A 138381-nucleotide genomic window follows, 5' to 3' on the forward strand; every position below is an offset into this window, starting at 1 on the left:
GCAACAGCTTTCCAGGCTAGCTCTTTCTGCCTGCGAGCTATCTGCAGACGTTCGCATTTTCGGAGCAGGGCTGCCGGAGGCACCCGGCACGGACCACCTAAGCTACGTTTGAAGTCTGAGGGGACAAGACAAGCAAGCAGCCCCAGTCTCTGTGCCTCTGTGCGAGCAGTGCCACGGGCAGATGAGGTTGAGCAACAGCTTTCCAGGCTAGCTCTTTCTGCCTGCGAGCTATCTGCAGACGTTCGCATTTTCGGAGCAGGGCTGCCAAAGGCGCCCGGCACAAACATCCAAAAGATACGTTTTCAGGCTGAGGGGGCAAGACAAGCAAGCAGCCCCAGTCTCTGTGCCTCTGTGCGAGCAGTGCCATGGGCAGATGAGGCTGAGCAACAGCTTTCCAGGCTAGCTCTTTCTGCCTGCGAGCTATCTGCAGACGTTCGCATTTTTGGAGCAAGGCTGCCGGAGGCGCCCGGCACAGACCACTTAAGATACTTCTGATGTTTGAGGGGACAAGACAAGCAAGCAGCCCCAGTCTCTGTGCCTCTGTGCGAGCAGTGCCATGGGCAGATGAGGCTGAGCAACAGCTTTCCAGGCTAGCTCTTTCTGCCTGCGAGCTATCTGCAGACGTTCGCATTTTCGGAGCAGGGCTGCTGTAGGCGGACGGCACGGAACACCTAAGATACGTTTGAAGTTTGAGGGGACAAGACAAGCAAGCAGCCCCAGTCTCTGTGCCTCTGTGCGAGCAGTGCCATGGGCAGATGAGGCTGAGCAACAGCTTTCCAGGCTAGCTCTTTCTGCCTGCGAGCTATCTGCAGACGTTCGCATTTTCGGAGCAGGGCTGCTGTAGGCGGAAGGCACGGAACACCTAAGATACGTTTGAAGTTTGAGGGGGCAAGACAAGCAAACAGCCCCAGTCTCTGTGCCTCTGTGCGAGCAGTGCCATGGGCAGATGAGGCTGAGCAACAGCTTTCCAGGCTAGCTCTTTCTGCCTGCGAGCTATCTGCAGACGTTCGCATTTTCGGAGCAGGGCTGCCGGAGGCGCCCGGCACGGACCACCTAAGATAAGTTTGAAGTTTGAGGGGACAAGACAAGCAAGCAGCCCCAGTCTCTGTGCCTCTGTGCGAGCAGTGCCATGGGCAGATGAGGCTGAGCAACAGCTTTCCAGGCTAGCTCTTTCTGCCTGCGAGCTATCTGCAGACGTTCGCATTTTCGGAGCAGGGTTGCAGGAGGCACCTGGCACGGACCACCTAAGCTACGTTTGAAGTGTGAGGGGGCAAGACAAGCAAACAGCCCCAGTCTCTGTGCCTCTGTGCGAACAGTGCCATGGGCAGATGAGGCTGAGAAACAGCTTTCCAGGCTAGCTCTTTCTGCCTGCGAGCTATCTGCAGACGTTTGCATTTTCGGAGCAGGGCTGCCGGAGGTGCCCGGCACGGACCACCTAAGATACGTTTGAAGTTTGAGGGGACAAGACAAGCAAGCAGCCCCAGTCTCTGTGCCTCTGTGCGAGCAGTGCCATGGGCAGATGAGGCTGAGCAACAGCTTTCCAGGCTAGCTCTTTCTGCCTGCGAGCTATCTGCAGACGTTCGCATTTTTGGAGCAGGGCTGCTGGAGGCGGACGGCACGGAACACCTAAGCTACGTTTGAAGTTTGAGGGGACAAGACAAGCAAGCAGCCCCAGTCTCTGTGCCTCTGTGCGAGCAGTGCCATGGGCAGATGAGGCTGAGCAACAGCTTTCCAGGCTAGCTCTTTCTGCCTGCGAGGTATCTGCAGACGTTCGCATTTTCGGAGCAGGGCTGCCGGAGGCGCCCGGCACAGACCACCTAAGATACTTCTGATGTTTGAGGGGACAAGACAAGCAAGCAGCCCCAGTCTCTGTGCCTCTGTGCGAGCAGTGCCATGGCCAGATGAGGCTGAGCAACAGCTTTCCAGGCTAGCTCTTTCTGCCTGCGAGCTATCTGCAGACGTTCGCAATTTCGGAGCAGGGCTGCCGGAGGTGCCCGGCACAAACAGCCAAAAGATACGTTTGAAGTTTGAGGGGGCAAGACAAGCAAGCAGCCCCAGTCTCTGTGCCTCTGTGCGAGCAGTGCCATGGGCAGATGAGGCTGAGCAACAGCTTTCCAGGCTAGCTCTTTCTGCCTGCGAGCTATCTGCAGACGTTCGCATTTTTGGAGCAAGGCTGCCGGAGGCGCCCGGCACAGACCACCTAAGATACTTCTGATGTTTGAGGGGACAAGACAGCAAGCAGCCCCAGTCTCTGTGCCTCTGTGCGAGCAGTGCCATGGGCAGATGAGGCTGAGCAACAGCTTTCCAGGCTAGCTCTTTCTGCCTGCCAGCTATCTGCAGACGTTCGCATTTTCGAAGCAGGGCTGCCGGAGGCACCCGGCACGGACCACCTAAGCTACGTTTGAAGTCTGAGGGGACAAGACAAGCAAGCAGCCCCAGTCTCTGTGCCTCTGTGCGAGCAGTGTCACGGGCAGATGAGGTTGAGCAACAGCTTTCCAGGCTAGCTCTTTCTGCCTGCCAGCTATCTGCAGACGTTCGCATTTTCGGAGCAGGGCTGCCAAAGGCGCCCGGCACAAACATCCAAAAGATACGTTTGAAGTTTGAGGGGGCAAGACAAGCAAGCAGCCCCAGTCTCTGTGCCTCTGTGCGAGCAGTGCCATGGGCAGATGAGGCTGAGCAACAGCTTTCCAGGCTAGCTCTTTCTGCCTCCGAGCTATCTGCAGACGTTCGCATTTTCGGAGCAATGCTGCCGGAGGCGCCCGGCACGGACCACCTAAGATAATTTTGAAGATTGAGGGGACAAGACAAGCAAGCAGCCCCAGTCTCTGTGCCTCTGTGCGAGCAGTGCCATGGGCAGATGAGGCTGAGCAACAGCTTTCCAGGCTAGCTGTTTCTGCCTGCGAGCTATCTGCAGACGTTCGCATTTTCGGAGCAGGGCTGCCGGACGCGTCCGGCACAGACCACCTAAGATACGTTTGAAGTTTGAGGGGGCAAGACAAGCAAGCAGCCCCAGTCTCTGTGCCTCTGTGCGAGCAGTGCCATGGCCAGATGAGGCTGAGCAACAGCTTTCCAGGCTAGCTCTTTCTGCCTGCGAGCTATCTGCAGACGTTCGCATTTTCGGAGCAGGGCTGCCAGAGGCGCCCGGCACAAACAGCCAAAAGATACGTTTGAAGTCTGAGAGGACAAGACAAGCAAGCAGCCCCAGTCTCTGTGCCTCTGTGCGAGCAGTGCCATGGGCAGATGAGGCTGAGCAACAGCTTTCCAGGCTAGCTCTTTCTGCCTGTGAGCTATCTGCAGACGTTCGCATTTTTGGAGCAAGGCTGCCGGAGGTGTCTCGGCACAGACCACCTAAGATACTTCTGATGTTTGAGGGGACAAGACAAGCAAGCAGCCCCAGTCTCTGTGCCTCTGTGCGAGCAGTGCCATGGGCAGATGAGGCTGAGCAACAGCTTTCCAGGCTAGCTCTTTCTGCCTGCCAGCTATCTGCAGACGTTCGCATTTTCGGAGCAGGGCTGCCAAAGGCGCCCGGCACAAACATCCAAAAGATACGTTTGAAGTTTGACGGGGCAAGACAAGCAAGCAGCCCCAGTCTCTGTGCCTCTGTGCGAGCAGTGCCATGGGCAGATGAGGCTGAGCAACAGCTTTCCAGGCTAGCTCTTTCTGCCTGCGAGCTATCTGCAGACGTTCACATTTTCGGAGCAGGGCTGCCGGAGGCGCCCGGCACTAACAGCCACAAGATACGTTTGCAGTCTGAGAGGACAAGACAAGCAAGCAGCCCCAGTCTCTGTGCCTCTGTGCGAGCAGTGCCATGGGCAGATGAGGCTGAGCAACAGCTTTCCAGGCTAGCTCTTTCTGCCTGTGAGCTATCTGCAGACGTTCGCATTTTTGGAGCAAGGCTGTCGGAGGTGTCTCGGCACAGACAACCTAAGATACTTCTGATGTTTGAGGGGACAAGACAAGCAAGCAGCCCCAGTCTCTGTGCCTCTGTGCGAGCAGTGCCATGGGCAGATGAGGCTGAGCAACAGCTTTCCAGGCTAGCTCTTTCTGCCTGCGAGCTATCTGCAGACGTTTGCATTTTCGGAGCAGGGCTGCCGGAGGCGCCCGGCACGGGCCACCTAAGCTACTTTTGAAGTTTGAGGGGACAAGACAAGCTAGCAGCCCCAGTCTCTGTGCCTCTGTGCGAGCAGTGCCATGGGCAGATGAGGCTGAGCAACAGCTTTCCAGGCTAGCTCTTTCTGCCTGCGAGCTATCTGCAGACGTTCGCATTTTTGGAGCAAGGCTGCCGGAGGCGCCCGGCACAGACCACTTAAGATACTTCTGATGTTTGAGGGGACAAGACAAGCAAGCAGCCCCAGTCTCTGTGCCTCTGTGCGAGCAGTGCCATGGGCAGATGAGGCTGAGCAACAGCTTTCCAGGCTAGCTCTTTCTGCCTGCGAGCTATCTGCAGACGTTCGCATTTTCGGAGCAGGGCTGCTGTAGGCGGACGGCACGGAACACCTAAGATACGTTTGAAGTTTGAGGGGACAAGACAAGCAAGCAGCCCCAGTCTCTGTGCCTCTGTGCGAGCAGTGCCATGGGCAGATGAGGCTGAGCAACAGCTTTCCAGGCTAGCTCTTTCTGCCTGCGAGCTATCTGCAGACGTTCGCATTTTCGGAGCAGGGCTGCTGTAGGCGGAAGGCACGGAACACCTAAGATACGTTTGAAGTTTGAGGGGGCAAGACAAGCAAACAGCCCCAGTCTCTGTGCCTCTGTGCGAGCAGTGCCATGGGCAGATGAGGCTGAGCAACAGCTTTCCAGGCTAGCTCTTTCTGCCTGCGAGCTATCTGCAGACGTTCGCATTTTCGGAGCAGGGCTGCCGGAGGCGCCCGGCACGGACCACCTAAGATAAGTTTGAAGTTTGAGGGGACAAGACAAGCAAGCAGCCCCAGTCTCTGTGCCTCTGTGCGAGCAGTGCCATGGGCAGATGAGGCTGAGCAACAGCTTTCCAGGCTAGCTCTTTCTGCCTGCGAGCTATCTGCAGACGTTCGCATTTTCGGAGCAGGGTTGCAGGAGGCACCTGGCACGGACCACCTAAGCTACGTTTGAAGTGTGAGGGGGCAAGACAAGCAAACAGCCCCAGTCTCTGTGCCTCTGTGCGAACAGTGCCATGGGCAGATGAGGCTGAGAAACAGCTTTCCAGGCTAGCTCTTTCTGCCTGCGAGCTATCTGCAGACGTTTGCATTTTCGGAGCAGGGCTGCCGGAGGTGCCCGGCACGGACCACCTAAGATACGTTTGAAGTTTGAGGGGACAAGACAAGCAAGCAGCCCCAGTCTCTGTGCCTCTGTGCGAGCAGTGCCATGGGCAGATGAGGCTGAGCAACAGCTTTCCAGGCTAGCTCTTTCTGCCTGCGAGCTATCTGCAGACGTTCGCATTTTTGGAGCAGGGCTGCTGGAGGCGGACGGCACGGAACACCTAAGCTACGTTTGAAGTTTGAGGGGACAAGACAAGCAAGCAGCCCCAGTCTCTGTGCCTCTGTGCGAGCAGTGCCATGGGCAGATGAGGCTGAGCAACAGCTTTCCAGGCTAGCTCTTTCTGCCTGCGAGGTATCTGCAGACGTTCGCATTTTCGGAGCAGGGCTGCCGGAGGCGCCCGGCACAGACCACCTAAGATACTTCTGATGTTTGAGGGGACAAGACAAGCAAGCAGCCCCAGTCTCTGTGCCTCTGTGCGAGCAGTGCCATGGCCAGATGAGGCTGAGCAACAGCTTTCCAGGCTAGCTCTTTCTGCCTGCGAGCTATCTGCAGACGTTCGCAATTTCGGAGCAGGGCTGCCGGAGGTGCCCGGCACAAACAGCCAAAAGATACGTTTGAAGTTTGAGGGGGCAAGACAAGCAAGCAGCCCCAGTCTCTGTGCCTCTGTGCGAGCAGTGCCATGGGCAGATGAGGCTGAGCAACAGCTTTCCAGGCTAGCTCTTTCTGCCTGCGAGCTATCTGCAGACGTTCGCATTTTTGGAGCAAGGCTGCCGGAGGCGCCCGGCACAGACCACCTAAGATACTTCTGATGTTTGAGGGGACAAGACAGCAAGCAGCCCCAGTCTCTGTGCCTCTGTGCGAGCAGTGCCATGGGCAGATGAGGCTGAGCAACAGCTTTCCAGGCTAGCTCTTTCTGCCTGCCAGCTATCTGCAGACGTTCGCATTTTCGAAGCAGGGCTGCCGGAGGCACCCGGCACGGACCACCTAAGCTACGTTTGAAGTCTGAGGGGACAAGACAAGCAAGCAGCCCCAGTCTCTGTGCCTCTGTGCGAGCAGTGTCACGGGCAGATGAGGTTGAGCAACAGCTTTCCAGGCTAGCTCTTTCTGCCTGCCAGCTATCTGCAGACGTTCGCATTTTCGGAGCAGGGCTGCCAAAGGCGCCCGGCACAAACATCCAAAAGATACGTTTGAAGTTTGAGGGGGCAAGACAAGCAAGCAGCCCCAGTCTCTGTGCCTCTGTGCGAGCAGTGCCATGGGCAGATGAGGCTGAGCAACAGCTTTCCAGGCTAGCTCTTTCTGCCTCCGAGCTATCTGCAGACGTTCGCATTTTCGGAGCAATGCTGCCGGAGGCGCCCGGCACGGACCACCTAAGATAATTTTGAAGTTTGAGGAGACAAGACAAGCAAGCAGCCCCAGTCTCTGTGCCTCTGTGCGAGCAGTGCCATGGGCAGATGAGGCTGAGCAACAGCTTTCCAGGCTAGCTGTTTCTGCCTGCGAGCTATCTGCAGACGTTCGCATTTTCGGAGCAGGGCTGCCGGACGCGTCCGGCACAGACCACCTAAGATACGTTTGAAGTTTGAGGGGGCAAGACAAGCAAGCAGCCCCAGTCTCTGTGCCTCTGTGCGAGCAGTGCCATGGCCAGATGAGGCTGAGCAACAGCTTTCCAGGCTAGCTCTTTCTGCCTGCGAGCTATCTGCAGACGTTCGCATTTTCGGAGCAGGGCTGCCAGAGGCGCCCGGCACAAACAGCCAAAAGATACGTTTGAAGTCTGAGAGGACAAGACAAGCAAGCAGCCCCAGTCTCTGTGCCTCTGTGCGAGCAGTGCCATGGGCAGATGAGGCTGAGCAACAGCTTTCCAGGCTAGCTCTTTCTGCCTGTGAGCTATCTGCAGACGTTCGCATTTTTGGAGCAAGGCTGCCGGAGGTGTCTCGGCACAGACCACCTAAGATACTTCTGATGTTTGAGGGGACAAGACAAGCAAGCAGCCCCAGTCTCTGTGCCTCTGTGCGAGCAGTGCCATGGGCAGATGAGGCTGAGCAACAGCTTTCCAGGCTAGCTCTTTCTGCCTGCCAGCTATCTGCAGACGTTCGCATTTTCGGAGCAGGGCTGCCAAAGGCGCCCGGCACAAACATCCAAAAGATACGTTTGAAGTTTGACGGGGCAAGACAAGCAAGCAGCCCCAGTCTCTGTGCCTCTGTGCGAGCAGTGCCATGGGCAGATGAGGCTGAGCAACAGCTTTCCAGGCTAGCTCTTTCTGCCTGCGAGCTATCTGCAGACGTTCACATTTTCGGAGCAGGGCTGCCGGAGGCGCCCGGCACTAACAGCCACAAGATACGTTTGCAGTCTGAGAGGACAAGACAAGCAAGCAGCCCCAGTCTCTGTGCCTCTGTGCGAGCAGTGCCATGGGCAGATGAGGCTGAGCAACAGCTTTCCAGGCTAGCTCTTTCTGCCTGTGAGCTATCTGCAGACGTTCGCATTTTTGGAGCAAGGCTGTCGGAGGTGTCTCGGCACAGACAACCTAAGATACTTCTGATGTTTGAGGGGACAAGACAAGCAAGCAGCCCCAGTCTCTGTGCCTCTGTGCGAGCAGTGCCATGGGCAGATGAGGCTGAGCAACAGCTTTCCAGGCTAGCTCTTTCTGCCTGCGAGCTATCTGCAGACGTTTGCATTTTCGGAGCAGGGCTGCCGGAGGCGCCCGGCACGGGCCACCTAAGCTACTTTTGAAGTTTGAGGGGACAAGACAAGCTAGCAGCCCCAGTCTCTGTGCCTCTGTGCGAGCAGTGCCATGGGCAGATGAGGCTGAGCAACAGCTTTCCAGGCTAGCTCTTTCTGCCTGCGAGCTATCTGCAGACGTTCGCATTTTCGGAGCAGGGTAGCAGGAGGCGCCTGGCACGGACCACCTAAGCTACGTTTGAAGTGTGAGGGGGCAAGACAAGCAAACAGCCCCAGTCTCTGTGCCTCTGTGCGAGCAGTGCCATGGGCAGATGAGGCTGAGCAACAGCTTTCCAGGCTAGCTCTTTCTGCCTGCGAGCTATCTGCAGACGTTCGCATTTTTGGAGCAGGGCTGCTGGAGGCGGACGGCACGGACCACCTAAGATACGTTTGAAGTTTGAGGGGACAAGACAAGCAAGCAGCCCCAGTCTCTGTGCCTCTGTGCGAGCAGTGCCATGGGCAGATGAGGCTGAGCAACAGCTTTCCAGGCTAGCTGTTTCTGCCTGCGAGCTATCTGCAGACGTTCGCATTTTCGGAGCAGGGCTGCCGGAGGCGTCCGGCACAGACCACCTAAGATACGTTTGAAGTTTGAGGGGGCAAGACAAGCAAGCAGCCCCAGTCTCTGTGCCTCTGTGCGAGCAGTGCCATGGCCAGATGAGGCTGAGCAACAGCTTTCCAGGCTAGCTCTTTCTGCCTGCGAGCTATCTGCAGACGTTCGCATTTTCGGAGCAGGGCTGCCAGAGGCGCCCGGCACAAACAGCCAAAAGATACGTTTGAAGTCTGAGAGGACAAGACAAGCAAGCAGCCCCAGTCTCTGTGCCTCTGTGCGAGCAGTGCCATGGGCAGATGAGGCTGAGCAACAGCTTTCCAGGCTAGCTCTTTCTGCCTGTGAGCTATCTGCAGACGTTCGCATTTTTGGAGCAAGGCTGCCGGAGGTGTCTCGGCACAGACCACCTAAGATACTTCTGATGTTTGAGGGGACAAGACAAGCAAGCAGCCCCAGTCTCTGTGCCTCTGTGCGAGCAGTGCCATGGGCAGATGAGGCTGAGCAACAGCTTTCCAGGCTAGCTCTTTCTGCCTGCCAGCTATCTGCAGACGTTCGCATTTTCGGAGCAGGGCTGCCAAAGGCGCCCGGCACAAACATCCAAAAGATACGTTTGAAGTTTGACGGGGCAAGACAAGCAAGCAGCCCCAGTCTCTGTGCCTCTGTGCGAGCAGTGCCATGGGCAGATGAGGCTGAGCAACAGCTTTCCAGGCTAGCTCTTTCTGCCTGCGAGCTATCTGCAGACGTTCGCATTTTCGGAGCAGGGCTGCCGGAGGCGCCCGGCACAAACAGCCAAAAGATACGTTTGAAGTCTGAGAGGACAAGACAAGCAAGCAGCCCCAGTCTCTGTGCCTCTGTGCGAGCAGTGCCATGGGCAGATGAGGCTGAGCAACAGCTTTCCAGGCTAGCTCTTTCTGCCTGTGAGCTATCTGCAGACGTTCGCATTTTTGGAGCAAGGCTGTCGGAGGTGTCTCGGCACAGACAACCTAAGATACTTCTGATGTTTGAGGGGACAAGACAAGCAAGCAGCCCCAGTCTCTGTGCCTCTGTGCGAGCAGTGCCATGGGCAGATGAGGCTGAGCAACAGCTTTCCAGGCTAGCTCTTTCTGCCTGCGAGCTATCTGCAGACGTTCGCATTTTCGGAGCAGGGCTGCCGGAGGCGCCCGGCACGGGCCACCTAAGCTACTTTTGAAGTTTGAGGGGACAAGACAAGCAAGCAGCCCCAGTCTCTGTGCCTCTGTGCGAGCAGTGCCATGGGCAGATGAGGCTGAGCAACAGCTTTCCAGGCTAGCTCTTTCTGCCTGCGAGCTATCTGCAGACGTTCGCATTTTCGGAGCAGGGTAGCAGGAGGCGCCTGACACGGACCACCTAAGCTACGTTTGAAGTGTGAGGGGGCAAGACAAGCAAACAGCCCCAGTCTCTGTGCCTCTGTGCGAGCAGTGCCATGGGCAGATGAGGCTGAGCAACAGCTTTCCAGGCTAGCTCTTTCTGCCTGCGAGCTATCTGCAGACGTTCGCATTTTTGGAGCAGGGCTGCTGGAGGCGGACGGCACGGACCACCTAAGATACGTTTGAAGTTTGAGGGGACAAGACAAGCAAGCAGCCCCAGTCTCTGTGCCTCTGTGCGAGCAGTGCCATGGCCAGATGAGGCTGAGCAACAGCTTTCCAGGCTAGCTCTTTCTGCCTGCGAGCTATCTGCAGACGTTCGCATTTTCGGAGCAGGGCTGCCGGAGGTGCCCGGCACAAACAGCCAAAAGATACGTTTGAAGTTTGAGGGGGCAAGACAAGCAAGCAGTCCCAGTCTCTGTGCCTCTGTGCGAGCAGTGCCATGGGCAGATGAGGCTGAGCAACAGCTTTCCAGGCTAGCTCTTTCTGCCTGCGAGCTATCTGCAGACGTTCGCATTTTCGGAGCAGGGCTGCCAAAGGCGCCAGACACAAAAATCCAAAACATACGTTTGAAGTTTGAGGGGGCAAGACAAGCAAGCAGCCCCAGTCTCTGTGCCTCTGTGCGAGCAGTGCCATGGGCAGATGAGGCTGAGCAACAGCTTTCCAGGCTAGCTCTTTCTGCCTGCGAGCTATCTGCAGACGTTCGCATTTTCGGAGCAGGGCTGCCGGAGGCGCCCGGCACAGACCACCTAAGATACTTCTGATGTTTGAGGGGACAAGACAAGCAAGCAGCCCCAGTCTCTGTGCCTCTGTGCGAGCAGTGCCATGGGCAGATGAGGCTGAGCAACAGCTTTGCAGGCTAGCACTTTCTGCCTGCGAGCTATCTGCAGACGTTCACATTTTTGGAGCAAGGCTGCCGGGGGCGCCCGGCACAGACCACGTAAGCTACGTTTGAAGTTTGAGGTGAGAAGACAAGCAAGCAGCCCCAGTCTCTGTGCCTCTGTGCGAGCAGTGCCATGGCCAGATGAGGCTGAGCAACAGCTTTCCAGGCTAGCTCTTTCTGGCTGCGAGCTATCTGCAGACGTTTGCATTTTCAGAGCAGGGCTGCCGGAGGCGCCCGGCAAGGACCACCTAAGATACGTTTGAAGTTTGAGGGGACAAGACAAGCAAGCAGCCCCAGTCTCTGTGCCTCTGTGCGAGCAGTGCCACGGGCAGATGAGGTTGAGCAACAGCTTTCCAGGCTAGCTCTTTCTGCCTGCGAGCTATCTGCAGACGTTCGCATTTTCGGAGCAGGGCTGCAGGAGGCGCCTGGTACGGACCACCTAAGCTACGTTTGAAGTTTGAGGGGGCAAGACAAGCAAACAGCCCCAGTCTCTGTGCCTCTGTGCGAGCAGTGCCATGGGCAGATGAGGCTGAGCAACAGCTTTCCAGGCTAGCTCTTTCTGCCTGCGAGCTATCTGCAGACGTTCGCATTTTCGGAGCAGGGCTGCCGGAGGCGCCCGGCACAGACCACCTAAGATACTTCTGATGTTTGAGGGGACAAGACAAGCAAGCAGCCCCAGTCTCTGTGCCTCTGTGCGAGCAGTGCCATGGGCAGATGAGGCTGAGCAACAGCTTTCCAGGCTAGCTCTTTCTGCCTGCGAGCTATCTGCAGACGTTCGCATTTTCGGAGCAGGGCTGCCGGAGGCACCCGGCACGGACCACCTAAGCTACGTTTGAAGTCTGAGGGGACAAGACAAGCAAGCAGCCCCAGTCTCTGTGCCTCTGTGCGAGCAGTGCCACGGGCAGATGAGGTTGAGCAACAGCTTTCCAGGCTAGCTCTTTCTGCCTGCGAGCTATCTGCAGACGTTCGCATTTTCGGAGCAGGGCTGCCAAAGGCGCCCGGCACAAACATCCAAAAGATACGTTTGCAGGTTGAGGGGGCAAGACAAGCAAGCAGCCCCAGTCTCTGTGCCTCTGTGCGAGCAGTGCCATGGGCAGATGAGGCTGAGCAACAGCTTTCCAGGCTAGCTCTTTCTGCCTGCGAGCTATCTGCAGACGTTCGCATTTTTGGAGCAGGGCTGCTGGAGGCGGACGGCACGGACCACCTAAGATACGTTTGAAGTTTGAGGGGACAAGACAAGCAAGCAGCCCCAGTCTCTGTGCCTCTGTGCGAGCAGTGCCATGGGCAGATGAGGCTGAGCAACAGCTTTCCAGGCTAGCTGTTTCTGCCTGCGAGCTATCTGCAGACGTTCGCATTTTCGGAGCAGGGCTGCCGGAGGCGTCCGGCACAGACCACCTAAGATACGTTTGAAGTTTGAGGGGGCAAGACAAGCAAGCAGCCCCAGTCTCTGTGCCTCTGTGCGAGCAGTGCCATGGCCAGATGAGGCTGAGCAACAGCTTTCCAGGCTAGCTCTTTCTGCCTGCGAGCTATCTGCAGACGTTCGCATTTTCGGAGCAGGGCTGCCAGAGGCGCCCGGCACAAACAGCCAAAAGATACGTTTGAAGTCTGAGAGGACAAGACAAGCAAGCAGCCCCAGTCTCTGTGCCTCTGTGCGAGCAGTGCCATGGGCAGATGAGGCTGAGCAACAGCTTTCCAGGCTAGCTCTTTCTGCCTGTGAGCTATCTGCAGACGTTCGCATTTTTGGAGCAAGGCTGCCGGAGGTGTCTCGGCACAGACCACCTAAGATACTTCTGATGTTTGAGGGGACAAGACAAGCAAGCAGCCCCAGTCTCTGTGCCTCTGTGCGAGCAGTGCCATGGGCAGATGAGGCTGAGCAACAGCTTTCCAGGCTAGCTCTTTCTGCCTGCCAGCTATCTGCAGACGTTCGCATTTTCGGAGCAGGGCTGCCAAAGGCGCCCGGCACAAACATCCAAAAGATACGTTTGAAGTTTGACGGGGCAAGACAAGCAAGCAGCCCCAGTCTCTGTGCCTCTGTGCGAGCAGTGCCATGGGCAGATGAGGCTGAGCAACAGCTTTCCAGGCTAGCTCTTTCTGCCTGCGAGCTATCTGCAGACGTTCGCATTTTCGGAGCAGGGCTGCCGGAGGCGCCCGGCACAAACAGCCAAAAGATACGTTTGAAGTCTGAGAGGACAAGACAAGCAAGCAGCCCCAGTCTCTGTGCCTCTGTGCGAGCAGTGCCATGGGCAGATGAGGCTGAGCAACAGCTTTCCAGGCTAGCTCTTTCTGCCTGTGAGCTATCTGCAGACGTTCGCATTTTTGGAGCAAGGCTGTCGGAGGTGTCTCGGCACAGACAACCTAAGATACTTCTGATGTTTGAGGGGACAAGACAAGCAAGCAGCCCCAGTCTCTGTGCCTCTGTGCGAGCAGTGCCATGGGCAGATGAGGCTGAGCAACAGCTTTCCAGGCTAGCTCTTTCTGCCTGCGAGCTATCTGCAGACGTTCGCATTTTCGGAGCAGGGCTGCCGGAGGCGCCCGGCACGGGCCACCTAAGCTACTTTTGAAGTTTGAGGGGACAAGACAAGCAAGCAGCCCCAGTCTCTGTGCCTCTGTGCGAGCAGTGCCATGGGCAGATGAGGCTGAGCAACAGCTTTCCAGGCTAGCTCTTTCTGCCTGCGAGCTATCTGCAGACGTTCGCATTTTCGGAGCAGGGTAGCAGGAGGCGCCTGACACGGACCACCTAAGCTACGTTTGAAGTGTGAGGGGGCAAGACAAGCAAACAGCCCCAGTCTCTGTGCCTCTGTGCGAGCAGTGCCATGGGCAGATGAGGCTGAGCAACAGCTTTCCAGGCTAGCTCTTTCTGCCTGCGAGCTATCTGCAGACGTTCGCATTTTTGGAGCAGGGCTGCTGGAGGCGGACGGCACGGACCACCTAAGATACGTTTGAAGTTTGAGGGGACAAGACAAGCAAGCAGCCCCAGTCTCTGTGCCTCTGTGCGAGCAGTGCCATGGCCAGATGAGGCTGAGCAACAGCTTTCCAGGCTAGCTCTTTCTGCCTGCGAGCTATCTGCAGACGTTCGCATTTTCGGAGCAGGGCTGCCGGAGGTGCCCGGCACAAACAGCCAAAAGATACGTTTGAAGTTTGAGGGGGCAAGACAAGCAAGCAGTCCCAGTCTCTGTGCCTCTGTGCGAGCAGTGCCATGGGCAGATGAGGCTGAGCAACAGCTTTCCAGGCTAGCTCTTTCTGCCTGCGAGCTATCTGCAGACGTTCGCATTTTCGGAGCAGGGCTGCCAAAGGCGCCAGACACAAAAATCCAAAACATACGTTTGAAGTTTGAGGGGGCAAGACAAGCAAGCAGCCCCAGTCTCTGTGCCTCTGTGCGAGCAGTGCCATGGGCAGATGAGGCTGAGCAACAGCTTTCCAGGCTAGCTCTTTCTGCCTGCGAGCTATCTGCAGACGTTCGCATTTTCGGAGCAGGGCTGCCGGAGGCGCCCGGCACAGACCACCTAAGATACTTCTGATGTTTGAGGGGACAAGACAAGCAAGCAGCCCCAGTCTCTGTGCCTCTGTGCGAGCAGTGCCATGGGCAGATGAGGCTGAGCAACAGCTTTGCAGGCTAGCACTTTCTGCCTGCGAGCTATCTGCAGACGTTCACATTTTTGGAGCAAGGCTGCCGGGGGCGCCCGGCACAGACCACGTAAGCTACGTTTGAAGTTTGAGGGGAGAAGACAAGCAAGCAGCCCCAGTCTCTGTGCCTCTGTGCGAGCAGTGCCATGGCCAGATGAGGCTGAGCAACAGCTTTCCAGGCTAGCTCTTTCTGGCTGCGAGCTATCTGCAGACGTTTGCATTTTCAGAGCAGGGCTGCCGGAGGCGCCCGGCAAGGACCACCTAAGATACGTTTGAAGTTTGAGGGGACAAGACAAGCAAGCAGCCCCAGTCTCTGTGCCTCTGTGCGAGCAGTGCCACGGGCAGATGAGGTTGAGCAACAGCTTTCCAGGCTAGCTCTTTCTGCCTGCGAGCTATCTGCAGACGTTCGCATTTTCGGAGCAGGGCTGCAGGAGGCGCCTGGTACGGACCACCTAAGCTACGTTTGAAGTTTGAGGGGGCAAGACAAGCAAACAGCCCCAGTCTCTGTGCCTCTGTGCGAGCAGTGCCATGGGCAGATGAGGCTGAGCAACAGCTTTCCAGGCTAGCTCTTTCTGCCTGCGAGCTATCTGCAGACGTTCGCATTTTCGGAGCAGGGCTGCCGGAGGCGCCCGGCACAGACCACCTAAGATACTTCTGATGTTTGAGGGGACAAGACAAGCAAGCAGCCCCAGTCTCTGTGCCTCTGTGCGAGCAGTGCCATGGGCAGATGAGGCTGAGCAACAGCTTTCCAGGCTAGCTCTTTCTGCCTGCGAGCTATCTGCAGACGTTCGCATTTTCGGAGCAGGGCTGCCGGAGGCACCCGGCACGGACCACCTAAGCTACGTTTGAAGTCTGAGGGGACAAGACAAGCAAGCAGCCCCAGTCTCTGTGCCTCTGTGCGAGCAGTGCCACGGGCAGATGAGGTTGAGCAACAGCTTTCCAGGCTAGCTCTTTCTGCCTGCGAGCTATCTGCAGACGTTCGCATTTTCGGAGCAGGGCTGCCAAAGGCGCCCGGCACAAACATCCAAAAGATACGTTTGCAGGTTGAGGGGGCAAGACAAGCAAGCAGCCCCAGTCTCTGTGCCTCTGTGCGAGCAGTGCCATGGGCAGATGAGGCTGAGCAACAGCTTTCCAGGCTAGCTCTTTCTGCCTGCGAGCTATCTGCAGACGTTCGCATTTTTGGAGCAAGGCTGCCGGAGGCGCCCGGCACAGACCACCTAAGATACTTCTGATGTTTGAGGGGACAAGACAAGCAAGCAGCCCCAGTCTCTGTGCCTCTGTGCGAGCAGTGCCATGGGCAGATGAGGCTGAGCAACAGCTTTCCAGGCTAGCTCTTTCTGCCTGCGAGCTATCTGCAGACGTTTGCATTTTCGGAGCAGGGCTGCTGTAGGCGGACGGCACGGAACACCTAAGATACGTTTGAAGTTTGAGGGGACAAGACAAGCAAGCAGCCCCAGTCTCTGTGCCACTGTGCGAGCAGTGCCATGGGCAGATGAGGCTGAGCAACAGCTTTCCAGGCTAGCTCTTTCTGCCTGCGAGCTATCTGCAGACGTTCGCATTTTCGGAGCAGGGCTGCCGGAGGCGCCCGGCACGGACCACCTAAGCTACGTTTGAAGTGTGAGGGGGCAAGACAAGCAAACAGCCCCAGTCTCTGTGCCTCTGTGCGAACAGTGCCATGGGCAGATGAGGCTGAGAAACAGCTTTCCAGGCTAGCTCTTTCTGCCTGCGAGATATCTGCAGACGTTTGCATTTTCGGAGCAGGGCTGCCGCAGGTGCCCGGCACGGAACCACCTAAGATACGTTTGAAGTTTGAGGGGGCAAGACAAGCAAGCAGCCCCAGTCTCTGTGCCTCTGTGCGAGCAGTGCCATGGGCAGATGAGGCTGAGCAACAGCTTTGCAGGCTAGCACTTTCTGCCTGCGAGCTATCTGCAGACGTTCACATTTTTTGAACAAGGCTTCCGGGGGCGCCCGGCACAGACCACATAAGCTACGTTTGAAGTTTGAGGGGACAAGACAAGCAAGCAGCCCCAGTCTCTGTGCCTCTGTGCGAGCAGTGCCATGGGCAGATGAGGCTGAGCAACAGCTTTCCAGGCTAGCTCTTTCTGGCTGCGAGCTATCTGCAGACGTTTGCATTTTCAGAGCAGGGCTGCCGGAGGCGCCCGGCAAGGACCACCTAAGCTACGTTTGAAGTTTGAGGGGACAAGACAAGCAAGCAGCCCCAGTCTCTGTGCCTCTGTGCGAGCAGTGCCACGGGCAGATGAGGTTGAGCAACAGCTTTCCAGGCTAGCTCTTTCTGCCTGCGAGCTATCTGCAGACGTTCGCATTTTCGGAGCAGGGCTGCAGGAGGCGCCTGGTACGGACCACCTAAGCTACGTTTGAAGTTTGAGGGGGCAAGACAAGCAAACAGCCCCAGTCTCTGTGCCTCTGTGCGAGCAGTGCCATGGGCAGATGAGGCTGAGCAACAGCTTTCCAGGCTAGCTCTTTCTGCCTGCGAGCTATCTGCAGACGTTCGCATTTTCGGAGCAGGGCTGCCGGAGGCGCCCGGCACAGACCACCTAAGATACTTCTGATGTTTGAGGGGACAAGACAAGCAAGCAGCCCCAGTCTCTGTGCCTCTGTGCGAGCAGTGCCATGGGCAGATGAGGCTGAGCAACAGCTTTCCAGGCTAGCTCTTTCTGCCTGCCAGCTATCTGCAGACGTTCGCATTTTCGGAGCAGGGCTGCCGGAGGCACCCGGCACGGACCACCTAAGCTACGTTTGAAGTCTGAGGGGACAAGACAAGCAAGCAGCCCCAGTCTCTGTGCCTCTGTGCGAGCAGTGCCACGGGCAGATGAGGTTGAGCAACAGCTTTCCAGGCTAGCTCTTTCTGCCTGCGAGCTATCTGCAGACGTTCGCATTTTCGGAGCAGGGCTGCCAAAGGCGCCCGGCACAAACATCCAAAAGATACGTTTGAAGTCTGAGGGGACAAGACAAGCAAGCAGCCCCAGTCTCTGTGCCTCTGTGCGAGCAGTGCCACGGGCAGATGAGGTTGAGCAACAGCTTTCCAGGCTAGCTCTTTCTGCCTGCGAGCTATCTGCAGACGTTCGCATTTTCGGAGCAGGGTTGCAGGAGGCGCCTGGCACGGACCACCTGAGCTACGTTTGAAGTTTGAGGGGGCAAGACAAGCAAGCAGCCCCAGTCTCTGTGCCTCTGTGCGAGCAGTGCCATGGGCAGATGAGGCTGAGCAACAGCTTTCCAGGCTAGCTCTTTCTGCCTGCGAGCTATCTGCAGACGTTCGCATTTTTGGAGCAGGGCTGCTGGAGGCGGACGTCACGGACCACCTAAGGTACGTTTGAAGTTTGAGGGGACAAGACAAGCAAGCAGCCCCAGTCTCTGTGCCTCTGTGCGAGCAGTGCCATGGCCAGATGAGGCTGAGCAACAGCTTTCCAGGCTAGCTCTTTCTGTCTGCGAGCTATCTGCAGACGTTCGCATTTTTGGAGCAGGGCTGCCGGAGGCGCCTGGCACAAACAGCCAAAAGATACGTTTGAAGTTTGAGGGGGAAAGACAAGCAAGCAGCCCCAGTCTCTGTGCCTCTGTGCGAGCAGTGCCATGGGCAGATGAGGCTGAGCAACAGCTTTCCAGGCTAGCTCTTTCTGCCTGCGAGCTATCTGCAGACGTTCGCATTTTCGGAGCAGGGCTGCCGGAGGCGCCCGACACAAAAATCCAAAAGATACGTTTGAAGTTTGAGGGGGCAAGACAAGCAAGCAGCCCCAGTCTCTGTGCCTCTGTGCGAGCAGTGCCATGGGCAGATGAGGCTGAGCAACAGCTTTCCAGGCTAGCTCTTTCCGGCTGCGAGCTATCTGCAGACGTTTGCATTTTCAGAGCAGGGCTGCCGGAGGCGCCCGGCAAGGACCACCTAAGCTACGTTTGAAGTTTGAGGGGACAAGACAAGCAAGCAGCCCCAGTCTCTGTGCCTCTGTGCGAGCAGTGCCATGGGCAGATGAGGCTGAGCAACAGCTTTCCAGGCTAGCTCTTTCTGCCTGCGAGCTATCTGCAGACGTTCGCATTTTCGGAGCAGGGCTGCAGGAGGCGCTTGGTACGGACCACCTAAGCTACGTTTGAATTTTGAGGGGGCAAGACAAGCAAACAGCCCCAGTCTCTGTGCCTCTGTGCGAGCAGTGCCATGGGCAGATGAGGCTGAGCAACAGCTTTCCAGGCTAGCTCTTTCTGCCTGCGAGCTATCTGCAGACGTTCGCATTTTCGGAGCAGGGCTGCCGGAGGCGCCCGGCACGGACCACCTAAGATACTTCTGATGTTTGAGGGGACAAGACAAGCAAGCAGCCCCAGTCTCTGTGCCTCTGTGCGAGCAGTGCCATGGGCAGATGAGGCTGAGCAACAGCTTTCCAGGCTAGCTCTTTCTGCCTGCGAGCTATCTGCAGACGTTCGCATTTTCGGAGCAGGGTTGCAGGAGGCGCCTGGCACGAACCACCTAAGCTACGTTTGAAGTGTGAGGGGGCAAGACAAGCAAACAGCCCCAGTCTCTGTGCCTCTGTGCGAGCAGTGCCATGGGCAGATGAGGCTGAGCAACAGCTTTCCAGGCTAGCTCTTTCTGCCTGCGAGCTATCTGCAGACGTTTGCATTTTCGGAGCAGGGCTGCCGGAGGTGCCCGGCACGGACCACCTAAGATACGTTTGAAGTTTGAGGGGACAAGACAAGCAAGCAGCCCCAGTCTCTGTGCCTCTGTGCGAGCAGTGCCATGGGCAGATGAGGCTGAGCAACAGCTTTCCAGGCTAGCTCTTTCTGCCTGCGAGCTATCTGCAGACGTTCGCATTTTTGGAGCAGGGCTGCTGGAGGCGGACGGCACGGAACACCTAAGCTACGTTTGAAGTTTGAGGGGACAAGACAAGCAAGCAGCCCCAGTCTCTGTGCCTCTGTGCGAGCAGTGCCATGGGCAGATGAGGCTGAGCAACAGCTTTCCAGGCTAGCTCTTTCTGCCTGCGAGCTATCTGCAGACGTTCGCATTTTCGGAGCAGGGCTGCCGGAGGCGCCCGGCAAAAAACATCCAAAAGATACGTTTGAAGTTTGAGGGGGCAAGACAAGCAAGCAGCCCCAGTCTCTGTGCCTCTGTGCGAGCAGTGCCATGGGCAGATGAGGCTGAGCAACAGCTTTCCAGGCTAGCTCTTTCTGCCTGCGAGCTATCTGCAGACGTTCGCATTTTCGGAGCAGGGCTGCCAAAGACGCCCGGCAAAAAACATCCAAAAGATACGTTTGAAGTTTGAGGGGGCAAGACAAGCAAGCAGCCCCAGTCTCTGTGCCTCTGTGCGAGCAGTGCCATGGGCAGATGAGGCTGAGCAAGAGCTTTCCAGGCTAGCTCTTTCTGCCTGCGAGCTATCTGCAGACGTTCGCATTCTTGGAGCAGGGCTGCCGGAGGCGCCCGGCACGAACCACCTAAGATAAGTTTGAAGTTTGAGGGGACAAGACAAGCAAGCAGCCCCAGTCTCTGTGCCTCTGTGCGAGCAGTGCCATGGGCAGATGAGGCTGAGCAACAGCTTTCCAGGCTAGCTCTTTCTGCCTGCGAGCTATCTGCAGACGTTCGCATTTTCGGAGCAGGGTTGCAGGAGGCGCCTGGCACGGACCACCTAAGCTACGTTTGAAGTTTGAGGGGGCAAGACAAGCAAGCAGCCCCAGTCTCTGTGCCTCTGTGCGAGCAGTGCCATGGGCAGATGAGGCTGAGCAACAGCTTTCCAGGCTAGCTCTTTCTGCCTGCGAGCTATCTGCAGACGTTCGCATTTTTGGAGCAGGGCTGCTGGAGGCGGACGGCACGGACCACCTAAGCTACGTTTGAAGTTTGAGGGGACAAGACAAGCAAGCAGCCCCAGTCTCTGTGCCTCTGTGCGAGCAGTGCCATGGGCAGATGAGGCTGAGCAACAGCTTTCCAGGCTAGCTCTTTCTGCCTGCGAGCTATCTGCAGACGTTCGCATTTTCGGAGCAGGGCTGACGGAGGCGCCCGGCACAAACAGCCAAAAGATACTTTTGAAGTTTGAGGGGGAAAGACAAGCAAGCAGCCCCAGTCTCTGTGCCTCTGTGCGAGCAGTGCCATGGGCAGATGAGGCTGACCAACAGCTTTCCAGGCTAGCTCTTTCTGCCTGCGAGCTATCTGCAGACGTTCGCATTTTCGGAGCAGGGCTGCCGGAGGCGCCCGGCACAGACCACCTAAGATACTTCTGATGTTTGAGGGGACAAGACAAGCAAGCAGCCCCAGTCTCTGTGCCTCTGTGCGAGCAGTGCCATGGGCAGATGAGGTTGAGCAACAGCTTTCCAGGCTAGCTCTTTCTGCCTGCGAGCTATCTGCAGACGTTCGCATTTTCGGAGCAGGGCTGCAGGAGGCGCTTGGTACGGACCACCTAAGCTACGTTTGAATTTTGAGGGGGCAAGACAAGCAAACAGCCCCAGTCTCTGTGCCTCTGTGCGAGCAGTGCCATGGGCAGATGAGGCTGAGCAACAGCTTTCCAGGCTAGCTCTTTCTGCCTGCGAGCTATCTGCAGACGTTCGCATTTTCGGAGCAGGGCTGCCGGAGGCGCCCGGCACGGACCACCTAAGATACTTCTGATGTTTGAGGGGACAAGACAAGCAAGCAGCCCCAGTCTCTGTGCCTCTGTGCGAGCAGTGCCATGGGCAGATGAGGCTGAGCAACAGCTTTCCAGGCTAGCTCTTTCTGCCTGCGAGCTATCTGCAGACGTTCGCATTTTCGGAGCAGGGTTGCAGGAGGCGGACGGCACGGAACACCTAAGCTACGTTTGAAGTTTGAGGGGACAAGACAAGCAAGCAGCCCCAGTCTCTGTGCCTCTGTGCGAGCAGTGCCATGGGCAGATGAGGCTGAGCAACAGCTTTCCAGGCTAGCTCTTTCTGCCTGCGAGCTATCTGCAGACGTTCGCATTTTCGGAGCAGGGCTGCCGGAGGCGCCCGGCAAAAAACATCCAAAAGATACGTTTGAAGTTTGAGGGGGCAAGACAAGCAAGCAGCCCCAGTCTCTGTGCCTCTGTGCGAGCAGTGCCATGGGCAGATGAGGCTGAGCAACAGCTTTCCAGGCTAGCTCTTTCTGCCTGCGAGCTATCTGCAGACGTTCGCATTTTCGGAGCAGGGCTGCAGGAGGCGCCCGGCAAAAAACATCCAAAAGATACGTTTGAAGTTTGAGGGGGCAAGACAAGCAAGCAGCCCCAGTCTCTGTGCCTCTGTGCGAGCAGTGCCATGGGCAGATGAGGCTGAGCAACAGCTTTCCAGGCTAGCTCTTTCTGCCTGCGAGCTATCTGCAGACGTTTGCATTTTCGGAGTAGGGCTGCCGGAGGCGCCCGGCACGAACCACCTAAGATAAGTTTGAAGTTTGAGGGGACAAGACAAGCAAGCAGCCCCAGTCTCTGTGCCTCTGTGCGAGCAGTGCCATGGTCAGATGAGGCTGAGCAACAGCTTTCCAGGCTAGCTCTTTCTGCCTGCGAGCTATCTGCAGACGTTCGCATTTTCGGAGCAGGGTTGCAGGAGGCGCCTGGCACGGACCACCTAAGCTACGTTTGAAGTTTGAGGGGGCAAGACAAGCAAGCAGCCCCAGTCTCTGTGCCTCTGTGCGAGCAGTGCCATGGGCAGATGAGGCTGAGCAACAGCTTTCCAGGCTAGCTCTTTCTGCCTGCGAGCTATCTGCAGACGTTCGCATTTTTGGAGCAAGGCTGCTGGAGGCGGACGGCACGGACCACCTAAGATACGTTTGAAGTTTGAGGGGACAAGACAAGCAAGCAGCCCCAGTCTCTGTGCCTCTGTGCGAGCAGTGCCATGGCCAGATGAGGCTGAGCAACAGCTTTCCAGGCTAGCTCTTTCTGCCTGCGAGCTATCTGCAGACGTTCGCATTTTCGGAGCAGGGCTGCCGGAGGCGCCCGGCACAAACAGCCAAAAGATACGTTTGAAGTTTGAGGGGGAAAGACAAGCAAGCAGCCCCAGTCTCTGTGCCTCTGTGCGAGCAGTGCCATGGGCAGATGAGGCTGACCAACAGCTTTCCAGGCTAGCTCTTTCTGCCTGCGAGCTATCTGCAGACGTTCGCATTTTCGGAGCAGGGCTGATAAAGGCGCCCGATACAAAAATCCAAAAGATACGTTTGAAGTTTGAGGGGGCAAGACAAGCAAGCAGCCCCAGTCTCTGTGCCTCTGTGCGAGCAGTGCCATGGGCAGATGAGGCTGAGCAACAGCTTTCCAGGCTAGCTCTTTCTGCCTGCGAGCTATCTGCAGACGTTCGCATTTTCGGAGCAGGGCTGCCGGAGGCGCCCGGCACGAACCACCTAAGATATGTTTGAAGTTTGAGGGGACAAGACAAGCAAGCAGCCCCAGTCTCTGTGCCTCTGTGCGAGCAGTGCCATGGGCAGATGAGGCTGAGCAACAGCTTTCCAGGCTAGCTCTTTCTGCCTGCGAGCTATCTGCAGACGTTCGCATTTTCGGAGCAGGGTTGCAGGAGGCGCCTGGCACGGACCACCTAAGCTACGTTTGAAGTTTGAGGGGGCAAGACAAGCAAGCAGCCCCAGTCTCTGTGCCTCTGTGCGAGCAGTGCCATGGGCAGATGAGGCTGAGCAACAGCTTTCCAGGCTAGCTCTTTCTGCCTGCGAGCTATCTGCAGACGTTCGCATTTTTGGAGCAGGGCTGCTGGAGGCGGACGGCACGGACCACCTAAGATACGTTTGAAGTTTGAGGGGACAAGACAAGCAAGCAGCCCCAGTCTCTGTGCCTCTGTGCGAGCAGTGCCACGGGCAGATGAGGCTGAGCAACAGCTTTCCAGGCTAGCTCTTTCTGCCTGCAAGCTATCTGCAGACGTTCGCATTTTCGGAGCAGGGCTGCCGGAGGCGCCCGTCACAAACAGCCAAAAGATACGTTTGAAGTTTGAGGGGGAAAGACAAGCAAGCAGCCCCAGTCTCTGTGCCTCTGTGCGAGCAGTGCCATGGGCAGATGAGGCTGACCAACAGCTTTCCAGGCTAGCTCTTTCTGCCTGCGAGCTATCTGCAGACGTTCGCATTTTCGGAGCAGGGCTGATAAAGGCGCCCGATACAAAAATCCAAAAGATACGTTTGAAGTTTGAGGGGGCAAGACAAGCAAGCAGCCCCAGTCTCTGTGCCTCTGTGCGAGCAGTGCCATGGGCAGATGAGGCTGAGCAACAGCTTTCCAGGCTAGCTCTTTCTGCCTGCGAGCTATCTGCAGACGTTCGCATTTTCGGAGCAGGGCTGCCGGAGGCGCCCGGCACAGACCACCTAAGATACTTCTGATGTTTGAGGGGACAAGACAAGCAAGCAGCCCCAGTCTCTGTGCCTCTGTGCGAGCAGTGCCATGGCCAGATGAGGCTGAGCAACAGCTTTGCAGGCTAGCACTTTCTGCCTGCGAGCTATCTGCAGACGTTCACATTTTTGGAGCAAGGCTGCCGGGGGCGCCCGGCACAGACCACGTAAGCTACGTTTGAAGTTTGAGGGGACAAGACAAGCAAGCAGTCCTAGTCTCTGTGCCTCTGTGCGAGCAGTGCCATGGGCAGATGAGGCTGAGCAACAGATTTCCAGGCTAGCTCTTTCCGGCTGCGAGCTATCTGCAGACGTTTGCATTTTCAGAGCAGGGCTGCCGGAGGCGCACGGCAAGGACCACCTAAGCTACGTTTGAAGTTTGAGGGGGCAAGACAAGCAAGCAGCCCCAGTCTCTGTGCCTCTGTGCGAGCAGTGCCATGGGCAGATGAGGCTGAGCAACAGCTTTCCAGGCTAGCTCTTTCTGCCTGCGAGCTATCTGCAGACGTTCGCATTTTCGGAGCAGGGCTGACGGATGCGCCCGGCACAAACCACCTAAGATACGTTTGAAGTTTGAGGGGACAAGACAAGCAAGCAGCCCCAGTCTCTGTGCCTCTGTGCGAGCAGTGCCATGGGCAGATGAGGCTGAGCAACAGCTTTCCAGGCTAGCTCTTTCTGCCTGCGAGCTATCTGCAGACGTTCGCATTTTTGGAGCAGGGCTGCTGGAGGCGGACGGCACGGACCACCTAAGCTACGTTTGAAGTTTCAGGGGACAAGACAAGCAAGCAGCCCCAGTCTCTGTGCCTCTGTGCGAGCAGTGCCATGGGCAGATGAGGCTGAGCAAGAGCTTTCCAGGCTAGCTCTTTCTGCCTGCGAGCTATCTGCAGACGTTTGCATTTTCAGAGCAGGGCTGCCGGAGGCGTCCGGCAAGGACCACCTAAGCTACGTTTGAAGTTTGAGGGGACAAGACAAGCAAGCAGCCCCAGTCTCTGTGCCTCTGTGCGAGCAGTGCCACGGGCAGATGAGGTTGAGCAACAGCTTTCCAGGCTAGCTCTTTCTGCCTGCGAGCTATCTGCAGACGTTCGCATTTTCGGAGCAGGGCTGCAGGAGGCGCCTGGTACGGACCACCTAAGCTACGTTTGAAGTTTGAGGGGGCAAGACAAGCAAACAGCCCCAGTCTCTGTGCCTCTGTGCGAGCAGTGCCATGGGCAGATGAGGCTGAGCAACAGCTTTCCAGGCTAGCTCTTTCTGCCTGCGAGCTATCTGCAGACGTTCGCATTTTCGGAGCAGGGCTGCCGGAGGCGCCCGGCACAGACCACCTAAGATACTTCTGATGTTTGAGGGGACAAGACAAGCAAGCAGCCCCAGTCTCTGTGCCTCTGTGCGAGCAGTGCCATGGGCAGATGAGGCTGAGCAACAGCTTTCCAGGCTAGCTCTTTCTGCCTGCGAGCTATCTGCAGACGTTCGCATTTTCGGAGCAGGGTTGCAGGAGGCGCCTGGCACGGACCACCTAAGCTACGTTTGAAGTGTGAGGGGGCAAGACAAGCAAACAGCCCCAGTCTCTGTGCCTCTGTGCGAGCAGTGCCATGGGCAGATGAGACTGAGAAACAGCTTTCCAGGCTAGCTCTTTCTGCCTGCGAGCTATCTGCAGACGTTTGCATTTTCGGAGCAGGGCTGCCGGAGGTGCCCGGCACGGACCACCTAAGATACGTTTGAAGTTTGAGGGGACAAGACAAGCAAGCAGCCCCAGTCTCTGTGCCTCTGTGCGAGCAGTGCCATGGGCAGATGAGGCTGAGCAACAGCTTTCCAGGCTAGCTCTTTCTGCCTGCGAGCTATCTGCAGACGTTCGCATTTTTGGAGCAGGGCTGCTGGAGGCGGACGGCACGGAACACCTAAGCTACGTTTGAAGTTTGAGGGGACAAGACAAGCAAGCAGCCCCAGTCTCTGTGCCTCTGTGCGAGCAGTGCCATGGGCAGATTAGGCTGAGCAACAGCTTTCCAGGCTAGCTCTTTCTGCCTGCGAGCTATCTGCAGACGTTCGCATTTTCGGAGCAGGGCTGCCGGAGGCGCCCGGCAAAAAACATCCAAAAGATACGTTTGAAGTTTGAGGGGGCAAGACAAGCAAGCAGCCCCAGTCTCTGTGCCTCTGTGCGAGCAGTGCCATGGGCAGATGAGGCTGAGCAACAGCTTTCCAGGCTAGCTCTTTCTGCCTGCGAGCTATCTGCAGACGTTCGCATTTTCGGAGCAGGGCTGCCGGAGGCGCCCGGCACGAACCACGTAAGCTACGTTTGAAGTTTGAGGGGACAAGACAAGCAAGCAGCCCCAGTCTCTGTGCCTCTGTGCGAGCAGTGCCATGGGCAGATGAGGCTGAGCAACAGCTTTCCAGGCTAGCTCTTTCTGCCTGCGAGCTATCTGCAGACGTTCGCATTTTCGGAGCAGGGTTGCAGGAGGCGCCTGGCACGGACCACCTAAGCTACGTTTGAAATTTGAGGGGGCAAGACAAGCAAGCAGCCCCAGTCTCTGTGCCTCTGTGCGAGCAGTGCCATGGGCAGATGAGGCTGAGCAACAGCTTTCCAGGCTAGCTCTTTCTGCCTGCGAGCTATCTGCAGACGTTCGCATTTTTGGAGCAGGGCTGCTGGAGGCGGACGGCACGGACCACCTAAGATACGTTTGAAGTTTGAGAGGACAAGACAAGCAAGCAGCCCCAGTCTCTGTGCCTCTGTGCGAGCAGTGCCACGGGCAGATGAGGCTGAGCAACAGCTTTCCAGGCTAGCTCTTTCTGCCTGCGAGCTATCTGCAGACGTTCGCATTTTCGGAGCAGGGCTGCCGGAGGCGCCCGGCACAAACAGCCAAAAGATACGTTTGAAGTTTGAGGGGGAAAGACAAGCAAGCAGCCCCAGTCTCTGTGCCTCTGTGCGAGCAGTGCCACGGGCAGATGAGGTTGAGCAACAGCTTTCCAGGCTAGCTCTTTCTGCCTGCGAGCTATCTGCAGACGTTCGCATTTTCGGAGCAGGGCTGCCAAAGGCGCCCGGCACAAACATCCAAAAGATACGTTTGCAGGTTGAGGGGGCAAGACAAGCAAGCAGCCCCAGTCTCTGTGCCTCTGTGCGAGCAGTGCCATGGGCAGATGAGGCTGAGCAACAGCTTTCCAGGCTAGCTCTTTCTGTCTGCGAGCTATCTGCAGACGTTCGCATTTTTGGAGCAGGGCTGCCGGAGGCGCCTGGCACAAACAGCCAAAAGATACGTTTGAAGTTTGAGGGGGAAAGACAAGCAAGCAGCCCCAGTCTCTGTGCCTCTGTGCGAGCAGTGCCATGGGCAGATGAGGCTGACCAACAGCTTTCCAGGCTAGCTCTTTCTGCCTGCGAGCTATCTGCAGACGTTCGCATTTTCGGAGCAGGGCTGCCCGAGGCGCCCGGCACATCAGCCAAAAGATACGTTTGAAGTTTGAGGGGGAAAGACAAGCAAGCAGCCCCAGTCTCTGTGCCTCTGTGCGAGCAGTGCCACGGGCAGATGAGGTTGAGCAACAGCTTTCCAGGCTAGCTCTTTCTGCCTGCGAGCTATCTGCAGACGTTCGCATTTTCGGAGCAGGGCTGCCAAAGGCGCCCGGCACAAACATCCAAAAGATACGTTTGCAGGTTGAGGGGGCAAGACAAGCAAGCAGCCCCAGTCTCTGTGCCTCTGTGCGAGCAGTGCCATGGGCAGATGAGGCTGAGCAACAGCTTTCCAGGCTAGCTCTTTCTGTCTGCGAGCTATCTGCAGACGTTCGCATTTTTGGAGCAGGGCTGCCGGAGGCGCCTGGCACAAACAGCCAAAAGATACGTTTGAAGTTTGAGGGGGAAAGACAAGCAAGCAGCCCCAGTCTCTGTGCCTCTGTGCGAGCAGTGCCATGGGCAGATGAGGCTGACCAACAGCTTTCCAGGCTAGCTCTTTCTGCCTGCGAGCTATCTGCAGACGTTCGCATTTTCGGAGCAGGGCTGATAAAGGCGCCCGACACAAAAATCCAAAAGATACGTTTGAAGTTTGAGGGGGCAAGACAAGCAAGCAGCCCCAGTCTCTGTGCCTCTGTGCGAGCAGTGCCATGGGCAGATGAGGCTGAGCAACAGCTTTCCAGGCTAGCTCTTTCCGGCTGCGAGCTATCTGCACACGTTTGCATTTTCAGAGCAGGGCTGCCGGAGGCGCCCGGCTAGGACCACCTAAGCTACGTTTGAAGTTTGAGGGGACAAGACAAGCAAGCAGCCCCAGTCTCTGTGCCTCTGTGCGAGCAGTGCCATGGCCAGATGAGGCTGAGCAACAGCTTTCCAGGCTAGCTCTTTCTGCCTGCGAGCTATCTGCAGACGTTCGCATTTTCGGAGCAGGGCTGCCGGAGGCGCCCGGCACAAACAGCCAAAAGATACGTTTGAAGTTTGAGGGGGAAAGACAAGCAAGCAGCCCCAGTCTCTGTGCCTCTGTGCGAGCAGTGCCACGGGCAGATGAGGTTGAGCAACAGCTTTCCAGGCTAGCTCTTTCTGCCTGCGAGCTATCTGCAGACGTTCGCATTTTCGGAGCAGGGCTGCCAAAGGCGCCCGGCACAAACATCCAAAAGATACGTTTGCAGGTTGAGGGGGCAAGACAAGCAAGCAGCCCCAGTCTCTGTGCCTCTGTGCGAGCAGTGGTATGGGCAGATGAGGCTGAGCAACAGCTTTCCAGGCTAGCTCTTTCTGTCTGCGAGCTATCTGCAGACGTTCGCATTTTCGGAGCAGGGCTGATAAAGGCGCCCGATACAAAAATCCAAAAGATACGTTTGAAGTTTGAGGGGGAAAGACAAGCAAGCAGCCCCAGTCTCTGTGCCTCTGTGCGAGCAGTGCCATGGGCAGATGAGGCTGAGCAACAGCTTTCCAGGCTAGCTCTTTCTGCCTGCGAGCTATCTGCAGACGTTCGCATTTTCGGAGCAGGGCTGCCGGAGGCGCCCGGCACGAACCACCTAAGATAAGTTTGAAGTTTGAGGGGACAAGACAAGCAAGCAGCCCCAGTCTCTGTGCCTCTGTGCGAGCAGTGCCATGGGCAGATGAGGCTGAGCAACAGCTTTCCAGGCTAGCTCTTTCTGCCTGCGAGCTATCTGCAGACGTTCGCATTTTCGGAGCAGGGTTGCAGGAGGCGCCTGGCACGGACCACCTAAGCTACGTTTGAAGTTTGAGGGGGCAAGACAAGCAAGCAGCCCCAGTCTCTGTGCCTCTGTGCGAGCAGTGCCATGGGCAGATGAGGCTGAGCAACAGCTTTCCAGGCTAGCTCTTTCCGGCTGCGAGCTATCTGCAGACGTTTGCATTTTCAGAGCAGGGCTGCCGGAGGCGCCCGGCAAGGACCACCTAAGCTACGTTTGAAGTTTGAGGGGACAAGACAAGCAAGCAGCCCCAGTCTCTGTGCCTCTGTGCGAGCAGTGCCACGGGCAGATGAGGTTGAGCAACAGCTTTCCAGGCTAGCTCTTTCTGCCTGCGAGCTATCTGCAGACGTTCGCATTTTCGGAGCAGGGTTGCAGGAGGCGCCTGGCACGGACCACCTAAGCTACGTTTGAAGTTTGAGGGGACAAGACAAGCAAGCAGCCCCAGTCTCTGTGCCTCTGTGCGAGCAGTGCCATGGGCAGATGAGGCTGAGCAACAGCTTTCCAGGCTAGCTCTTTCCGGCTGCGAGCTATCTGCAGACGTTTGCATTTTCAGAGCAGGGCTGCCGGAGGCGCCCGGCAAGGACCACCTAAGCTACGTTTGAAGTTTGAGGGGACAAGACAAGCAAGCAGCCCCAGTCTCTGTGCCTCTGTGCGAGCAGTGCCACGGGCAGATGAGGTTGAGCAACAGCTTTCCAGGCTAGCTCTTTCTGCCTGCGAGCTATCTGCAGACGTTCGCATTTTCGGAGCAGGGCTGCAGGAGGCGCTTGGTACGGACCACCTAAGCTACGTTTGAATTTTGAGGGGGCAAGACAAGCAAACAGCCCCAGTCTCTGTGCCTCTGTGCGAGCAGTGCCATGGGCAGATGAGGCTGAGCAACAGCTTTCCAGGCTAGCTCTTTCTGCCTGCGAGCTATCTGCAGACGTTCGCATTTTCGGAGCAGGGCTGCCGGAGGCGCCCGGCAAGGACCACCTAAGATACTTCTGATGTTTGAGGGGACAAGACAAGCAAGCAGCCCCAGTCTCTGTGCCTCTGTGCGAGCAGTGCCATGGGCAGATGAGGCTGAGCAACAGCTTTCCAGGCTAGCTCTTTCTGCCTGCGAGCTATCTGCAGACGTTCGCATTTTCGGAGCAGGGTTGCAGGAGGCGCCTGGCACGGACCACCTAAGCTACCTTTGAAGTGTGAGGGGGCAAGACAAGCAAACAGCCCCAGTCTCTGTGCCTCTGTGCGAGCAGTGCCATGGGCAGATGAGGCTGAGCAACAGCTTTCCAGGCTAGCTCTTTCTGCCTGCGAGCTATCTGCAGACGTTTGCATTTTCGGAGCAGGGCTGCCGGAGGTGCCCGGCACGGACCACCTAAGATACGTTTGAAGTTTGAGGGGACAAGACAAGCAAGCAGCCCCAGTCTCTGTGCCTCTGTGCGAGCAGTGCCATGGGCAGATGAGGCTGAGCAACAGCTTTCCAGGCTAGCTCTTTCTGCCTGCGAGCTATCTGCAGACGTTCGCATTTTCGGAGCAGGGCTGCCGGAGGCGCCCGGCAAAAAACATCCAAAAGATACGTTTGAAGTTTGAGGGGGCAAGACAAGCAAGCAGCCCCAGTCTCTGTGCCTCTGTGCGAGCAGTGCCATGGGCAGATGAGGCTGAGCAACAGCTTTCCAGGCTAGCTCTTTCTGCCTGCGAGCTATCTGCAGACGTTCGCATTTTCGGAGCAGGGCTGCCGGAGGCGCCCGGCAAAAAACATCCAAAAGATACGTTTGAAGTTTGAGGGGGCAAGACAAGCAAGCAGCCCCAGTCTCTGTGCCTCTGTGCGAGCAGTGCCATGGGCAGATGAGGCTGAGCAACAGCTTTCCAGGCTAGCTCTTTCTGCCTGCGAGCTATCTGCAGACGTTCGCATTTTCGGAGCAGGGCTGCCGGAGGCGCCCGGCACGAACCACCTAAGATAAGTTTGAAGTTTGAGGGGGCAAGACAAGCAAGCAGCCCCAGTCTCTGTGCCTCTGTGCGAGCAGTGCCATGGGCAGATGAGGCTGAGCAACAGCTTTCCAGGCTAGCTCTTTCTGCCTGCGAGCTATCTGCAGACGTTCGCATTTTCGGAGCAGGGTTGCAGGAGGCGCCTGGCACGGACCACCTAAGCTACGTTTGAAGTTTGAGGGGGCAAGACAAGCAAGCAGCCCCAGTCTCTGTGCCTCTGTGCGAGCAGTGCCATGGGCAGATGAGGCTGAGCAACAGCTTTCCAGGCTAGCTCTTTCTGCCTGCGAGCTATCTGCAGACGTTCGCATTTTTGGAGCAGGGCTGCTGGAGGCGGACGGCACGGACCACCTAAGATACGTTTGAAGTTTGAGGGGACAAGACAAGCAAGCAGCCCCAGTCTCTGTGCCTCTGTGCGAGCAGTGCCATGGCCAGATGAGGCTGAGCAACAGCTTTCCAGGCTAGCTCTTTCTGCCTGCGAGCTATCTGCAGACGTTCGCATTTTCGGAGCAGGGCTGCCGGAGGCGCCCGGCACAAACAGCCAAAAGATACGTTTGAAGTTTGAGGGGGCAAGACAAGCAAGCAGCCCCAGTCTCTGTGCCTCTGTGCGAGCAGTGCCATGGGCAGATGAGGCTGAGCAACAGCTTTCCAGGCTAGCTCTTTCTGCCTGCGAGCTATCTGCAGACGTTCGCATTTTCGGAGCAGGGCTGATAAAGGCGCCCGATACAAAAATCCAAAAGATACGTTTGAAGTTTGAGGGGGCAAGACAAGCAAGCAGCCCCAGTCTCTGTGCCTCTGTGCGAGCAGTGCCATGGGCAGATGAGGCTGAGCAACAGCTTTCCAGGCTAGCTCTTTCTGCCTGCGAGCTATCTGCAGATGTTCGCATTTTCGGAGCAGGGCTGCCGGAGGCGCCCGGCACGAACCACCTAAGATAAGTTTGAAGTTTGAGGGGACAAGACAAGCAAGCAGCCCCAGTCTCTGTGCCTCTGTGCGAGCAGTGCCATGGCCAGATGAGGCTGAGCAACAGCTTTGCAGGCTAGCACTTTCTGCCTGCGAGCTATCTGCAGACGTTCACATTTTTGGAGCAAGGCTGCCGGGGGCGCCCGGCACAGACCACGTAAGCTACGTTTGAAGTTTGAGGGGACAAGACAAGCAAGCAGTCCCAGTCTCTGTGCCTCTGTGCGAGCAGTGCCATGGGCAGATGAGGCTGAGCAACAGCTTTCCAGGCTAGCTCTTTCCGGCTGCGAGCTATCTGCAGACGTTTGCATTTTCAGAGCAGGGCTGCCGGAGGCGCCCGGCAAGGACCACCTAAGCTACGTTTGAAGTTTGAGGGGGCAAGACAAGCAAGCAGCCCCAGTCTCTGTGCCTCTGTGCGAGCAGTGCCATGGGCAGATGAGGCTGAGCAACAGCTTTCCAGGCTAGCTCTTTCTGCCTGCGAGCTATCTGCAGACGTTCGCATTTTCGGAGCAGGGCTGACGGATGCGCCCGGCACAAACCACCTAAGATACGTTTGAAGTTTGAGGGGACAAGACAAGCAAGCAGCCCCAGTCTCTGTGCCTCTGTGCGAGCAGTGCCATGGGCAGATGAGGCTGAGCAACAGCTTTCCAGGCTAGCTCTTTCTGCCTGTGAGCTATCTGCAGACGTTCGCATTTTCGGAGCAGGGTTGCAGGAGGCGCCTGGCACGGACCACCTAAGCTACGTTTGAAGTTTGAGGGGGCAAGACAAGCAAGCAGCCCCAGTCTCTGTGCCTCTGTGCGAGCAGTGCCATGGGCAGATGAGGCTGAGCAACAGCTTTCCAGGCTAGCTCTTTCTGCCTGCGAGCTATCTGCAGACGTTCGCATTTTTGGAGCAGGGCTGCTGGAGGCGGACGGCACGGACCACCTAAGATACGTTTGAAGTTTGAGGGGACAAGACAAGCAAGCAGCCCCAGTCTCTGTGCCTCTGTGCGAGCAGTGCCATGGGCAGATGAGGCTGAGCAAGAGCTTTCCAGGCTAGCTCTTTCTGCCTGCGAGCTATCTGCAGACGTTTGCATTTTCAGAGCAGGGCTGCCAGAGGCGCCCGGCAAGGACCACCTAAGCTACGTTTGAAGTTTGAGGGGACAAGACAAGCAAGCAGCCCCAGTCTCTGTGCCTCTGTGCGAGCAGTGCCACGGGCAGATGAGGTTGAGCAACAGCTTTCCAGGCTAGCTCTTTCTGCCTGCGAGCTATCTGCAGACGTTCGCATTTTCGGAGCAGGGCTGCAGGAGGCGCCTGGTACGGACCACCTAAGCTACGTTTAAAGTTTGAGGGGGCAAGACAAGCAAACAGCCCCAGTCTCTGTGCCTCTGTGCGAGCAGTGCCATGGGCAGATGAGGCTGAGCAACAGCTTTCCAGGCTAGCTCTTTCTGCCTGCGAGCTATCTGCAGACGTTCGCATTTTCGGAGCAGGGCTGCCGGAGGCGCCCGGCACAGACCACCTAAGATACTTCTGATGTTTGAGGGGACAAGACAAGCAAGCAGCCCCAGTCTCTGTGCCTCTGTGCGAGCAGTGCCATGGGCAGATGAGGCTGAGCAACAGCTTTCCAGGCTAGCTCTTTCTGCCTGCGAGCTATCTGCAGACGTTCGCATTTTCGGAGCAGGGCTGCCGGAGGCACCCGGCACGGACCACCTAAGCTACGTTTGAAGTCTGAGGGGACAAGACAAGCAAGCAGCCCCAGTCTCTGTGCCTCTGTGCGAGCAGTGCCACGGGCAGATGAGGTTGAGCAACAGCTTTCCAGGCTAGCTCTTTCTGCCTGCGAGCTATCTGCAGACGTTCGCATTTTCGGAGCAGGGCTGCCAAAGGCGCCCGGCACAAACATCCAAAAGATACGTTTGCAGGTTGAGGGGGCAAGACAAGCAAGCAGCCCCAGTCTCTGTGCCTCTGTGCGAGCAGTGCCATGGGCAGATGAGGCTGAGCAACAGCTTTCCAGGCTAGCTCTTTCTGTCTGCGAGCTATCTGCAGACGTTCGCATTTTTGGAGCAGGGCTGCCGGAGGCGCCTGGCACAAACAGCCAAAAGATACGTTTGAAGTTTGAGGGGGAAAGACAAGCAAGCAGCCCCAGTCTCTGTGCCTCTGTGCGAGCAGTGCCATGGGCAGATGAGGCTGACCAACAGCTTTCCAGGCTAGCTCTTTCTGCCTGCGAGCTATCTGCAGACGTTCGCATTTTCGGAGCAGGGCTGATAAAGGCGCCCGACACAAAAATCCAAAAGATACGTTTGAAGTTTGAGGGGGCAAGACAAGCAAGCAGCCCCAGTCTCTGTGCCTCTGTGCGAGCAGTGCCACGGGCAGATGAGGTTGAGCAACAGCTTTCCAGGCTAGCTCTTTCTGCCTGCGAGCTATCTGCAGACGTTCGCATTTTTGGAGCAGGGCTGCAGGAGGCGCTTGGTACGGACCACCTAAGCTACGTTTGAATTTTGAGGGGGAAAGACAAGCAAGCAGCCCCAGTCTCTGTGCCTCTGTGCGAGCAGTGCCATGGGCAGATGAGGCTGAGCAACAGCTTTCCAGGCTAGCTCTTTCTGCCTGCGAGCTATCTGCAGACGTTCGCATTTTCGGAGCAGGGCTGCCGGAGGCGACCGGCACGGACCACCTAGGATACTTCTGATGTTTGAGGGGACAAGACAAGCAAGCAGCCCCAGTCTCTGTGCCTCTGTGCGAGCAGTGCCATGGGCAGATGAGGCTGAGCAACAGCTTTCCAGGCTAGCTCTTTCTGCCTGCGAGCTATCTGCAGACGTTCGCATTTTTGGAGCAGGGCTGCTGGAGGCGGACGGCACGGAACACCTAAGCTACGTTTGAAGTTTGAGGGGACAAGACAAGCAAGCAGCCCCAGTCTCTGTGCCTCTGTGCGAGCAGTGCCATGGGCAGATGAGGCTGAGCAACAGCTTTCCAGGCTAGCTCTTTCTGCCTGCGAGCTATCTGCAGACGTTCGCATTTTCGGAGCAGGGCTGCCGGAGGCGCCCGGCAAAAAACATCCAAAAGATACGTTTGAAGTTTGAGGGGGCAAGACAAGCAAGCAGCCCCAGTCTCTGTGCCTCTGTGCGAGCAGTGCCATGGGCAGATGAGGCTGAGCAACAGCTTTCCAGGCTAGCTCTTTCTGCCTGCGAGCTATCTGCAGACGTTCGCATTTTCGGAGCAGGGCTGCCGGAGGCGCCCGGCACGAACCACCTAAGATAAGTTTGAAGTTTGAGGGGACAAGACAAGCAAGCAGCCCCAGTCTCTGTGCCTCTGTGCGAGCAGTGCCATGGGCAGATGAGGCTGAGCAACAGCTTTCCAGGCTAGCTCTTTCTGCCTGCGAGCTATCTGCAGACGTTCGCATTTTCGGAGCAGGGTTGCAGGAGGCGCCTGGCACGGACCACCTAAGCTACGTTTGAAGTTTGATGTGGCAAGACAAGCAAGCAGCCCCAGTCTCTGTGCCTCTGTGCGAGCAGTTCCATGGGCAGATGAGGCTGAGCAACAGCTTTCCAGGCTAGCTCTTTCTGCCTGCGAGCTATCTGCAGACGTTCGCATTTTTGGAGCAGGGCTGCTGGAGGCGGACGGCACGGACCACCTAAGATACGTTTGAAGTTTGAGGGGACAAGACAAGCAAGCAGCCCCAGTCTCTGTGCCTCTGTGCGAGCAGTGCCATGGGCAGATGAGGCTGACCAACAGCTTTCCAAGCTAGCTCTTTCTGCCTGCGAGCTATCTGCAGACGTTCGCATTTTCGGAGCAGGGCTGATAAAGGCGCCCGATACAAAAATCCAAAAGATACGTTTGAAGTTTGAGGGGGCAAGACAAGCAAGCAGCCCCAGTCTCTGTGCCTCTGTGCGAGCAGTGCCATGGGCAGATGAGGCTGAGCAACAGCTTTCCAGGCTAGCTCTTTCTGCCTGCGAGCTATCTGCAGACGTTCGCATTTTCGGAGCAGGGCTGCCGGAGGCGCCCGGCACAGACCACCTAAGATACTTCTGATGTTTGAGGGGACAAGACAAGCAAGCAGCCCCAGTCTCTGTGCCTCTGTGCGAGCAGTGCCATGGCCAGATGAGGCTGAGCAACAGCTTTGCAGGCTAGCTCTTTCTGCCTGCGAGCTATCTGCAGACGTTCACATTTTTGGAGCAAGGCTGCCGGGGGCGCCCGGCACAGACCACGTAAGCTACGTTTGAAGTTTGAGGGGACAAGACAAGCAAGCAGTCCCAGTCTCTGTGCCTCTGTGCGAGCAGTGCCATGGGCAGATGAGGCTGAGCAACAGCTTTCCAGGCTAGCTCTTTCCGGCTGCGAGCTATCTGCAGACGTTTGCATTTTCAGAGCAGGGCTGCCGGAGGCGCCCGGCAAGGACCACCTAAGCTACGTTTGAAGTTTGAGGGGGCAAGACAAGCAAGCAGCCCCAGTCTCTGTGCCTCTGTGCGAGCAGTGCCATGGGCAGATGAGGCTGAGCAACAGCTTTCCAGGCTAGCTCTTTCTGCCTGCGAGCTATCTGCAGACGTTCGCATTTTCGGAGCAGGGCTGACGGATGCGCCCGGCACAAACCACCTAAGATACGTTTGAAGTTTGAGGGGACAAGACAAGCAAGCAGCCCCAGTCTCTGTGCCTCTGTGCGAGCAGTGCCATGGGCAGATGAGGCTGAGCAACAGCTTTCCAGGCTAGCTCTTTCTGCCTGCGAGCTATCTGCAGACGTTCGCATTTTCGGAGCAGGGTTGCAGGAGGCGCCTGGCACGGACCACCTAAGCTACGTTTGAAGTTTGAGGGGGCAAGACAAGCAAGCAGCCCCAGTCTCTGTGCCTCTGTGCGAGCAGTGCCATGGGCAGATGAGGCTGAGCAACAGCTTTCCAGGCTAGCTCTTTCTGCCTGCGAGCTATCTGCAGACGTTCGCATTTTTGGAGCAGGGCTGCTGGAGGCGGACGGCACGGACCACCTAAGATACGTTTGAAGTTTCAGGGGACAAGACAAGCAAGCAGCCCCAGTCTCTGTGCCTCTGTGCGAGCAGTGCCATGGGCAGATGAGGCTGAGCAAGAGCTTTCCAGGCTAGCTCTTTCTGCCTGCGAGCTATCTGCAGACGTTTGCATTTTCAGAGCAGGGCTGCCGGAGGCGCCCGGCAAGGACCACCTAAGCTACGTTTGAAGTTTGAGGGGACAAGACAAGCAAGCAGCCCCAGTCTCTGTGCCTCTGTGCGAGCAGTGCCACGGGCAGATGAGGTTGAGCAACAGCTTTCCAGGCTAGCTCTTTCTGCCTGCGAGCTATCTGCAGACGTTCGCATTTTCGGAGCAGGGCTGCAGGAGGCGCCTGGTACGGACCACCTAAGCTACGTTTGAAGTTTGAGGGGGCAAGACAAGCAAACAGCCCCAGTCTCTGTGCCTCTGTGCGAGCAGTGCCATGGGCAGATGAGGCTGAGCAACAGCTTTCCAGGCTAGCTCTTTCTGCCTGCGAGCTATCTGCAGACGTTCGCATTTTCGGAGCAGGGCTGCCGGAGGCGCCCGGCACAGACCACCTAAGATACTTCTGATGTTTGAGGGGACAAGACAAGCAAGCAGCCCCAGTCTCTGTGCCTCTGTGCGAGCAGTGCCATGGGCAGATGAGGCTGAGCAACAGCTTTCCAGGCTAGCTCTTTCTGCCTGCGAGCTATCTGCAGACGTTCGCATTTTCGGAGCAGGGCTGCCGGAGGCACCCGGCACGGACCACCTAAGCTACTTTTGAAGTCTGAGGGGACAAGACAAGCAAGCAGCCCCAGTCTCTGTGCCTCTGTGCGAGCAGTGCCACGGGCAGATGAGGTTGAGCAACAGCTTTCCAGGCTAGCTCTTTCTGCCTGCGAGCTATCTGCAGACGTTCGCATTTTCGGAGCAGGGCTGCCAAAGGCGCCCGGCACAAACATCCAAAAGATACGTTTGCAGGTTGAGGGGGCAAGACAAGCAAGCAGCCCCAGTCTCTGTGCCTCTGTGCGAGCAGTGCCATGGGCAGATGAGGCTGAGCAACAGCTTTCCAGGCTAGCTCTTTCTGTCTGCGAGCTATCTGCAGACGTTCGCATTTTTGGAGCAGGGCTGCCGGAGGCGCCTGGCACAAACAGCCAAAAGATACGTTTGAAGTTTGAGGGGGAAAGACAAGCAAGCAGCTCCAGTCTCTGTGCCTCTGTGCGAGCAGTGCCATGGGCAGATGAGGCTGACCAACAGCTTTCCAGGCTAGCTCTTTCTGCCTGCGAGCTATCTGCAGACGTTCGCATTTTCGGAGCAGGGCTGATAAAGGCGCCCGACACAAAAATCCAAAAGATACGTTTGAAGTTTGAGGGGGCAAGACAAGCAAGCAGCCCCAGTCTCTGTGCCTCTGTGCGAGCAGTGCCATGGGCAGATGAGGCTGAGCAACAGCTTTCCAGGCTAGCTCTTTCCGGCTGCGAGCTATCTGCAGACGTTTGCATTTTCAGAGCAAGGCTGCCGGAGGCGCCCGGCAAGGACCACCTAAGCTACGTTTGAAGTTTGAGGGGACAAGACAAGCAAGCAGCCCCAGTCTCTGTGCCTCTGTGCGAGCAGTTCCATGGGCAGATGAGGCTGAGCAACAGCTTTCCAGGCTAGCTCTTTCTGCCTGCGAGCTATCTGCAGACGTTCGCATTTTTGGAGCAGGGCTGCTGGAGGCGGACGGCACGGACCACCTAAGATACGTTTGAAGTTTGAGGGGACAAGACAAGCAAGCAGCCCCAGTCTCTGTGCCTCTGTGCGAGCAGTGCCATGGGCAGATGAGGCTGACCAACAGCTTTCCAGGCTAGCTCTTTCTGCCTGCGAGCTATCTGCAGACGTTCGCATTTTCGGAGCAGGGCTGATAAAGGCGCCCGATACAAAAATCCAAAAGATACGTTTGAAGTTTGAGGGGGCAAGACAAGCAAGCAGCCCCAGTCTCTGTGCCTCTGTGCGAGCAGTGCCATGGGCAGATGAGGCTGAGCAACAGCTTTCCAGGCTAGCTCTTTCTGCCTGCGAGCTATCTGCAGACGTTCGCATTTTCGGAGCAGGGCTGCCGGAGGCGCCCGGCACAGACCACCTAAGATACTTCTGATGTTTGAGGGGACAAGACAAGCAAGCAGCCCCAGTCTCTGTGCCTCTGTGCGAGCAGTGCCATGGGCAGATGAGGCTGAGCAACAGCTTTGCAGGCTAGCTCTTTCTGCCTGCGAGCTATCTGCAGACGTTCACATTTTTGGAGCAAGGCTGCCGGGGGCGCCCGGCACAGACCACGTAAGCTACGTTTGAAGTTTGAGGGGACAAGACAAGCAAGCAGTCCCAGTCTCTGTGCCTCTGTGCGAGCAGTGCCATGGGCAGATGAGGCTGAGCAACAGCTTTCCAGGCTAGCTCTTTCCGGCTGCGAGCTATCTGCAGACGTTTGCATTTTCAGAGCAGGGCTGCCGGAGGCGCCCGGCAAGGACCACCTAAGCTACGTTTGAAGTTTGAGGGGGCAAGACAAGCAAGCAGCCCCAGTCTCTGTGCCTCTGTGCGAGCAGTGCCATGGGCAGATGAGGCTGAGCAACAGCTTTCCAGGCTAGCTCTTTCTGCCTGCGAGCTATCTGCAGACGTTCGCATTTTCGGAGCAGGGCTGACGGATGCGCCCGGCACAAACCACCTAAGATACGTTTGAAGTTTGAGGGGACAAGACAAGCAAGCAGCCCCAGTCTCTGTGCCTCTGTGCGAGCAGTGCCATGGGCAGATGAGGCTGAGCAACAGCTTTCCAGGCTAGCTCTTTCTGCCTGCGAGCTATCTGCAGACGTTCGCATTTTCGGAGCAGGGTTGCAGGAGGCGCCTGGCACGGACCACCTAAGCTACGTTTGAAGTTTGAGGGGGCAAGACAAGCAAGCAGCCCCAGTCTCTGTGCCTCTGTGCGAGCAGTGCCATGGGCAGATGAGGCTGAGCAACAGCTTTCCAGGCTAGCTCTTTCTGCCTGCGAGCTATCTGCAGACGTTCGCATTTTTGGAGCAGGGCTGCTGGAGGCGGACGGCACGGACCACCTAAGATACGTTTGAAGTTTCAGGGGACAAGACAAGCAAGCAGCCCCAGTCTCTGTGCCTCTGTGCGAGCAGTGCCATGGGCAGATGAGGCTGAGCAAGAGCTTTCCAGGCTAGCTCTTTCTGCCTGCGAGCTATCTGCAGACGTTTGCATTTTCAGAGCAGGGCTGCCGGAGGCGCCCGGCAAGGACCACCTAAGCTACGTTTGAAGTTTGAGGGGACAAGACAAGCAAGCAGCCCCAGTCTCTGTGCCTCTGTGCGAGCAGTGCCACGGGCAGATGAGGTTGAGCAACAGCTTTCCAGGCTAGCTCTTTCTGCCTGCGAGCTATCTGCAGACGTTCGCATTTTCGGAGCAGGGCTGCAGGAGGCGCCTGGTACGGACCACCTAAGCTACGTTTGAAGTTTGAGGGGGCAAGACAAGCAAACAGCCCCAGTCTCTGTGCCTCTGTGCGAGCAGTGCCATGGGCAGATGAGGCTGAGCAACAGCTTTCCAGGCTAGCTCTTTCTGCCTGCGAGCTATCTGCAGACGTTCGCATTTTCGGAGCAGGGCTGCCGGAGGCGCCCGGCACAGACCACCTAAGATACTTCTGATGTTTGAGGGGACAAGACAAGCAAGCAGCCCCAGTCTCTGTGCCTCTGTGCGAGCAGTGCCATGGGCAGATGAGGCTGAGCAACAGCTTTCCAGGCTAGCTCTTTCTGCCTGCGAGCTATCTGCAGACGTTCGCATTTTCGGAGCAGGGCTGCCGGAGGCACCCGGCACGGACCACCTAAGCTACTTTTGAAGTCTGAGGGGACAAGACAAGCAAGCAGCCCCAGTCTCTGTGCCTCTGTGCGAGCAGTGCCACGGGCAGATGAGGTTGAGCAACAGCTTTCCAGGCTAGCTCTTTCTGCCTGCGAGCTATCTGCAGACGTTCGCATTTTCGGAGCAGGGCTGCCAAAGGCGCCCGGCACAAACATCCAAAAGATACGTTTGCAGGTTGAGGGGGCAAGACAAGCAAGCAGCCCCAGTCTCTGTGCCTCTGTGCGAGCAGTGCCATGGGCAGATGAGGCTGAGCAACAGCTTTCCAGGCTAGCTCTTTCTGTCTGCGAGCTATCTGCAGACGTTCGCATTTTTGGAGCAGGGCTGCCGGAGGCGCCTGGCACAAACAGCCAAAAGATACGTTTGAAGTTTGAGGGGGAAAGACAAGCAAGCAGCTCCAGTCTCTGTGCCTCTGTGCGAGCAGTGCCATGGGCAGATGAGGCTGACCAACAGCTTTCCAGGCTAGCTCTTTCTGCCTGCGAGCTATCTGCAGACGTTCGCATTTTCGGAGCAGGGCTGATAAAGGCGCCCGACACAAAAATCCAAAAGATACGTTTGAAGTTTGAGGGGGCAAGACAAGCAAGCAGCCCCAGTCTCTGTGCCTCTGTGCGAGCAGTGCCATGGGCAGATGAGGCTGAGCAACAGCTTTCCAGGCTAGCTCTTTCCGGCTGCGAGCTATCTGCAGACGTTTGCATTTTCAGAGCAAGGCTGCCGGAGGCGCCCGGCAAGGACCACCTAAGCTACGTTTGAAGTTTGAGGGGACAAGACAAGCAAGCAGCCCCAGTCTCTGTGCCTCTGTGCGAGCAGTGCCACGGGCAGATGAGGTTGAGCAACAGCTTTCCAGGCTAGCTCTTTCTGCCTGCGAGCTATCTGCAGACGTTCGCATTTTCGGAGCAGGGCTGCAGGAGGCGCTTGGTACGGACCACCTAAGCTACGTTTGAATTTTGAGGGGGCAAGACAAGCAAGCAGCCCCAGTCTCTGTGCCTCTGTGCGAGCAGTGCCATGGGCAGATGAGGCTGAGCAACAGCTTTCCAGGCTAGCTCTTTCTGCCTGCGAGCTATCTGCAGACGTTCGCATTTTCGGAGCAGGGCTGCCGGAGGCGCCCGGCACGGACCACCTAAGATACTTCTGATGTTTGAGGGGACAAGACAAGCAAGCAGCCCCAGTCTCTGTGCCTCTGTGCGAGCAGTGCCATGGGCAGATGAGGCTGAGCAACAGCTTTCCAGGCTAGCTCTTTCTGCCTGCGAGCTATCTGCAGACGTTCGCATTTTCGGAGCAGGGTTGCAGGAGGCGCCTGGCACGGACCACCTAAGCTACCTTTGAAGTGTGAGGGGGCAAGACAAGCAAACAGCCCCAGTCTCTGTGCCTCTGTGCGAGCAGTGCCATGGGCAGATGAGGCTGAGAAACAGCTTTCCAGGCTAGCTCTTTCTGCCTGCGAGCTATCTGCAGACGTTTGCATTTTCGGAGCAGGGCTGCCGGAGGTGCCCGGCACGGACCACCTAAGATACGTTTGAAGTTTGAGGGGACAAGACAAGCAAGCAGCCCCAGTCTCTGTGCCTCTGTGCGAGCAGTGCCATGGGCAGATGAGGCTGAGCAACAGCTTTCCAGGCTAGCTCTTTCTGCCTGCGAGCTATCTGCAGACGTTCGCATTTTTGGAGCAGGGCTGCTGGAGGCGGACGGCACGGAACACCTAAGCTACGTTTGAAGTTTGAGGGGACAAGACAAGCAAGCAGCCCCAGTCTGTGTGCCTCTGTGCGAGCAGTGCCATGGGCAGATGAGGCTGAGCAACAGCTTTCCAGGCTAGCTCTTTCTGCCTGCGAGCTATCTGCAGACGTTCGCATTTTCGGAGCAGGGCTGCCGGAGGCGCCCGGCAAAAAACATCCAAAAGATACGTTTGAAGTTTGAGGGGGCAAGACAAGCAAGCAGCCCCAGTCTCTGTGCCTCTGTGCGAGCAGTGCCATGGGCAGATGAGGCTGAGCAACACCTTTCCAGGCTAGCTCTTTCTGCCTGCGAGCTATCTGCAGACGTTCGCATTTTCGGAGCAGGGCTGCCGGAGGCGCCCGGCAAAAAACATCCAAAAGATACGTTTGAAGTTTGAGGGGGCAAGACAAGCAAGCAGCCCCAGTCTCTGTGCCTCTGTGCGAGCAGTGCCATGGGCAGATGAGGCTGAGCAACAGCTTTCCAGGCTAGCTCTTTCTGCCTGCGAGCTATCTGCAGACGTTCGCATTTTCGGAGCAGGGCTGCCGGAGGCGCCCGGCACGAACCACCTAAGATAAGTTTGAAGTTTGAGGGGACAAGACAAGCAAGCAGCCCCAGTCTCTGTGCCTCTGTGCGAGCAGTGCCATGGGCAGATGAGGCTGAGCAACAGCTTTCCAGGCTAGCTCTTTCTGCCTGCGAGCTATCTGCAGACGTTCGCATTTTCGGAGCAGGGTTGCAGGAGGCGCCTGGCACGGACCACCTAAGCTACGTTTGAAGTTTGAGGGGGCAAGACAAGCAAGCAGCCCCAGTCTCTGTGCCTCTGTGCGAGCAGTGCCATGGGCAGATGAGGCTGAGCAACAGCTTTCCAGGCTAGCTCTTTCTGCCTGCGAGCTATCTGCAGACGTTCGCATTTTTGGAGCAGGGCTGCTGGAGGCGGACGGCACGGACCACCTAAGCTACGTTTGAAGTTTGAGGGGACAAGACAAGCAAGCAGCCCCAGTCTCTGTGCCTCTGTGCGAGCAGTGCCATGGGCAGATGAGGCTGAGCAACAGCTTTCCAGGCTAGCTCTTTCTGCCTGCGAGCTATCTGCAGACGTTCGCATTTTCGGAGCAGGGCTGCCGGAGGCGCCCGGCACAAACAGCCAAAAGATACGTTTGAAGTTTGAGGGGGAAAGACAAGCAAGCAGCCCCAGTCTCTGTGCCTCTGTGCGAGCAGTGCCATGGGCAGATGAGGCTGAGCAACAGCTTTCCAGGCTAGCTCTTTCTGCCTGCGAGCTATCTGCAGACGTTCGCATTTTCGGAGCAGGGCTGATAAAGGCGCCCGACACAAAAATCCAAAAGATACGTTTGAAGTTTGAGGGGGCAAGACAAGCAAGCAGCCCCAGTCTCTGTGCCTCTGTGCGAGCAGTGCCATGGGCAGATGAGGCTGAGCAACAGCTTTCCAGGCTAGCTCTTTCTGCCTGCGAGCTATCTGCAGACGTTCGCATTTTCGGAGCAGGGCTGCCGGAGGCGCCCGGCACAGACCACGTAAGCTACGTTTGAAGTTTGAGGGGACAAGACAAGCAAGCAGCCCCAGTCTCTGTGCCTCTGTGCGAGCAGTGCCATGGGCAGATGAGGCTGAGCAACAGCTTTCCAGGCTAGCTCTTTCCGGCTGCGAGCTATCTGCAGACGTTTGCATTTTCAGAGCAGGGCTGCCGGAGGCGCCCGGAAAGGACCACCTAAGCTACGTTTGAACTTTGAGGGGACAAGACAAGCAAGCAGCCCCAGTCTCTGTGCCTCTGTGCGAGCAGTGCCACGGGCAGATGAGGTTGAGCAACAGCTTTCCAGGCTAGCTCTTTCTGCCTGCGAGCTATCTGCAGACGTTCGCATTTTCGTAGCAGGGCTGCAGGAGGCGCTTGGTACGGACCACCTAAGCTACGTTTGAATTTTGAGGGGGCAAGACAAGCAAACAGCCCCAGTCTCTGTGCCTCTGTGCGAGCAGTGCCATGGGCAGATGAGGCTGAGCAACAGCTTTCCAGGCTAGCTCTTTCTGCCTGCGAGCTATCTGCAGACGTTCGCATTTTCGGAGCAGGGCTGCCGGAGGCGCCCGGCACGGACCACCTAAGATACTTCTGATGTTTGAGGGGACAAGACAAGCAAGCAGCCCCAGTCTCTGTGCCTCTGTGCGAGCAGTGCCATGGGCAGATGAGGCTGAGCAACAGCTTTCCAGGCTAGCTCTTTCTGCCTGCGAGCTATCTGCAGACGTTCGCATTTTCGGAGCAGGGTTGCAGGAGGCGCCTGGCACGGACCACCTAAGCTACGTTTGAAGTGTGAGGGGGCAAGACAAGTAAACAGCCCCAGTCTCTGTGCCTCTGTGCGAGCAGTGCCATGGGCAGATGAGGCTGAGCAACAGCTTTCCAGGCTAGCTCTTTCTGCCTGCGAGCTATCTGCAGACGTTCGCATTTTCGGAGCAGGGCTGCCGGAGGCGCCCGGCAAAAAACATCCAAAAGATACGTTTGAAGTTTGAGGGGGCAAGACAAGCAAGCAGCCCCAGTCTCTGTGCCTCTGTGCGAGCAGTGCCATGGGCAGATGAGGCTGAGCAACAGCTTTCCAGGCTAGCTCTTTCTGCCTGCGAGCTATCTGCAGACGTTCGCATTTTCGGAGCAGGGCTGCCGGAGGCGCCCGGCAAAAAACATCCAAAAGATACGTTTGAAGTTTGAGGGGGCAAGACAAGCAAGCAGCCCCAGTCTCTGTGCCTCTGTGCGAGCAGTGCCATGGGCAGATGAGGCTGAGCAACAGCTTTCCAGGCTAGCTCTTTCTGCCTGCGAGCTATCTGCAGACGTTCGCATTTTCGGAGCAGGGCTGCCGGAGGCGCCCGGCACGAACCACCTAAGATAAGTTTGAAGTTTGAGGGGACAAGACAAGCAAGCAGCCCCAGTCTCTGTGCCTCTGTGCGAGCAGTGCCATGGGCAGATGAGGCTGAGCAACAGCTTTCCAGGCTAGCTCTTTCTGCCTGCGAGCTATCTGCAGACGTTCGCATTTTCGGAGCAGGGTTGCAGGAGGCGCCTGGCACGGACCACCTAAGCTACGTTTGAAGTTTGAGGGGGCAAGACAAGCAAGCAGCCCCAGTCTCTGTGCCTCTGTGCGAGCAGTGCCATGGGCAGATGAGGCTGAGCAACAGCTTTCCAGGCTAGCTCTTTCTGCCTGCGAGCTATCTGCAGACGTTCGCATTTTCGGAGCAGGGCTGCCGGAGGCGCCCGGCACAAACAGCCAAAAGATACGTTTGAAGTTTGAGGGGGAAAGACAAGCAAGCAGCCCCAGTCTCTGTGCCTCTGTGCGAGCAGTGCCATGGGCAGATGAGGCTGACCAACAGCTTTCCAGGCTAGCTCTTTCTGCCTGCGAGCTATCTGCAGACGTTCGCATTTTCGGAGCAGGGCTGATAAAGGCGCCCGATACAAAAATCCAAATGATACGTTTGAAGTTTGAGGGGGCAAGACAAGCAAGCAGCCCCAGTCTCTGTGCCTCTGTGCGAGCAGTGCCATGGGCAGATGAGGCTGAGCAACAGCTTTCCAGGCTAGCTCTTTCTGCCTGCGAGCTATCTGCAGACGTTCGCATTTTCGGAGCAGGGCTGCCAAAGGCGCCCGGCACAAACATCCAAAAGATACGATTGAAGTTTGAGGGGGCAAGACAAGCAAGCAGCCCCAGTCTCTGTGCCTCTGTGCGAGCAGTGCCATGGGCAGATGAGGCTGAGCAACAGCTTTCCAGGCTAGCTCTTTCTGCCTGCGAGCTATCTGCAGACGTTCGCATTTTCGAAGCAGGGCTGCCGGAGGCGCCCGGCACAGACCACCTAAGATACTTCTGATGTTTGAGGGGACAAGACAAGCAAGCAGCCCCAGTCTCTGTGCCTCTGTGCGAGCAGTGCCATGGGCAGATGAGGCTGAGCAACAGCTTTCCAGGCTAGCTCTTTCTGCCTGCGAGCTATCTGCAGACGTTCGCATTTTCGGAGCAGGGCTGCTGTAGGCGGACGGCACGGAACACCTAAGATACGTTTGAAGTTTGAGGGGACAAGACAAGCAAGCAGCCCCAGTCTCTGTGCCTCTGTGCGAGCAGTGCCATGGGCAGATGAGGCTGAGCAACAGCTTTCCAGGCTAGCTCTTTCTGCCTGCGAGCTATCTGCAGACGTTCGCATTTTCGGAGCAGGGCTGCTGTAGGCGGACGGCACGGAACACCTAAGATACGTTTGAAGTTTGAGGAGACAAGACAAGCAAGCAGCCCCAGTCTCTGTGCCTCTGTGCGAGCAGTGCCATGGGCAGATGAGGCTGAGCAAGAGCTTTCCAGGCTAGCTCTTTCCGGCTGCGAGCTATCTGCCGACGTTTGCATTTTCAGAGCAGGGCTGCCGGAGGCGCCCGGCAAGGACCACCTAAGCTACGTTTGAAGTTTGAGGGGGCAAGACAAGCAAGCAGCCCCAGTCTCTGTGCCTCTGTGCGAGCAGTGCCATGGGCAGATGAGGCTGAGCAACAGCTTTCCAGGCTAGCTCTTTCTGCCTGCGAGCTATCTGCAGACGTTCGCATTTTCGGAGCAGGGCTGACGGATGCGCCCGGCACAAACCACCTAAGATACGTTTGAAGTTTGAGGGGACAAGACAAGCAAGCAGCCCCAGTCTCTGTGCCTCTGTGCGAGCAGTGCCATGGGCAGATGAGGCTGAGCAACAGCTTTCCAGGCTAGCTCTTTCTGCCTGCGAGCTATCTGCAGACGTTCGCATTTTCGGAGCAGGGTTGCAGGAGGCGCCTGGCACGGACCACCTAAGCTACGTTTGAAGTTTGAGGGGGCAAGACAAGCAAGCAGCCCCAGTCTCTGTGCCTCTGTGCGAGCAGTGCCATGGGCAGATGAGGCTGAGCAACAGCTTTCCAGGCTAGCTCTTTCTGCCTGCGAGCTATCTGCAGACGTTCGCATTTTTGGAGCAGGGCTGCTGGAGGCGGACGGCACGGACCACCTAAGATACGTTTGAAGTTTCAGGGGACAAGACAAGCAAGCAGCCCCAGTCTCTGTGCCTCTGTGCGAGCAGTGCCATGGGCAGATGAGGCTGAGCAAGAGCTTTCCAGGCTAGCTCTTTCTGCCTGCGAGCTATCTGCAGACGTTTGCATTTTCAGAGCAGGGCTGCCGGAGGCGCCCGGCAAGGACCACCTAAGCTACGTTTGAAGTTTGAGGGGACAAGACAAGCAAGCAGCCCCAGTCTCTGTGCCTCTGTGCGAGCAGTGCCACGGGCAGATGAGGTTGAGCAACAGCTTTCCAGGCTAGCTCTTTCTGCCTGCGAGCTATCTGCAGACGTTCGCATTTTCGGAGCAGGGCTGCAGGAGGCGCCTGGTACGGACCACCTAAGCTACGTTTGAAGTTTGAGGGGGCAAGACAAGCAAACAGCCCCAGTCTCTGTGCCTCTGTGCGAGCAGTGCCATGGGCAGATGAGGCTGAGCAACAGCTTTCCAGGCTAGCTCTTTCTGCCTGCGAGCTATCTGCAGACGTTCGCATTTTCGGAGCAGGGTTGCAGGAGGCGCCTGGCACGGACCACCTAAGCTACGTTTGAAGTTTGAGGGGGCAAGACAAGCAAGCAGCCCCAGTCTCTGTGCCTCTGTGCGAGCAGTGCCATGGGCAGATGAGGCTGAGCAACAGCTTTCCAGGCTAGCTCTTTCTGCCTGCGAGCTATCTGCAGACGTTCGCATTTTTGGAGCAGGGCTGCTGGAGGCGGACGGCACGGACCACCTAAGATACGTTTGAAGTTTGAGGGGACAAGACAAGCAAGCAGCCCCAGTCTCTGTGCCTCTGTGCGAGCAGTGCCATGGGCAGATGAGGCTGAGCAAGAGCTTTCCAGGCTAGCTCTTTCTGCCTGCGAGCTATCTGCAGACGTTTGCATTTTCAGAGCAGGGCTGCCGGAGGCGCCCGGCAAGGACCACCTAAGCTACGTTTGAAGTTTGAGGGGACAAGACAAGCAAGCAGCCCCAGTCTCTGTGCCTCTGTGCGAGCAGTGCCACGGGCAGATGAGGTTGAGCAACAGCTTTCCAGGCTAGCTCTTTCTGCCTGCGAGCTATCTGCAGACGTTCGCATTTTCGGAGCAGGGCTGCAGGAGACGCCTGGTACGGACCACCTAAGCTACGTTTAAAGTTTGAGGGGGCAAGACAAGCAAACAGCCCCAGTCTCTGTGCCTCTGTGCGAGCAGTGCCATGGGCAGATGAGGCTGAGCAACAGCTTTCCAGGCTAGCTCTTTCTGCCTGCGAGCTATCTGCAGACGTTCGCATTTTCGGAGCAGGGCTGCCGGAGGCGCCCGGCACAGACCACCTAAGATACTTCTGATGTTTGAGGGGACAAGACAAGCAAGCAGCCCCAGTCTCTGTGCCTCTGTGCGAGCAGTGCCATGGGCAGATGAGGCTGAGCAACAGCTTTCCAGGCTAGCTCTTTCTGCCTGCGAGCTATCTGCAGACGTTCGCATTTTCGGAGCAGGGCTGCCGGAGGCACCCGGCACGGACCACCTAAGCTACGTTTGAAGTCTGAGGGGACAAGACAAGCAAGCAGCCCCAGTCTCTGTGCCTCTGTGCGAGCAGTGCCACGGGCAGATGAGGTTGAGCAACAGCTTTCCAGGCTAGCTCTTTCTGCCTGCGAGCTATCTGCAGACGTTCGCATTTTCGGAGCAGGGCTGCCAAAGGCGCCCGGCACAAACATCCAAAAGATACGTTTGCAGGTTGAGGGGGCAAGACAAGCAAGCAGCCCCAGTCTCTGTGCCTCTGTGCGAGCAGTGCCATGGGCAGATGAGGCTGAGCAACAGCTTTCCAGGCTAGCTCTTTCTGTCTGCGAGCTATCTGCAGACGTTCGCATTTTTGGAGCAGGGCTGCCGGAGGCGCCTGGCACAAACAGCCAAAAGATACGTTTGAAGTTTGAGGGGGAAAGACAAGCAAGCAGCCCCAGTCTCTGTGCCTCTGTGCGAGCAGTGCCATGGGCAGATGAGGCTGACCAACAGCTTTCCAGGCTAGCTCTTTCTGCCTGCGAGCTATCTGCAGACGTTCGCATTTTCGGAGCAGGGCTGATAAAGGCGCCCGACACAAAAATCCAAAAGATACGTTTGAAGTTTGAGGGGGCAAGACAAGCAAGCAGCCCCAGTCTCTGTGCCTCTGTGCGAGCAGTGCCACGGGCAGATGAGGTTGAGCAACAGCTTTCCAGGCTAGCTCTTTCTGCCTGCGAGCTATCTGCAGACGTTCGCATTTTCGGAGCAGGGCTGCAGGAGGCGCTTGGTACGGACCACCTAAGCTACGTTTGAATTTTGAGGGGGCAAGACAAGCAAGCAGCCCCAGTCTCTGTGCCTCTGTGCGAGCAGTGCCATGGGCAGATGAGGCTGAGCAACAGCTTTCCAGGCTAGCTCTTTCTGCCTGCGAGCTATCTGCAGACGTTCGCATTTTCGGAGCAGAGCTGCCGGAGGCGCCCGGCACGGACCACCTAAGATACTTCTGATGTTTGAGGGGACAAGACAAGCAAGCAGCCCCAGTCTCTGTGCCTCTGTGCGAGCAGTGCCATGGGCAGATGAGGCTGAGCAACAGCTTTCCAGGCTAGCTCTTTCTGCCTGCGAGCTATCTGCAGACGTTCGCATTTTTGGAGCAGGGCTGCTGGAGGCGGACGGCACGGAACACCTAAGCTACGTTTGAAGTTTGAGGGGACAAGACAAGCAAGCAGCCCCAGTCTCTGTGCCTCTGTGCGAGCAGTGCCATGGGCAGATGAGGCTGAGCAACAGCTTTCCAGGCTAGCTCTTTCTGCCTGCGAGCTATCTGCAGACGTTCGCATTTTCGGAGCAGGGCTGCCGGAGGCGCCCGGCAAAAAACATCCAAAAGATACGTTTGAAGTTTGAGGGGGCAAGACAAGCAAGCAGCCCCAGTCTCTGTGCCTCTGTGCGAGCAGTGCCATGGGCAGATGAGGCTGAGCAACAGCTTTCCAGGCTAGCTCTTTCTGCCTGCGAGCTATCTGCAGACGTTCGCATTTTCGGAGCAGGGCTGCCGGAGGCGCCCGGCACGAACCACCTAAGATAAGTTTGAAGTTTGAGGGGACAAGACAAGCAAGCAGCCCCAGTCTCTGTGCCTCTGTGCGAGCAGTGCCATGGGCAGATGAGGCTGAGCAACAGCTTTCCAGGCTAGCTCTTTCTGCCTGCGAGCTATCTGCAGACGTTCGCATTTTCGGAGCAGGGTTGCAGGAGGCGCCTGGCACGGACCACCTAAGCTACGTTTGAAGTTTGAGGGGGCAAGACAAGCAAGCAGCCCCAGTCTCTGTGCCTCTGTGCGAGCAGTGCCATGGGCAGATGAGGCTGAGCAACAGCTTTCCAGGCTAGCTCTTTCTGCCTGCGAGCTATCTGCAGACGTTCGCATTTTTGGAGCAGGGCTGCTGGAGGCGGACGGCACGGACCACCTAAGATACGTTTGAAGTTTGAGGGGACAAGACAAGCAAGCAGCCCCAGTCTCTGTGCCTCTGTGCGAGCAGTGCCACGGGCAGATGAGGCTGAGCAACAGCTTTCCAGGCTAGCTCTTTCTGTCTGCGAGCTATCTGCAGACGTTCGCATTTTCGGAGCAGGGCTGCCGGAGGCGCCCGGCACAAACAGCCAAAAGATACGTTTGAAGTTTGAGGGGGAAAGACAAGCAAGCAGCCCCAGTCTCTGTGCCTCTGTGCGAGCAGTGCCATGGGCAGATGAGGCTTACCAACAGCTTTCCAGGCTAGCTCTTTCTGCCTGCGAGCTATCTGCAGACGTTCGCATTTTCGGAGCAGGGCTGATAAAGGCGCCCGATACAAAAATCCAAAAGATACGTTTGAAGTTTGAGGGGGCAAGACAAGCAAACAGCCCCAGTCTCTGTGCCTCTGTGCGAGCAGTGCCATGGGCAGATGAGGCTGAGCAACAGCTTTCCAGGCTAGCTCTTTCTGCCTGCGAGCTATCTGCAGACGTTCGCATTTTCGGAGCAGGGCTGCCGGAGGCGCCCGGCACAGACCACCTAAGATACTTCTGATGTTTGAGGGGACAAGACAAGCAAGCAGCCCCAGTCTCTGTGCCTCTGTGCGAGCAGTGCCATGGCCAGATGAGGCTGAGCAACAGCTTTGCAGGCTAGCACTTTCTGCCTGCGAGCTATCTGCAGACGTTCACATTTTTGGAGCAAGGCTGCCGGGGGCGCCCGGCACAGACCACGTAAGCTACGTTTGAAGTTTGAGGGGACAAGACAAGCAAGCAGTCCCAGTCTCTGTGCCTCTGTGCGAGCAGTGCCATGGGCAGATGAGGCTGAGCAACAGCTTTCCAGGCTAGCTCTTTCCGGCTGCGAGCTATCTGCAGACGTTTGCATTTTCAGAGCAGGGCTGCCGGAGGCGCCCGGCAAGGACCACCTAAGCTACGTTTGAAGTTTGAGGGGGCAAGACAAGCAAGCAGCCCCAGTCTCTGTGCCTCTGTGCGAGCAGTGCCATGGGCAGATGAGGCTGAGCAACAGCTTTCCAGGCTAGCTCTTTCTGCCTGCGAGCTATCTGCAGACGTTCGCATTTTCGGAGCAGGGCTGACGGATGCGCCCGGCACAAACCACCTAAGATACGTTTGAAGTTTGAGGGGACAAGACAAGCAAGCAGCCCCAGTCTCTGTGCCTCTGTGCGAGCAGTGCCATGGGCAGATGAGGCTGAGCAACAGCTTTCCAGGCTAGCTCTTTCTGCCTGCGAGCTATCTGCAGACGTTCGCATTTTCGGAGCAGGGTTGCAGGAGGCGCCTGGCACGGACCACCTAAGCTACGTTTGAAGTTTGAGGGGGCAAGACAAGCAAACAGCCCCAGTCTCTGTGCCTCTGTGCGAGCAGTGCCATGGGCAGATGAGGCTGAGCAACAGCTTTCCAGGCTAGCTCTTTCTGCCTGCGAGCTATCTGCAGACGTTCGCATTTTTGGAGCAGGGCTGCTGGAGGCGGACGGCACGGACCACCTAAGATACGTTTGAAGTTTCAGGGGACAAGACAAGCAAGCAGCCCCAGTCTCTGTGCCTCTGTGCGAGCAGTGCCATGGGCAGATGAGGCTGAGCAAGAGCTTTCCAGGCTAGCTCTTTCTGCCTGCGAGCTATCTGCAGACGTTTGCATTTTCAGAGCAGGGCTGCCGGAGGCGCCCGGCAAGGACCACCTAAGCTACGTTTGAAGTTTGAGGGGACAAGACAAGCAAGCAGCCCCAGTCTCTGTGCCTCTGTGCGAGCAGTGCCACGGGCAGATGAGGTTGAGCAACAGCTTTCCAGGCTAGCTCTTTCTGCCTGCGAGCTATCTGCAGACGTTCGCATTTTCGGAGCAGGGCTGCAGGAGGCGCCTGGTACGGACCACCTAAGCTACGTTTGAAGTTTGAGGGGGCAAGACAAGCAAACAGCCCCAGTCTCTGTGCCTCTGTGCGAGCAGTGCCATGGGCAGATGAGGCTGAGCAACAGCTTTCCAGGCTAGCTCTTTCTGCCTGCGAGCTATCTGCAGACGTTCGCATTTTCGGAGCAGGGCTGCCGGAGGCGCCCGGCACAGACCACCTAAGATACTTCTGATGTTTGAGGGGACAAGACAAGCAAGCAGCCCCAGTCTCTGTGCCTCTGTGCGAGCAGTGCCATGGGCAGATGAGGCTGAGCAACAGCTTTCCAGGCTAGCTCTTTCTGCCTGCGAGCTATCTGCAGACGTTCGCATTTTCGGAGCAGGGCTGCCGGAGGCACCCGGCACGGACCACCTAAGCTACGTTTGAAGTCTGAGGGGACAAGACAAGCAAGCAGCCCCAGTCTCTGTGCCTCTGTGCGAGCAGTGCCACGGGCAGATGAGGTTGAGCAACAGCTTTCCAGGCTAGCTCTTTCTGCCTGCGAGCTATCTGCAGACGTTCGCATTTTCGGAGCAGGGCTGCCAAAGGCGCCCGGCACAAACATCCAAAAGATACGTTTGCTGGTTGAGGGGGCAAGACAAGCAAGCAGCCCCAGTCTCTGTGCCTCTGTGCGAGCAGTGCCATGGGCAGATGAGGCTGAGCAACAGCTTTCCAGGCTAGCTCTTTCTGTCTGCGAGCTATCTGCAGACGTTCGCATTTTTGGAGCAGGGCTGCCGGAGGCGCCTGGCACAAACAGCCAAAAGATACGTTTGAAGTTTGAGGGGGAAAGACAAGCAAGCAGCCCCAGTCTCTGTGCCTCTGTGCGAGCAGTGCCATGGGCAGATGAGGCTGACCAACAGCTTTCCAGGCTAGCTCTTTCTGCCTGCGAGCTATCTGCAGACGTTCGCATTTTCGGAGCAGGGCTGATAAAGGCGCCCGACACAAAAATCCAAAAGATACGTTTGAAGTTTGAGGGGGCAAGACAAGCAAGCAGCCCCAGTCTCTGTGCCTCTGTGCGAGCAGTGCCATGGGCAGATGAGGCTGAGCAACAGCTTTCCAGGCTAGCTCTTTCCGGCTGCGAGCTATCTGCAGACGTTTGCATTTTCAGAGCAAGGCTGCCGGAGGCGCCCGGCAAGGACCACCTAAGCTACGTTTGAAGTTTGAGGGGACAAGACAAGCAAGCAGCCCCAGTCTCTGTGCCTCTGTGCGAGCAGTGCCACGGGCAGATGAGGTTGAGCAACAGCTTTCCAGGCTAGCTCTTTCTGCCTGCGAGCTATCTGCAGACGTTCGCATTTTCGGAGCAGGGCTGCAGGAGGCGCTTGGTACGGACCACCTAAGCTACGTTTGAATTTTGAGGGGGCAAGACAAGCAAGCAGCCCCAGTCTCTGTGCCTCTGTGCGAGCAGTGCCATGGGCAGATGAGGCTGAGCAACAGCTTTCCAGGCTAGCTCTTTCTGCCTGCGAGCTATCTGCAGACGTTCGCATTTTCGGAGCAGAGCTGCCGGAGGCGCCCGGCACGGACCACCTAAGATACTTCTGATGTTTGAGGGGACAAGACAAGCAAGCAGCCCCAGTCTCTGTGCCTCTGTGCGAGCAGTGCCATGGGCAGATGAGGCTGAGCAACAGCTTTCCAGGCTAGCTCTTTCTGCCTGCGAGCTATCTGCAGACGTTCGCATTTTTGGAGCAGGGCTGCTGGAGGCGGACGGCACGGAACACCTAAGCTACGTTTGAAGTTTGAGGGGACAAGACAAGCAAGCAGCCCCAGTCTCTGTGCCTCTGTGCGAGCAGTGCCATGGGCAGATGAGGCTGAGCAACAGCTTTCCAGGCTAGCTCTTTCTGCCTGCGAGCTATCTGCAGACGTTCGCATTTTCGGAGCAGGGCTGCCGGAGGCGCCCGGCAAAAAACATCCAAAAGATACGTTTGAAGTTTGAGGGGGCAAGACAAGCAAGCAGCCCCAGTCTCTGTGCCTCTGTGCGAGCAGTGCCATGGGCAGATGAGGCTGAGCAACAGCTTTCCAGGCTAGCTCTTTCTGCCTGCGAGCTATCTGCAGACGTTCGCATTTTCGGAGCAGGGCTGCCGGAGGCGCCCGGCACGAACCACCTAAGATAAGTTTGAAGTTTGAGGGGACAAGACAAGCAAGCAGCCCCAGTCTCTGTGCCTCTGTGCGAGCAGTGCCATGGGCAGATGAGGCTGAGCAACAGCTTTCCAGGCTAGCTCTTTCTGCCTGCGAGCTATCTGCAGACGTTCGCATTTTCGGAGCAGGGTTGCAGGAGGCGCCTGGCACGGACCACCTAAGCTACGTTTGAAGTTTGAGGGGGCAAGACAAGCAAGCAGCCCCAGTCTCTGTGCCTCTGTGCGAGCAGTGCCATGGGCAGATGAGGCTGAGCAACAGCTTTCCAGGCTAGCTCTTTCTGCCTGCGAGCTATCTGCAGACGTTCGCATTTTCGGAGCAGGGCTGCTGGAGGCGGACGGCACGGACCACCTAAGATACGTTTGAAGTTTGAGGGGACAAGACAAGCAAGCAGCCCCAGTCTCTGTGCCTCTGTGCGAGCAGTGCCACGGGCAGATGAGGCTGAGCAACAGCTTTCCAGGCTAGCTCTTTCTGTCTGCGAGCTATCTGCAGACGTTCGCATTTTCGGAGCAGGGCTGCCGGAGGCGCCCGGCACAAACAGCCAAAAGATACGTTTGAAGTTTGAGGGGGAAAGACAAGCAAGCAGCCCCAGTCTCTGTGCCTCTGTGCGAGCAGTGCCATGGGCAGATGAGGCTGACCAACAGCTTTCCAGGCTAGCTCTTTCTGCCTGCGAGCTATCTGCAGACGTTCGCATTTTCGGAGCAGGGCTGATAAAGGCGCCCGATACAAAAATCCAAAAGATACGTTTGAAGTTTGAGGGGGCAAGACAAGCAAACAGCCCCAGTCTCTGTGCCTCTGTGCGAGCAGTGCCATGGGCAGATGAGGCTGAGCAACAGCTTTCCAGGCTAGCTCTTTCTGCCTGCGAGCTATCTGCAGACGTTCGCATTTTCGGAGCAGGGCTGCCGGAGGCGCCCGGCACAGACCACCTAAGATACTTCTGATGTTTGAGGGGACAAGACAAGCAAGCAGCCCCAGTCTCTGTGCCTCTGTGCGAGCAGTGCCATGGCCAGATGAGGCTGAGCAACAGCTTTGCAGGCTAGCACTTTCTGCCTGCGAGCTATCTGCAGACGTTCACATTTTTGGAGCAAGGCTGCCGGGGGCGCCCGGCACAGACCACGTAAGCTACGTTTGAAGTTTGAGGGGACAAGACAAGCAAGCAGCCCCAGTCTCTGTGCCTCTGTGCGAGCAGTGCCATGGGCAGATGAGGCTGAGCAACAGCTTTCCAGGCTAGCTCTTTCTGCCTGCGAGCTATCTGCAGACGTTCGCATTTTCGGAGCAGGGCTGCCGGAGGCACCCGGCACGGACCACCTAAGCTACGTTTGAAGTCTGAGGGGACAAGACAAGCAAGCAGCCCCAGTCTCTGTGCCTCTGTGCGAGCAGTGCCACGGGCAGATGAGGTTGAGCAACAGCTTTCCAGGCTAGCTCTTTCTGCCTGCGAGCTATCTGCAGACGTTCGCATTTTCGGAGCAGGGCTGCCAAAGGCGCCCGGCACAAACATCCAAAAGATACGTTTGCTGGTTGAGGGGGCAAGACAAGCAAGCAGCCCCAGTCTCTGTGCCTCTGTGCGAGCAGTGCCATGGGCAGATGAGGCTGAGCAACAGCTTTCCAGGCTAGCTCTTTCTGTCTGCGAGCTATCTGCAGACGTTCGCATTTTTGGAGCAGGGCTGCCGGAGGCGCCTGGCACAAACAGCCAAAAGATACGTTTGAAGTTTGAGGGGGAAAGACAAGCAAGCAGCCCCAGTCTCTGTGCCTCTGTGCGAGCAGTGCCATGGGCAGATGAGGCTGACCAACAGCTTTCCAGGCTAGCTCTTTCTGCCTGCGAGCTATCTGCAGACGTTCGCATTTTCGGAGCAGGGCTGATAAAGGCGCCCGACACAAAAATCCAAAAGATACGTTTGAAGTTTGAGGGGGCAAGACAAGCAAGCAGCCCCAGTCTCTGTGCCTCTGTGCGAGCAGTGCCATGGGCAGATGAGGCTGAGCAACAGCTTTCCAGGCTAGCTCTTTCCGGCTGCGAGCTATCTGCAGACGTTTGCATTTTCAGAGCAAGGCTGCCGGAGGCGCCCGGCAAGGACCACCTAAGCTACGTTTGAAGTTTGAGGGGACAAGACAAGCAAGCAGCCCCAGTCTCTCTGCCTCTGTGCGAGCAGTGCCACGGGCAGATGAGGTTGAGCAACAGCTTTCCAGGCTAGCTCTTTCTGCCTGCGAGCTATCTGCAGACGTTCGCATTTTCGGAGCAGGGCTGCAGGAGGCGCTTGGTACGGACCACCTAAGCTACGTTTGAATTTTGAGGGGGCAAGACAAGCAAGCAGCCCCAGTCTCTGTGCCTCTGTGCGAGCAGTGCCATGGGCAGATGAGGCTGAGCAACAGCTTTCCAGGCTAGCTCTTTCTGCCTGCGAGCTATCTGCAGACGTTCGCATTTTCGGAGCAGAGCTGCCGGAGGCGCCCGGCACGGACCACCTAAGATACTTCTGATGTTTGAGGGGACAAGACAAGCAAGCAGCCCCAGTCTCTGTGCCTCTGTGCGAGCAGTGCCATGGGCAGATGAGGCTGAGCAACAGCTTTCCAGGCTAGCTCTTTCTGCCTGCGAGCTATCTGCAGACGTTCGCATTTTTGGAGCAGGGCTGCTGGAGGCGGACGGCACGGAACACCTAAGCTACGTTTGAAGTTTGAGGGGACAAGACAAGCAAGCAGCCCCAGTCTCTGTGCCTCTGTGCGAGCAGTGCCATGGGCAGATGAGGCTGAGCAACAGCTTTCCAGGCTAGCTCTTTCTGCCTGCGAGCTATCTGCAGACGTTCGCATTTTCGGAGCAGGGCTGCCGGAGGCGCCCGGCAAAAAACATCCAAAAGATACGTTTGAAGTTTGAGGGGGCAAGACAAGCAAGCAGCCCCAGTCTCTGTGCCTCTGTGCGAGCAGTGCCATGGGCAGATGAGGCTGAGCAACAGCTTTCCAGGCTAGCTCTTTCTGCCTGCGAGCTATCTGCAGACGTTCGCATTTTCGGAGCAGGGCTGCCGGAGGCGCCCGGCACGAACCACCTAAGATAAGTTTGAAGTTTGAGGGGACAAGACAAGCAAGCAGCCCCAGTCTCTGTGCCTCTGTGCGAGCAGTGCCATGGGCAGATGAGGCTGAGCAACAGCTTTCCAGGCTAGCTCTTTCTGCCTGCGAGCTATCTGCAGACGTTCGCATTTTCGGAGCAGGATTGCAGGAGGCGCCTGGCACGGACCACCTAAGCTACGTTTGAAGTTTGAGGGGGCAAGACAAGCAAGCAGCCCCAGTCTCTGTGCCTCTGTGCGAGCAGTGCCATGGGCAGATGAGGCTGAGCAACAGCTTTCCAGGCTAGCTCTTTCTGCCTGCGAGCTATCTGCAGACGTTCGCATTTTTGGAGCAGGGCTGCTGGAGGCGGACGGCACGGACCACCTAAGATACGTTTGAAGTTTGAGGGGACAAGACAAGCAAGCAGCCCCAGTCTCTGTGCCTCTGTGCGAGCAGTGCCACGGGCAGATGAGGCTGAGCAACAGCTTTCCAGGCTAGCTCTTTCTGTCTGCGAGCTATCTGCAGACGTTCGCATTTTCGGAGCAGGGCTGCCGGAGGCGCCCGGCACAAACAGCCAAAAGATACGTTTGAAGTTTGAGGGGGAAAGACAAGCAAGCAGCCCCAGTCTCTGTGCCTCTGTGCGAGCAGTGCCATGGGCAGATGAGGCTGACCAACAGCTTTCCAGGCTAGCTCTTTCTGCCTGCGAGCTATCTGCAGACGTTCGCATTTTCGGAGCAGGGCTGATAAAGGCGCCCGATACAAAAATCCAAAAGATACGTTTGAAGTTTGAGGGGGCAAGACAAGCAAACAGCCCCAGTCTCTGTGCCTCTGTGCGAGCAGTGCCATGGGCAGATGAGGCTGAGCAACAGCTTTCCAGGCTAGCTCTTTCTGCCTGCGAGCTATCTGCAGACGTTCGCATTTTCGGAGCAGGGCTGCCGGAGGCGCCCGGCACAGACCACCTAAGATACTTCTGATGTTTGAGGGGACAAGACAAGCAAGCAGCCCCAGTCTCTGTGCCTCTGTGCGAGCAGTGCCATGGCCAGATGAGGCTGAGCAACAGCTTTGCAGGCTAGCACTTTCTGCCTGCGAGCTATCTGCAGACGTTCACATTTTTGGAGCAAGGCTGCCGGGGGCGCCCGGCACAGACCACGTAAGCTACGTTTGAAGTTTGAGGGGACAAGACAAGCAAGCAGTCCCAGTCTCTGTGCCTCTGTGCGAGCAGTGCCATGGGCAGATGAGGCTGAGCAACAGCTTTCCAGGCTAGCTCTTTCCGGCTGCGAGCTATCTGCAGACGTTTGCATTTTCAGAGCAGGGCTGCCGGAGGCGCCCGGCAAGGACCACCTAAGCTACGTTTGAAGTTTGAGGGGGCAAGACAAGCAAGCAGCCCCAGTCTCTGTGCCTCTGTGCGAGCAGTGCCATGGGCAGATGAGGCTGAGCAACAGCTTTCCAGGCTAGCTCTTTCTGCCTGCGAGCTATCTGCAGACGTTCGCATTTTCGGAGCAGGGCTGACGGATGCGCCCGGCACAAACCACCTAAGATACGTTTGAAGTTTGAGGGGACAAGACAAGCAAGCAGCCCCAGTCTCTGTGCCTCTGTGCGAGCAGTGCCATGGGCAGATGAGGCTGAGCAACAGCTTTCCAGGCTAGCTCTTTCTGCCTGCGAGCTATCTGCAGACGTTCGCATTTTCGGAGCAGGGTTGCAGGAGGCGCCTGGCACGGACCACCTAAGCTACGTTTGAAGTTTGAGGGGGCAAGACAAGCAAACAGCCCCAGTCTCTGTGCCTCTGTGCGAGCAGTGCCATGGGCAGATGAGGCTGAGCAACAGCTTTCCAGGCTAGCTCTTTCTGCCTGCGAGCTATCTGCAGACGTTCGCATTTTTGGAGCAGGGCTGCTGGAGGCGGACGGCACGGACCACCTAAGATACGTTTGAAGTTTCAGGGGACAAGACAAGCAAGCAGCCCCAGTCTCTGTGCCTCTGTGCGAGCAGTGCCATGGGCAGATGAGGCTGAGCAAGAGCTTTCCAGGCTAGCTCTTTCTGCCTGCGAGCTATCTGCAGACGTTTGCATTTTCAGAGCAGGGCTGCCGGAGGCGCCCGGCAAGGACCACCTAAGCTACGTTTGAAGTTTGAGGGGACAAGACAAGCAAGCAGCCCCAGTCTCTGTGCCTCTGTGCGAGCAGTGCCACGGGCAGATGAGGTTGAGCAACAGCTTTCCAGGCTAGCTCTTTCTGCCTGCGAGCTATCTGCAGACGTTCGCATTTTCGGAGCAGGGCTGCAGGAGGCGCCTGGTACGGACCACCTAAGCTACGTTTGAAGTTTGAGGGGGCAAGACAAGCAAACAGCCCCAGTCTCTGTGCCTCTGTGCGAGCAGTGCCATGGGCAGATGAGGCTGAGCAACAGCTTTCCAGGCTAGCTCTTTCTGCCTGCGAGCTATCTGCAGACGTTCTCATTTTCGGAGCAGGGCTGCCGGAGGCGCCCGGCACAGACCACCTAAGATACTTCTGATGTTTGAGGGGACAAGACAAGCAAGCAGCCCCAGTCTCTGTGCCTCTGTGCGAGCAGTGCCATGGGCAGATGAGGCTGAGCAACAGCTTTCCAGGCTAGCTCTTTCTGCCTGCGAGCTATCTGCAGACGTTCGCATTTTCGGAGCAGGGCTGCCGGAGGCACCCGGCACGGACCACCTAAGCTACGTTTGAAGTCTGAGGGGACAAGACAAGCAAGCAGCCCCAGTCTCTGTGCCTCTGTGCGAGCAGTGCCACGGGCAGATGAGGTTGAGCAACAGCTTTCCAGGCTAGCTCTTTCTGCCTGCGAGCTATCTGCAGACGTTCGCATTTTCGGAGCAGGGCTGCCAAAGGCGCCCGGCACAAACATCCAAAAGATGCGTTTGCAGGTTGAGGGGGCAAGACAAGCAAGCAGCCCCAGTCTCTGTGCCTCTGTGCGAGCAGTGCCATGGGCAGATGAGGCTGAGCAACAGCTTTCCAGGCTAGCTCTTTCTGTCTGCGAGCTATCTGCAGACGTTCGCATTTTTGGAGCAGGGCTGCCGGAGGCGCCTGGCACAAACAGCCAAAAGATACGTTTGAAGTTTGAGGGGGAAAGACAAGCAAGCAGCCCCAGTCTCTGTGCCTCTGTGCGAGCAGTGCCATGGGCAGATGAGGCTGACCAACAGCTTTCCAGGCTAGCTCTTTCTGCCTGCGAGCTATCTGCAGACGTTCGCATTTTCGGAGCAGGGCTGATAAAGGCGCCCGACACAAAAATCCAAAAGATACGTTTGAAGTTTGAGGGGGCAAGACAAGCAAGCAGCCCCAGTCTCTGTGCCTCTGTGCGAGCAGTGCCATGGGCAGATGAGGCTGAGCAACAGCTTTCCAGGCTAGCTCTTTCCGGCTGCGAGCTATCTGCAGACGTTTGCATTTTCAGAGCAAGGCTGCCGGAGGCGCCCGGCAAGGACCACCTAAGCTACGTTTGAAGTTTGAGGGGACAAGACAAGCAAGCAGCCCCAGTCTCTGTGCCTCTGTGCGAGCAGTGCCACGGGCAGATGAGGTTGAGCAACAGCTTTCCAGGCTAGCTCTTTCTGCCTGCGAGCTATCTGCAGACGTTCGCATTTTCGGAGCAGGGCTGCAGGAGGCGCTTGGTACGGACCACCTAAGCTACGTTTGAATTTTGAGGGGGCAAGACAAGCAAGCAGCCCCAGTCTCTGTGCCTCTGTGCGAGCAGTGCCATGGGCAGATGAGGCTGAGCAACAGCTTTCCAGGCTAGCTCTTTCTGCCTGCGAGCTATCTGCAGACGTTCGCATTTTCGGAGCAGGGCTGCCGGAGGCGCCCGGCACGGACCACCTAAGATACTTCTGATGTTTGAGGGGACAAGACAAGCAAGCAGCCCCAGTCTCTGTGCCTCTGTGCGAGCAGTGCCATGGGCAGATGAGGCTGAGCAACAGCTTTCCAGGCTAGCTCTTTCTGCCTGCGAGCTATCTGCAGACGTTCGCATTTTCGGAGCAGGGTTGCAGGAGGCGCCTGGCACGGACCACCTAAGCTACGTTTGAAGTGTGAGGGGGCAAGACAAGCAAACAGCCCCAGTCTCTGTGCCTCTGTGCGAGCAGTGCCATGGGCAGATGAGGCTGAGAAACAGCTTTCCAGGCTAGCTCTTTCTGCCTGCGAGCTATCTGCAGACGTTTGCATTTTCGGAGCAGGGCTGCCGGAGGTGCCCGGCACGGACCACCTAAGATACGTTTGAAGTTTGAGGGGACAAGACAAGCAAGCAGCCCCAGTCTCTGTGCCTCTGTGCGAGCAGTGCCATGGGCAGATGAGGCTGAGCAACAGCTTTCCAGGCTAGCTCTTTCTGCCTGCGAGCTATCTGCAGACGTTCGCATTTTTGGAGCAGGGCTGCTGGAGGCGGACGGCACGGAACACCTAAGCTACGTTTGAAGTTTGAGGGGACAAGACAAGCAAGCAGCCCCAGTCTGTGTGCCTCTGTGCGAGCAGTGCCATGGGCAGATGAGGCTGAGCAACAGCTTTCCAGGCTAGCTCTTTCTGCCTGCGAGCTATCTGCAGACGTTCGCATTTTCGGAGCAGGGCTGCCGGAGGCGCCCGGCAAAAAACATCCAAAAGATACGTTTGAAGTTTGAGGGGGCAAGACAAGCAAGCAGCCCCAGTCTCTGTGCCTCTGTGCGAGCAGTGCCATGGGCAGATGAGGCTGAGCAACACCTTTCCAGGCTAGCTCTTTCTGCCTGCGAGCTATCTGCAGACGTTCGCATTTTCGGAGCAGGGCTGCCGGAGGCGCCCGGCAAAAAACATCCAAAAGATACGTTTGAAGTTTGAGGGGGCAAGACAAGCAAGCAGCCCCAGTCTCTGTGCCTCTGTGCGAGCAGTGCCATGGGCAGATGAGGCTGAGCAACAGCTTTCCAGGCTAGCTCTTTCTGCCTGCGAGCTATCTGCAGACGTTCGCATTTTCGGAGCAGGGTTGCCGGAGGCGCCCGGCACGAACCACCTAAGATAAGTTTGAAGTTTGAGGGGACAAGACAAGCAAGCAGCCCCAGTCTCTGTGCCTCTGTGCGAGCAGTGCCATGGGCAGATGAGGCTGAGCAACAGCTTTCCAGGCTAGCTCTTTCTGCCTGCGAGCTATCTGCAGACGTTCGCATTTTCGGAGCAGGGTTGCAGGAGGCGCCTGGCACGGACCACCTAAGCTACGTTTGAAGTTTGAGGGGGCAAGACAAGCAAGCAGCCCCAGTCTCTGTGCCTCTGTGCGAGCAGTGCCATGGGCAGATGAGGCTGAGCAACAGCTTTCCAGGCTAGCTCTTTCTGCCTGCGAGCTATCTGCAGACGTTCGCATTTTTGGAGCAGGGCTGCTGGAGGCGGACGGCACGGACCACCTAAGCTACGTTTGAAGTTTGAGGGGACAAGACAAGCAAGCAGCCCCAGTCTCTGTGCCTCTGTGCGAGCAGTGCCATGGGCAGATGAGGCTGAGCAACAGCTTTCCAGGCTAGCTCTTTCTGCCTGCGAGCTATCTGCAGACGTTCGCATTTTCGGAGCAGGGCTGCCGGAGGCGCCCGGCACAAACAGCCAAAAGATACGTTTGAAGTTTGAGGGGGAAAGACAAGCAAGCAGCCCCAGTCTCTGTGCCTCTGTGCGAGCAGTGCCATGGGCAGATGAGGCTGAGCAACAGCTTTCCAGGCTAGCTCTTTCTGCCTGCGAGCTATCTGCAGACGTTCGCATTTTCGGAGCAGGGCTGATAAAGGCGCCCGACACAAAAATCCAAAAGATACGTTTGAAGTTTGAGGGGGCAAGACAAGCAAGCAGCCCCAGTCTCTGTGCCTCTGTGCGAGCAGTGCCATGGGCAGATGAGGCTGAGCAACAGCTTTCCAGGCTAGCTCTTTCTGCCTGCGAGCTATCTGCAGACGTTCGCATTTTCGGAGCAGGGCTGCCGGAGGCGCCCGGCACAGACCACCTAAGATACTTCTGATGTTTGAGGGGACAAGACAAGCAAGCAGCCCCAGTCTCTGTGCCTCTGTGCGAGCAGTGCCATGGGCAGATGAGGCTGAGCAACAGCTTTGCAGGCTAGCACTTTCTGCCTGCGAGCTATCTGCAGACGTTCACATTTTTGGAGCAAGGCTGCCGGGGGCGCCCGGCACAGACCACGTAAGCTACGTTTGAAGTTTGAGGGGACAAGACAAGCAAGCAGCCCCAGTCTCTGTGCCTCTGTGCGAGCAGTGCCATGGGCAGATGAGGCTGAGCAACAGCTTTCCAGGCTAGCTCTTTCCGGCTGCGAGCTATCTGCAGACGTTTGCATTTTCAGAGCAGGGCTGCCGGAGGCGCCCGGAAAGGACCACCTAAGCTACGTTTGAACTTTGAGGGGACAAGACAAGCAAGCAGCCCCAGTCTCTGTGCCTCTGTGCGAGCAGTGCCACGGGCAGATGAGGTTGAGCAACAGCTTTCCAGGCTAGCTCTTTCTGCCTGCGAGCTATCTGCAGACGTTCGCATTTTCGTAGCAGGGCTGCAGGAGGCGCTTGGTACGGACCACCTAAGCTACGTTTGAATTTTGAGGGGGCAAGACAAGCAAACAGCCCCAGTCTCTGTGCCTCTGTGCGAGCAGTGCCATGGGCAGATGAGGCTGAGCAACAGCTTTCCAGGCTAGCTCTTTCTGCCTGCGAGCTATCTGCAGACGTTCGCATTTTCGGAGCAGGGCTGCCGGAGGCGCCCGGCACGGACCACCTAAGATACTTCTGATGTTTGAGGGGACAAGACAAGCAAGCAGCCCCAGTCTCTGTGCCTCTGTGCGAGCAGTGCCATGGGCAGATGAGGCTGAGCAACAGCTTTCCAGGCTAGCTCTTTCTGCCTGCGAGCTATCTGCAGACGTTCGCATTTTCGGAGCAGGGTTGCAGGAGGCGCCTGGCACGGACCACCTAAGCTACGTTTGAAGTGTGAGGGGGCAAGACAAGCAAACAGCCCCAGTCTCTGTGCCTCTGTGCGAGCAGTGCCATGGGCAGATGAGGCTGAGCAACAGCTTTCCAGGCTAGCTCTTTCTGCCTGCGAGCTATCTGCAGACGTTCGCATTTTCGGAGCAGGGCTGCCGGAGGCGCCCGGCAAAAAACATCCAAAAGATACGTTTGAAGTTTGAGGGGGCAAGACAAGCAAGCAGCCCCAGTCTCTGTGCCTCTGTGCGAGCAGTGCCATGGGCAGATGAGGCTGAGCAACAGCTTTCCAGGCTAGCTCTTTCTGCCTGCGAGCTATCTGCAGACGTTCGCATTTTCGGAGCAGGGCTGCCGGAGGCGCCCGGCAAAAAACATCCAAAAGATACGTTTGAAGTTTGAGGGGGCAAGACAAGCAAGCAGCCCCAGTCTCTGTGCCTCTGTGCGAGCAGTGCCATGGGCAGATGAGGCTGAGCAACAGCTTTCCAGGCTAGCTCTTTCTGCCTGCGAGCTATCTGCAGACGTTCGCATTTTCGGAGCAGGGCTGCCGGAGGCGCCCGGCACGAACCACCTAAGATAAGTTTGAAGTTTGAGGGGACAAGACAAGCAAGCAGCCCCAGTCTCTGTGCCTCTGTGCGAGCAGTGCCATGGGCAGATGAGGCTGAGCAACAGCTTTCCAGGCTAGCTCTTTCTGCCTGCGAGCTATCTGCAGACGTTCGCATTTTCGGAGCAGGGTTGCAGGAGGCGCCTGGCACGGACCACCTAAGCTACGTTTGAAGTTTGAGGGGGCAAGACAAGCAAGCAGCCCCAGTCTCTGTGCCTCTGTGCGAGCAGTGCCATGGGCAGATGAGGCTGAGCAACAGCTTTCCAGGCTAGCTCTTTCTGCCTGCGAGCTATCTGCAGACGTTCGCATTTTCGGAGCAGGGCTGCCGGAGGCGCCCGGCACAAACAGCCAAAAGATACGTTTGAAGTTTGAGGGGGAAAGACAAGCAAGCAGCCCCAGTCTCTGTGCCTCTGTGCGAGCAGTGCCATGGGCAGATGAGGCTGACCAACAGCTTTCCAGGCTAGCTCTTTCTGCCTGCGAGCTATCTGCAGACGTTCGCATTTTCGGAGCAGGGCTGATAAAGGCGCCCGATACAAAAATCCAAAAGATACGTTTGAAGTTTGAGGGGGCAAGACAAGCAAGCAGCCCCAGTCTCTGTGCCTCTGTGCGAGCAGTGCCATGGGCAGATGAGGCTGAGCAACAGCTTTCCAGGCTAGCTCTTTCTGCCTGCGAGCTATCTGCAGACGTTCGCATTTTCGGAGCAGGGCTGCCAAAGGCGCCCGGCACAAACATCCAAAAGATACAATTGAAGTTTCAGGGGGCAAGACAAGCAAGCAGCCCCAGTCTCTGTGCCTCTGTGCGAGCAGTGCCATGGGCAGATGAGGCTGAGCAACAGCTTTCCAGGCTAGCTCTTTCTGCCTGCGAGCTATCTGCAGACGTTCGCATTTTCGAAGCAGGGCTGCCGGAGGCGCCCGGCACAGACCACCTAAGATACTTCTGATGTTTGAGGGGACAAGACAAGCAAGCAGCCCCAGTCTCTGTGCCTCTGTGCGAGCAGTGCCATGGGCAGATGAGGCTGAGCAACAGCTTTCCAGGCTAGCTCTTTCTGCCTGCGAGCTATCTGCAGACGTTCGCATTTTCGGAGCAGGGCTGCTGTAGGCGGACGGCACGGAACACCTAAGATACGTTTGAAGTTTGAGGGGACAAGACAAGCAAGCAGCCCCAGTCTCTGTGCCTCTGTGCGAGCAGTGCCATGGGCAGATGAGGCTGAGCAACAGCTTTCCAGGCTAGCTCTTTCTGCCTGCGAGCTATCTGCAGACGTTCGCATTTTCGGAGCAGGGCTGCTGTAGGCGGACGGCACGGAACACCTAAGATACGTTTGAAGTTTGAGGAGACAAGACAAGCAAGCAGCCCCAGTCTCTGTGCCTCTGTGCGAGCAGTGCCATGGGCAGATGAGGCTGAGCAAGAGCTTTCCAGGCTAGCTCTTTCTGCCTGCGAGCTATCTGCAGACGTTCGCATTTTCGGAGCAGGGCTGCCGGAGGCGCCCGGCACGGACCACCTAAGATAAGTTTGAAGTTTGAGGGGACAAGACAAGCAAGCAGCCCCAGTCTCTGTGCCTCTGTGCGAGCAGTGCCATGGGCAGATGAGGCTGAGCAACAGCTTTCCAGGCTAGCTCTTTCTGCCTGCGAGCTATCTGCAGACGTTCGCATTTTCGGAGCAGGGCTGCCGGAGGCGCCCGGCACAGACCACCTAAGATACTTCTGATGTTTGAGGGGACAAGACAAGCAAGCAGCCCCAGTCTCTGTGCCTCTGTGCGAGCAGTGCCATGGCCAGATGAGGCTGAGCAACAGCTTTGCAGGCTAGCACTTTCTGCCTGCGAGCTATCTGCAGACGTTCACATTTTTGGAGCAAGGCTGCCGGGGGCGCCCGGCACAGACCACGTAAGCTACGTTTGAAGTTTGAGGGGACAAGACAAGCAAGCAGTCCCAGTCTCTGTGCCTCTGTGCGAGCAGTGCCATGGGCAGATGAGGCTGAGCAACAGCTTTCCAGGCTAGCTCTTTCTGGCTGCGAGCTATCTGCAGACGTTTGCATTTTCAGAGCAGGGCTGCCGGAGGCGCCCGGCAAGGACCACCTAAGCTACGTTTGAAGTTTGAGGGGGCAAGACAAGCAAGCAGCCCCAGTCTCTGTGCCTCTGTGCGAGCAGTGCCATGGGCAGATGAGGCTGAGCAACAGCTTTCCAGGCTAGCTCTTTCTGCCTGCGAGCTATCTGCAGACGTTCGCATTTTCGGAGCAGGGCTGACGGATGCGCCCGGCACAAACCACCTAAGATAAGTTTGAAGTTTGAGGGGACAAGACAAGCAAGCAGCCCCAGTCTCTGTGCCTCTGTGCGAGCAGTGCCATGGGCAGATGAGGCTGAGCAACAGCTTTCCAGGCTAGCTCTTTCTGCCTGCGAGCTATCTGCAGACGTTCGCATTTTCGGAGCAGGGTTGCAGGAGGCGCCTGGCACGGACCACCTAAGCTACGTTTGAAGTTTGAGGGGGCAAGACAAGCAAGCAGCCCCAGTCTCTGTGCCTCTGTGCGAGCAGTGCCATGGGCAGATGAGGCTGAGCAACAGCTTTCCAGGCTAGCTCTTTCTGCCTGCGAGCTATCTGCAGACGTTCGCATTTTTGGAGCAGGGCTGCTGGAGGCGGACGGCACGGACCACCTAAGATACGTTTGAAGTTTCAGGGGACAAGACAAGCAAGCAGCCCCAGTCTCTGTGCCTCTGTGCGAGCAGTGCCATGGGCAGATGAGGCTGAGCAAGAGCTTTCCAGGCTAGCTCTTTCTGCCTGCGAGCTATCTGCAGACGTTCGCATTTTTGGAGCAGGGCTGCCGGAGGCGCCCGGCAAGGACCACCTAAGCTACGTTTGAAGTTTGAGGGGACAAGACAAGCAAGCAGCCCCAGTCTCTGTGCCTCTGTGCGAGCAGTGCCACGGGCAGATGAGGTTGAGCAACAGCTTTCCAGGCTAGCTCTTTCTGCCTGCGAGCTATCTGCAGACGTTCGCATTTTCGGAGCAGGGCTGCAGGAGGCGCCTGGTACGGACCACCTAAGCTACGTTTGAAGTTTGAGGGGGCAAGACAAGCAAACAGCCCCAGTCTCTGTGCCTCTGTGCGAGCAGTGCCATGGGCAGATGAGGCTGAGCAACAGCTTTCCAGGCTAGCTCTTTCTGCCTGCGAGCTATCTGCAGACGTTCGCATTTTCGGAGCAGGGCTGCCGGAGGCGCCCGGCACAGACCACCTAAGATACTTCTGATGTTTGAGGGGACAAGACAAGCAAGCAGCCCCAGTCTCTGTGCCTCTGTGCGAGCAGTGCCATGGGCAGATGAGGCTGAGCAACAGCTTTCCAGGCTAGCTCTTTCTGCCTGCGAGCTATCTGCAGACGTTCGCATTTTCGGAGCAGGGCTGCCGGAGGCACCCGGCACGGACCACCTAAGCTACGTTTGAAGTCTGAGGGGACAAGACAAGCAAGCAGCCCCAGTCTCTGTGCCTCTGTGCGAGCAGTGCCACGGGCAGATGAGGTTGAGCAACAGCTTTCCAGGCTAGCTCTTTCTGCCTGCGAGCTATCTGCAGACGTTCGCATTTTCGGAGCAGGGCTGCCAAAGGCGCCCGGCACAAACATCCAAAAGATACGTTTGCAGGTTGAGGGGGCAAGACAAGCAAGCAGCCCCAGTCTCTGTGCCTCTGTGCGAGCAGTGCCATGGGCAGATGAGGCTGAGCAACAGCTTTCCAGGCTAGCTCTTTCTGTCTGCGAGCTATCTGCAGACGTTCGCATTTTTGGAGCAGGGCTGCCGGAGGCGCCTGGCACAAACAGCCAAAAGATACGTTTGAAGTTTGAGGGGACAAGACAAGCAAGCAGCCCCAGTCTCTGTGCCTCTGTGCGAGCAGTGCCATGGGCAGATGAGGCTGAGCAACAGCTTTCCAGGCTAGCTCTTTCTGCCTGCGAGCTATCTGCAGACGTTCGCATTTTCGGAGCAGGGCTGATAAAGGCGCCCGACACAAAAATCCAAAAGATACGTTTGAAGTTTGAGGGGGCAAGACAAGCAAGCAGCCCCAGTCTCTGTGCCTCTGTGCGAGCAGTGCCACGGGCAGATGAGGTTGAGCAACAGCTTTCCAGGCTAGCTCTTTCTGCCTGCGAGCTATCTGCAGACGTTCGCATTTTCGGAGCAGGGCTGCAGGAGGCGCTTGGTACGGACCACCTAAGCTACGTTTGAATTTTGAGGGGGCAAGACAAGCAAGCAGCCCCAGTCTCTGTGCCTCTGTGCGAGCAGTGCCATGGGCAGATGAGGCTGAGCAACAGCTTTCCAGGCTAGCTCTTTCTGCCTGCCAGCTATCTGCAGACGTTCGCATTTTCGGAGCAGGGCTGCCGGAGGCGCCCGGCACGGACCACCTAAGATACTTCTGATGTTTGAGGGGACAAGACAAGCAAGCAGCCCCAGTCTCTGTGCCTCTGTGCGAGCAGTGCCATGGGCAGATGAGGCTGAGCAACAGCTTTCCAGGCTAGCTCTTTCTGCCTGCGAGCTATCTGCAGACGTTCGCATTTTCGGAGCAGGGTTGCAGGAGGCGCCTGGCACGGACCACCTAAGCTACGTTTGAAGTGTGAGGGGGCAAGACAAGCAAACAGCCCCAGTCTCTGTGCCTCTGTGCGAGCAGTGCCATGGGCAGATGAGGCTGAGAAACAGCTTTCCAGGCTAGCTCTTTCTGCCTGCGAGCTATCTGCAGACGTTTGCATTTTCGGAGCAGGGCTGCCGGAGGTGCCCGGCACGGACCACCTAAGATACGTTTGAAGTTTGAGAGGACAAGACAAGCAAGCAGCCCCAGTCTCTGTGCCTCTGTGCGAGCAGTGCCATGGGCAGATGAGGCTGAGCAACAGCTTTCCAGGCTAGCTCTTTCTGCCTGCGAGCTATCTGCAGACGTTCGCATTTTTGGAGCAGGGCTGCTGGAGGCGGACGGCACGGAACACCTAAGCTACGTTTGAAGTTTGAGGGGACAAGACAAGCAAGCAGCCCCAGTCTGTGTGCCTCTGTGCGAGCAGTGCCATGGGCAGATGAGGCTGAGCAACAGCTTTCCAGGCTAGCTCTTTCTGCCTGCGAGCTATCTGCAGACGTTCGCATTTTCGGAGCAGGGCTGCCGGAGGCGCCCGGCAAAAAACATCCAAAAGATACGTTTGAAGTTTGAGGGGGCAAGACAAGCAAGCAGCCCCAGTCTCTGTGCCTCTGTGCGAGCAGTGCCATGGGCAGATGAGGCTGAGCAACAGCTTTCCAGGCTAGCTCTTTCTGCCTGCGAGCTATCTGCAGACGTTCGCATTTTCGGAGCAGGGCTGCCGGAGGCGCCCGGCAAAAAACATCCAAAAGATACGTTTGAAGTTTGAGGGGGCAAGACAAGCAAGCAGCCCCAGTCTCTGTGCCTCTGTGCGAGCAGTGCCATGGGCAGATGAGGCTGAGCAACAGCTTTCCAGGCTAGCTCTTTCTGCCTGCGAGCTATCTGCAGACGTTCGCATTTTCGGAGCAGGGCTGCCGGAGGCGCCCGGCACGAACCACCTAAGATAAGTTTGAAGTTTGAGGGGACAAGACAAGCAAGCAGCCCCAGTCTCTGTGCCTCTGTGCGAGCAGTGCCATGGGCAGATGAGGCTGAGCAACAGCTTTCCAGGCTAGCTCTTTCTGCCTGCGAGCTATCTGCAGACGTTCGCATTTTCGGAGCAGGGTTGCAGGAGGCGCCTGGCACGGACCACCTAAGCTACGTTTGAAGTTTGAGGGGGCAAGACAAGCAAGCAGCCCCAGTCTCTGTGCCTCTGTGCGAGCAGTGCCATGGGCAGATGAGGCTGAGCAACAGCTTTCCAGGCTAGCTCTTTCTGCCTGCGAGCTATCTGCAGACGTTCGCATTTTTGGAGCAGGGCTGCTGGAGGCGGACGGCACGGACCACCTAAGCTACGTTTGAAGTTTGAGGGGACAAGACAAGCAAGCAGCCCCAGTCTCTGTGCCTCTGTGCGAGCAGTGCCATGGGCAGATGAGGCTGAGCAACAGCTTTCCAGGCTAGCTCTTTCTGCCTGCGAGCTATCTGCAGACGTTCGCATTTTCGGAGCAGGGCTGCCGGAGGCGCCCGGCACAAACAGCCAAAAGATACGTTTGAAGTTTGAGGGGGAAAGACAAGCAAGCAGCCCCAGTCTCTGTGCCTCTGTGCGAGCAGTGCCATGGGCAGATGAGGCTGAGCAACAGCTTTCCAGGCTAGCTCTTTCTGCCTGCGAGCTATCTGCAGACGTTCGCATTTTCGGAGCAGGGCTGATAAAGGCGCCCGACACAAAAATCCAAAAGATACGTTTGAAGTTTGAGGGGGCAAGACAAGCAAGCAGCCCCAGTCTCTGTGCCTCTGTGCGAGCAGTGCCATGGGCAGATGAGGCTGAGCAACAGCTTTCCAGGCTAGCTCTTTCTGCCTGCGAGCTATCTGCAGACGTTCGCATTTTCGGAGCAGGGCTGCCGGAGGCGCCCGGCACAGACCACCTAAGATACTTCTGATGTTTGAGGGGACAAGACAAGCAAGCAGCCCCAGTCTCTGTGCCTCTGTGCGAGCAGTGCCATGGGCAGATGAGGCTGAGCAACAGCTTTGCAGGCTAGCACTTTCTGCCTGCGAGCTATCTGCAGACGTTCACATTTTTGGAGCAAGGCTGCCGGGGGCGCCCGGCACAGACCACGTAAGCTACGTTTGAAGTTTGAGGGGACAAGACAAGCAAGCAGCCCCAGTCTCTGTGCCTCTGTGCGAGCAGTGCCATGGGCAGATGAGGCTGAGCAACAGCTTTCCAGGCTAGCTCTTTCCGGCTGCGAGCTATCTGCAGACGTTTGCATTTTCAGAGCAGGGCTGCCGGAGGCGCCCGGAAAGGACCACCTAAGCTACGTTTGAACTTTGAGGGGACAAGACAAGCAAGCAGCCCCAGTCTCTGTGCCTCTGTGCGAGCAGTGCCACGGGCAGATGAGGCTGAGCAAGAGCTTTCCAGGCTAGCTCTTTCTGCCTGCGAGCTATCTGCAGACGTTTGCATTTTCAGAGCAGGGCTGCCGGAGGCGCCCGGCAAGGACCACCTAAGCTACGTTTGAAGTTTGAGGGGACAAGACAAGCAAGCAGCCCCAGTCTCTGTGCCTCTGTGCGAGCAGTGCCACGGGCAGATGAGGTTGAGCAACAGCTTTCCAGGCTAGCTCTTTCTGCCTGCGAGCTATCTGCAGACGTTCGCATTTTCGGAGCAGGGCTGCAGGAGGCGCCTGGTACGGACCACCTAAGCTACGTTTGAAGTTTGAGGGGGCAAGACAAGCAAACAGCCCCAGTCTCTGTGCCTCTGTGCGAGCAGTGCCATGGGCAGATGAGGCTGAGCAACAGCTTTCCAGGCTAGCTCTTTCTGCCTGCGAGCTATCTGCAGACGTTCGCATTTTCGGAGCAGGGCTGCCGGAGGCGCCCGGCACAGACCACCTAAGATACTTCTGATGTTTGAGGGGACAAGACAAGCAAGCAGCCCCAGTCTCTGTGCCTCTGTGCGAGCAGTGCCATGGGCAGATGAGGCTGAGCAACAGCTTTCCAGGCTAGCTCTTTCTGCCTGCGAGCTATCTGCAGACGTTCGCATTTTCGGAGCAGGGCTGCCGGAGGCACCCGGCACGGACCACCTAAGCTACGTTTGAAGTCTGAGGGGACAAGACAAGCAAGCAGCCCCAGTCTCTGTGCCTCTGTGCGAGCAGTGCCACGGGCAGATGAGGTTGAGCAACAGCTTTCCAGGCTAGCTCTTTCTGCCTGCGAGCTATCTGCAGACGTTCGCATTTTCGGAGCAGGGCTGCCAAAGGCGCCCGGCACAAACATCCAAAAGATACGTTTGCAGGTTGAGGGGGCAAGACAAGCAAGCAGCCCCAGTCTCTGTGCCTCTGTGCGAGCAGTGCCATGGGCAGATGAGGCTGAGCAACAGCTTTCCAGGCTAGCTCTTTCTGTCTGCGAGCTATCTGCAGACGTTCGCATTTTTGGAGCAGGGCTGCCGGAGGCGCCTGGCACAAACAGCCAAAAGATACGTTTGAAGTTTGAGGGGACAAGACAAGCAAGCAGCCCCAGTCTCTGTGCCTCTGTGCGAGCAGTGCCATGGGCAGATGAGGCTGACCAACAGCTTTCCAGGCTAGCTCTTTCTGCCTGCGAGCTATCTGCACACGTTCGCATTTTCGGAGCAGGGCTGATAAAGGCGCCCGACACAAAAATCCAAAAGATACGTTTAAAGTTTGAGGGGGCAAGACAAGCAAGCAGCCCCAGTCTCTGTGCCTCTGTGCGAGCAGTGCCATGGGCAGATGAGGCTGAGCAACAGCTTTCCAGGCTAGCTCTTTCCGGCTGCGAGCTATCTGCAGACGTTTGCATTTTCAGAGCAAGGCTGCCGGAGGCGCCCGGCAAGGACCACCTAAGCTACGTTTGAAGTTTGAGGGGACAAGACAAGCAAGCAGCCCCAGTCTCTGTGCCTCTGTGCGAGCAGTGCCACGGGCAGATGAGGTTGAGCAACAGCTTTCCAGGCTAGCTCTTTCTGCCTGCGAGCTATCTGCAGACGTTCGCATTTTCGGAGCAGGGCTGCAGGAGGCGCTTGGTACGGACCACCTAAGCTACGTTTGAATTTTGAGGGGGCAAGACAAGCAAGCAGCCCCAGTCTCTGTGCCTCTGTGCGAGCAGTGCCATGGGCAGATGAGGCTGAGCAACAGCTTTCCAGGCTAGCTCTTTCTGCCTGCGAGCTATCTGCAGACGTTCGCATTTTCGGAGCAGGGCTGCCGGAGGCGCCCGGCACGGACCTCCTAAGATACTTCTGATGTTTGAGGGGACAAGACAAGCAAGCAGCCCCAGTCTCTGTGCCTCTGTGCGAGCAGTGCCATGGGCAGATGAGGCTGAGCAACAGCTTTCCAGGCTAGCTCTTTCTGCCTGCGAGCTATCTGCAGACGTTCGCATTTTCGGAGCAGGGTTGCAGGAGGCGCCTGGCACGGACCACCTAAGCTACGTTTGAAGTGTGAGGGGGCAAGACAAGCAAACAGCCCCAGTCTCTGTGCCTCTGTGCGAGCAGTGCCATGGGCAGATGAGGCTGAGAAACAGCTTTCCAGGCTAGCTCTTTCTGCCTGCGAGCTATCTGCAGACGTTTGCATTTTCGGAGCAGGGCTGCCGGAGGTGCCCGGCACGGACCACCTAAGATACGTTTGAAGTTTGAGGGGACAAGACAAGCAAGCAGCCCCAGTCTCTGTGCCTCTGTGCGAGCAGTGCCATGGGCAGATGAGGCTGAGCAACAGCTTTCCAGGCTAGCTCTTTCTGCCTGCGAGCTATCTGCAGACGTTCGCATTTTTGGAGCAGGGCTGCTGGAGGCGGACGGCACGGAACACCTAAGCTACGTTTGAAGTTTGAGGGGACAAGACAAGCAAGCAGCCCCAGTCTGTGTGCCTCTGTGCGAGCAGTGCCATGGGCAGATGAGGCTGAGCAACAGCTTTCCAGGCTAGCTCTTTCTGCCTGCGAGCTATCTGCAGACGTTCGCATTTTCGGAGCAGGGCTGCCGGAGGCGCCCGGCAAAAAACATCCAAAAGATACGTTTGAAGTTTGAGGGGGCAAGACAAGCAAGCAGCCCCAGTCTCTGTGCCTCTGTGCGAGCAGTGCCATGGGCAGATGAGGCTGAGCAACAGCTTTCCAGGCTAGCTCTTTCTGCCTGCGAGCTATCTGCAGACGTTCGCATTTTCGGAGCAGGGGTGCCGGAGGCGCCCGGCAAAAAACATCCAAAAGATACGTTTGAAGTTTGAGGGGGCAAGACAAGCAAGCAGCCCCAGTCTCTGTGCCTCTGTGCGAGCAGTGCCATGGGCAGATGAGGCTGAGCAACAGCTTTCCAGGCTAGCTCTTTCTGCCTGCGAGCTATCTGCAGACGTTCGCATTTTCGGAGCAGGGCTGCCGGAGGCGCCCGGCACGAACCACCTAAGATAAGTTTGAAGTTTGAGGGGACAAGACAAGCAAGCAGCCCCAGTCTCTGTGCCTCTGTGCGAGCAGTGCCATGGGCAGATGAGGCTGAGCAACAGCTTTCCAGGCTAGCTCTTTCTGCCTGCGAGCTATCTGCAGACGTTCGCATTTTCGGAGCAGGGTTGCAGGAGGCGCCTGGCACGGACCACCTAAGCTACGTTTGAAGTTTGAGGGGGCAAGACAAGCAAGCAGCCCCAGTCTCTGTGCCTCTGTGCGAGCAGTGCCATGGGCAGATGAGGCTGAGCAACAGCTTTCCAGGCTAGCTCTTTCTGCCTGCGAGCTATCTGCAGACGTTCGCATTTTTGGAGCAGGGCTGCTGGAGGCGGACGGCACGGACCACCTAAGCTACGTTTGAAGTTTGAGGGGACAAGACAAGCAAGCAGCCCCAGTCTCTGTGCCTCTGTGCGAGCAGTGCCATGGGCAGATGAGGCTGAGCAACAGCTTTCCAGGCTAGCTCTTTCTGCCTGCCAGCTATCTGCAGACGTTCGCATTTTCGGAGCAGGGCTGCCGGAGGCGCCCGGCACAAACAGCCAAAAGATACGTTTGAAGTTTGAGGGGGAAAGACAAGCAAGCAGCCCCAGTCTCTGTGCCTCTGTGCGAGCAGTGCCATGGGCAGATGAGGCTGAGCAACAGCTTTCCAGGCTAGCTCTTTCTGCCTGCGAGCTATCTGCAGACGTTCGCATTTTCGGAGCAGGGCTGATAAAGGCGCCCGACACAAAAATCCAAAAGATACGTTTGAAGTTTGAGGGGGCAAGACAAGCAAGCAGCCCCAGTCTCTGTGCCTCTGTGCGAGCAGTGCCATGGGCAGATGAGGCTGAGCAACAGCTTTCCAGGCTAGCTCTTTCTGCCTGCGAGCTATCTGCAGACGTTCGCATTTTCGGAGCAGGGCTGCCGGAGGCGCCCGGCACAGACCACCTAAGATACTTCTGATGTTTGAGGGGACAAGACAAGCAAGCAGCCCCAGTCTCTGTGCCTCTGTGCGAGCAGTGCCATGGGCAGATGAGGCTGAGCAACAGCTTTGCAGGCTAGCACTTTCTGCCTGCGAGCTATCTGCAGACGTTCACATTTTTGGAGCAAGGCTGCCGGGGGCGCCCGGCACAGACCACGTAAGCTACGTTTGAAGTTTGAGGGGACAAGACAAGCAAGCAGCCCCAGTCTCTGTGCCTCTGTGCGAGCAGTGCCATGGGCAGATGAGGCTGAGCAACAGCTTTCCAGGCTAGCTCTTTCCGGCTGCGAGCTATCTGCAGACGTTTGCATTTTCAGAGCAGGGCTGCCGGAGGCGCCCGGAAAGGACCACCTAAGCTACGTTTGAACTTTGAGGGGACAAGACAAGCAAGCAGCCCCAGTCTCTGTGCCTCTGTGCGAGCAGTGCCACGGGCAGATGAGGTTGAGCAACAGCTTTCCAGGCTAGCTCTTTCTGCCTGCGAGCTATCTGCAGACGTTCGCATTTTCGGAGCAGGGCTGCCGGAGGCGCCCGGCACGGACCACCTAAGATACTTCTGATGTTTGAGGGGACAAGACAAGCAAGCAGCCCCAGTCTCTGTGCCTCTGTGCGAGCAGTGCCATGGGCAGATGAGGCTGAGCAACAGCTTTCCAGGCTAGCTCTTTCTGCCTGCGAGCTATCTGCAGACGTTCGCATTTTCGGAGCAGGGTTGCAGGAGGCGCCTGGCACGGACCACCTAAGCTACGTTTGAAGTGTGAGGGGGCAAGACAAGCAAACAGCCCCAGTCTCTGTGCCTCTGTGCGAGCAGTGCCATGGGCAGATGAGGCTGAGAAACAGCTTTCCAGGCTAGCTCTTTCTGCCTGCGAGCTATCTGCAGACGTTTGCATTTTCGGAGCAGGGCTGCCGGAGGTGCCCGGCACGGACCACCTAAGATACGTTTGAAGTTTGAGGGGACAAGACAAGCAAGCAGCCCCAGTCTCTGTGCCTCTGTGCGAGCAGTGCCATGGGCAGATGAGGCTGAGCAACAGCTTTCCAGGCTAGCTCTTTCTGCCTGCGAGCTATCTGCAGACGTTCGCATTTTTGGAGCAGGGCTGCTGGAGGCGGACGGCACGGAACACCTAAGCTACGTTTGAAGTTTGAGGGGACAAGACAAGCAAGCAGCCCCAGTCTGTGTGCCTCTGTGCGAGCAGTGCCATGGGCAGATGAGGCTGAGCAACAGCTTTCCAGGCTAGCTCTTTCTGCCTGCGAGCTATCTGCAGACGTTCGCATTTTCGGAGCAGGGCTGCCGGAGGCGCCCGGCAAAAAACATCCAAAAGATACGTTTGAAGTTTGAGGGGGCAAGACAAGCAAGCAGCCCCAGTCTCTGTGCCTCTGTGCGAGCAGTGCCATGGGCAGATGAGGCTGAGCAACAGCTTTCCAGGCTAGCTCTTTCTGCCTGCGAGCTATCTGCAGACGTTCGCATTTTCGGAGCAGGGGTGCCGGAGGCGCCCGGCAAAAAACATCCAAAAGATACGTTTGAAGTTTGAGGGGGCAAGACAAGCAAGCAGCCCCAGTCTCTGTGCCTCTGTGCGAGCAGTGCCATGGGCAGATGAGGCTGAGCAACAGCTTTCCAGGCTAGCTCTTTCTGCCTGCGAGCTATCTGCAGACGTTCGCATTTTCGGAGCAGGGCTGCCGGAGGCGCCCGGCACGAACCACCTAAGATAAGTTTGAAGTTTGAGGGGACAAGACAAGCAAGCAGCCCCAGTCTCTGTGCCTCTGTGCGAGCAGTGCCATGGGCAGATGAGGCTGAGCAACAGCTTTCCAGGCTAGCTCTTTCTGCCTGCGAGCTATCTGCAGACGTTCGCATTTTCGGAGCAGGGTTGCAGGAGGCGCCTGGCACGGACCACCTAAGCTACGTTTGAAGTTTGAGGGGGCAAGACAAGCAAGCAGCCCCAGTCTCTGTGCCTCTGTGCGAGCAGTGCCATGGGCAGATGAGGCTGAGCAACAGCTTTCCAGGCTAGCTCTTTCTGCCTGCGAGCTATCTGCAGACGTTCGCATTTTTGGAGCAGGGCTGCTGGAGGCGGACGGCACGGACCACCTAAGCTACGTTTGAAGTTTGAGGGGACAAGACAAGCAAGCAGCCCCAGTCTCTGTGCCTCTGTGCGAGCAGTGCCATGGGCAGATGAGGCTGAGCAACAGCTTTCCAGGCTAGCTCTTTCTGCCTGCCAGCTATCTGCAGACGTTCGCATTTTCGGAGCAGGGCTGCCGGAGGCGCCCGGCACAAACAGCCAAAAGATACGTTTGAAGTTTGAGGGGGAAAGACAAGCAAGCAGCCCCAGTCTCTGTGCCTCTGTGCGAGCAGTGCCATGGGCAGATGAGGCTGAGCAACAGCTTTCCAGGCTAGCTCTTTCTGCCTGCGAGCTATCTGCAGACGTTCGCATTTTCGGAGCAGGGCTGATAAAGGCGCCCGACACAAAAATCCAAAAGATACGTTTGAAGTTTGAGGGGGCAAGACAAGCAAGCAGCCCCAGTCTCTGTGCCTCTGTGCGAGCAGTGCCATGGGCAGATGAGGCTGAGCAACAGCTTTCCAGGCTAGCTCTTTCTGCCTGCGAGCTATCTGCAGACGTTCGCATTTTCGGAGCAGGGCTGCCGGAGGCGCCCGGCACAGACCACCTAAGATACTTCTGATGTTTGAGGGGACAAGACAAGCAAGCAGCCCCAGTCTCTGTGCCTCTGTGCGAGCAGTGCCATGGGCAGATGAGGCTGAGCAACAGCTTTGCAGGCTAGCACTTTCTGCCTGCGAGCTATCTGCAGACGTTCACATTTTTGGAGCAAGGCTGCCGGGGGCGCCCGGCACAGACCACGTAAGCTACGTTTGAAGTTTGAGGGGACAAGACAAGCAAGCAGCCCCAGTCTCTGTGCCTCTGTGCGAGCAGTGCCATGGGCAGATGAGGCTGAGCAACAGCTTTCCAGGCTAGCTCTTTCCGGCTGCGAGCTATCTGCAGACGTTTGCATTTTCAGAGCAGGGCTGCCGGAGGCGCCCGGAAAGGACCACCTAAGCTACGTTTGAACTTTGAGGGGACAAGACAAGCAAGCAGCCCCAGTCTCTGTGCCTCTGTGCGAGCAGTGCCACGGGCAGATGAGGTTGAGCAACAGCTTTCCAGGCTAGCTCTTTCTGCCTGCGAGCTATCTGCAGACGTTCGCATTTTCGTAGCAGGGCTGCAGGAGGCGCTTGGTACGGACCACCTAAGCTACGTTTGAATTTTGAGGGGGCAAGACAAGCAAACAGCCCCAGTCTCTGTGCCTCTGTGCGAGCAGTGCCATGGGCAGATGAGGCTGAGCAACAGCTTTCCAGGCTAGCTCTTTCTGCCTGCGAGCTATCTGCAGACGTTCGCATTTTCGGAGCAGGGCTGCCGGAGGCTCCCGGCACGGACCACCTAAGATACTTCTGATGTTTGAGGGGACAAGACAAGCAAGCAGCCCCAGTCTCTGTGCCTCTGTGCGAGCAGTGCCATGGGCAGATGAGGCTGAGCAACAGCTTTCCAGGCTAGCTCTTTCTGCCTGCGAGCTATCTGCAGACGTTCGCATTTTCGGAGCAGGGTTGCAGGAGGCGCCTGGCACGGACCACCTAAGCTACGTTTGAAGTGTGAGGGGGCAAGACAAGCAAACAGCCCCAGTCTCTGTGCCTCTGTGCGAGCAGTGCCATGGGCAGATGAGGCTGAGCAACAGCTTTCCAGGCTAGCTCTTTCTGCCTGCGAGCTATCTGCAGACGTTCGCATTTTCGGAGCAGGGCTGCCGGAGGCGCCCGGCAAAAAACATCCAAAAGATACGTTTGAAGTTTGAGGGGGCAAGACAAGCAAGCAGCCCCAGTCTCTGTGCCTCTGTGCGAGCAGTGCCATGGGCAGATGAGGCTGAGCAACAGCTTTCCAGGCTAGCTCTTTCTGCCTGCGAGCTATCTGCAGACGTTCGCATTTTCGGAGCAGGGCTGCCGGAGGCGCCCGGCAAAAAACATCCAAAAGATACGTTTGAAGTTTGAGGGGGCAAGACAAGCAAGCAGCCCCAGTCTCTGTGCCTCTGTGCGAGCAGTGCCATGGGCAGATGAGGCTGAGCAACAGCTTTCCAGGCTAGCTCTTTCTGCCTGCGAGCTATCTGCAGACGTTCGCATTTTCGGAGCAGGGCTGCCGGAGGCGCCCGGCACGAACCACCTAAGATAAGTTTGAAGTTTGAGGGGACAAGACAAGCAAGCAGCCCCAGTCTCTGTGCCTCTGTGCGAGCAGTGCCATGGGCAGATGAGGCTGAGCAACAGCTTTCCAGGCTAGCTCTTTCTGCCTGCGAGCTATCTGCAGACGTTCGCATTTTCGGAGCAGGGTTGCAGGAGGCGCCTGGCACGGACCACCTAAGCTACGTTTGAAGTTTGAGGGGGCAAGACAAGCAAGCAGCCCCAGTCTCTGTGCCTCTGTGCGAGCAGTGCCATGGGCAGATGAGGCTGAGCAACAGCTTTCCAGGCTAGCTCTTTCTGCCTGCGAGCTATCTGCAGACGTTCGCATTTTCGGAGCAGGGCTGCCGGAGGCGCCCGGCACAAACAGCCAAAAGATACGTTTGAAGTTTGAGGGGGAAAGACAAGCAAGCAGCCCCAGTCTCTGTGCCTCTGTGCGAGCAGTGCCATGGGCAGATGAGGCTGACCAACAGCTTTCCAGGCTAGCTCTTTCTGCCTGCGAGCTATCTGCAGACGTTCGCATTTTCGGAGCAGGGCTGATAAAGGCGCCCGATACAAAAATACAAAAGATACGTTTGAAGTTTGAGGGGGCAAGACAAGCAAGCAGCCCCAGTCTCTGTGCCTCTGTGCGAGCAGTGCCATGGGCAGATGAGGCTGAGCAACAGCTTTCCAGGCTAGCTCTTTCTGCCTGCGAGCTATCTGCAGACGTTCGCATTTTCGGAGCAGGGCTGCCAAAGGCGCCCGGCACAAACATCCAAAAGATACGATTGAAGTTTCAGGGGGCAAGACAAGCAAGCAGCCCCAGTCTCTGTGCCTCTGTGCGAGCAGTGCCATGGGCAGATGAGGCTGAGCAACAGCTTTCCAGGCTAGCTCTTTCTGCCTGCGAGCTATCTGCAGACGTTCGCATTTTCGAAGCAGGGCTGCCGGAGGCGCCCGGCACAGACCACCTAAGATACTTCTGATGTTTGAGGGGACAAGACAAGCAAGCAGCCCCAGTCTCTGTGCCTCTGTGCGAGCAGTGCCATGGGCAGATGAGGCTGAGCAACAGCTTTGCAGGCTAGCTCTTTCTGCCTGCGAGCTATCTGCAGACGTTCGCATTTTCGGAGCAGGGCTGCTGTAGGCGGACGGCACGGAACACCTAAGCTACGTTTGAAGTTTGAGGGGACAAGACAAGCAAGCAGCCCCAGTCTCTGTGCCTCTGTGCGAGCAGTGCCATGGGCAGATGAGGCTGAGCAACAGCTTTCCAGGCTAGCTCTTTCTGCCTGCGAGCTATCTGCAGACGTTCGCATTTTCGGAGCAGGGCTGCTGTAGGCGGACGGCACGGAACACCTAAGATACGTTTGAAGTTTGAGGAGACAAGACAAGCAAGCAGCCCCAGTCTCTGTGCCTCTGTGCGAGCAGTGCCATGGGCAGATGAGGCTGAGCAAGAGCTTTCCAGGCTAGCTCTTTCTGCCTGCGAGCTATCTGCAGACGTTCGCATTTTCGGAGCAGGGCTGCCGGAGGCGCCCGGCACGGACCACCTAAGATAAGTTTGAAGTTTGAGGGGACAAGACAAGCAAGCAGCCCCAGTCTCTGTGCCTCTGTGCGAGCAGTGCCATGGGCAGATGAGGCTGACAAACAGCTTTCCAGGCTAGCTCTTTCTGCCTGCGAGCTATCTGCAGACGTTCGCATTTTCGGAGCAGGGCTGCTGGAGGCGGACGGCACGGAACACCTAAGCTACGTTTGAAGTTTGAGGGGACAAGACAAGCAAGCAGCCCCAGTCTCTGTGCCTCTGTGCGAGCAGTGCCATGGGCAGATGAGGCTGAGCAACAGCTTTCCAGGCTAGCTCTTTCTGCCTGCGAGCTATCTGCAGACGTTCGCATTTTCGGTACAGGGCTGCCGGAAGCGCCCGCCACGGACCACGTAAGATACATTTGAAGTTTGAGGTGACAAGACAAGCAAGCAGCCCCAGTCTCTGTGCCTCTGTGCGAGCAGTGCCATGGGCAGATGAGGCTGAGCAACAGCTTTCCAGGCTAGCTCTTTCTGCCTGCGAGCTATCTGCAGACGTTCGCATTTTTGGAGCAGGGCTGCTGGAGGCGGACGGCACGGAACACCTAAGCTACGTTTGAAGTTTGAGGGGGCAAGACAAGCAAGCAGCCCCAGTCTCTGTGCCTCTGTGCGAGCAGTGCCATGGGCAGATGAGGCTGAGCAACAGCTTTCCAGGCTAGCTCTTTCTGCCTGCGAGCTATCTGCAGACGTTCGCATTTTCGGAGCAGGGCTGCCGGAGGCGCCCGGCAAAAAACATCCAAAAGATACATTTGAAGTTTGAGGGGGCAAGACAAGCAAGCAGCCCCAGTCTCTGTGCCTCTGTGCGAGCAGTGCCATGGGCAGATGAGGCTGAGCAACAGCTTTCCAGGCTAGCTCTTTCTGCCTGCGAGCTATCTGCAGACGTTTGCATTTTCGGAGCAGGGCTGCCGGAGGCGCCCGGCACAGACCACCTAAGATACTTCTGATGTTTGAGGGGACAAGACAAGCAAGCAGCCCCAGTCTCTGTGCCTCTGTGCGAGCAGTGCCATGGGCAGATGAGGCTGAGCAACAGCTTTCCAGGCTAGCTCTTTCTGCCTGCGAGCTATCTGCAGACGTTCGCATTTTCGGAGCAGGGTTGCAGGAGGCGCCTGGCACAGACCACCTAAGCTACGTTTGAAGTTTGAGGGGGCAAGACAAGCAAGCAGCCCCAGTCTCTGTGCCTCTGTGCGAGCAGTGCCATGGGCAGATGAGGCTGAGCAACAGCTTTCCAGGCTAGCTCTTTCTGCCTGCGAGCTATCTGCAGACGTTCGCATTTTTGGAGCAGGGCTGCTGGAGGCGGACGGCACGGACCACCTAAGCTACGTTTGAAGTTTGAGGGGACAAGACAAGCAAGCAGCCCCAGTCTCTGTGCCTCTGTGCGAGCAGTGCCATGGGCAGATGAGGCTGAGCAAGAGCTTTCCAGGCTAGCTCTTTCTGCCTGCGAGCTATCTGCAGACGTTCGCATTTTCGGAGCAGGGCTGCCGGAGGCGCCCGGCACAAACAGCCAAAAGATACGTTTGAAGTTTGAGGGGGAAAGACAAGCAAGCAGCCCCAGTCTCTGTGCCTCTGTGCGAGCAGTGCCATGGGCAGATGAGGCTGACCAACAGCTTTCCAGGCTAGCTCTTTCTGCCTGCGAGCTATCTGCAGACGTTCGCATTTTCGGAGCAGGGCTGATAAAGGCGCCCGACACAAAAATCCAAAAGATACGTTTGAAGTTTGAGGGGGCAAGACAAGCAAGCAGCCCCAGTCTCTGTGCCTCTGTGCGAGCAGTGCCATGGGCAGATGAGGCTGAGCAACAGCTTTCCAGGCTAGCTCTTTCTGCCTGCGAGCTATCTGCAGACGTTCGCATTTTCGGAGCAGGGCTGCCGGAGGCGCCCGGCACAGACCACCTAAGATACTTCTGATGTTTGAGGGGACAAGACAAGCAAGCAGCCCCAGTCTCTGTGCCTCTGTGCGAGCAGTGCCATGGGCAGATGAGGCTGAGCAACAGCTTTGCAGGCTAGCACTTTCTGCCTGCGAGCTATCTGCAGACGTTCACATTTTTGGAGCAAGGCTGCCGGGGGCGCCCGGCACAGACCACGTAAGCTACGTTTGAAGTTTGAGGGGACAAGACAAGCAAGCAGCCCCAGTCTCTGTGCCTCTGTGCGAGCAGTGCCATGGGCAGATGAGGCTGAGCAACAGCTTTCCAGGCTAGCTCTTTCCGGCTGCGAGCTATCTGCAGACGTTTGCATTTTCAGAGCAGGGCTGCCGGAGGCGCCCGGCAAGGACCACCTAAGCTACGTTTGAAGTTTGAGGGGACAAGACAAGCAAGCAGCCCCAGTCTCTGTGCCTCTGTGCGAGCAGTGCCACGGGCAGATGAGGTTGAGCAACAGCTTTCCAGGCTAGCTCTTTCTGCCTGCGAGCTATCTGCAGACGTTCGCATTTTCGTAGCAGGGCTGCAGGAGGCACTTGGTACGGACCACCTAAGATACGTTTGAATTTTGAGGGGGCAAGACAAGCAAACAGCCCCAGTCTCTGTGCCTCTGTGCGAGCAGTGCCATGGGCAGATGAGGCTGAGCAACAGCTTTCCAGGCTAGCTCTTTCTGCCTGCGAGCTATCTGCAGACGTTCGCATTTTCGGAGCAGGGCTGCCGGAGGCGCCCGGCACGGACCACCTAAGATACTTCTGATGTTTGAGGGGACAAGACAAGCAAGCAGCCCCAGTCTCTGTGCCTCTGTGCGAGCAGTGCCATGGGCAGATGAGGCTGAGCAACAGCTTTCCAGGCTAGCTCTTTCTGCCTGCGAGCTATCTGCAGACGTTCGCATTTTCGGAGCAGGGTTGCAGGAGGCGCCTGGCACGGACCACCTAAGCTACGTTTGAAGTGTGAGGGGGCAAGACAAGCAAACAGCCCCAGTCTCTGTGCCTCTGTGCGAGCAGTGCCATGGGCAGATGAGGCTGAGCAACAGCTTTCCAGGCTAGCTCTTTCTGCCTGCGAGCTATCTGCAGACGTTCGCATTTTCGGAGCAGGGCTGCCGGAGGCGCCCGGCAAAAAACATCCAAAAGATACGTTTGAAGTTTGAGGGGGCAAGACAAGCAAGCAGCCCCAGTCTCTGTGCCTCTGTGCGAGCAGTGCCATGGGCAGATGAGGCTGAGCAACAGCTTTCCAGGCTAGCTCTTTCTGCCTGCGAGCTATCTGCAGACGTTCGCATTTTCGGAGCAGGGCTGCCGGAGGCGCCCGGCAAAAAACATCCAAAAGATACGTTTGAAGTTTGAGGGGACAAGACAAGCAAGCAGCCCCAGTCTCTGTGCCTCTGTACGAGCAGTGCCATGGGCAGATGAGGCTGAGCAACAGCTTTCCAGGCTAGCTCTTTCTGCCTGCGAGCTATCTGCAGACGTTCGCATTTTCGGAGCAGGGTTGCAGGAGGCGCCTGGCACGGACCACCTAAGCTACGTTTGAAGTTTGAGGGGGCAAGACAAGCAAGCAGCCCCAGTCTCTGTGCCTCTGTGCGAGCAGTGCCATGGGCAGATGAGGCTGAGCAACAGCTTTCCAGGCTAGCTCTTTCTGCCTGCGAGCTATCTGCAGACGTTCGCATTTTTGGAGCAGGGCTGCTGGAGGCGGACGGCACGGACCACCTAAGATACGTTTGAAGTTTGAGGGGACAAGACAAGCAAGCAGCCCCAGTCTCTGTGCCTCTGTGCGAGCAGTGCCATGGCCAGATGAGGCTGAGCAACAGCTTTCCAGGCTAGCTCTTTCTGCCTGCGAGCTATCTGCAGACGTTCGCATTTTCGGAGCAGGGCTGCCGGAGGCGCCCGGCACAAACAGCCAAAAGATACGTTTGAAGTTTGAGGGGGAAAGACAAGCAAGCAGCCCCAGTCTCTGTGCCTCTGTGCGAGCAGTGCCATGGGCAGATGAGGCTGACCAACAGCTTTCCAGGCTAGCTCTTTCTGCCTGCGAGCTATCTGCAGACGTTCGCATTTTCGGAGCAGGGCTGATAAAGGCGCCCGATACAAAAATCCAAAAGATACGTTTGAAGTTTGAGGGGGCAAGACAAGCAAGCAGCCCCAGTCTCTGTGCCTCTGTGCGAGCAGTGCCATGGGCAGATGAGGCTGAGCAACAGCTTTCCAGGCTAGCTCTTTCTGCCTGCGAGCTATCTGCAGACGTTCGCATTTTCGGAGCAGGGCTGCCGGAGGCGCCCGGCACGAACCACCTAAGATAAGTTTGAAGTTTGAGGGGACAAGACAAGCAAGCAGCCCCAGTCTCTGTGCCTCTGTGCGAGCAGTGCCATGGGCAGATGAGACTGAGCAACAGCTTTCCAGGCTAGCTCTTTCTGCCTGCGAGCTATCTGCAGACGTTCGCATTTTCGGAGCAGGGTTGCAGGAGGCGCCTGGCACGGACCACCTAAGCTACGTTTGAAGTTTGAGGGGGCAAGACAAGCAAGCAGCCCCAGTCTCTGTGCCTCTGTGCGAGCAGTGCCATGGGCAGATGAGGCTGAGCAACAGCTTTCCAGGCTAGCTCTTTCTGCCTGCGAGCTATCTGCAGACGTTCGCATTTTTGGAGCAGGGCTGCTGGAGGCGGACGGCACGGACCACCTAAGATACGTTTGAAGTTTGAGGGGACAAGACAAGCAAGCAGCCCCAGTCTCTGTGCCTCTGTGCGAGCAGTGCCACGGGCAGATGAGGCTGAGCAACAGCTTTCCAGGCTAGCTCTTTCTGCCTGCGAGCTATCTGCAGACGTTCGCATTTTCGGAGCAGGGCTGCCGGAGGCGCCCGGCACAAACAGCCAAAAGATACGTTTGAAGTTTGAGGGGGAAAGACAAGCAAGCAGCCCCAGTCTCTGTGCCTCTGTGCGAGCAGTGCCATGGGCAGATGAGGCTGAGCAACAGCTTTCCAGGCTAGCTCTTTCTGCCTGCGAGCTATCTGCAGACGTTCGCATTTTCGGAGCAGGGCTGATAAAGGCGCCCGATACAAAAATCCAAAAGATACGTTTGAAGTTTGAGGGGGCAAGACAAGCAAGCAGCCCCAGTCTCTGTGCCTCTGTGCGAGCAGTGCCATGGGCAGATGAGGCTGAGCAACAGCTTTCCAGGCTAGCTCTTTCTGCCTGCGAGGTATCTGCAGACGTTCGCATTTTCGGAGCAGGGCTGCCGGAGGCGCCCGGCACAGACCACCTAAGATACTTCTGATGTTTGAGGGGACAAGACAAGCAAGCAGCCCCAGTCTCTGTGCCTCTGTGCGAGCAGTGCCATGGCCAGATGAGGCTGAGCAACAGCTTTGCAGGCTAGCACTTTCTGCCTGCGAGCTATCTGCAGACGTTCACATTTTTGGAGCAAGGCTGCCGGGGGCGCCCGGCACAGACCACGTAAGCTACGTTTGAAGTTTGAGGGGACAAGACAAGCAAGCAGTCCCAGTCTCTGTGCCTCTGTGCGAGCAGTGCCATGGGCAGATGAGGCTGAGCAACAGCTTTCCAGGCTAGCTCTTTCCGGCTGCGAGCTATCTGCAGACGTTTGCATTTTCAGAGCAGGGCTGCCGGAGGCGCCCGGCAAGGACCACCTAAGCTACGTTTGAAGTTTGAGGGGGCAAGACAAGCAAGCAGCCCCAGTCTCTGTGCCTCTGTGCGAGCAGTGCCATGGGCAGATGAGGCTGAGCAACAGCTTTCCAGGCTAGCTCTTTCTGCCTGCGAGCTATCTGCAGACGTTCGCATTTTCGGAGCAGGGCTGCCGGAGGCGCCCGGCACAAACCACCTAAGATACGTTTGAAGTTTGAGGGGACAAGACAAGCAAGCAGCCCCAGTCTCTGTGCCTCTGTGCGAGCAGTGCCATGGGCAGATGAGGCTGAGCAACAGCTTTCCAGGCTAGCTCTTTCTGCCTGCGAGCTATCTGCAGACGTTCGCATTTTCGGAGCAGGGCTGCTGGAGGCGGACGGCACGGAACACCTAAGCTACGTTTGAAGTTTGAGGGGACAAGACAAGCAAGCAGCCCCAGTCTCTGTGCCTCTGTGCGAGCAGTGCCATGGGCAGATGAGGCTGAGCAACAGCTTTCCAGGCTAGCTCTTTCTGCCTGCGAGCTATCTGCAGACGTTCGCATTTTCGGAGCAGGGCTGCCGGAGGCGCCCGGCACAAACAGCCAGAAGATACGTTTGAAGTTTGAGGGGGAAAGACAAGCAAGCAGCCCCAGTCTCTGTGCCTCTGTGCGAGCAGTGCCATGGGCAGATGAGGCTGAGAAACAGCTTTCCAGGCTAGCTCTTTCTGCCTGCGAGCTATCTGCAGACGTTCGCATTTTCGGAGCAGGGCTGCCGGAGGCGCCCGGCACAAACATCCAAAAGATACGTTTGAAGTTTGAGGGGGAAAGACAAGCAAGCAGCCCCAGTCTCTGTGCCTCTGTGCGAGCAGTGCCATGGGCAGATGAGGCTGACCAACAGCTTTCCAGGCTAGCTCTTTCTGCCTGCGAGCTATCTGCAGACGTTCGCATTTTCGGAGCAGGGCTGATAAAGGCGCCCGGCACAAACATCCAAAAATACGATTGAAGTTTGAGGGGGAAGACAAGCAAGCAGCCCCAGTCTCTGTGCCTCTGTGCGAGCAGTGCCATGGCCAGATGAGGCTGAGCAACAGCTTTCCAGGCTAGCTCTTTCTGCCTGCGAGCTATCTGCAGACGTTCGCATTTTCGGAGCAGGGCTGCCGGAGGCGCCCGGCACAAACAGCCAAAAGATACGTTTGAAGTTTGAGGGGGAAAGACAAGCAAGCAGCCCCAGTCTCTGTGCCTCTGTGCGAGCAGTGCCATGGGCAGATGAGGCTGACCAACAGCTTTCCAGGCTAGCTCTTTCTGCCTGCGAGCTATCTGCAGACGTTCGCATTTTCGGAGCAGGGCTGATAAAGGCGCCCGGCACAAACATCCAAAAATACGATTGAAGTTTGAGGGGGCAAGACAAGCAAGCAGCCCCAGTCTCTGTGCCTCTGTGCGAGCAGTGCCATGGGCAGATGAGGCTGAGCAACAGCTTTCCAGGCTAGCTCTTTCTGCCTGCGAGCTATCTGCAGACGTTCGCATTTTCGGAGCAGGGCTGCTGTAGGCGGACGGCACGGAACACCTAAGATACGTTTGAAGTTTGAGGGGACAAGACAAGCAAGCAGCCCCAGTCTCTGTGCCTCTGTGCGAGCAGTGCCATGGGCAGATGAGGCTGAGCAACAGCTTTCCAGGCTAGCTCTTTCTGCCTGCGAGCTATCTGCAGACGTTCGCATTTTCGGAGCAGGGCTGCTGTAGGCGGACGGCACGGAACACCTAAGATACGTTTGAAGTTTGAGGAGACAAGACAAGCAAGCAGCCCCAGTCTCTGTGCCTCTGTGCGAGCAGTGCCATGGGCAGATGAGGCTGAGCAAGAGCTTTCCAGGCTAGCTCTTTCTGCCTGCGAGCTATCTGCAGACGTTCGCATTTTCGGAGCAGGGCTGCCGGAGGCGCCCGGCACGGACCACCTAAGATAAGTTTGAAGTTTGAGGGGACAAGACAAGCAAGCAGCCCCAGTCTCTGTGCCTCTGTGCGAGCAGTGCCATGGGCAGATGAGGCTGAGAAACAGCTTTCCAGGCTAGCTCTTTCTGCCTGCGAGCTATCTGCAGACGTTCGCATTTTCGGAGCAGGGCTGCTGGAGGCGGACGGCACGGAACACCTAAGCTACGTTTGAAGTTTGAGGGGACAAGACAAGCAAGCAGCCCCAGTCTCTGTGCCTCTGTGCGAGCAGTGCCATGGGCAGATGAGGCTGAGCAAGAGCTTTCCAGGCTAGCTCTTTCTGCCTGCGAGCTATCTGCAGACGTTCGCATTTTCGGAGCAGGGCTGCCGGAGGCGCCCGGCACAAACAGCCAAAAGATACGTTTGAAGTTTGAGGGGGAAAGACAAGCAAGCAGCCCCAGTCTCTGTGCCTCTGTGCGAGCAGTGCCATGGCCAGATGAGGCTGAGCAACAGCTTTCCAGGCTAGCTCTTTCTGCCTGCGAGCTATCTGCAGACGTTCGCATTTTCGGAGCAGGGCTGCCGGAGGCGCCCGGCACAAACAGCCAAAAGATACGTTTGAAGTTTGAGGGGGAAAGACAAGCAAGCAGCCCCAGTCTCTGTGCCTCTGTGCGAGCAGTGCCATGGGCAGATGAGGCTGACCAACAGCTTTCCAGGCTAGCTCTTTCTGCCTGCGAGCTATCTGCAGACGTTCGCATTTTCGGAGCAGGGCTGATAAAGGCGCCCGATACAAAAATCCAAAAGATACGTTTGAAGTTTGAGGGGGCAAGACAAGCAAGCAGCCCCAGTCTCTGTGCCTCTGTGCGAGCAGTGCCATGGGCAGATGAGGCTGAGCAAGAGCTTTCCAGGCTAGCTCTTTCTGCCTGCGAGCTATCTGCAGACGTTCGCATTTTCGGAGCAGGGCTGCCGGAGGCGCCCGGCACAGACCACCTAAGATACTTCTGATGTTTGAGGGGACAAGACAAGCAAGCAGCCCCAGTCTCTGTGCCTCTGTGCGAGCAGTGCCATGGGCAGATGAGGCTGAGCAACAGCTTTGCAGGCTAGCACTTTCTGCCTGCGAGCTATCTGCAGACGTTCACATTTTTGGAGCAAGGCTGCCGGGGGCGCCCGGCACAGACCACGTAAGCTACGTTTGAAGTTTGAGGGAACAAGACAAGCAAGCAGCCCCAGTCTCTGTGCCTCTGTGCGAGCAGTGCCACGGGCAGATGAGGTTGAGCAACAGCTTTCCAGGCTAGCTCTTTCTGCCTGCGAGCTATCTGCAGACGTTCGCATTTTCGGAGCAGGGCTGCCAAAGGCGCCCGGCACAAACATCCAAAAATACGATTGAAGTTTGAGGGGGCAAGACAAGCAAGCAGCCCCAGTCTCTGTGCCTCTGTGCGAGCAGTGCCATGGGCAGATGAGGCTGAGCAACAGCTTTCCAGGCTAGCTCTTTCTGCCTGCGAGCTATCTGCAGACGTTCGCATTTTCGGAGCAGGGCTGCCGGAGGCGCCCGGCACAGACCACCTAAGATACTTCTGATGTTTGAGGGGACAAGACAAGCAAGCAGCCCCAGTCTCTGTGCCTCTGTGCGAGCAGTGCCATGGGCAGATGAGGCTGAGCAACAGCTTTCCAGGCTAGCTCTTTCTGCCTGCGAGCTATCTGCAGACGTTCGCATTTTCGGAGCAGGGCTGCTGTAGGCGGACGGCATGGAACACCTAAGATACGTTTGAAGTTTGAGGGGACAAGACAAGCAAGCAGCCCCAGTCTCTGTGCCTCTGTGCGAGCAGTGCCATGGGCAGATGAGGCTGAGCAACAGCTTTCCAGGCTAGCTCTTTCTGCCTGCGAGCTATCTGCAGACGTTCGCATTTTCGGAGCAGGGCTGCTGTAGGCGGACGGCACGGAACACCTAAGATACGTTTGAAGTTTGAGGAGACAAGACAAGCAAGCAGCCCCAGTCTCTGTGCCTCTGTGCGAGCAGTGCCATGGGCAGATGAGGCTGAGCAAGAGCTTTCCAGGCTAGCTCTTTCTGCCTGCGAGCTATCTGCAGACGTTCGCATTTTCGGAGCAGGGCTGCCGGAGGCGCCCGGCACGGACCACCTAAGATAAGTTTGAAGTTTGAGGGGACAAGACAAGCAAGCAGCCCCAGTCTCTGTGCCTCTGTGCGAGCAGTGCCATGGGCAGATGAGGCTGAGAAACAGCTTTCCAGGCTAGCTCTTTCTGCCTGCGAGCTATCTGCAGACGTTCGCATTTTCGGAGCAGGGCTGCTGGAGGCGGACGGCACGGAACACCTAAGCTACGTTTGAAGTTTGAGGGGACAAGACAAGCAAGCAGCCCCAGTCTCTGTGCCTCTGTGCGAGCAGTGCCATGGGCAGATGAGGCTGAGCAAGAGCTTTCCAGGCTAGCTCTTTCTGCCTGCGAGCTATCTGCAGACGTTTGCATTTTCGGAGCAGGGCTGCCGGAGGTGCCCGGCACGGACCACCTAAGATACGTTTGAAGTTTGAGGGGACAAGACAAGCAAGCAGCCCCAGTCTCTGTGCCTCTGTGCGAGCAGTGCCATGGGCAGATGAGGCTGAGCAACAGCTTTCCAGGCTAGCTCTTTCTGCCTGCGAGCTATCTGCAGACGTTCGCATTTTTGGAGCAGGGCTGCTGGAGGCGGACGGCACGGAACACCTAAGCTACGTTTGAAGTTTGAGGGGACAAGACAAGCAAGCAGCCCCAGTCTCTGTGCCTCTGTGCGAGCAGTGCCATGGGCAGATGAGGCTGAGCAACAGCTTTCCAGGCTAGCTCTTTCTGCCTGCGAGCTATCTGCAGACGTTCGCATTTTCGGAGCAGGGCTGCCGGAGGCGCCCGGCACAGACCACCTAAGATACTTCTGATGTTTGAGGGGACAAGACAAGCAAGCAGCCCCAGTCTCTGTGCCTCTGTGCGAGCAGTGCCATGGGCAGATGAGGCTGAGCAACAGCTTTCCAGGCTAGCTCTTTCTGCCTGCGAGCTATCTGCAGACGTTCGCATTTTCGAAGCAGGGCTGCCGGAGGCGCCCAGCACGGACCACCTAAGCTACGTTTGAAGTCTGAGGGGACAAGACAAGCAAGAAGCCCCAGTCTCTGTGCCTCTGTGCGAGCAGTGTCACGGGCAGATGAGGCTGAGCAACAGCTTTCCAGTCTAGCTCTTTCTGCCTGCGAGCTATCTGCAGACGTTCGCATTTTCGGAGCAGGGCTGCTGTAGGCGGACGGCACGGAACACCTAAGCTACGTTTGAAGTTTGAGGGGACAAGACAAGCAAGGAGCCCCAGTCTCTGTGCCTCTGTGCGAGCAGTGCCATGGGCAGATGAGGCTGAGCAACAGCTTTCCAGGCTAGCTCTTTCTGCCTGCGAGCTATCTGCAGACGTTCGCATTTTCGGAGCAGGGGTGCCGGAGGCACCCGGCACGGACCACCTAAGCTACGTTTGAAGTCTGAGGGGACAAGACAAGCAAGCAGCCCCAGTCTCTGTGCCTCTGTGCGAGCAGTGCCACGGGCAGATGAGGTTGAGCAACAGCTTTCCAGGCTAGCTCTTTCTGCCTGCGAGCTATCTGCAGACGTTCGCATTTTCGGAGCAGGGCTGCCAAAGGCGCCCGGCACAAACATCCAAAAAATACGTTTGAAGTTTGAGGGGGCAAGACAAGCAAGCAGCCCCAGTCTCTGTGCCTCTGTGCGAGCAGTGCCATGGGCAGATGAGGCTGAGCAACAGCTTTCCAGGCTAGCTCTTTCTGCCTGCGAGCTATCTGCAGACGTTCGCATTTTCGGAGCAGGGCTGCCGGAGGCGCCCGGCACAGACCACCTAAGATACTTCTGATGTTTGAGGGGACAAGACAAGCAAGCAGCCCCAGTTTCTGTGCCTCTGTGCGAGCAGTGCCATGGGCAGATGAGGCTGAGCAACAGCTTTCCAGGCTAGCTCTTTCTGCCTGCGAGCTATCTGCAGACGTTCGCATTTTCGGAGCAGGGCAGCTGTAGGCGGACGGCACGGAACACCTAAGCTACGTTTGAAGTTTGAGGGGACAAGACAAGCAAGCAGCCCCAGTCTCTGTGCCTCTGTGCGAGCAGTGCCATGGGCAGATGAGGCTGAGAAACAGCTTTCCAGGCTAGCTCTTTCTGCCTGCGAGCTATCTGCAGACGTTCGCATTTTCGGAGCAGGGCTGCTGTAGGCGGACGGCACGGAACACCTAAGATACGTTTGAAGTTTGAGGGGACAAGACAAGCAAGCAGCCCCAGTCTCTGTGCCTCTGTGCGAGCAGTGCCATGGGCAGATGAGGCTGAGAAACAGCTTTCCAGGCTAGCTCTTTCTGCCTGCGAGCTATCTGCAGACGTTTGCATTTTCGGAGCAGGGCTGCCGGAGGTGCCCGGCACGGACCACCTAAGATACGTTTGAATTTTGAGGGGACAAGACAAGCAAGCAGCCCCAGTCTCTGTGCCTCTGTGCGAGCAGTGCCATGGGCAGATGAGGCTGAGCAACAGCTTTCCAGGCTAGCTCTTTCTGCCTGCGAGCTATCTGCAGACGTTCGCATTTTTGGAGCAGGGCTGCTGGAGGCGGACGGCACGGAACACCTAAGCTACGTTTGAAGTTTGAGGGGACAAGACAAGCAAGCAGCCCCAGTCTCTGTGCCTCTGTGCGAGCAGTGCCATGGGCAGATGAGGCTGAGCAACAGCTTTCCAGGCTAGCTCTTTCTGCCTGCGAGCTATCTGCAGACGTTCGCATTTTCGGAGCAGGGCTGCTGTAGGCGGACGGCATGGAACACCTAAGCTACGTTTGAAGTTTGAGGGGACAAGACAAGCAAGCAGCCCCAGTCTCTGTGCCTCTGTGCGAGCAGTGCCATGGGCAGATGAGGCTGAGCAACAGCTTTCCAGGCTAGCTCTTTCTGCCTGCGAGCTATCTGCAGACGTTCGCATTTTCGGAGCAGGGGTGCCGGACGCACCCGGCACAGACCACCTAAGCTACGTTTGAAGTCTGAGGGGACAAGACAAGCAAGCAGCCCCAGTCTCTGTGCCTCTGTGCGAGCAGTGCCACGGGCAGATGAGGTTGAGCAACAGCTTTCCAGGCTAGCTCTTTCTGCCTGCGAGCTATCTGCAGACGTTCGCATTTTCGGAGCAGGGCTGCCAAAGGCGCACGGCACAAACATCCAAAAAATACGTTTGAAGTTTGAGGGGGCAAGACAAGCAAGCAGCCCCAGTCTCTGTGCCTCTGTGCGAGCAGTGCCATGGGCAGATGAGGCTGAGCAACAGCTTTCCAGGCTAGCTCTTTCTGCCTGCGAGCTATCTGCAGACGTTCGCATTTTCGGAGCAGGGCTGCCGGAGGCGCCCGGCACAGACCACCTAAGATACTTCTGATGTTTGAGGGGACAAGACAAGCAAGCAGCCCCAGTTTCTGTGCCTCTGTGCGAGCAGTGCCATGGGCAGATGAGGCTGAGCAACAGCTTTCCAGGCTAGCTCTTTCTGCCTGCGAGCTATCTGCAGACGTTCGCATTTTCGGAGCAGGGCAGCTGTAGGCGGACGGCACGGAACACCTAAGCTACGTTTGAAGTTTGAGGGGACAAGACAAGCAAGCAGCCCCAGTCTCTGTGCCTCTGTGCGAGCAGTGCCATGGGCAGATGAGGCTGAGCAACAGCTTTCCAGGCTAGCTCTTTCTGCCTGCGAGCTATCTGCAGACGTTCGCATTTTCGGAGCAGGGCTGCTGTAGGCGGACGGCACGGAACACCTAAGATACGTTTGAAGTTTGAGGGGACAAGACAAGCAAGCAGCCCCAGTCTCTGTGCCTCTGTGCGAGCAGTGCCATGGGCAGATGAGGCTGAGAAACAGCTTTCCAGGCTAGCTCTTTCTGCCTGCGAGCTATCTGCAGACGTTTGCATTTTCGGAGCAGGGCTGCCGGAGGTGCCCGGCACGGACCACCTAAGATACGTTTGAATTTTGAGGGGACAAGACAAGCAAGCAGCCCCAGTCTCTGTGCCTCTGTGCGAGCAGTGCCATGGGCAGATGAGGCTGAGCAACAGCTTTCCAGGCTAGCTCTTTCTGCCTGCGAGCTATCTGCAGACGTTCGCATTTTTGGAGCAGGGCTGCTGGAGGCGGACGGCACGGAACACCTAAGCTACGTTTGAAGTTTGAGGGGACAAGACAAGCAAGCAGCCCCAGTCTCTGTGCCTCTGTGCGAGCAGTGCCATGGGCAGATGAGGCTGAGCAACAGCTTTCCAGGCTAGCTCTTTCTGCCTGCGAGCTATCTGCAGACGTTCGCATTTTCGGAGCAGGGCTGCCGGAGGCGCCCGGCACAGACCACCTAAGATACTTCTGATGTTTGAGGGGACAAGACAAGCAAGCAGCCCCAGTCTCTGTGCCTCTGTGCGAGCAGTGCCATGGGCAGATGAGGCTGAGCAACAGCTTTCCAGGCTAGCTCTTTCTGCCTGCGAGCTATCTGCAGACGTTCGCATTTTTGGAGCAAGGCTGCCGGAGGCGCCCGGCACAGACCACCTAAGATACTTCTGATGTTTGAGGGGACAAGACAGCAAGCAGCCCCAGTCTCTGTGCCTCTGTGCGAGCAGTGCCATGGGCAGATGAGGCTGAGCAACAGCTTTCCAGGCTAGCTCTTTCTGCCTGCGAGCTATCTGCAGATGTTCGCATTTTCGGAGCAGGGCTGCCAGAGGCGCCCGGCACAGACCACCTAAGATACTTCTGATGTTTGAGGGGACAAGACAAGCAAGCAGCCCCAGTCTCTGTGCCTCTGTGCGAGCAGTGCCATGGGCAGATGAGGCTGAGCAACAGCTTTCCAGGCTAGCTCTTTCTGCCTGCGAGCTATCTGCAGACGTTCGCATTTTCGAAGCAGGGCTGCCGGAGGCGCCCAGCACGGACCACCTAAGCTACGTTTGAAGTCTGAGGGGACAAGACAAGCAAGCAGCCCCAGTCTCTGTGCCTCTGTGCGAGCAGTGTCACGGGCAGATGAGGTTGAGCAACAGCTTTCCAGGCTAGCTCTTTCTGCCTGCGAGCTATCTGCAGACGTTCGCATTTTCGGAGCAGGGCTGCCAAAGGCGCCCGGCACAAACATCCAAAAGATACGTTTGAAGTTTGACGGGGCAAGACAAGCAAGCAGCCCCAGTCTCTGTGCCTCTGTGCGAGCAGTGCCATGGGCAGATGAGGCTGAGCAACAGCTTTCCAGGCTAGCTCTTTCTGCCTGCGAGCTATCTGCAGACGTTCGCATTTTCGGAGCAGGGCTGCTGTAGGCGGACGGCACGGACCACCTAAGATAAGTTTGAAGTTTGAGGGGACAAGACAAGCAAGCAGCCCCAGTCTCTGTGCCTCTGTGCGAGCAGTGCCATGGGCAGATGAGGCTGAGCAACAGCTTTCCAGGCTAGCTCTTTCTGCCTGCGAGCTATCTGCAGACGTTCGCATTTTCGGAGCAGGGTTGCAGGAGGCGCCTGGCACGGACCACCTAAGCTACGTTTGAAGTTTGAGGGGGCAAGACAAGCAAGCAGCCCCAGTCTCTGTGCCTCTGTGCGAGCAGTGCCATGGGCAGATGAGGCTGAGCAACAGCTTTCCAGGCTAGCGCTTTCTGCCTGCGAGCTATCTGCAGACGTTCGCATTTTTGGAGCAGGGCTGCTGGAGGCGGACGGCACGGAACACCTAAGCTACGTTTGAAGTTTGAGGAGACAAGACAAGCAAGCAGCCCCAGTCTCTGTGCCTCTGTGCGAGCAGTGCCATGGGCAGATGAGGCTGAGCAACAGCTTTCCAGGCTAGCTCTTTCTGCCTGCGAGCTATCTGCAGACGTTCGCATTTTCGGAGCAGGGCTGCCGGAGGCGCCCGGCACAGACCACCTAAGATACGTTTGAAGTTTGAGGGGACAAGACAAGCAAGCAGCCCCAGTCTCTGTGCCTCTGTGCGAGCAGTGCCATGGGCAGATGAGGCTGAGCAACAGCTTTCCAGGCTAGCTCTTTCTGCCTGCGAGCTATCTGCAGACGTTCGCATTTTCGGAGCAGGGCTGCTGGAGGCGGACGGCACGGAACACCTAAGCTACGTTTGAAGTTTGAGGGGACAAGACAAGCAAGCAGCCCCAGTCTCTGTGCCTCTGTGCGAGCAGTGCCATGGGCAGATGAGGCTGAGCAACAGCTTTCCAGGCTAGCTCTTTCTGCCTGCGAGCTATCTGCAGACGTTCGCATTTTCGGAGCAGGGCTGCTGTAGGCGGACGGCACGGAACACCTAAGATACGTTTGAAGTTTGAGGGGACAAGACAAGCAAGCAGCCCCAGTCTCTGTGCCTCTGTGCGAGCAGTGCCATGGGCAGATGAGGCTGAGCAACAGCTTTCCAGGCTAGCTCTTTCTGCCTGCGAGCTATCTGCAGACGTTCGCATTTTCGGAGCAGGGCTGCCGGAGGCGCCCGGCACGGACCACCTAATATAAGTTTGAAGTTTGAGGGGACAAGACAAGCAAGCAGCCCCAGTCTCTGTGCCTCTGTGCGAGCAGTGCCATGGGCAGATGAGGCTGAGAAACAGCTTTCCAGGCTAGCTCTTTCTGCCTGCGAGCTATCTGCAGACGTTTGCATTTTCGGAGCAGGGCTGCCGGAGGTGCCCGGCACGGACCACCTAAGATACGTTTGAAGTTTGAGGGGACAAGACAAGCAAGCAGCCCCAGTCTCTGTGCTTCTGTGCGAGCAGTGCCATGGGCAGATGAGGCTGAGCAACAGCTTTCCAGGCTAGCTCTTTCTGCCTGCGAGCTATCTGCAGACGTTCGCATTTTTGGAGCAGGGCTGCTGGAGGCGGACGGCACGGAACACCTAAGCTACGTTTGAAGTTTGAGGGGACAAGACAAGCAAGCAGCCCCAGTCTCTGTGCCTCTGTGCGAGCAGTGCCATGGGCAGATGAGGCTGAGCAACAGCTTTCCAGGCTAGCTCTTTCTGCCTGCGAGCTATCTGCAGACGTTCGCATTTTCGGAGCAGGGCTGCCGGAGGCGCCCGGCACAGACCACCTAAGATACTTCTGATGTTTGAGGGGACAAGACAAGCAAGCAGCCCCAGTCTCTGTGCCTCTGTGCGAGCAGTGCCATGGCCAGATGAGGCTGAGCAACAGCTTTCCAGGCTAGCTCTTTCTGCCTGCGAGCTATCTGCAGACGTTCGCATTTTTAGAGCAAGGCTGCCGGAGGCGCCCGGCACAGACCACCTAAGATATTTCTGATGTTTGAGGGGACAAGACAGCAAGCAGCCCCAGTCTCTGTGCCTCTGTGCGAGCAGTGCCATGGGCAGATGAGGCTGAGCAACAGCTTTCCAGGCTAGCTCTTTCTGCCTGCGAGCTATCTGCAGACGTTCGCATTTTTAGAGCAAGGCTGCCGGAGGCGCCCGGCACAGACCACCTAAGATACTTCTGATGTTTGAGGGGACAAGACAGCAAGCAGCCCCAGTCTCTGTGCCTCTGTGCGAGCAGTGCCATGGGCAGATGAGGCTGAGCAACAGCTTTCCAGGCTAGCTCTTTCTGCCTGCGAGCTATCTGCAGATGTTCGCATTTTCGGAGCAGGGCTGCCGGAGGCGCCCGGCACGGACCACCTAAGATATCTCTGATGTTTGAGGGGACAAGACAAGCAAGCAGCCCCAGTCTCTGTGCCTCTGTGCGAGCAGTGCCATGGGCAGATGAGGCTGAGCAACAGCTTTCCAGGCTAGCTCTTTCTGCCTGCGAGCTATCTGCAGACGTTCGCATTTTCGAAGCAGGGCTGCCGGAGGCGCCCAGCACGGAACACCTAAGCTACGTTTGCAGTCTGAGGGGACAAGACAAGCAAGCAGCCCCAGTCTCTGTGCCTCTGTGCGAGCAGTGCCATGGGCAGATGAGGCTGAGCAACAGCTTTCCAGGCTAGCTCTTTCTGCCTGCGAGCTATCTGCAGATGTTCGCATTTTCGGAGCAGGGCTGCCAGAGGCGTCCGGCACAGACCACCTAAGATACTTCTGATGTTTGAGGGGACAAGACAAGCAAGCAGCCCCAGTCTCTGTGCCTCTGTGCGAGCAGTGCCATGGGCAGATGAGGCTGAGCAACAGCTTTCCAGGCTAGCTCTTTCTGCCTGCGAGCTATCTGCAGACGTTCGCATTTTCGAAGCAGGGCTGCCGGAGGCGCCCAGCACGGACCACCTAAGCTACGTTTGAAGTCTGAGGGGACAAGACAAGCAAGCAGCCCCAGTCTCTGTGCCTCTGTGCGAGCAGTGTCACGGGCAGATGAGGTTGAGCAACAGCTTTCCAGGCTAGCTCTTTCTGCCTGCGAGCTATCTGCAGACGTTCGCATTTTCGGAGCAGGGCTGCCAAAGGCGCCCGGCACAAACATCCAAAAGATACGTTTGAAGTTTGACGGGGCAAGACAAGCAAGCAGCCCCAGTCTCTGTGCCTCTGTGCGAGCAGTGCCATGGGCAGATGAGGCTGAGCAACAGCTTTCCAGGCTAGCTCTTTCTGCCTGCGAGCTATCTGCAGACGTTCGCATTTTTGGAGCAGGGCTGCTGTAGGCGGACGGCACGGACCACCTAAGATAAGTTTGAAGTTTGAGGGGACAAGACAAGCAAGCAGCCCCAGTGTCTGTGCCTCTGTGCGAGCAGTGCCATGGGCAGATGAGGCTGAGCAACAGCTTTCCAGGCTAGCTCTTTCTGCCTGCGAGCTATCTGCAGACGTTCGCATTTTCGGAGCAGGGTTGCAGGAGGCGCCTGGCACGGACCACCTAAGCTACGTTTGAAGTTTGAGGGGGCAAGACAAGCAAGCAGCCCCAGTCTCTGTGCCTCTGTGCGAGCAGTGCCATGGGCAGATGAGGCTGAGCAACAGCTTTCCAGGCTAGCGCTTTCTGCCTGCGAGCTATCTGCAGACGTTCGCATTTTTGGAGCAGGGCTGCTGGAGGCGGACGGCACGGAACACCTAAGCTACGTTTGAAGTTTGAGGAGACAAGACAAGCAAGCAGCCCCAGTCTCTGTGCCTCTGTGCGAGCAGTGCCATGGGCAGATGAGGCTGAGCAACAGCTTTCCAGGCTAGCTCTTTCTGCCTGCGAGCTATCTGCAGACGTTCGCATTTTCGGAGCAGGGCTGCCGGAGGCGCCCGGCACAGACCACCTAAGATACGTTTGAAGTTTGAGGGGACAAGACAAGCAAGCAGCCCCAGTCTCTGTGCCTCTGTGCGAGCAGTGCCATGGGCAGATGAGGCTGAGCAACAGCTTTCCAGGCTAGCTCTTTCTGCCTGCGAGCTATCTGCAGACGTTCGCATTTTCGGAGCAGGGCTGCTGGAGGCGGACGGCACGGACCACCTAAGATACGTTTGAAGTTTGAGGGGACAAGACAAGCAAGCAGCCCCAGTCTCTGTGCCTCTGTGCGAGCAGTGCCATGGGCAGATGAGGCTGAGCAACAGCTTTCCAGGCTAGCTCTTTCTGCCTGCGAGCTATCTGCAGACGTTCGCATTTTCGGAGCAGGGCTGCTGGAGGCGGACGGCACGGAACACCTAAGCTACGTTTGAAGTTTGAGGGGACAAGACAAGCAAGCAGCCCCAGTCTCTGTGCCTCTGTGCGAGCAGTGCCATGGGCAGATGAGGCTGAGCAACAGCTTTCCAGGCTAGCTCTTTCTGCCTGCGAGCTATCTGCAGACGTTCGCATTTTCGGAGCAGGGCTGCTGTAGGCGGACGGCACGGAACACCTAAGATACGTTTGAAGTTTGAGGGGACAAGACAAGCAAGCAGCCCCAGTCTCTGTGCCTCTGTGCGAGCAGTGCCATGGGCAGATGAGGCTGAGCAACAGCTTTCCAGGCTAGCTCTTTCTGCCTGCGAGCTATCTGCAGACGTTCGCATTTTCGGAGCAGGGCTGCCGGAGGCGCCCGGCACGGACCACCTAATATAAGTTTGAAGTTTGAGGGGACAAGACAAGCAAGCAGCCCCAGTCTCTGTGCCTCTGTGCGAGCAGTGCCATGGGCAGATGAGGCTGAGAAACAGCTTTCCAGGCTAGCTCTTTCTGCCTGCGAGCTATCTGCAGACGTTCGCATTTTTAGAGCAAGGCTGCCGGAGGCGCCCGGCACAGACCACCTAAGATATTTCTGATGTTTGAGGGGACAAGACAGCAAGCAGCCCCAGTCTCTGTGCCTCTGTGCGAGCAGTGCCATGGGCAGATGAGGCTGAGCAACAGCTTTCCAGGCTAGCTCTTTCTGCCTGCGAGCTATCTGCAGACGTTCGCATTTTTAGAGCAAGGCTGCCGGAGGCGCCCGGCACAGACCACCTAAGATACTTCTGATGTTTGAGGGGACAAGACAGCAAGCAGCCCCAGTCTCTGTGCCTCTGTGCGAGCAGTGCCATGGGCAGATGAGGCTGAGCAACAGCTTTCCAGGCTAGCTCTTTCTGCCTGCGAGCTATCTGCAGATGTTCGCATTTTCGGAGCAGGGCTGCCGGAGGCGCCCGGCACGGACCACCTAAGATATCTCTGATGTTTGAGGGGACAAGACAAGCAAGCAGCCCCAGTCTCTGTGCCTCTGTGCGAGCAGTGCCATGGGCAGATGAGGCTGAGCAACAGCTTTCCAGGCTAGCTCTTTCTGCCTGCGAGCTATCTGCAGACGTTCGCATTTTCGAAGCAGGGCTGCCGGAGGCGCCCAGCACGGAACACCTAAGCTACGTTTGAAGTCTGAGGGGACAAGACAAGCAAGCAGCCCCAGTCTCTGTGCCTCTGTGCGAGCAGTGCCATGGGCAGATGAGGCTGAGCAACAGCTTTCCAGGCTAGCTCTTTCTGCCTGCGAGCTATCTGCAGATGTTCGCATTTTCGGAGCAGGGCTGCCAGAGGCGCCCGGCACAGACCACCTAAGATACTTCTGATGTTTGAGGGGACAAGACAAGCAAGCAGCCCCAGTCTCTGTGCCTCTGTGCGAGCAGTGCCATGGGCAGATGAGGCTGAGCAACAGCTTTCCAGGCTAGCTCTTTCTGCCTGCGAGCTATCTGCAGACGTTCGCATTTTCGAAGCAGGGCTGCCGGAGGCGCCCAGCACGGACCACCTAAGCTACGTTTGAAGTCTGAGGGGACAAGACAAGCAAGCAGCCCCAGTCTCTGTGCCTCTGTGCGAGCAGTGTCACGGGCAGATGAGGTTGAGCAACAGCTTTCCAGGCTAGCTCTTTCTGCCTGCGAGCTATCTGCAGACGTTCGCATTTTCGGAGCAGGGCTGCCAAAGGCGCCCGGCACAAACATCCAAAAGATACGTTTGAAGTTTGACGGGGCAAGACAAGCAAGCAGCCCCAGTCTCTGTGCCTCTGTGCGAGCAGTGCCATGGGCAGATGAGGCTGAGCAACAGCTTTCCAGGCTAGCTCTTTCTGCCTGCGAGCTATCTGCAGACGTTCGCATTTTCGGAGCAGGGCTGCTGTAGGCGGACGGCACGGACCACCTAAGATAAGTTTGAAGTTTGAGGGGACAAGACAAGCAAGCAGCCCCAGTCTCTGTGCCTCTGTGCGAGCAGTGCCATGGGCAGATGAGGCTGAGCAACAGCTTTCCAGGCTAGCTCTTTCTGCCTGCGAGCTATCTGCAGACGTTCGCATTTTCGGAGCAGGGTTGCAGGAGGCGCCTGGCACGGACCACCTAAGCTACGTTTGAAGTTTGAGGGGGCAAGACAAGCAAGCAGCCCCAGTCTCTGTGCCTCTGTGCGAGCAGTGCCATGGGCAGATGAGGCTGAGCAACAGCTTTCCAGGCTAGCGCTTTCTGCCTGCGAGCTATCTGCAGACGTTCGCATTTTTGGAGCAGGGCTGCTGGAGGCGGACGGCACGGAACACCTAAGCTACGTTTGAAGTTTGAGGAGACAAGACAAGCAAGCAGCCCCAGTCTCTGTGCCTCTGTGCGAGCAGTGCCATGGGCAGATGAGGCTGAGCAACAGCTTTCCAGGCTAGCTCTTTCTGCCTGCGAGCTATCTGCAGACGTTCGCATTTTCGGAGCAGGGCTGCCGGAGGCGCCCGGCACAGACCACCTAAGATACGTTTGAAGTTTGAGGGGACAAGACAAGCAAGCAGCCCCAGTCTCTGTGCCTCTGTGCGAGCAGTGCCATGGCCAGATGAGGCTGAGCAACAGCTTTCCAGGCTAGCTCTTTCTGCCTGCGAGCTATCTGCAGACGTTCGCATTTTCGGAGCAGGGCTGCTGGAGGCGGACGGCACGGAACACCTAAGCTACGTTTGAAGTTTGAGGGGACAAGACAAGCAAGCAGCCCCAGTCTCTGTGCCTCTGTGCGAGCAGTGCCATGGGCAGATGAGGCTGAGCAACAGCTTTCCAGGCTAGCTCTTTCTGCCTGCGAGCTATCTGCAGACGTTCGCATTTTCGGAGCAGGGCTGCTGTAGGCGGACGGCACGGAACACCTAAGATACGTTTGAAGTTTGAGGGGACAAGACAAGAAAGCAGCCCCAGTCTCTGTGCCTCTGTGCGAGCAGTGCCATGGGCAGATGAGGCTGAGCAACAGCTTTCCAGGCTAGCTCTTTCTGCCTGCGAGCTATCTGCAGACGTTCGCATTTTCGGAGCAGGGCTGCCGGAGGCGCCCGGCACGGACCACCTAATATAAGTTTGAAGTTTGAGGGGACAAGACAAGCAAGCAGCCCCAGTCTCTGTGCCTCTGTGCGAGCAGTGCCATGGGCAGATGAGGCTGAGAAACAGCTTTCCAGGCTAGCTCTTTCTGCCTGCGAGCTATCTGCAGACGTTTGCATTTTCGGAGCAGGGCTGTTGGAGGTGCCCGGCACGGACCACCTAAGATACGTTTGAAGTTTGAGGGGACAAGACAAGCAAGCAGCCCCAGTCTCTGTGCTTCTGTGCGAGCAGTGCCATGGGCAGATGAGGCTGAGCAACAGCTTTCCAGGCTAGCTCTTTCTGCCTGCGAGCTATCTGCAGACGTTCGCATTTTTGGAGCAGGGCTGCTGGAGGCGGACGGCACGGAACACCTAAGCTACGTTTGAAGTTTGAGGGGACAAGACAAGCAAGCAGCCCCAGTCTCTGTGCCTCTGTGCGAGCAGTGCCATGGGCAGATGAGGCTGAGCAAGAGCTTTCCAGGCTAGCTCTTTCTGCCTGCGAGCTATCTGCAGACGTTCGCATTTTCGGAGCAGGGCTGCCGGAGGCGCCCGGCACAGACCACCTAAGATACTTCTGATGTTTGAGGGGACAAGACAAGCAAGCAGCCCCAGTCTCTGTGCCTCTGTGCGAGCAGTGCCATGGGCAGATGAGGCTGAGCAACAGCTTTCCAGGCTAGCTCTTTCTGCCTGCGAGCTATCTGCAGACGTTCGCATTTTTAGAGCAAGGCTGCCGGAGGCGCCCGGCACAGACCACCTAAGATATTTCTGATGTTTGAGGGGACAAGACAGCAAGCAGCCCCAGTCTCTGTGCCTCTGTGCGAGCAGTGCCATGGGCAGATGAGGCTGAGCAACAGCTTTCCAGGCTAGCTCTTTCTGCCTGCGAGCTATCTGCAGACGTTCGCATTTTTAGAGCAAGGCTGCCGGAGGCGCCCGGCACAGACCACCTAAGATACTTCTGATGTTTGAGGGGACAAGACAGCAAGCAGCCCCAGTCTCTGTGCCTCTGTGCGAGCAGTGCCATGGGCAGATGAGGCTGAGCAACAGCTTTCCAGGCTAGCTCTTTCTGCCTGCGAGCTATCTGCAGATGTTCGCATTTTCGGAGCAGGGCTGCCGGAGGCGCCCGGCACGGACCACCTAAGATATCTCTGATGTTTGAGGGGACAAGACAAGCAAGCAGCCACAGTCTCTGTGCCTCTGTGCGAGCAGTGCCATGGGCAGATGAGGCTGAGCAACAGCTTTCCAGGCTAGCTCTTTCTGCCTGCGAGCTATCTGCAGACGTTCGCATTTTCGAAGCAGGGCTGCCGGAGGCGCCCAGCACGGAACACCTAAGCTACGTTTGAAGTCTGAGGGGACAAGACAAGCAAGCAGCCCCAGTCTCTGTGCCTCTGTGCGAGCAGTGTCACGGGCAGATGAGGTTGAGCAACAGCTTTCCAGGCTAGCTCTTTCTGCCTGCGAGCTATCTGCAGACGTTTGCATTTTCGGAGCAGGGCTGCCAAAGGCGCCCGGCACAAACATCCAAAAGATACGTTTGAAGTTTGAGGGGGCAAGACAAGCAAGCAGCCCCAGTCTCTGTGCCTCTGTGCGAGCAGTGCCATGGGCAGATGAGGCTGAGCAACAGCTTTCCAGGCTAGCTCTTTCTGCCTGCGAGCTATCTGCAGACGTTCGCATTTTCGGAGCAGGGCTGCTGTAGGCGGACGGCACGGAACACCTAAGCTACGTTTGAAGTTTGAGGGGACAAGACAAGCAAGCAGCCCCAGTCTCTGTGCCTCTGTGCGAGCAGTGCCATGGGCAGATGAGGCTGAGCAACAGCTTTCCAGGCTAGCTCTTTCTGCCTGCGAGCTATCTGCAGACGTTCGCATTTTCGGAGCAGGGCTGCCAAAGGCGCCCGACACAAACATCCAAAAGATACGTTTGAAGTTTGAGGGGGCAAGACAATCAAGCAGCCCCAGTCTCTGTGCCTCTGTGCGAGCAGTGCCATGGGCAGATGAGGCTGAGCAACAGCTTTCCAGGCTAGCTCTTTCTGCCTGCGAGCTATCTGCAGACGTTCGCATTTTTGGAGCAAGGCTGCCGGAGGCGCCCGGCACAGACCACCTAAGATACTTCTGATGTTTGAGGGGACAAGACAGCAAGCAGCCCCAGTCTCTGTGCCTCTGTGCGAGCAGTGCCATGGCCAGATGAGGCTGAGCAACAGCTTTCCAGGCTAGCTCTTTCTGCCTGCGAGCTATCTGCAGACGTTCGCATTTTCGGAGCAGGGCTGCCGGAGGCGCCCGGCACAGACCACCTAAGATACTTCTGATGTTTGAGGGGACAAGACAAGCAAGCAGCCCCAGTCTCTGTGCCTCTGTGCGAGCAGTGCCATGGGCAGATGAGGCTGAGCAACAGCTTTCCAGGCTAGCTCTTTCTGCCTGCGAGCTATCTGCAGACGTTCGCATTTTCGGAGCAGGGCTGCCGGAGGCGCCCGGCACAGACCACCTAAGATACGTTTGAAGTTTGAGGGGACAAGACAAGTAAGCAGCCCCAGTCTCTGTGCCTCTGTGCGAGCAGTGCCATGGGCAGATGAGGCTGAGCAACAGCTTTCCAGGCTAGCTCTTTCTGCCTGCGAGCTATCTGCAGACGTTCGCATTTTTGGAGCAGGGCTGCTGGAGGCGGACGGCACGGAACACCTAAGCTACGTTTGAAGTTTGAGGGGACAAGACAAGCAAGCAGCCCCAGTCTCTGTGCCTCTGTGCGAGCAGTGCCATGGGCAGATGAGGCTGAGCAACAGCTTTCCAGGCTAGCTCTTTCTGCCTGCGAGCTATCTGCAGACGTTCGCATTTTCGGAGCAGGGCTGCCAAAGGCGCCCGACACAAACATCCAAAAGATACGTTTGAAGTTTGAGGGGGCAAGACAAGCAAGCAGCCCCAGTCTCTGTGCCTCTGTGCGAGCAGTGCCATGGGCAGATGAGGCTGAGCAACAGCTTTCCAGGCTAGCTCTTTCTGCCTGCGAGCTATCTGCAGACGTTCGCATTTTTGGAGCAAGGCTGCCGGAGGCGCCCGGCACAGACCACCTAAGATACTTCTGATGTTTGAGGGGACAAGACAGCAAGCAGCCCCAGTCTCTGTGCCTCTGTGCGAACAGTGCCATGGCCAGATGAGGCTGAGCAACAGCTTTCCAGGCTAGCTCTTTCTGCCTGCGAGCTATCTGCAGACGTTCGCATTTTCGGAGCAGGGCTGCCGGAGGCGCCCGGCACAGACCACCTAAGATACTTCTGATGTTTGAGGGGACAAGACAAGCAAGCAGCCCCAGTCTCTGTGCCTCTGTGCGAGCAGTGCCATGGGCAGATGAGGCTGAGCAACAGCTTTCCAGGCTAGCACTTTCTGCCTGCGAGCTATCTGCAGACGTCCACATTTTTGAAGCAAGGCTGCCGGGGGCGCCCGGCACAGACCACGTAAGCTACGTTTGAAGTTTGAGGGGACAAGACAAGCAAGCAGCCCCAGTCTCTGTGCCTCTGTGCGAGCAGTGCCATGGGCAGATGAGGCTGAGCAACAGCTTTCCAGGCTAGCTCTTTCTGCCTGCGAGCTATCTGCAGACGTTCGCATTTTTGGAGCAAGGCTGCCGGAGGCGCCCGGCACAGACCACCTAAGATACTTCTGATGTTTGAGGGGACAAGACAGCAAGCAGCCCCAGTCTCTGTGCCTCTGTGCGAGCAGTGCCATGGGCAGATGAGGCTGAGCAACAGCTTTCCAGGCTAGCTCTTTCTGCCTGCGAGCTATCTGCAGACGTTCGCATTTTTGGAGCAAGGCTGCCGGAGGCGCCCGGCACAGACCACCTAAGATACTTCTGATGTTTGAGGGGACAAGACAGCAAGCAGCCCCAGTCTCTGTGCCTCTGTGCGAGCAGTGCCATGGCCAGATGAGGCTGAGCAACAGCTTTCCAGGCTAGCTCTTTCTGCCTGCGAGCTATCTGCAGACGTTCGCATTTTCGGAGCAGGGCTGCCGGAGGCGCCCGGCACAGACCACCTAAGATACTTCTGATGTTTGAGGGGACAAGACAAGCAAGCAGCCCCAGTCTCTGTGCCTCTGTGCGAGCAGTGCCATGGGCAGATGAGGCTGAGCAACAGCTTTCCAGGCTAGCTCTTTCTGCCTGCGAGCTATCTGCAGACGTTCGCATTTTCGGAGCAGGGCTGCCGGAGGCGCCCGGCACAGACCACCTAAGATACGTTTGAAGTTTGAGGGGACAAGACAAGTAAGCAGCCCCAGTCTCTGTGCCTCTGTGCGAGCAGTGCCATGGGCAGATGAGGCTGAGCAACAGCTTTCCAGGCTAGCTCTTTCTGCCTGCGAGCTATCTGCAGACGTTCGCATTTTTGGAGCAGGGCTGCTGGAGGCGGACGGCACGGAACACCTAAGCTACGTTTGAAGTTTGAGGGGACAAGACAAGCAAGCAGCCCCAGTCTCTGTGCCTCTGTGCGAGCAGTGCCATGGGCAGATGAGGCTGAGCAACAGCTTTCCAGGCTAGCTCTTTCTGCCTGCGAGCTATCTGCAGACGTTCGCATTTTCGGAGCAGGGCTGCCAAAGGCGCCCGACACAAACATCCAAAAGATACGTTTGAAGTTTGAGGGGGCAAGACAAGCAAGCAGCCCCAGTCTCTGTGCCTCTGTGCGAGCAGTGCCATGGGCAGATGAGGCTGAGCAACAGCTTTCCAGGCTAGCTCTTTCTGCCTGCGAGCTATCTGCAGACGTTCGCATTTTTGGAGCAAGGCTGCCGGAGGCGCCCGGCACAGACCACCTAAGATACTTCTGATGTTTGAGGGGACAAGACAGCAAGCAGCCCCAGTCTCTGTGCCTCTGTGCGAGCAGTGCCATGGCCAGATGAGGCTGAGCAACAGCTTTCCAGGCTAGCTCTTTCTGCCTGCGAGCTATCTGCAGACGTTCGCATTTTCGGAGCAGGGCTGCCGGAGGCGCCCGGCACAGACCACCTAAGATACTTCTGATGTTTGAGGGGACAAGACAAGCAAGCAGCCCCAGTCTCTGTGCCTCTGTGCGAGCAGTGCCATGGGCAGATGAGGCTGAGCAACAGCTTTCCAGGCTAGCACTTTCTGCCTGCGATCTATATGCAGACGTCCACATTTTTGAAGCAAGGCTGCCGGGGGCGCCCGGCACAGACCACCTAAGCTACGTTTGAAGTTTGAGGGGACAAGACAAGCAAGCAGCCCCAGTCTCTGTGCCTCTGTGCGAGCAGTGCCATGGGCAGATGAGGCTGAGCAACAGCTTTCCAGGCTAGCTCTTTCTGCCTGCGAGCTATCTGCAGACGTTCGCATTTTTGGAGCAAGGCTGCCGGAGGCGCCCGGCACAGACCACCTAAGATACTTCTGATGTTTGAGGGGACAAGACAGCAAGCAGCCCCAGTCTCTGTGCCTCTGTGCGAGCAGTGCCATGGCCAGATGAGGCTGAGCAACAGCTTTCCAGGCTAGCTCTTTCTGCCTGCGAGCTATCTGCAGACGTTTGCATTTTCGGAGCAGGGCTGCCGGAGGCGCCCGGCACAGACCACCTAAGATACTTCTGATGTTTGAGGGGACAAGACAAGCAAGCAGCCCCAGTCTCTGTGCCTCTGTGCGAGCAGTGCCATGGGCAGATGAGGCTGAGCAACAGCTTTCCAGGCTAGCTCTTTCTGCCTGCGAGCTATCTGCAGACGTTCGCATTTTCGGAGCAGGGCTGCCAAAGGCGCCCGACACAAACATCCAAAAGATACGTTTGAAGTTTGAGGGGGCAAGACAAGCAAGCAGCCCCAGTCTCTGTGCCTCTGTGCGAGCAGTGCCATGGGCAGATGAGGCTGAGCAACAGCTTTCCAGGCTAGCTCTTTCTGCCTGCGAGCTATCTGCAGACGTTCGCATTTTTGGAGCAAGGCTGCCGGAGGCGCCCGGCACAGACCACCTAAGATACTTCTGATGTTTGAGGGGACAAGACAGCAAGCAGCCCCAGTCTCTGTGCCTCTGTGCGAGCAGTGCCATGGCCAGATGAGGCTGAGCAACAGCTTTCCAGGCTAGCTCTTTCTGCCTGCGAGCTATCTGCAGACGTTCGCATTTTCGGAGCAGGGCTGCCGGAGGCGCCCGGCACAGACCACCTAAGATACGTTTGAAGTTTGAGGGGACAAGACAAGCAAGCAGCCCCAGTCTCTGTGCCTCTGTGCGAGCAGTGCCATGGGCAGATGAGGCTGAGCAACAGCTTTCCAGGCTAGCACTTTCTGCCTGCGAGCTATATGCAGACGTCCACATTTTTGAAGCAAGGCTGCCGGGGTCGCCCGGCACAGACCACCTAAGCTACGTTTGAAGTTTGAGGGGACAAGACAAGCAAGCAGCCCCAGTCTCTGTGCCTCTGTGCGAGCAGTGCCATGGGCAGATGAGGCTGAGCAACAGCTTTCCAGGCTAGCTCTTTCTGCCTGCGAGCTATCTGCAGACGTTCGCATTTTTGGAGCAAGGCTGCCGGAGGCGCCCGGCACAGACCACCTAAGATACTTCTGATGTTTGAGGGGACAAGACAGCAAGCAGCCCCAGTCTCTGTGCCTCTGTGCGAGCAGTGCCATGGCCAGATGAGGCTGAGCAACAGCTTTCCAGGCTAGCTCTTTCTGCCTGCGAGCTATCTGCAGACGTTCGCATTTTCGGAGCAGGGCTGCCGGAGGCGCCCGGCACAGACCACCTAAGATACGTTTGAAGTTTGAGGGGACAAGACAAGCAAGCAGCCCCAGTCTCTGTGCCTCTGTGCGAGCAGTGCCATGGGCAGATGAGGCTGAGCAACAGCTTTCCAGGCTAGCACTTTCTGCCTGCGAGCTATATGCAGACGTCCACATTTTTGAAGCAAGGCTGCCGGGGTCGCCCGGCACAGACCACCTAAGCTACGTTTGAAGTTTGAGGGGACAAGACAAGCAAGCAGCCCCAGTCTCTGTGCCTCTGTGCGAGCAGTGCCATGGGCAGATGAGGCTGAGCAACAGCTTTCCAGGCTAGCTCTTTCTGCCTGCGAGCTATCTGCAGACGTTTGCATTTTCAGAGCAGGGCTGCCGGAGGCGCCCGGCAAGGACCACCTAAGCTACGTTTGAAGTTTGAGGGGACAAGACAAGCAAGCAGCCCCAGTCTCTGTGCCTCTGTGCGAGCAGTGCCATGGGCAGATGAGGCTGAGCAACAGCTTTCCAGGCTAGCTCTTTCTGCCTGCGAGCTATCTGCAGACGTTCGCATTTTTGGAGCAGGGCTGCTGGAGGCGGACGGCACGGAACACCTAAGCTACGTTTGAATTTTGAGGAGACAACACAAGCAAGCAGCCCCAGTCTCTGTGCCTCCGTGCGAGCAGTGCCATGGGCAGATGAGGCTGAGCAACAGCTTTCCAGGCTAGCACTTTCTGCCTGCGAGCTATCTGCAGACGTTCGCATTTTCGGAGCAGGGCTGCCGGAGGCGCCCGGCACAGACCACCTAAGCTACGTTTGAAGTTTGAGGGGACAAGACAAGCAAGCAGCCCCAGTCTCTGTGCCTCTGTGCGAGCAGTGCCATGGGCAGATGAGGCTGAGCAACAGCTTTCCAGGCTAGCTCTTTCTGCCTGCGAGCTATCTGCAGACGTTCGCAATTTCGGAGCAGGGCTGCCGGAGGCGCCCGGCACAAACAGCCAAAAGATACGTTTGAAGTTTGAGGTGGCAAGACAAGCAAGCAGCCCCAGTCTCTGTGCCTCTGTGCGAGCAGTGCCATGGGCAGATGAGGCTGAGCAACAGCTTTCCAGGCTAGCTCTTTCTGCCTGCGAGCTATCTGCAGACGTTCGCATTTTCGGAGCAGGGCTGCCAAAGGCGCCTGACACAAACATCCAAAAGATACGTTTGAAGTTTGAGGGGGCAAGACAAGCAAGCAGCCCCAGTCTCTGTGCCTCTGTGCGAGCAGTGCCATGGGCAGATGAGGCTGAGCAACAGCTTTCCAGGCTAGCTCTTTCTGCCTGCGAGCTATCTGCAGACGTTCGCATTATTGGAGCAAGGCTGCCGGAGGCGCCCGGCACAGACCACCTAAGATACTTCTGATGTTTAAGGGGACAAGACAGCAAGCAGCCCCAGTCTCTGTGCCTCTGTGCGAGCAGTGCCATGGCCAGATGAGGCTGAGCAACAGCTTTCCAGGCTAGCTCTTTCTGCCTGCGAGCTATCTGCAGACGTTTGCATTTTCGGAGCAGGGCTGCCGGATGCGCCCGGCACAGACCACCTAAGATACGTTTGAATTTTGAGGGGACAAGACAAGCAAGCAGCCCCAGTCTCTGTGCCTCTGTGCGAGCAGTGCCATGGGCAGATGAGGCTGAGCAACAGCTTTCCAGGCTAGCTCTTTCTGCCTGCGAGCTATCTGCAGACGTTCGCATTTTCGGAGCAGGGCTGCAGAAGGCGCCTGGCACGGACCACCTAAGCTACGTTTGAAGTTTGAGGGGGCAAGACAAGCAAACAGCCCCAGTCTCTGTGCCTCTGTGCGAGCAGTGCCATGGGCAGATGAGGCTGAGCAACAGCTTTCCAGGCTAGCTCTTTCTGCCTGCGAGCTATCTGCAGACGTTCGCATTTTCGGAGCAGGGCTGCCGGAGGCGCCCGGCACAGACCACCTAAGCTACGTTTGAAGTTTGAGGGGACAAGACAAGCAAGCAGCCCCAGTCTCTGTGCCTCTGTGCGAGCAGTGCCATGGGCAGATGAGGCTGAGAAACAGCTTTCCAGGCTAGCTCTTTCTGCCTGCGAGCTATCTGCAGACGTTCGCATTTTCGGAGCAGGGCTGCCGGAGGCACCCGGCACGGACCACCTAAGCTACGTTTGAAGTCTGAGGGGACAAGACAAGCAAGCAGCCCCAGTCTCTGTGCCTCTGTGCGAGCAGTGCCACGGGCAGATGAGGTTGAGCAACAGCTTTCCAGGCTAGCTCTTTCTGCCTGCGAGCTATCTGCAGACGTTCGCAATTTCGGAGCAGGGCTGCAGAAGGCGCCTGGCACGCACCACCTAAGCTACGTTTGAAGTGTGAGGGGGCAAGACAAGCAAACAGCCCCAGTCTCTGTGCCTCTGTGCGAGCAGTGCCATGGGCAGATGAGGCTGAGCAACAGCTTTCCAGGCTAGCTCTTTCTGCCTGCGAGCTATCTGCAGACGTTTGCATTTTCGGAGCAGGGCTGCCGGAGGTGCCCGGCACGGACCACCTAAGATACGTTTGAAGTTTGAGGGGACAAGACAAGCAAGCAGCCCCAGTCTCTGTGACTCTGTGCGAGCAGTGCCATGGGCAGATGAGGCTGAGCAACAGCTTTCCAGGCTAGCTCTTTCTGCCTGCGAGCTATCTGCAGACGTTCGCATTTTTGGAGCAGGGCTGCTGTAGGCGGACGACATGGACCACCTAAGCTACGTTTGAAGTTTGAGGGGACAAGACAAGCAAGCAGCCCCAGTCTCTGTGCCTCTGTGCGAGCAGTGCCATGGGCAGATGAGGCTGAGCAACAGCTTTCCAGGCTAGCTCTTTCTGCCTGCGAGCTATCTGCAGACGTTCGCAATTTCGGAGCACGGCTGCCGGAGGCGCCCGGCACAGACCACCTAAGATACTTCTGATGTTTGACGGGACAAGACAAGCAAGCAGCCCCAGTCTCTGTGCCTCTGTGCGAGCAGTGCCATGGGCAGATGAGGCTGAGCAACAGCTTTCCAGGCTAGCTCTTTCTGCCTGCGAGCTATCTGCAGACGTTCGCATTTTCGGAGCAGGGCTGCCGGAGGCGCCCGGCACGGACCACCTAAGATAAGTTTGAAGTTTGAGGGGACAAGACAAGCAAGCAGCCCCAGTCTCTGTGTCTCTGTGCGAGCAGTGCCATGGGCAGATGAGGCTGAGCAACAGCTTTCCAGGCTAGCTCTTTCTGCCTGCGAGCTATCTGCAGACGTTCGCATTTTCGGAGCAGGGTTGCAGGAGGCGCCTGGCACGGACCACCTAAGCTACGTTTGAAGTGTGAGGGGGAAAGACAAGCAAACAGCCCCAGTCTCTGTGCCTCTGTGCGAGCAGTGCCATGGGCAGATGAGGCTGAGAAACAGCTTTCCAGGCTAGCTCTTTCTGCCTGCGAGCTATCTGCAGACGTTTGCATTTTCGGAGCAGGGCTGCCGGAGGTGCCCGGCACGGACCACCTAAGATACGTTTGAAGTTTGAGGGGACAAGACAAGCAAGCAGCCCCAGTCTCTGTGCCTCTGTGCGAGCAGTGCCATGGGCAGATGAGGCTGAGCAACAGCTTTCCAGGCTAGCTCTTTCTGCCTGCGAGCTATCTGCAGACGTTCGCATTTTTGGAGCAGGGCTGCTGGAGGCAGACGGCACGGAACACCTAAGCTATGTTTGAAGTTTGAGGGGACAAGACAAGCAAGCAGCCCCAGTCTCTGTGCCTCTGTGCGAGCAGTGCCATGGGCAGATGAGGCTGAGCAACAGCTTTCCAGGCTAGCTCTTTCTGCCTGCGAGCTATCTGCAGACGTTCGCATTTTCAGAGCAGGGCTGCCGGAGGCGCCCGGCACAGACCACCTAAGATACTTCTGATGTTTGAGGGGACAAGACAAGCAAGCAGCCCCAGTCTCTGTGCCTCTGTGCGAGCAGTGCCATGGGCAGATGAGGCTGAGCAACAGCTTTCCAGGCTAGCTCTTTCTGCCTGCGAGCTATCTGCAGACGTTCGCATTTTTGGAGCAAGGCTGCCGGAGGCGCCCGGCACAGACCACCTAAGATACTTCTGATGTTTGAGGGGACAAGACAGCAAGCAGCCCCAGTCTCTGTGCCTCTGTGCGAGCAGTGCCATGGGCAGATGAGGCTGAGCAACAGCTTTCCAGGCTAGCTCTTTCTGCCTGCGAGCTATCTGCAGACGTTCGCATTTTTGGAGCAGGGCTGCCGGAGGCGCCCGGCACAGACCACCTAAGCTACGTTTGAAGTTTGAGGGGACAAGACAAGCAAGCAGCCCCAGTCTCTGTGCCTCTGTGCGAGCAGTGCCATGGGCAGATGAGGCTGAGCAACAGCTTTCCAGGCTAGCTCTTTCTGCCTGCGAGCTATCTGCAGACGTTCGCATTTTCGGAGCAGGGCTGCCGGAGGCACCCGGCACGGACCACCTAAGCTACGTTTGAAGTCTGAGGGGACAAGACAAGCAAGCAGCCCCAGTCTCTGTGCCTCTGTGCGAGCAGTGCCACGGGCAGATGAGGTTGAGCAACAGCTTTCCAGGCTAGCTCTTTCTGCCTGCGAGCTATCTGCAGACGTTCGCAATTTCGGAGCAGGGCTGCAGAAGGCGCCTGGCACGCACCACCTAAGCTACGTTTGAAGTGTGAGGGGGCAAGACAAGCAAACAGCCCCAGTCTCTGTGCCTCTGTGCGAGCAGTGCCATGGGCAGATGAGGCTGAGCAACAGCTTTCCAGGCTAGCTCTTTCTGCCTGCGAGCTATCTGCAGACGTTTGCATTTTCGGAGCAGGGCTGCCGGAGGTGCCCGGCACGGACCACCTAAGATACGTTTGAAGTTTGAGGGGACAAGACAAGCAAGCAGCCCCAGTCTCTGTGCCTCTGTGCGAGCAGTCCCATGGCCAGATGAGGCTGAGCAACAGCTTTCCAGGCTAGCTCTTTCTGCCTGCGAGCTATCTGCAGACGTTCGCATTTTTGGAGCAGGGCTGCTGGAGGCGGACGACATGGACCACCTAAGCTACGTTTGAAGTTTGAGGGGACAAGACAAGCAAGCAGCCCCAGTCTCTGTGCCTCTGTGCGAGCAGTGCCATGGGCAGATGAGGCTGAGCAACAGCTTTCCAGGCTAGCTCTTTCTGCCTGCGAGCTATCTGCAGACGTTCGCAATTTCGGAGCACGGCTGCCGGAGGCGCCCGGCACAGACCACCTAAGATACTTCTGATGTTTGAGGGGACAAGACAAGCAAGCAGCCCCAGTCTCTGTGCCTCTGTGCGAGCAGTGCCATGGGCAGATGAGGCTGAGCAACAGCTTTCCAGGCTAGCTCTTTCTGCCTGCGAGCTATCTGCAGACGTTCGCATTTTCGGAGCAGGGCTGCCGGAGGCGCCCGGCACGGACCACCTAAGATAAGTTTGAAGTTTGAGGGGACAAGACAAGCAAGCAGCCCCAGTCTCTGTGCCTCTGTGCGAGCAGTGCCATGGGCAGATGAGGCTGAGCAACAGCTTTCCAGGCTAGCTCTTTCTGCCTGCGAGCTATCTGCAGACGTTCGCATTTTCGGAGCAGGGTTGCAGGAGGCGCCTGGCACGGACCACCTAAGCTACGTTTGAAGTGTGAGGGCGAAAGACAAGCAAACAGCCCCAGTCTCTGTGCCTCTGTGCGAGCAGTGCCATGGGCAGATGAGGCTGAGAAACAGCTTTCCAGGCTAGCTCTTTCTGCCTGCGAGCTATCTGCAGACGTTTGCATTTTCGGAGCAGGGCTGCCGGAGGTGCCCGGCACGGACCACCTAAGATACGTTTGAAGTTTGAGGGGACAAGACAAGCAAGCAGCCCCAGTCTCTGTGCCTCTGTGCGAGCAGTGCCATGGGCAGATGAGGCTGAGCAACAGCTTTCCAGGCTAGCTCTTTCTGCCTGCGAGCTATCTGCAGACGTTCGCATTTTTGGAGCAGGGCTGCTGGAGGCAGACGGCACGGAACACCTAAGCTACGTTTGAAGTTTGAGGGGACAAGACAAGCAAGCAGCCCCAGTCTCTGTGCCTCTGTGCGAGCAGTGCCATGGGCAGATGAGGCTGAGCAACAGCTTTCCAGGCTAGCTCTTTCTGCCTGCGAGCTATCTGCAGACGTTCGCATTTTCGGAGCAGGGCTGCCGGAGGCGCCCGGCACAGACCACCTAAGATACTTCTGATGTTTGAGGGGACAAGACAAGCAAGCAGCCCCAGTCTCTGTGCCTCTGTGCGAGCAGTGCCATGGGCAGATGAGGCTGAGCAACAGCTTTCCAGGCTAGCTCTTTCTGCCTGCGAGCTATCTGCAGACGTTCGCATTTTTGGAGCAAGGCTGCCGGAGGCGCCCGGCACAGACCACCTAAGCTACGTTTGAAGTTTGAGGGGGCAAGACAGCAAGCAGCCCCAGTCTCTGTGCCTCTGTGCGAGCAGTGCCATGGGCAGATGAGGCTGAGCAACAGCTTTCCAGGCTAGCTCTTTCTGCCTGCGAGCTATCTGCAGATGTTCGCATTTTCGGAGCAGGGCTGCCGGAGGCGCCCGGCACAGACCACCTAAGATACTTCTGATGTTTGAGGGGACAAGACAAGCAAGCAGCCCCAGTCTCTGTGCCTCTGTGCGAGCAGTGCCATGGGCAGATGAGGCTGAGCAACAGCTTTCCAGGCTAGCTCTTTCTGCCTGCGAGCTATCTGCAGACGTTCGCATTTTCGAAGCAGGGCTGCCGGAGGCACCCGGCACGGACCACCTAAGCTACGTTTGAAGTCTGAGGGGACAAGACAAGCAAGCAGCCCCAGTCTCTGTGCCTCTGTGCGAGCAGTGTCACGGGCAGATAAGGTTGAGCAACAGCTTTCCAGGCTAGCTCTTTCTGCCTGCGAGCTATCTGCAGACGTTCGCATTTTCGGAGCAGGGCTGCCAAAGGCGCCCGGCACAAACATCCAAAAGATACGTTTGAAGTTTGAGGGGGCAAGACAAGCAAGCAGCCCCAGTCTCTGTGCCTCTGTGCGAGCAGTGCCATGGGCAGATGAGGCTGAGCAACAGCTTTCCAGGCTAGCTCTTTCTGCCTGCGAGCTATCTGCAGACGTTCGCATTTTCGGAGCAGGGCTGCTGTAGGCGGACGGCACGGAACACCTAAGCTACGTTTGAAGTTTGAGGGGACAAGACAAGCAAGCAGCCCCAGTCTCTGTGCCTCTGTGCGAGCAGTGCCATGGGCAGATGAGGCTGAGCAACAGCTTTCCAGGCTAGCTCTTTCTGCCTGCGAGCTATCTGCAGACGTTCGCATTTTCAAAGCAGGGCTGCCGGAGGCGCCCGGCACGGACCACCTAAGATAAGTTTGAAGTTTGAGGGGACAAGACAAGCAAGCAGCCCCAGTCTCTGTGCCTCTGTGCGAGCAGTGCCATGGGCAGATGAGGCTGAGCAACAGCTTTCCAGGCTAGCTCTTTCTGCCTGCGAGCTATCTGCAGACGTTCGCATTTTCGGAGCAGGGCTGCAGAAGGCGCCTGGCACGGACCACCTAAGCTACGTTTGAAGTTTGAGGGGGCAAGACAAGCAAGCAGCCCCAGTCTCTGTGCCTCTGTGCGAGCAGTGCCATGGGCAGATGAGGCTGAGCAACAGCTTTCCAGGCTAGCGCTTTCTGCCTGCGAGCTATCTGCAGACGTTCGCATTTTTGGAGCAGGGCTGCTGGAGGCGGACGGCACGGAACACCTAAGCTACGTTTGAAGTTTGAGGAGACAAGACAAGCAAGCAGCCCCAGTCTCTGTGCCTCTGTGCGAGCAGTGCCATGGGCAGATGAGGCTGAGCAACAGCTTTCCAGGCTAGCTCTTTCTGCCTGCGAGCTATCTGCAGACGTTCGCATTTTCGGAGCAGGGCTGCCGGAGGCGCCCGGCACAGACCACCTAAGATACGTTTGAAGTTTGAGGGGACAAGACAAGCAAGCAGCCCCAGTCTCTGTGCCTCTGTGCGAGCAGTGCCATGGGCAGATGAGGCTGAGCAACAGCTTTCCAGGCTAGCTCTTTCTGCCTGCGAGCTATCTGCAGACGTTCGCATTTTCGGAGCAGGGCTGCCAAAGGCGCCCGACACAAACATCCAAAAGATACGTTTGAAGTTTGAGGGGGCAAGACAAGCAAGCAGCCCCAGTCTCTGTGCCTCTGTGCGAGCAGTGCCATGGGCAGATGAGGCTGAGCAACAGCTTTCCAGGCTAGCTCTTTCTGCCTGCGAGCTATCTGCAGACGTTCGCATTTTCGGAGCAGGGCTGCCAAAGGCGCCCGACACAAACATCCAAAAGATACGTTTGAAGTTTGAGGGGGCAAGACAAGCAAGCAGCCCCAGTCTCTGTGCCTCTGTGCGAGCAGTGCCATGGGCAGATGAGGCTGAGCAACAGCTTTCCAGGCTAGCTCTTTCTGCCTGCGAGCTATCTGCAGACGTTCGCATTTTCGGAGCAGGGCTGCTGGAGGCGCCCGGCACAGACCACCTAAGATACTTCTGATGTTTAAGGGGACAAGACAGCAAGCAGCCCCAGTCTCTGTGCCTCTGTGCGAGCAGTGCCATGGCCAGATGAGGCTGAGCAACAGCTTTCCAGGCTAGCTCTTTCTGCCTGCGAGCTATCTGCAGACGTTTGCATTTTCGGAGCAGGGCTGCCGGAGGCGCCCGGCACAGACCACCTAAGATACTTCTGATGTTTGAGGGGACAAGACAAGCAAGCAGCCCCAGTCTCTGTGCCTCTGTGCGAGCAGTGCCATGGGCAGATGAGGCTGAGCAACAGCTTTCCAGGCTAGCACTTTCTGCCTGCGAGCTATATGCAGACGTCCACATTTTTGGAGCAAGGCTGCCGGGGGCGCCCGGCACAGACCACCTAAGCTACGTTTGAAGTTTGAGGGGACAAGACAAGCAAGCAGCCCCAGTCTCTGTGCCTCTGTGCGAGCAGTGCCATGGGCAGATGAGGCTGAGCAACAGCTTTCCAGGCTAGCTCTTTCTGGCTGCGAGCTATCTGCAGACGTTTACATTTTCAGAGCAGGGCTGCCGGAGGCGCCCGGCAAGGACCACCTAAGCTACGTTTGAAGTTTGAGGGGACAAGACAAGCAAGCAGCCCCAGTCTCTGTGCCTCTGTGCGAGCAGTGCCACGGGCAGATGAGGTTGAGCAACAGCTTTCCAGGCTAGCTCTTTCTGCCTGCGAGCTATCTGCAGACGTTCACATTTTCGGAGCAGGGCTGCAGAAGGCGCCTGGCACGGACCACCTAAGCTACGTTTGAAGTTTGAGGGGGCAAGACAAGCAAACAGCCCCAGTCTCTGTGCCTCTGTGCGAGCAGTGCCATGGGCAGATGAGGCTGAGCAACAGCTTTCCAGGCTAGCTCTTTCTGCCTGCGAGCTATCTGCAGACGTTCGCATTTTCGGAGCAGGGCTGCCGGAGGCGCCCGGCACAGACCACCTAAGATACGTTTGAAGTTTGAGGGGACAAGACAAGCAAGCAGCCCCAGTCTCTGTGCCTCTGTGCGAGCAGTGCCATGGGCAGATGAGGCTGAGCAACAGCTTTCCAGGCTAGCTCTTTCTGCCTGCGAGCTATCTGCAGACGTTCGCATTTTCGGAGCAGGGCTGCCGGAGGCACCCGGCACGGACCACCTAAGCTACGTTTGAAGTCTGAGGGGACAAGACAAGCAAGCAGCCCCAGTCTCTGTGCCTCTGTGCGAGCAGTGCCATGGGCAGATGAGGTTGAGCAACAGCTTTCCAGGCTAGCTCTTTCTGCCTGCGAGCTATCTGCAGACGTTCGCAATTTCGGAGCAGGGCTGCAGAAGGCGCCTGGCACGGACCACCTAAGCTACGTTTGAAGTGTGAGGGGGCAAGACAAGCAAACAGCCCCAGTCTCTGTGCCTCTGTGCGAGCAGTGCCATGGGCAGATGAGGCTGAGCAACAGCTTTCCAGGCTAGCTCTTTCTGCCTGCGAGCTATCTGCAGACGTTTGCATTTTCGGAACAGGGCTGCCGGAGCTGCCCGGCACGGACCACCTAAGATACGTTTGAAGTTTGAGGGGACAAGACAAGCAAGCAGCCCCAGTCTCTGTGCCTCTGTGCGAGCAGTGCCATGGGCAGATGAGGCTGAGCAACAGCTTTCCAGGCTAGCTCTTTCTGCCTGCGAGCTATCTGCAGACGTTCGCATTTTCGGAGCATGGCTGCCAGAGGCGGACGACACGGACCACCTAAGCTACGTTTGAAGTTTGAGGGGACAAGACAAGCAAGCAGCCCCAGTCTCTGTGCCTCTGTGCGAGCAGTGCCATGGGCAGATGAGGCTGAGCAACAGCTTTCCAGGCTAGCTCTTTCTGCCTGCGAGCTATCTGCAGACGTTCGCAATTTCGGAGCACGGCTGCCGGAGGCGCCCGGCACAGACCACCTAAGATACTTCTGATGTTTGAGGGGACAAGACAAGTAAGCAGCCCCAGTCTCTGTGCCTCTGTGTGAGCAGTGCCATGGGCAGATGAGGCTGAGCAACAGCTTTCCAGGCTAGCTCTTTCTGCCTGCGAGCTATCTGCAGACGTTCGCATTTTCGGAGCAGGGCTGCCGGAGGCGCCTGGCACAGACCACCTAAGATACTTCTGATGTTTGAGGGGACAAGACAAGCAAGCAGCCCCAGTCTCTGTGCCTCTGTGCGAGCAGTGCCATGGGCAGATGAGGCTGAGCAACAGCTTTCCAGGCTAGCTCTTTCTGCCTGCGAGCTATCTGCAGACGTTCGCATTTTCGGAGCATGGCTGCCAGAGGCGGACGACACGGACCACCTAAGCTACGTTTGAAGTTTGAGGGGACAAGACAAGCAAGCAGCCCCAGTCTCTGTGCCTCTGTGCGAGCAGTGCCATGGGCAGATGAGGCTGAGCAACAGCTTTCCAGGCTAGCTCTTTCTGCCTGCGAGCTATCTGCAGACGTTCGCAATTTCGGAGCACGGCTGCCGGAGGCGCCCGGCACAGACCACCTAAGATACTTCTGATGTTTGAGGGGACAAGACAAGTAAGCAGCCCCAGTCTCTGTGCCTCTGTGCGAGCAGTGCCATGGGCAGATGAGGCTGAGCAACAGCTTTCCAGGCTAGCTCTTTCTGCCTGCGAGCTATCTGCAGACGTTCGCATTTTCAAAGCAGGGCTGCCGGAGGCGCCTGGCACAGACCACCTAAGATACTTCTGATGTTTGAGGGGACAAGACAAGCAAGCAGCCCCAGTCTCTGTGCCTCTGTGCGAGCAGTGCCATGGGCAGATGAGGCTGAGCAACAGCTTTCCAGGCTAGCTCTTTCTGCCTGCGAGCTATCTGCAGACGTTCGCATTTTCGGAGCAGGGCTGTTGGAGGCGCCCAGCACAGACCACCTAAGCTACGTTTGAAGTTTGAGGGGACAAGACAAGCAAGCAGCCCCAGTCTCTGTGCCTCTGTGCGAGCAGTGCCACGGGCAGATGAGGTTGAGCAACAGCTTTCCAGGCTAGCTCTTTCTGCCTGCGAGCTATCTGCAGACGTTCGCATTTTCGGAGCAGGGCTGCCGGATGCGCACGGCACGGACCACCTAAGATAAGTTTGAAGTTTGAGGGGACAAGACAAGCAAGCAGCCCCAGTCTCTGTGCCTCTGTGCGAGCAGTGCCATGGGCAGATGAGGTTGAGCAACAGCTTTCCAGGCTAGCTCTTTCTGCCTGCGAGCTATCTGCAGACGTTCGCAATTTCGGAGCAGGGCTGCAGAAGGCGCCTGGCACGGACCACCTAAGCTACGTTTGAAGTGTGAGGGGGCAAGACAAGCAAACAGCCCCAGTCTCTGTGCCTCTGTGCGAGCAGTGCCATGGGCAGATGAGGCTGAGCAACAGCTTTCCAGGCTAGCTCTTTCTGCCTGCGAGCTATCTGCAGACGTTCGCATTTTCGGAGCAGGGCTGTTGGAGGCGCCCAGCACAGACCACCTAAGCTACGTTTGAAGTTTGAGGGGACAAGACAAGCAAGCAGCCCCAGTCTCTGTGCCTCTGTGCGAGCAGTGCCACGGGCAGATGAGGTTGAGCAACAGCTTTCCAGGCTAGCTCTTTCTGCCTGCGAGCTATCTGCAGACGTTCGCATTTTCGGAGCAGGGCTGCCGGATGCGCACGGCACGGACCACCTAAGATAAGTTTGAAGTTTGAGGGGACAAGACAAGCAAGCAGCCCCAGTCTCTGTGCCTCTGTGCGAGCAGTGCCATGGGCAGATGAGGTTGAGCAACAGCTTTCCAGGCTAGCTCTTTCTGCCTGCGAGCTATCTGCAGACGTTCGCAATTTCGGAGCAGGGCTGCAGAAGGCGCCTGGCACGGACCACCTAAGCTACGTTTGAAGTGTGAGGGGGCAAGACAAGCAAACAGCCCCAGTCTCTGTGCCTCTGTGCGAGCAGTGCCATGGGCAGATGAGGCTGAGCAACAGCTTTCCAGGCTAGCTCTTTCTGCCTGCGAGCTATCTGCAGACGTTCGCAATTTCGGAGCAGGGCTGCAGAAGGCGCCTGGCACGGACCACCTAAGCTACGTTTGAAGTGTGAGGGGGCAAGACAAGCAAACAGCCCCAGTCTCTGTGCCTCTGTGCGAGCAGTGCCATGGGCAGATGAGGCTGAGCAACAGCTTTCCAGGCTAGCTCTTTCTGCCTGCGAGCTATCTGCAGACGTTTGCATTTTCGGAGCAGGGCTGCCAGAGCTGCCCGGCACGGACCACCTAAGCTACGTTTGAAGTTTGAGGGGACAAGAGAAGCAAGCAGCCCCAGTCTCTGTGCCTCTGTGCGAGCAGTGCCATGGGCAGATGAGGCTGAGCAACAGCTTTCCAGGCTAGCTCTTTCTGCCTGCGAGCTATCTGCAGACGTTCGCATTTTCGGAGCACGGCTGCCGGAGGCGCCCGGCACAGACCACCTAAGATACTTCTGATGTTTGAGGGGACAAGACAAGCAAGCAGCCCCAGTCTCTGTGCCTCTGTGCGAGCAGTGCCATGGGCAGATGAGGCTGAGCAACAGCTTTCCAGGCTAGCTCTTTCTGCCTGCGAGCTATCTGCAGACGTTCGCATTTTCGGAGCAGGGCTGCCGGAGGCGCCTGGCACAGACCACCTAAGATACTTCTGATGTTTGAGGGGACAAGACAAGCAAGCAGCCCCAGTCTTGTGCCTCTGTGCGAGCAGTGCCATGGGCAGATGAGGCTGAGCAACAGCTTTCCAGGCTAGCTCTTTCTGCCTGCGAACTATCTGCAGACGTTCGCATTTTCGGAGCAGGGCTGTTGGAGGCGCCCAGCACAGACCACCTAAGCTACGTTTGAAGTTTGAGGGGACAAGACAAGCAAGCAGCCCCAGTCTCTGTGCCTCTGTGCGAGCAGTGCCATGGGCAGATGAGGCTGAGCAACAGCTTTCCAGGCTAGCTCTTTCTGCCTGCGAGCTATCTGCAGACGTTCGCATTTTCGGAGCAGGGCTGCTGTAGGCGGACGGCACGGAACACCTAAGATACGTTTGAAGTTTGAGGGGACAAGACAAGCAAGCAGCCCCAGTCTCTGTGCCTCTGTGCGAGCAGTGCCACGGGCAGATGAGGTTGAGCAACAGCTTTCCAGGCTAGCTCTTTCTGCCTGCGAGCTATCTGCAGACGTTCGCATTTTCGGAGCAGGGCTGCCGGATGCGCACGGCACGGACCACCTAAGATAAGTTTGAAGTTTGAGGGGACAAGACAAGCAAGCAGCCCCAGTCTCTGTGCCTCTGTGCGAGCAGTGCCATGGGCAGATGAGGCTGAGCAACAGCTTTCCAGGCTAGCACTTTCTGCCTGCGACCTATATGCAGACGTCCACATTTTTGGAGCAAGGCTGCCGGGGGCGCCCGGCACAGACCACCTAAGCTACGTTTGAAGTTTGAGGGGACAAGACAAGCAAGCAGCCCCAGTCTCTGTGCCTCTGTGCGAGCAGTGCCATGGGCAGATGAGGCTGAGCAACAGCTTTCCAGGCTAGCTCTTTCTGCCTGCGAGCTATCTGCAGACGTTTACATTTTCAGAGCAGGGCTGCCGGAGGCGCCCGGCAAGGACCACCTAAGCTACGTTTGAAGTTTGAGGGGACAAGACAAGCAAGCAGCCCCAGTCTCTGTGCCTATGTGCGAGCAGTGCCATGGGCAGATGAGGCTGAGCAACAGCTTTCCAGGCTAGCTCTTTCTGCCTGCGAGCTATCTGCAGACGTTCGCATTTTTGGAGCAGGGCTGCTGGAGGCGGACGGCACGGAACACCTAAGCTACGTTTGAAGTTTGAGGAGACAAGACAAGCAAGCAGTCCCAGTCTCTGTGCCTCCGTGCGAGCAGTGCCATGGGCAGATGAGGCTGAGCAAAAGCTTTCCAGGCTAGCTCTTTCTGCCTGCAAGCTATCTGCAGACGTTCGCATTTTCGGAGCAGGGCTGCCGGAGGCGCCCGGCACAGACCATCTAAGATACGTTTGAAGTTTGAGGGGACAAGACAAGCAAGCAGCCCCAGTCTCTGTGCCTCTGTGCGAGCAGTGCCATGGGCAGATGAGGCTGAGCAACAGCTTTCCAGGCTAGCTCTTTCTGCCTTCGAGCTATCTGCAGACGTTCGCAATTTCGGAGCAGGGCTGCCGGAGGCGCCCGGCACAAACAGCCAAAAGATACGTTTGAAGTTTGAGGTGGCAAGACAAGCAAGCAGCCCCAGTCTCTGTGCCTCTGTGTGAGCAGTGCCATGGGCAGATGAGGCTGAGCAACAGCTTTCCAGGCTAGCTCTTTCTGCCTGCGAGCTATCTGCAGACGTTCGCATTTTCGGAGCAGGGCTGCCAAAGGCGCAAGACACAAACATCCAAAAGATACGTTTGAAGTTTGAGGGGACAAGACAAGCAAGCAGCCCCAGTCTCTGTGCCTCTGTGCGAGCAGTGCCATGGGCAGATGAGGCTGAGCAACAGCTTTCCAGGCTAGCTCTTTCTGCCTGCGAGCTATCTGCAGACGTTCGCATTTTTGGAGCAAGGCTGCCGGAGGCGCCCGGCACAGACCACCTAAGATACTTCTGATGTTTAAGGGGACAAGACAGCAAGCAGCCCCAGTCTCTGTGCCTCTGTGCGAGCAGTGCCATGGCCAGATGAGGCTGAGCAACAGCTTTCCAGGCTAGCTCTTTCTGCCTGCGAGCTATCTGCAGACGTTTGCATTTTCGGAGCAGGGCTGCCGGAGGCGCCCGGCACAGACCACCTAAGATACTTCTGATGTTTGAGGGGACAAGACAAGCAAGCAGCCCCAGTCTCTGTGCCTCTGTGCGAGCAGTGCCATGGGCAGATGAGGTTGAGCAACAGCTTTCCAGGCTAGCAATTTCTGCCTGCGAGCTATATGCAGACGTCCACATTTTTGGAGCAAGGCTGACGGGGGCGCCCGGCACAGACCACCTAAGCTACGTTTGAAGTTTGAGGGGACAAGACAAGCAAGCAGCCCCAGTCTCTGTGCCTCTGTGCGAGCAGTGCCATGGGCAGATGAGGCTGAGCAACAGCTTTCCAGGCTAGCTCTTTCTGGCTGCGAGCTATCTGCAGACGTTTACATTTTCAGAGCAGGGCTGCCGGAGGCGCCCGGCAAGGACCACCTAAGCTACGTTGGAAGTTTGAGGGGACAAGACAAGCAAGCAGCCCCAGTCTCTGTGCCTCTGTGCGAGCAGTGCCACGGGCAGATGAGGTTGAGCAACAGCTTTCCAGGCTAGCTCTTTCTGCCTGCGAGCTATCTGCAGACGTTCGCATTTTCGGAGCAGGGCTGCAGAAGGCGCCTGGCACGGACCACCTAAGCTACGTTTGAAGTTTGAGGGGGCAAGACAAGCAAACAGCCCCAGTCTCTGTGCCTCTGTGCGAGCAGTGCCATGGGCAGATGAGGCTGAGCAACAGCTTTCCAGGCTAGCTCTTTCTGCCTGCGAGCTATCTGCAGACGTTCGCATTTTCGGAGCAGGGCTGCCGGAGGCGCCCGGCACAGACCACCTAAGAGACGTTTGAAGTTTGAGGGAACAAGACAAGCAAGCAGCCCCAGTCTCTGTGCCTCTGTGCGAGCAGTGCCATGGGCAGATGAGGCTGAGCAACAGCTTTCCAGGCTAGCTCTTTCTGCCTGCGAGCTATCTGCAGACGTTCGCATTTTCGGAGCAGGGCTGCTGGAGGCACCCGGCACGGACCACCTAAGCTACGTTTGAAGTCTGAGGGGACAAGACAAGCAAGCAGCCCCAGTCTCTGTGCCTCTGTGCGAGCAGTGCCATGGGCAGATGAGGTTGAGCAACAGCTTTCCAGGCTAGCTCTTTCTGCCTGCGAGCTATCTGCAGACGTTCGCATTTTCGGAGCAGGGCTGCAGAAGGCGCCTGGCACGGACCACCTAAGCTACGTTTGAAGTGTGAGGGGGCAAGACAAGCAAACAGCCCCAGTCTCTGTGCCTCTGTGCGAGCAGTGCCATGGGCAGATGAGGCTGAGCAACAGCTTTCCAGGCTAGCTCTTTCTGCCTGCGAGCTATCTGCAGACGTTTGCATTTTCAGAGCAGGGCTGCCGGAGCTGCCCGGCACGGACCACCTAAGATACGTTTGAAGTTTGAGGGGACAAGACAAGCAAGCAGCCCCAGTCTCTGTGCCTCTGTGCGAGCAGTGCCATGGGCAGATGAGGCTGAGCAACAGCTTTCCAGGCTAGCTCTTTCTGCCTGCGAGCTATCTGCAGACGTTCGCATTTTCGGAGCAGGGCTGTTGGAGGCGCCCAGCACACACCACCTAAGCTACGTTTGAAGTTTGAGGGGACAAGACAAGCAAGCAGCCCCAGTCTCTGTGCCTCTGTGCGAGCAGTGCCATGGGCAGATGAGGCTGAGCAACAGCTTTCCAGGCTAGCTCTTTCTGCCTGCAAGCTATCTGCAGACGTTCGCATTTTCGGAGCAGGGCTGCTGTAGGCGGACGGCACGGAACACCTAAGATACGTTTGAAGTTTGAGGGGACAAGACAAGCAAGCAGCCCCAGTCTCTGTGCCTCTGTGCGAGCAGTGCCACGGGCAGATGAGGTTGAGCAACAGCTTTCCAGGCTAGCTCTTTCTGCCTGCGAGCTATCTGCAGACGTTCGCATTTTCGGAGCAGGGCTGCCGGATGCGCACGGCACGGACCACCTAAGATAAGTTTGAAGTTTGAGGGGACAAGACAAGCAAGCAGCCCCAGTCTCTGTGCCTCTGTGCGAGCAGTGCCATGGGCAGATGAGGTTGAGCAACAGCTTTCCAGGCTAGCTCTTTCTGCCTGCGAGCTATCTGCAGACGTTCGCAATTTCGGAGCAGGGCTGCAGAAGGCGCCTGGCACGGACCACCTAAGCTACGTTTGAAGTGTGAGGGGGCAAGACAAGCAAACAGCCCCAGTCTCTGTGCCTCTGTGCGAGCAGTGCCATGGGCAGATGAGGCTGAGCAACAGCTTTCCAGGCTAGCTCTTTCTGCCTGCGAGCTATCTGCAGACGTTTGCATTTTCGGAGCAGGGCTGCCAGAGCTGCCCGGCACGGACCACCTAAGATACGTTTGAAGTTTGAGGGGACAAGACAAGCAAGCAGCCCCAGTCTCTGTGCCTCTGTGCGAGCAGTGCCATGGGCAGATGAGGCTGAGCAACAGCTTTCCAGGCTATCTCTTTCTGCCTGCGAGCTATCTGCAGACGTTCGCATTTTTGGAGCAGGGCTGCCAGAGGCGGACGACACGGACCACCTAAGCTACGTTTGAAGTTTGAGGGGACAAGACAAGCAAGCAGCCCCAGTCTCTGTGCCTCTGTGCAAGCAGTGCCATGGGCAGATGAGGCTGAGCAACAGCTTTCCAGGCTAGCTCTTTCTGCCTGCGAGCTATCTGCAGACGTTCGCATTTTCGGAGCACGGCTGCCGGAGGCGCCCGGCACAGACCACCTAAGATACTTCTGATGTTTGAGGGGACAAGACAAGCAAGCAGCCCCAGTCTCTGTGCCTCTGTGCGAGCAGTGCCATGGGCAGATGAGGCTGAGCAACAGCTTTCCAGGCTAGCTCTTTCTGCCTGCGAGCTATCTGCAGACGTTCGCATTTTCGGAGCAGGGCTGCCGGAGGCGCCTGGCACAGACCACCTAAGATACTTCTGATGTTTGAGGGGACAAGACAAGCAAGCAGCCCCAGTCTTGTGCCTCTGTGCGAGCAGTGCCATGGGCAGATGAGGCTGAGCAACAGCTTTCCAGGCTAGCTCTTTCTGCCTGCGAACTATCTGCAGACGTTCGCATTTTCGGAGCAGGGCTGTTGGAGGCGCCCAGCACAGACCACCTAAGCTACGTTTGAAGTTTGAGGGGACAAGACAAGCAAGCAGCCCCAGTCTCTGTGCCTCTGTGCGAGCAGTGCCATGGGCAGATGAGGCTGAGCAACAGCTTTCCAGGCTAGCTCTTTCTGCCTGCGAGCTATCTGCAGACGTTCGCATTTTCGGAGCAGGGCTGCTGTAGGCGGACGGCACGGAACACCTAAGATACGTTTGAAGTTTGAGGGGACAAGACAAGCAAGCAGCCCCAGTCTCTGTGCCTCTGTGCGAGCAGTGCCACGGGCAGATGAGGTTGAGCAACAGCTTTCCAGGCTAGCTCTTTCTGCCTGCGAGCTATCTGCAGACGTTCGCATTTTCGGAGCAGGGCTGCCGGATGCGCACGGCACGGACCACCTAAGATAAGTTTGAAGTTTGAGGGGACAAGACAAGCAAGCAGCCCCAGTCTCTGTGCCTCTGTGCGAGCAGTGCCATGAGCAGATGAGGCTGAGCAACAGCTTTAGAGGCTAGCTCTTTCTGCCTGCGAGCTATCTGCAGACGTTCGCATTTTTGGAGCAGGGTTGCAGGAGGAGCCTGGCACGGACCACCTAAGCTACGTTTGAAGTGTGAGGGGGCAAGACAAGCAAACAGCCCCATTCTCTGTGCCTCTGTGCGAGCAGTGCCATGGGCAGATGAGGCTGAGAAACAGCTTTCCAGGCTAGCTCTTTCTGCCTGCGAGCTATCTGGAGACTTTTGCATTTTCGGAGCAGGGCTGCCGGAGGTGCCCGGCACGGACCACCTAAGATACGTTTGAAGTTTGAGGGGACAAGACAAGCAAGCAGCCCCAGTCTCTGTGCCTCTGTGCGAGCAGTGCCATGGGCAGATGAGGCTGAGCAACAGCTTTCCAGGCTAGCTCTTTCTGCCTGCAAGCTATCTGCAGACGTTCGCATTTTCTGAGCAGGGCTGCCGGAGGCGCCCGACACAAACATCCAAAAGATACGTTTGAAGTTTGAGGGGGCAAGACAAGCAAGCAGCCCCAGTCTCTGTGCCTCTGTGCGAGCAGTGCCATGGGCAGATGAGGCTGACCAACAGCTTTCCAGGCTAGCTCTTTCTGCCTGCGAGCTATCTGCAGACGTTCGCATTTTTGGAGCAGGGCTGCCGGAGGCGCCCGGCACAGACCACCTAAGATACTTCTGATGTTTGAGGGGACAAGACAAGCAAGCAGCCCCAGTCTCTGTGCCTCTGTGCGAGCAGTGCCATGGGCAGATGAGGCTGAGCAACAGCTTTCCAGGCTAGCTCTTTCTGCCTGCGAGCTATCTGCAGACGTTCGCATTTTCGGAGCAGGGCTGCCGGAGGCGCCCAGCACAGACCACCTAAGCTACGTTTGAAGTTTGAGGGGACAAGACAAGCAAGCAGCCCCAGTCTCTGTGCCTCTGTGCGAGCAGTGCCATGGGCAGATGAGGCTGAGCAACAGCTTTCCAGGCTAGCTCTTTCTGCCTGCGAGCTATCTGCAGACGTTCGCATTTTCGGAGCAGGGCTGCCGGAGGCGCCCGGCACGGACTACCTAAGATAAGTTTGAAGTTTGAGGGGACAAGACAAGCAAGCAGCCCCAGTCTCTGTGCCTCTGTGCGAGCAGTGCCATGGGCAGATGAGGCTGAGCAACAGCTTTCCAGGCTAGCTCTTTCTGCCTGCGAGCTATCTGCAGACGTTCGCATTTTCGGAGCAGGGCTGCCGGAGGCGCCCGGCACGGACCACCTAAGATAAGTTTGAAGTTTGAGGGGACAAGACAAGCAAGCAGCCCCAGTCTCTGTGCCTCTGTGCGAGCAGTGCCATGGGCAGATGAGGCTGAGCAACAGCTTTCCAGGCTAGCTCTTTCTGCCTGCGAGCTATCTGCAGACGTTCGCATTTTCGGAGCAGGGCTGCCGGAGGCGCCCAGCACGGACCACCTAAGATACGTTTGAAGTTTGAGGGGACAAGACAAGCAAGCAGCCCCAGTCTCTGTGCCTCTGTGCGAGCAGTGCCATGGCCAGATGAGGCTGAGCAACAGCTTTCCAGGCTAGCTCTTTCTGCCTGCGAACTATCTGCAGACGTTCGCATTTTGGAGCAAGGCTGCCGGAGGCGCCCGGCACAGACCACCTAAGATACTTCTGATGTTTAAGGGGACAAGACAGCAAGCAGCCCCAGTCTCTGTGCCTCTGTGCGAGCAGTGCCATGGCCAGATGAGGCTGAGCAACAGCTTTCCAGGCTAGCACTTTCTGCCTGCGAGCTATCTGCAGACGTTTGCATTTTCGGAGCAGGGCTGCCGGAGGCGCCCGTCACAGACCACCTAAGATACTTTTGATGTTTGAGGGGACAAGACAAGCAAGCAGCCCCAGTCTCTCTGCCTCTGTGCGAGCAGTGCCATGGGCAGATGAGGCTGAGCAACAGCTTTCCAGGCTAGCACTTTCTGCCTGCGAGCTATATGCAGACGTCCACATTTTTGGAGCAAGGCTGCCGGGGGCGCCCGGCACAGACCACCTAAGATACGTTTGAAGTCTGAGGGGACAAGACAAGCAAGCAGCCCCAGTCTCTGTGCCTCTGTGCGAGCAGTGCCATGGGCAGATGAGGTTGAGCAACAGCTTTCCAGGCTAGCTCTTTCTGCCTGCGAGCTATCTGCAGACGTTCGCAATTTCGGAGCAGGGCTGCAGAAGGCGCCTGGCACGGACCACCTAAGCTACGTTTGAAGTGTGAGGGGGCAAGACAAGCAAACAGCCCCAGTCTCTGTGCCTCTGTGCGAGCAGTGCCATGGGCAGATGAGGCTGAGCAACAGCTTTCCAGGCTAGCTCTTTCTGCCTGCGAGCTATCTGCAGACGTTCGCATTTTCGGAGCAGGGCTGCCGGAGGCGCCCGGCACAGACCACCTAAGATACTTCTGATGTTTGAGGAGACAAGACAAGCAAGCAGCCCCAGTCTCTGTGCCTCTGTGCGAGCAGTGCCATGGGCAGATGAGGCTGACCAACAGCTTTCCAGGCTAGCTCTTTCTGCCTGCGAGCTATCTGCAGACGTTCGCATTTTCGGAGCAGGGCTGCCGGAGGCGCCTGGCACAGACCACCTAAGATACTTCTGATGTTTGAGGGGACAAGACAAGCAAGCAGCCCCAGTCTCTGTGCCTCTGTGCGAGCAGTGCCATGGGCAGATGAGGCTGAGCAACAGCTTTCCAGGCTAGCTCTTTCTGCCTGCGAGCTATCTGCAGACGTTCGCATTTTCGGAGCAGGGCTGTTGGAGGCGCCCAGCACAGACCACCTAAGCTACGTTTGAAGTTTGAGGGGACAAGACAAGCAAGCAGCCCCAGTCTCTGTGCCTCTCTGCGAGCAGTGCCATGGGCAGATGAGGCTGAGCAACAGCTTTCCAGGCTAGCTCTTTCTGCCTGCGAGCTATCTGCAGACGTTCGCATTTTCGGAGCAGGGCTGCTGTAGGCGGACGGCACGGAACACCTAAGATACGTTTGAAGTTTGAGGGGACAAGACAAGCAAGCAGCCCCAGTCTCTGTGCCTCTGTGCGAGCAGTGCCACGGGCAGATGAGGTTGAGCAACAGCTTTCCAGGCTAGCTCTTTCTGCCTGCGAGCTATCTGCAGACGTTCGCATTTTCGGAGCAGGGCTGCCGGATGCGCACGACACGGACCACCTAAGATAAGTTTGAAGTTTGAGGGGACAAGACAAGCAAGCAGCCCCAGTCTCTGTGCCTCTGTGCGAGCAGTGCCATGGGCAGATGAGGTTGAGCAACAGCTTTCCAGGCTAGCTCTTTCTGCCTGCGAGCTATCTGCAGACGTTCGCAATTTCGGAGCACGGCTGCAGAAGGCGCCTGGCACGGACCACCTAAGCTACGTTTGAAGTGTGAGGGGGCAAGACAAGCAAACAGCCCCAGTCTCTGTGCCTCTGTGCGAGCAGTGCCATGGGCAGATGAGGCTGAGCAACAGCTTTCCAGGCTAGCTCTTTCTGCCTGCGAGCTATCTGCAGACGTTCGCATTTTTGGAGCAGGGCTGCCAGAGGCGGACGACACGGACCACCTAAGCTACGTTTGAAGTTTGAGGGGACAAGACAAGCAAGCAGCCCCAGTCTCTGTGCCTCTGTGCGAGCAGTGCCATGGGCAGATGAGGCTGAGCAACAGCTTTCCAGGCTAGCTCTTTCTGCCTGCGAGCTATCTGCAGACGTTCGCATTTTCGGAGCAGGGCTGCCGGAGGCGCCCGGCACAGACCACCTAAGATACTTCTGATGTTTGAGGGGACAAGACAAGCAAGCAGCCCCAGTCTCTGTGCCTCTGTGCGAGCAGTGCCATGGGCAGATGAGGCTGAGCAACAGCTTTCCAGGCTAGCTCTTTCTGCCTGCGAGCTATCTGCAGACGTTCGCATTTTCGGAGCAGGGCTGCCGGAGGCGCCTGGCACAGACCACCTAAGATACTTCTGATGTTTGAGGGGACAAGACAAGCAAGCAGCCCCAGTCTCTGTGCCTCTGTGCGAGCAGTGCCATGGGCATATGAGGCTGAGCAACAGCTTTCCAGGCTAGCTCTTTCTGCCTGCGAACTATCTGCAGACGTTCGCATTTTCGGAGCAGGGCTGTTGGAGGCGCCCAGCACAGACCACCTAAGCTACGTTTGAAGTTTGAGGGGACAAGACAAGCAAGCAGCCCCAGTCTCTGTGCCTCTGTGCGAGCAGTGCCATGGGCCGATGAGGCTGAGCAACAGCTTTCCAGGCTAGCTCTTTCTGCCTGCGAGCTATCTGCAGACGTTCGCATTTTCGGAGCAGGGCTGCTGTAGGCGGACGGCACGGAACACCTAAGATACGTTTGAAGTTTGAGGGGACAAGACAAGCAAGCAGCCCCAGTCTCTGTGCCTCTGTGCGAGCAGTGCCACGGGCAGATGAGGTTGAGCAACAGCTTTCCAGGCTAGCTCTTTCTGCCTGCGAGCTATCTGCAGACGTTCGCATTTTCGGAGCAGGGCTGCCGGATGCGCACGGCACGGACCACCTAAGATAAGTTTGAAGTTTGAGGGGACAAGACAAGCAAGCAGCCCCAGTCTCTGTGCCTCTGTGTGAGCAGTGCCATGAGCAGATGAGGCTGAGCAACAGCTTTAGAGGCTAGCTCTTTCTGCCTGCGAGCTATCTGCAGACGTTCGCATTTTCGGAGCAGGGTTGCAGGAGGAGCCTGGCACGGACCACCTAAGCTACGTTTGAAGTGTGAGGGGGCAAGACAAGCAAACAGCCCCAGACTCTGTGCCTCTGTGCGAGCAGTGCCATGGGCAGATGAGGCTGAGAAACAGCTTTCCAGGCTAGCTCTTTCTGCCTGCGAGCTATCTGCAGACGTTCGCATTTTCGGAGCAGGGCTGCCGGAGGCGCCCGACACAAACATCCAAAAGATACGTTTGAAGTTTGATGTGGCAAGACAAGCAAGCAGCCCCAGTCTCTGTGCCTCTGTGCGAGCAGTGCCATGGGCAGATGAGGCTGACCAACAGCTTTCCAGGCTAGCTCTTTCTGCCTGCGAGCTATCTGCAGACGTTCGCATTTTTGGACCAGGGCTGCCGGAGGCGCCCGGCACAGACCACCTAAGATACTTCTGATGTTTGAGGGGACAAGACAAGCAAGCAGCCCCAGTCTCTGTGCCTCTGTGCGAGCAGTGCCATGGGCAGATGAGGCTGAGCAACAGCTTTCCAGGCTAGCTCTTTCTGCCTGCGAGCTATCTGCAGACGTTCGCATTTTCGGAGCAGGGCTGCCGGAGGCGCCCAGCACAGACCACTTAAGCTACGTTTGAAGTTTGAGGGGACAAGACAAGCAAGCAGCCCCAGTCTCTGTGCCTCTGTGCGAGCAGTGCCATGGGCAGATGAGGCTGAGCAACAGCTTTCCAGGCTAGCTCTTTCTGCCTGCGAGCTATCTGCAGACGTTCGCATTTTCGGAGCAGGGCTGCCGGAGGCGCCCGGCACGGACCACCGAAGATAAGTTTGAAGTTTGAGGGGACAAGACAAGCAAGCAGCCCCAGTCTCTGTGCCTCTGTGCGAGCAGTGCCATGGGCAGATGAGGCTGAGCAACAGCTTTCCAGGCTAGCTCTTTCTGCCTGCGAGCTATCTGCAGACGTTCGCATTTTCGGAGCAGGGCTGCCGGAGGCGCTCGGCACGGACCACCTAAGATAAGTTTGAAGTTTGAGGGGACAAGACAAGCAAGCAGCCCCAGTCTCTGTGCCTCTGTGCGAGCAGTGCCATGGCCAGATGAGGCTGAGCAACAGCTTTCCAGGCTAGCTCTTTCTGCCTGCGAGCTATCTGCAGACGTTCGCATTTTCGGAGCAGGGCTGCCGGAGGCGCCCGGCACAAACAGCCAAAAGATACGTTTGAAGTTTGAGGGGGCAAGACAAGCAAGCAGCCCCAGTCTCTGTGCCTCTGTGCGAGCAGTGCCATGGGCAGATGAGGCTGAGCAACAGCTTTCCAGGCTAGCTCTTTCTGCCTGCGAGCTATCTGCAGACGTTCGCATTTTGGAGCAAGGCTGCCGGAGGCGCCCGGCACAGACCACCTAAGATACTTCTGATGTTTGAGGGGACAAGACAAGCAAGCAGCCCCAGTCTCTGTGCCTCTGTGCGAGCAGTGCCATGGGCAGATGAGGCTGAGCAACAGCTTTCCAGGCTAGCTCTTTCTGCCTGCGAGCTATCTGCAGACGTTCGCATTTTTGGAGCAAGGCTGCCGGAATCCTCATTAACGGACTTCAAAGTTACTTTTGAAGTTTGAGGGGACAAGACAAGCAAGCAGCCCCAGTCTCTGTGCCTCCGTGGGAGCAGTGCATGGGTAGATGAGTCTGAGCAACAGCTTTCCAGGCTTGCTCTTTCAGCCTGCAAGATATCTGCAGACGTTTGCATTTTCGGAGCAGGGCTGCTGGAGGCGCCCAGCATGGACCACCTAAATCTACGTTTGAAGTTTGATGTGGCAAGACAAGCAAGCAGCCCCAGTCTCTGTGCCTCTGTGCGAGCAGTGCCATGGGCAGATGAGGCTGAGCAACAGCTTTCCAGGCTAGCTCTTTCTGCCTGCGAGCTATCTGCAGACGTTCGCATTTTCAGAGCAGAGATGCCGGAATCCTCATTAACGGACCCCAAAGTTACTTTTGAAGTTTGAGGGGACAAGACAAGCAAGCAGCCCCAGTCTCTGTGCCTCCGTGGGAGCAGTGCATGGGTAGATGAGTCTGAGCAACAGCTTTCCAGGCTTGCTCTTTCAGCCTGCAAGATATCTGCAGACGTTTGCATTTTCGGAGCAGGGCTGCTGGAGGCGCCCAGCACGGACCACCCAAATCTACGTTTGAAGTTTGATGTGGCAAGACAAGCAAGCAGCCCCAGTCTCTGTGCCTCTGTGCGAGCAGTGCCATGGGCAGATGAGGCTGAGCAACAGCTTTCCAGGCTAGCTCTTTCTGACTGCGACCTATCTGCAGACGTTTGCATTTTCGGAGCAGGGCTGCGTGAGGCCCCCTGCACGTACCCCCAAAGCTACGTTTGAAGTTTGATGTGGCAAGACAAGAAAGCAGCCCCAGTCTCTGTGCCTCTGTGCGAGCAGTGCCATGGGCAGATGAGGCTGAGCAACAGCTTTACAGGCTAGCTCTTTATTCCTGAGAGCTATCTGCAGACGTTTGTATTTTTCAAGCTGGGCTGCCGGAGGTCCCCTGCACGTACCCACAAATGTATTTTTGAAGTTTCAGGTGGCAAGACAAGCAAGCAGCCCCAGTCTCTGTGCCTCTGTGCGAGCAGTGCCATGGGCAGATGAGGCTGAGCAACAGCTTTCCAGGCTAGCTCATTCAGCCTGCAAGCTATCTGCAGACGTTTGCATTTACGGAGCAGGGCTGCCGGAGGCCCCCTGCACGTACCCCCAAAGAGACGTTTGAAGTTTGATGTGGCAAGACAAGCAAGCAGCCCCAGTCTCTGTGCCTCCGTGTTAGCAGTGCCATGGTCAGATGAGGCTGAGCAACAGCTTTCCAGGCTAGCTCTTTATGGCTGCGAGCTATCTGCAGACGTTCGCATTTTAAGAGCAGGGCTGCCGGAGGCCCCCTGCACGGACCACCTAATCTAAGTTTGTAGTTGGAGGTTTCAAGAGTAAGCAAGCAGCCCCAGTATCTGTGCCTCTGTGCGAGCAGTGCCATGGGCAGATGAGGCTGAGTAACAGCTTTCCAGGCTAGCTCTTTCTGCCTGCGAGCTATCTGCAGACGTTCGCATTTTCAGATCAGGGCTGTCGGAATCCTCCTTCACGGACCACCTAAGCTACGTTTGAAGTTTGAGGGAGCAAGACAAGCAAGCAGCCCCAGTCTCTGTGCCTCTGTGCGAGCAGTGCCATGGGCAGATGAGGCTGAGCAACAGCTTTCCAAGCTAGCTCTTTCTGCCTGCGAGCTATCTGCAGACGTTCGCCTTTTTAGATCCGGGCTGCTGGAGTCGCCCAGCACGTACCACCTAAGATACGTTTGAAGTTTGAGGGGGCAAGACAAGCAAGCAGCCCCAGTCTCTGTGCCTCTGTGCGAGCAGTGCCATGGGCAGATGAGGCTGAGCAACAGCTTTCCAGGCTAGCTCTTTCTGACTGCGACCTATCTGCAGAATTTCGCCTTTTCAGAGCAGGGCTGCTGGAGGCGCCCAGCACGGACCACCTAAGATACGTTTCAAGTTTGAGGGAGCAAGACAAGCAAGCAGCCCCAGTCTCTGTGCCTCTGTGCGAGCAGTGCCATGCGCAGATGAGGCTGAGCAACAGCTTTCCAAGCTAGCTCTTTCTGCCTGCGAGCTATCTGCAGACGTTCGCCTTTTTAGAGCCGGGCTGCTGGAGTCGCCCAGCACGTACCACCTAAGATACGTTTGAAGTTTGAGGGGGCAAGACAAGCAAGCAGCCCCAGTCTCTGTGCCTCTGTGCGAGCAGTGCCATGGGCAGATGAGGCTGAGTAACAGCATTCCAGGCTAGCTCTTTCTGCCTGCGAGCTATCTGCAGAATTTCGCCTTTTCAGAGCAGGGCTGCTGGAGGCGCCCAGCACGGACCACCTAAGCTACGTTTGAAGTTTGAGGGAGCAAGACAAGCAAGCAGCCCCAGTCTCTGTGCCTCTGTGCGAGCAGTGCCATGGGCAGATGAGGCTGAGTAACAGCATTCCAGGCTAGCTCTTTCTGACTGCGACCTATCTGCAGAATTTCGCCTTTTCAGAGCAGGGCTGCTGGAGGCGCCCAGCACGGACCACCTAAGATATGTTTCAAGTTTGAGGTGGCAAGACAAGCAAGCAGCCCCAGTCTCTGTGCCTCTGTGCGAGCAGTGCCATGGGCAGATGAGGCTGAGCAACAGCTTTCCAGGCTAGCTCTTTCTGCCTGCGAGCTATCTGCAGACGTTCTCCTTTTCAGAGCAGGGCTGCTGGAGGCGCCCAGAACGGATCACCTAAGCTACGTTTGAAGTTTGAGGTGGCAAGACAAGCAAGCAGCCCCAGTCTCTGTGCCTCTGTGCGAGCAGTGCCATGGGCAGATGAGGCTGAGCAACAGCTTTCCAGGCTAGCTCTTTCTGGCTGCGAGCTATCTGCAGACGTTCTCCTTTTCAGAGCAGGGCTGCTGGAGGCGCCCAGCACGGACCACCTAAGCTACGTTTGAAGTTTGAGGGGGCAAGACAAGCAAGCAGCCCCAGTCTCTGTGCCTCTGTGCGAGCAGTGCCATGGGCAGATGAGGCTGAGTAACAGCATTCCAGGCTAGCTCTTTCTGCCTGCGAGCTATCTGCAGACGTTCGCATTTTCAGATCAGGGCTGTCGGAATCCTCCTTCACGAACCCAAAGCTACTTTTGAAGTTTGAGGT

Source organism: Opisthocomus hoazin, chromosome 10 (assembly GCF_030867145.1).
Source record: "Opisthocomus hoazin isolate bOpiHoa1 chromosome 10, bOpiHoa1.hap1, whole genome shotgun sequence".
Taxonomy (NCBI): domain Eukaryota; kingdom Metazoa; phylum Chordata; class Aves; order Opisthocomiformes; family Opisthocomidae; genus Opisthocomus; species Opisthocomus hoazin.